The sequence below is a fragment of the Nilaparvata lugens genome, chromosome X, assembly GCF_014356525.2.
Source record: "Nilaparvata lugens isolate BPH chromosome X, ASM1435652v1, whole genome shotgun sequence".
Classification (NCBI taxonomy): Eukaryota; Metazoa; Arthropoda; class Insecta; order Hemiptera; family Delphacidae; genus Nilaparvata; species Nilaparvata lugens.
This window is the reverse complement of record NC_052518.1, coordinates 31,197,828-31,342,006: the sequence shown is the minus strand read 5'-3', so window position 1 is coordinate 31,342,006 and position 144,179 is coordinate 31,197,828. Positions and strand designations below refer to the sequence as shown.

The window sequence follows — 144,179 nt, the reverse complement described above, 5'->3', positions numbered from 1 at the left end:
AACTATTGGATGGGGGAAAAAATAATTTCCCTTTGAGGGAAAAATTCCCTCTCTCTCTCTCTCTCTCTCCCTCTCTCTCTCTCTACATCCAATGCTATACTGACAGATTTAAGTGAATTGAGAAATTCCCTCTCTCTCTCTCTCTCTCTCTCTCTCTCTTCTCTCTCTCTCTCTCTCTCTCTCTCTCTCTCTCTCTCTCTCTCTCTCTCTACATCTATTGCTCAATAATCTAATGCTATACTGTCAGAATAAAGTGAATCCATATCTCTACAGAGAGGTCAATGATCCAAGTTCTTTTACATTTTTATCTGCAATATCGTACAAGCATTTCCAAAGTTCATCGGAATTTGTAACAACAGATAATGGCGAATCATTTGTACAATCATAATGTAGATCTTATATCAAGTAATTCGAATATCTCACATAAAATTGGGAAGTGCACATTTTCTGTTTTTGTTAATGGCAAATCAGCATCTTGACATCTTGTTGAAAATTTGATATTCTTCGCAATTGAATCAAATTCGTTAAATGAAATTGCCATCAAGAGACGAGTTAATTTTTTGAATTTTGAAAAACCATTACACTGCATGTTAATGTCCCCCCCCCCCTGATTGGCATGTGTCTCTGTTCTATAAATTGATAATGTGCATGCTGTGTACTTATTAGCATCAACAGATGGCTGAGGGGGGTGTGTCTCACTTCTATGGAAAGATCGTGGCACACGTGCTAGTGTTATCAGCTCTAGCTCTGAGCTGCTACTGAACTAAAAAGTGAGAGGAATATTGGAATGAAAAATCATTTGAACACAGAAAAAGTTTATTTACACATTTCACTACAACTATTCATGATTTCATCTTCAATTTTAATTAACTTATCTATACACAAATTATGAGGACGATTATAACATAGATAGTCTCTTATGTCATTTAAATTAACCATGCTTAGAAAACTGTCTTTTAATTGTTTTGCCAAACTATAATTTTTACGAGTTGATTTCCTCATTACACTTTTACACTCATCATACCAATCAATACAGTTTTTTAACCTCACTTCCAACTCATTGTCAGCAGCCAACCACTTTCTCGGGTCCATGATAAGCGAATGAACAAAACTAAGTGTAGGCTGGGATTATTATAGAGTAATTGAGCAGCCTTTCTTCATTAATTGTAGACAGGCAACATGTGCATGCTTCATGCAGTCTCAATGCATGCATGCAATAAATACACTGAATCTCTTTTCCATTGTGGGAAAATCCATGATGAGCGAAGTTTCTTTTCTGCAAATTCGTGTAAATTGCAGCCATTTTCATACTTTGCATTCGATTGTTTTCACACATGAAATTATTTGTTTGATACATATTTTTAAACAACAAAGAATTATAATGTTGGGCACTGAACAAAGCACATCGTCCATCAGGCCTATTTTTATGAATGTTACACACACCATAACACCATGAACTAGTGAAAAAGCTGAAATTAGGTTTTGCAAAATCCTCTGGTATACATTGAACGTTAGTATGCAATCTTCTTAAAAACTTTGCTTTCTCAGTTCCTTTTGTTAAAATTTTTTCATAACCTACAAGGTAATCATGTATTAATGACTCAGTGTATTCTAAATCTCCATCTCCCCAATTATATTTTATGATAGTAACATTCTAACCATGTTACATCATTATACAATTTTGCACTCAATTCTGTCTTTGCAAATGATGATTTGAAATAGAATACTATATAATTATCAAACTGATCAATTATGGCAAGTTCTTTCACAATAATTTGATTACAATCTTGTTTAAACCAGTGAAGATCAACTGTAGCAATTTTTGTAGTCGTCTGCTTGTCCACTTCTTTCTGTATGGCGGGCTCATCGAATCTGCTGTCTTTCTCCCCCTCCTTCTCCTCCTCCCGTTTCTGCTCCTCCACCTCCTGTGGCTTCTGGATCGGTGTACTGCACCTTGGCTCATAATAGAAACTATCAGAATCGAGATCACACTGGATACCAATAGACTGAGTTTGCACTTTGTTCTTACTCTCCAAAATATCAGAACACTAAGAATAGGACATTTTTGATGTTACCTGTTCAAAGGTGAAACTGATAATGAGCCAAATCTGTCAGGGTGCACACCTTATATAATATTGCGCACAGTGCACTCTATCAATAAAATTACTGAACTTTTTTCTCCATGCTCGTCAGAGGTGTGTACTCCATCACACGATCGCTAATTAAAACACAATAAGCGGAAGTATTTGCAGGTACTGCAGTATTAAATTCCATTTCAATATGAACATCTGTCGAAGATTTCATATGACTTTTTTGGTGTGAACAATCCATAACAACCAGCGGTGTTGAATCTCAAAACGTCTTAAAGTCGATTTCTGTTCCGAGTTCGCTATTGTATGTATGATTATAATACGAGGGAGCGACATCCAGAAACATTCTGTATAATAGTTCTTTTTTACCCAGCAGATTTTTGTATAGATGATACTTGCTGTTCAAATATACTTTCACATTGTAAATACCACAGCTATCAAAATAAGATATTGATTTTTTAATTTTATTCTTACGATCAGTTCGAAATGCAATTATAACATATTTTGGACTATCAAAAACCGATGTGGTGTGGACTGCCCAAGAATGGGTAAGTGAATTTTGCAAATTTGGTAATTCTCAAATTTCCCAATGGCGGAAACTTAATTTCAGTGGAGTGTCAGCATCGAGCAGTCTCAAAAATTCCAGTCTTACGTGATCTCCTACAGTTATATAGGGCATTCTCCATCGCAGTTTTCTAATTTTCACACTAACCCTTGTTCCAGTTGCAGACTCAACGCAATTTAGGTCTGTCAGTGACCTCAATAAGAAGAGTTCCTGTTTCAAATCAAAATTATCCTTTGAAAATCTTCAAAAAACAGGAGGATTAATTTCAGCGGTACACAGAAAGTGAATTTATTATCTGTTAGCGCATATCCTGCTCTGTCAGAACCAGCCAACTGATATGTGTTTTTATCAATTGTATTCTTCACAAGTATAGCTTTAATTGTAGATGTTAATCCAATCAATCTTGATTTAGAAATTTGTTGACCTGCTAATTCATATCGTATTTCGTCAAAAAGGTTACCAATTACGTTACTGCTTAATTTATAGTCTGCCGCAACCAGTGGACCAGCCGGGTCTGCTCCCGGTTTTGTACAGCTAACTGTTCCCTCAATAAATATGAATGATTTGCAAGGTAAAGAATAGACATCTAAAGAATTTATGCCTATACATGCCTTGTCAGAGTTTTTTATTTCTTGTCCCGAATAAACTGTATGAGTGTGAAATTGGAATTTGGTTATATCATTATAAAACTGAAACTCTGTTTCCACGTCCAGAATTTCACTAATTGCAGCTCCTCCTCCTGACATTCCACCAATCAACTATAAAACCTAACTTTTCTAATATTCTCGCACTTTTAGCTGACAAAGCATGTTTGTTTTTAGGTGTTGACGCTCTCACGTTCATCTCTCTAATGACATTGTGCGTACACGTCTTATTTGAACGTGGATTGAGAACAAGATAACCCATTATGTTTACTTTTGTTTTTCACGTATGTGCAACCTTATTGTAATTGCATCTCCAAGGAAATCAATAAACGATCCATTCTGGTCTGTTACCTTAACATTAATAGTTTGAATTCGATGAGTATTCAAAGGTACATGAATAATTGGTGATGGTGCTTCATTTAACAAATAACCGCTAGGAACCTTTGGCAAAAATTTTTAGATCATATGTTTTTGTTTTCCGTCAGAGTAACTACCACATGCTAAATTACACTCAAGTACAATACTGCCAATGCTTGTTATGTTAACTAAATGCTGGGAATAATGCCATTTATTTGCTTGCAAAACAACATTATCAAAACCGAGTATCTTAGCAATCGAATCAGCACGTGTTAAATCAATAGCTTTATCAGAATGAATTTCAATCTTCATAGTATTTGTGTTTGCACATATAATAAGTTTATTCTTCTTCTCATCAATATTCAATTTATTCTTTGAAGATTTTATAATATCCTCAACTTTAAATGCACCTGTATCCAGCTCAATTAATCTATCACCATATTTGAAGCTGGAATTTTATCCTTTGTTAACATTTGCAATATTATTGTAACTACAAAAATCAATCGATCTAATTTCCCATTGACGATTTTTATCCAATTCTATAATTTCTTGTAAATGTTCGTAGAGGTTACTTGTGTTAGATCTAAATGTAATAATAACCATCTTGTAATGTGTTCAGCACAAACACTTAATTACAACTGATTAGCAAGAAACAATAACGTAAGATGACCACAAAAATCACTTTTTAATGGTTGCATGTGCTCCACATTATAAAATATATTTACTCCAATTTCTTTTTTCCAATATTTGTCCAATTCGTATGGCGGTTGTAAATTTCCAATTGGATCAAAATACCAAACATTAGAGCTGACTTTTTTATATGCAACCCAATGCGTGCCATCCTTGCTTTCCCTCACCAAATTCACAATACCATTCTCGTTTTTTAGATTTTTTTTGGGTAACGCATCTAGCATATATATACACCTCTTAGCCGAATCTGTAATAATTTCGACCAATCAATCAAATCATAATTACTCAATTCTCCTTCAATATCTGTGTCTTCTTCTTCTTCTTCTTCTTCCTACTCTTCTTTGTTGTTCTATGTTTCTTAACTTGTTTTTGGGGGAATAAACTCACACCATATGATGATGGTGGTGGTAAAGGGGGTGGGATTGAAACTCTCCCGCCACTAATTGCAGGAAAAGGTTTTATAAAATACCCTTTTCCTGCAATATGCTCTTTCAACCGAGCTATAGCTTTGCGTCTAATATCATTACTATAACTTCTTCTCTAATTCTTCCTCTTCACATTCTTCTTCTTTCTCAAAGACCCACCAAATGCTGCTTTAGCTTTCATGGCGTTTGTAACAAGATAGCTAAGTGCTTTTTCAGCAAGGGGTGTTCCTGGATTTTTGAATATCTCCCATGCTGTGCTCGCTAGAGCTCTGTCAGCTATCAATCGAGTTTTATTATAACTATTTCGTGTATATGCTATATCGTGCACCTTACAGGCTTTGTCCAATGCATTTATGCCCTGATCAACTCGGGATAACCTCAGGTTAACCTTTGTCCCCAGGCCACAATACTGATACCTCTCAGGGAGGTGGATTTCATTTTGGTGAAGGTCAATGAGCTTATTTAAAATAGTGGATGTGACATTACCTGCTATGCCCATCACACCCTTAAGTACTTTGGCCGCTGAACTCAAGATTCATCTACCTTGTTTCCTCAGACTTTGCTTTCTCCTACATACCATTTTCTTACCTTTCAACTCAATGGTTAAACATTAACTGAAGTTAATTAATTAATTAATCATTACACTAACTCAATCGAAAGAAAATTGAATTGGTTCAATTTTCAATCGAGTTGGAAATGAATTCACACACCATCAGATTGCTATGTGCTTAAAACATTGTTCAATTGGTAAGAATATTATTTCAAATAACAAATCTGAGAAGGTGAATGCAATTTGAAAGGGGGAAATGATGTGATTGAACCTGCCCATACCTGTAGGAACGCATGCCAAAACAGATATGGGGAAGTGATGCATCAACTCAGCGAAGCCGCTTGACTGTGTGTGTATGTGTGTGTGTGTGTGTGTGTGTGTGTGTGTGTGTGTGTGTGTGTGTGTGTGTGTGTGTGTGTGTGTGTGTGTGTGTGTGTGTGTGTGTGTGTGTGTGTGTGTGTGTGTGTGTGTGTGTGTGTGTGTGGGTGTGCATGTAGTAGTAGTAAAGATGCTTGGCACAGTGCATGCTCACAACAAACTATAAAAGACCCCACCTTATTTACATATCAGTCACAACAGAGTGTGAGGTGGAAGGTGAACCATTCTTCTGTCTGTGTTTCTACTATTAATTGTGAACTTATCAACAACAACAACAAGTGTAAACAGGTAAGAATTGGAAACAATTTTTTATCAAAATATGTGCACAATTTATTCACTACTACTAATACTACTGTAACACACACACATCTATACAATTTGTTACACATAAGCCGACGAATTGTATAGATATAAAAATTGTTAATGCTTAAAAATTTTTATATCAGTCCAATTCCCCAACTTATGTGATACTAGCAATACCAAATTTTCACAACTTTTATTAAATTCTACAATTTTTTCTGCACTGATGCAGGAAGCAAATCGGTGTGGTAAATATACCTCACACTGCGATTTGCTTCCTACATTCCTAATTTTCAAAATAACATGTCACCCATGTTTATTGGTGTCCTCCCTCGCACTGATGATGGGGTACATCCTCTTTCAACTCTCTTAGTGGCACCCAGGGTTTGGCCGCGGGCTGATTGATGAGCTGAACAAAGTCCATCCTACCCCTCTCATCCTCCTCCTCTGCCCGCTGCCCCTCCTTCATCAAGGGGACAAGTGATGAGCTGTCCTCCACCGCAGCACGTTTCTGTTGAAAAATATTTGATTAGTGTCTTATTTGTTTCAGATTATCATCAAATCAGATTCGTCAAATCATACTAGAGAACTTGATCAATAGATTCTCTACACAATCTCAAAGTGAGTAATAACTTATGTATTGCAGAATCCGCCAACACTAATATCTTGTAATTCATTGTGAATACTTCAAATGATAATGTTGATTTGAAAGAATAATTCTCTGATTACTTTTAACAAAAATATCTCAATTCAATTGTATCTCTAATCAGTTCAAATAATATTTCCTTGCTATCAAATAATTTATGCATGACTGATTACTTTTAACAATAATATCTTGTGATTCAATTGTATCTCTAATCAGTTCGAATAATATTTCCTTGATATCAAATAATTTATGCATGACTGATTACTTTAAACAATAATATCTTAATTCAATTCTATCTCTCATCAGTTCAAATAATATTTCCTTGCTATCAAATAATTTATGCATGACTGATTACTTTTAACAATAATATCTTGTAATTCAATTCTATATCTAATCAGTTCAAATAATATTCCCTTGATATCAAATAATTTATGCATGACTGATTACTTTTAACAATAATCCTTTGCTATCAAATGATTTATGCATGAGTGATTACTTTTAACAATAATATCTTGTAATTCAATTGTATCTCTAATCAGTTCGAATAATATTCCCTTGATATCAAATAATTTATGCATGACTGATTACTTTTAACAATAATTCTTTGCTATCAAATAATAAAAATAATAAAAATAATAATAATAATAATAATAATAATAATAATAATAATAATAATATAATAATAATAATCAGAGACTGAGTACGAGATAAGTGCTAGAAGTGAAAGGTTGTGTTCTGTGAGCTTCGTGTTTTTTTATTCGATTAGTCAAGTTTTTATTAGGTGAGATACAATCAATTTATATAGTTGGATACATTACTGTACCCTGTTTTTTGTGAGAGTGTATCTGAAGCTCAATATGTAGAAAACTTTATATTTTCTCGATATGAATAGAATAGTGACAATGTTTGAGGTTAGAATCCACAGAAGAAGAGTATGCTAGCAGGCTGAACAGGAGATTAGAAATTGGACTTTGGACCTTGATTATACATAGCTCACCATGAATTTCCATTCAACTACTGTCATATAAAACTGAGCCAAAATTCTTATGTAATAAGTTTTGTTGTTCTATAGCTGAATAATCTTTCTGTTTGATAAAAACGAAAAATAGTGAATAATAGACTAATATAACAGAGAGATGTATTGATAGAACACTATTGAATTACCATCACGTTTTACCAAATTTCAATAGAATGGAGAAGAAATTGGACGAGATTCTGAAAAAACTAAATAAGCTAGATGGCTTGGAAACAAAAATTGATAATATTGCCAGCAAATTCAATGACGAAATTGAAACTTTGAAGAAACAAGTAGGAGAGCTCAAATCCGAAGTGCAATTACAGAAAGAATGGAATCAAGAGGAATACAGAAGAAGAAATATAATAATATTCGATATTAAAGGCGGTAACAATTATTGGACTCTAAGAGATGGGATAATGAAGATACTCAAATATCTGGATGCTGATATCAGAAACCAGGATATGGAATACTTAAAAAAGCTGAGCAAATCAGAAAGCAATGGTCCAATTAGAGTAACGTTTACGTCATCTTTCACAAGAAATAAAATACTCAGGAAAAAATCGAATTTGTCAAAGGAAGGGAAATATAGTTATATAAAGATACAAGAAGATCTCGACTTCAATACTCGTGCCATCAGAAAAGAATTATCACACTTCATGTATGATTTTAGGAAAGAAGGGAAAGAAGCTTATCTCAAAAAAGATAAGCTACTACTTGAGGGAAAACTTCTTGGTCTTGATAATTTGAGAGAAAAGTATAATAAAGAAAAGAAAAGACCTAGAAGTGATGGAGACTCACCCACCAAGATTGACCAAAGTGTGAACATAGGACAGCTCAGGAAAAAGAGCAATTATACATTAGAATCATATATAACGGTAGGAGACAAAGGTAATAATCAAAATATGGAAGGATCTTCAAAAAATAAGTAGCAACCACCAATCAGAACAACAATTAAGAAGGATGAAGGAAAACAAATGGATGTAAAATTTGGAAACCGCAAGGCTACAAAAAACGCAAATAATGAAGACAACATAAATATAATCACATACAACTGTAGATCTCTTAGAGCAAATTGGAGGGTGGAACAGTTGTTAGAAGAGCTGGACAATATCGAGTGGGATATTATAGGACTCGCGGAAGTAAGGAGAGATGGTGAGCAGTGTGTGATCATGGGAGATGATAGGATGCTCTATCTGAATGGGAATGGTTCTACTGGAGGAACAGGATTTCTGATTAACAAGGTATCAGAAAAGAAAATTGTAAGCTTCAAGCAGTATACACACCGAATCTCTGTGATAATTTGGAAATTACAAGGACACATTAAAGGAAGAATCAAACTGATACAAGTTTATGCACCAATGTCAGCATCATCGAACAAAGAGCTTGAATATTTCTATGAGGATCTGGAAGAGGCTCTCGAAAATGATACATGCAAATATAATATTGTTATGGGAGACATGAATGCGAAAATCGGGAAAAGCAGGGGTGAAAAATGTGTTGGAAGGTACGGAATTGGGGAGAGAAATGAGCGAGGTGAACAACTTGTCAAATTTGTCAAAGGCAAGAGGATGTATGTGATGAATTCATTCTACCAGAAACAAGAATCAAGAAAATGGACTTGGTTGAGCCCCAATGTAGAGACAAAGAACGAAATAGACTTTTTCATGATAGAAAAAAAATTTATTGTTCAAGATGTAGATGTAGAGGATGGGATGAATATTGGAAGTGATCATAGGCCTCTGAGAATGGTGATAGGAATCAATAAGGATAGAATAAGATATTACAGCGAATGGCTCACACAACTGGGAACAGTGGACTTGAGAAACCTAGGATTTTAACAAAAATTACAAAATAACTTGAATGAAGAGAGAATCAACGAATGTGAGGATATGGAGATTATAACTGATAAACTGACTAATACCTTGAGAAAAACGAGACAATTGCTTGGAGACTTAAGAGAAAACAAGAAAAGAAAAGTTCCAAGAGAGATAGTTAAATTGTTAGAGAAGAGAAGAAAACTAAAAAGACACGGCAGAGAAAAAATTGAATTTAGTGAAATCTCCAAACTAATTCGAAGGAAATGGATTGAATGGTCTAATAATAGGAAAACAAAGGAATTAGAAGAGACTTTGAAACTTGGGACAAGCATCAAAGAGTTTAACAGGCAGCAGCAATTAGGAATGAACACACTGATTTGTATGAAAGATGAGAAGGGAAATGAAATAAGAGAAATAGAAGGGATACTTGGGATAGTTTGTGAATTCTATGAGAGCCTCTATAAAAAGGATGAACTGGAAGAAGATATTATGGAACTGAAAAATGGAGAACGTGGCAGGAATGAGTATAGAAATGAAGAATGTCCACCAATTATGGAAAGAGAGGTAGAACGGGCATTTGTGCATCTCAAGGAGGGAAAAGCTGCAGGACCAGATAGAATATCGAATAAAGAGTTGAAAGCAGGAGGAAAAAAGGTGATAGAAATACTAACAAGGCTGTTTAATCTATGCCTCACTAATGGAAATATTCCTGAAATATGGCTCAAAGCTATCTTGTTACTGCTCTTCAAAAAAGGTGATAAAAAGGAAGTCAAGAATTATCGACCAAATGGTCTCCTGTCAAGTATATACAAAATATTCATGGCAATAATTTCACACAGAATAGACAGATATTTGACTGCAGCAACTCCAATTAGCCAGACCGGATTTAAGAAAAACTTTTCCACTCTGGATAACATCCTAGTCCTACAGGAGTTGATAAGGAATTCTAAAGAATATAAATTTCCACTAGTGCTACTATTTATAGACTTTGAGAAGGCTTTTGATAAAATCAACATAGCAGCTGTAATACAGACCTTGAAGACTTGAAGACCTGGGAATAAGCAATAAGTACTTGGAAATATTCAGATTCATCTACGGAAATATGAAAAGTGAGTTCAGCTTGAGAGGAAAAAGTAGAGTGATGCAAGTGAATAGAGGCTTGAGACAGGGAGATATACCATCAGCTAAAATATTTAACACAGTCTTAGAAAAATCTCTAATGAAGTTGCAATGGCAAGAGAGAGGCATCAATATCAACTGTGTGAAATTAAATGCCTTGAAATTTGCTGATGATATTGTTATAGTTGGAAATGATACGGAGGAGGTATGCGGTATGTTGAAAGATATGATTGAAGTAACAAAAAAGATTAGAATGAAAGTAAATTTTGATGAATCAAAAGTAATGACATATAACAGTGATGAAAATGATAGAGTATTGGTGACTGAGGACGGAAGGATAGAGAAAGTAGATCTTTTCATTTACCTCGGTCAGAAAATAGGGAGAGAAGGTCAATGGGGAGAAGTTACCAGAAGAGTAGCAATAGGATGGGCAATGTTCAAAAAGTACAGCTATCTATTCAGATCCAAGATATCAATGGAAAATAAGAAAAAGCTGCTACAAACGTGTATCCTACCAGCAATTTTGTATGGCTGCAAAACCTGGACTATAAATGAAAAAATAATTAGGAAACTTAGAATTACCGTGAGGTCGATGGAGAGAGTAATGATAGGAGTAACAAGAAAAGACAGGAAAACAAAATTATGGATTAGAAATGAAACAAAAATTGAAGATGTAGGCAAGATGATAATAGAGAGAAAATGGAATTGGGCTGGACATATCGCAAGGACAACAGACGAAAGATGGACGAAAAGAATACTGGAATGGTACCCAAATAATTTGAGAAGAAGTAGAGGGAGGCCTTCGTATGGATAGGATGAAGAGTTTGGAAAAGTATGCGGTGGAGCGACGTGGCAGAGAGTTGCAAGAGAGAGAAAGGAGTGGGAGAGAATGAAGAATGTATACAAGGAAGTATGGCTGTACAAGGATTGACACACTCGCTTTAGTTGAAAATTTATTTTTATATGGACTTAAAATTGATGTACTCAACAATATCCTATCACAAAAGGATATTCCCCAGCAGCTGCTGATTATTGCTTAATACTGTAATCAATTTTATAATGTTATATAATTTTATTTGAAATTTTGTAATGAACCTGAACAAAGCAATAAAAGGGATATTTATTATTTATTTATTTAATCAAAGACTTGTATGTGTACAGATTTTTCCCAATGATCGATTGTTTTATAAAAAATCTGTACACATACAAGTTAATAATATTTGTTGAAACTAACCTTTGTTTGTGAGAAGATTGTCTCGTCCTCATCCCCGCTAACCTTAGGCTCGTCAAACACCAACCTCCTCTTCCCCTGCTTCTGCTTGATGTTGTTGCTCAGCGTTGTTAGCACCGCACGCCGCGGTGCCCAGGTAGCAGGTGGAGCCAACTGGACTGTCACCCAGTACAATCTCCCCAGGCGATGGTGGTTCCATGGTGAGCAGAGAAGGAGCAGCTGCAGCAGCGGAGGCGTTGGAAGGAGGGCAGCTTTCTGCTGCCAGTAGTTGAGAATACGTTCCTGTGCTGGTGGGCTATCTGGGAGGATGAATTAGGATGAGGATGACGATGACAAATTCATCTCGTATGATAGTGAAGTAGGGTATGTAGTACACTCGAATGTGACTCTGATATAAATGATAATTTTGCTCACATTACATCTGTTTATATAGCATGCATTTCTCTCTCTGTTCCAGGATCATGCAAGTGAGAGGCACACGTGCTACAAGACAAAAAAAATTCAAATTTCTCCCCTAGGACTCAGCACAGAGCAGCACCTGCTGCTATATCCTCCCACATTGTTATCAACATCATTCAGATTTGTAAGTATTCTCTTCTATCATGAAAAACTGTTACATTCACTCAAACATTCTATATTTTTTGAATAGCACTACCTCTTGTGATGCTTATTGATTTCTAATATTATCAGTTATTAAATATTTCATTGTTTTCACAGCATTGGAGTGCTCACCTCACAACTCGGTTTCCGTTGTCATGAGCAGTCGAGCTCTCGTCAAGGAAACATACCTGAGAGGTTACCACAGAATCACGCCTACATCAAGAAGGAAGCAAATCCATCTATCTATACCTTCACATCTATAGCTGTGGAGATACCCGTCATTCACACATCAACCAACACATTTAAGTACATTTTTACTTTGATTTTATCCTCAGAGGGGAGTCAGAGGAGAGGAAAATTTCCTCCAATGAGAGAAATTTGTCATTGGAGGACAATTTTTGTCCTTGGAGGGGAGGATTTTTGTCCTCGGAGGGGAGGATTTTTGTCCTCCGGGGACAAAAATCCTTCTACAACATACTGCATGCATGCAATTTTTTTTTTTTTCGTCATCTTTACGATGTGGTATATCTGGGTAATCTTCTCCTTTTTTCTCGCACTCTTTATATAAACAAAACGGTGAATGTATTACTTTTTCAAATGGATTTTTGATAATATATTTGCAATAGACACATTGCAGATAGTGATTTTTATGTAAGAAATAACCATTTCTTTCAAAATAGACTGCTTTATCAGATAATGATTCACAATATTCACAATGTAGATGATGATGATGATTTTCAAAATACTCTCCTTGAACAGATAAATCTTCTACACGATTAAAAGTTGAATATCTTTCTTCATATTGACGTAGAATATCATTATTGAAATTCTCCTCTTCAATTGTAATATTATCTTTCCTTATCAATGCACAGTTCAGACTGTACCTTGCATGTTCTATTGCTGGTATGTCACTTTCTTCCCATTTTCCCAAATAAATTGAACAAAATACACAGCGCACAATGTCTGGTACACACGCAAAAATGAATCCCTCTTTTGCCATGTTTTCTGCTGACAAATGCTATGAAGATTTCGTCCATCTTTTATCAAAAGTTAATAATCTTAATCTTTCATGCAACATTATCTGATCCTGAGATAACATTTTCACACACTGTTCTTCTACCAATGCTAATTCACAACTGATTTGAAAACATGCAGTTGTACTCTATCACTCTAATTCTATATCATCCTGATCGTTATTCTTTTGTTTTCCAGAATCTAACATCATCATCATCACCATCATCATCATGTCGAGGGAACTCAGACTATGTGGTGTGAATTCCAGCATGGTTCGCCATAGTATTAGCATTGAGGATCCCGAGGAAATCAACATCGAGAATGTGCTCGAGAGGTCAAAACCTCACGTTTTCGAGATAATTAGGGAGCATGTGGCACGGCATGATGGCAATATGAAATGGTTCATTGTGTTGAATGTTTTATTGTACAAATTAGTGGTGATGTATGACAGGGTTAGTGAGTGTGTCTCATCTCTCCTCAATCTCCATAGCACTAAATGTGCATGAGTATTATGAAGATTTTAATGATCATTTCATGTTGGCCATAAGAAAAATCCTGTAATCTTTTGAGAACTTTGTTCGACATGGCAGCAGTTGGGTGTTGAAGAAAATTGACTCACTGGATGTGAACGTGATTAAATTTAATCCAATATTCACATCCAGTTTCATTCAAACACCCCAGTTTCTTAAAAACAAAAATTGTCTTATAAATGTCAAAAATCTGTCTGACGAAAAATGCTTTTTATGGTCATTCCTCGCATATTTCCATCAGAAACCAAATAACTCGTGCTTGACTGTAAAGTATTTAAGCAAGTTTGCTCACACACTTAATACACGAGGTGTAAATTTTCCGGTGACGACACTCAATATTAAGAAATTAGAAATACTGAATCCGGATATTGCAATTCACGTCATTTGCATATGACAACAAAAAGTTTTCCCCCTACCGCTCGAGCATTTTCTGCACTCGTGAACACCAAATTAATTATCTAATGTTGAAAGCTCTTGCAGGAAAAACACATTTTTGTTTGATTGATACTGTGAATGGGAAAAATGGATTATCGCACCTTCTCTCTCACCTTTCAAAACATCACAGTCAAGTACATGTTTGTAATTACTGTTTTCATGGATTAACATCAAACAAATCTAAAAATTGTGATGGGAAAGCCAATTTGATGAAACATGAGCAGCTTTGTTCCAAGTTTGAATCACAGCATGTTTCATATCCTAAACGTGGAGACACAAATAGATTTGAGAAACTAGGCGCAATGTTGAAGAAAGAGTATACAATTTACGCAGATTTAGAAACTTACGTTGTTAATATCGATAATAATGATGATGATGAATCCGATTCTGATGAAATTACTCATAGCTATACAAAGAAAACATTGCGACATATTCCCTGCGGATATTGTTCTGTTGTTATCGATGTGAACACATTTCTTGTAATTTATCAGCTTGTACTCTGGAGTACATTTTGTGTTATTTTCACAATTTCTCCGGGTTTGATTCGCATTTCATTCTGAAAGCACTCTGTAAATGTAAAAAAGATATTTCCTGCATCACAAATACATCAGAGAGATTTTTGACACTTTCAGTAGGCAAAATTATATTTTTAGATTCCTTCAAGTTTATGAACAAATCCTTAGAAGTATTGGTGCGTAATTTGGTAGAGAGTACAGACATGGAAAAGATGTTCGAATGTTTATTTTCAGTGTTTCATTACCCACCACGTGAACACAGACATCTCTTATTGAAAAAAGGAATATATCCTCACTCATACATGAGTTGTCCCGAAAAATTTGCGTGAACATTACCTCCTCCCATCGAATGTTCTCATAATGATTTAACTGATACACCTCTGTCTCGCGAAGAATATGAGCATGCGCAAAGAGTGTTCTCGACATTCAAACTGAAATCTCTCAGTGAATATCACGATTTCTATTTATGTTTGAATGTGTTGCTATTAGCAGAAGTTTTTGAATGTATGAGGTCTACACTTTTTAGCTCATATGGCCTTGATGTCACTCATTTTGTTTCCCTCGCCCACTTTACCTGGAATTGTATGTTGAAGTACACTAAGGTCGAACTGGAGTTAATCACACATCCTTACATGCATCTCATGTTTGAGGTGGTGATGAGGGGTGGGGTCTCATTTATCGGTAAACGTTATTGTGAGGTGAATAACAAGCATCTACCTGAGACATACGACCCCTCAAAACCGAGTAATTATCTCCTTTATATTGATGCGAACAGTTTATACTCGGAGGCCATGAGTCGAAACTTACCTGTTGGAAATTTCAAATTCCTTACAGAGGAAGAAATTTCCAAGCTTGACTTTGCGAATTTGGACAGCAATTCAGAAACTGGATATGTAATAGAATGTGATCTCAAGTATCCGAAAGAGTTACATGATAAGCATGCCAACTTCCCACTCGCGCCTCTCCACCAAACACCTCCACACGAATTGCTGTCAAACTATCAATCAAATGAGAATGGTCAAACTGGAACCAAAAAGCTCATGAACACACTTTTTGACCATGAAAAGTACATTGTTCACTACCTCAATTTAAAACTCTACCTCCAGCTCAGTTTGCAATTAATGAGAGCACATCGCGTAATTAGCTTTTCCCAATCTCCCTGGCTGAAAAGCTACATCGAATTCAATATCCACAATGGACAGACCGCAAAAAATAAATTTGAAGTATCTTTCTTTGAGGCCTGTTGTAATTTGATTTAGACTATACAATCAGTTTGCAAACATATCAATGTTAAAATTATTACAGACGGAAAACGATTAGATAAGTACATTTAAAATCCATTATGCAAACGCTGGCAAATAATTAGTCCGAACGTGATCGTGGTTTTCTCTCGTAAGTTGGAACTGAAAATGAACAAGCCTTTCTATTCCAGGTTTTCCATACTGGAGTTGAGTAAATTCCATATGTACAATTTTTTCTATTGTAAATTACAAAAAATTATACAGTGGGATCGCGTAGAACTCTGTATGACTGATACCGATAGTTTTCTTTTAAATGTAAAAGTAGAGGATGTGTATCAGTTGATTAAAGAAAATTTGAACCTTTTCGACACTAGTAACTACCCCCTTACCACCCCTGCTTTTCCATGGAGAGGAATAAAGTTGTAGGAAAGTTCAAGGATGAGACAGTCTCAAAGCCTATCTGTCAATTTATTGGGCTTCGATCTAAACTTTACTCATATTATTTTAGTATGTAATGAGAATGAAGAACCTGTGAATAAATGTGTAGCAAAGGGTGTACAGAGCAGAGTGAAATGTAGAAAACTTAATTTTAATTTATACAAGAAATTGCTGATTGAACGTTGTGAACACATTGGAAAATTCAATATGATGAGATCCTATAATCACACCATATATCAGATTGAATGTGTAAAAATCTGCTTGAGTCCTTATGACGACAAGAGATACATTGCAGAGAACGAGGTGGACACTTTGCCTTTTGGACATTATAGAGTGCCGACAACGCTCTAACTGATTGCGCAGTATGTCCCGTGACGATCATTCAACACCACTAATGTTGATTTCCTGTTGTAAATATGGATATTATTAGATCTAAGATAGCGTTAGAACCTCATAGCGTGCCACGTGTCAACTATCCCACTCGCAAATATGAGTTGAAAAGTGGAAAAGACTTGCTTCATGCTGATCTCATTGAGATGAGCAGTTTATCACGTTTTAATAAAGGTTATAGGTATATCTTAGTTGTTATTATTTGTTTTTCAAAATTTGCATATTGTGTACCATTAAAAGACAAGTCAAGTCAATCTGTATTTGATGCACTCAGACCAATTATTTCTGAAAATAAGGGAGTTAAGTTGTTCCAATCAAATCAGGGAACAGAATTCTTTAATTTAAAAGTTAAAGCATTATTAGATAGATACAGTATTAAACATTACCATGTTCTTAGTGATAAGAAAGGCTCACACTCCCCTTTGATAACAACATCATGATAACTTACGAAAAATGATTGGTTCCTTATCAGATCACACTCTGTACATGTGTCTAACATGAGAAATATCCTGATAGTGAATTTTGACAAGATTATAAGACAGAAAGAAATCCCAGCATGGTGTAAAGACGGTAAGTTGTTACCTCATAATGCAAGGATCCTTATAATAGGGTCTTTGGGGTGTGGCAAGACCAATTTGCTATTTAATTTAATTTTTTCAAAGAATGGGTTGAGATTTAAAACTATATACTTACATACCAAGAGTGAGTATCACGATAAATATATATTCTTTTAAAAAACGTTTTTTCCAACATGAAGGATATTGAATTTCATATAAACAACAATTCTGAATCTATACCACATCCAAACTAAATATCAGAATATTCTTTAGTTATATTTGACGATTTACAACTTAATCATGTACCTCAAATAAGAGAATATTTTACTATGGGCCGACATCGTAATATTGACACAGCATATTTAATTCAGAGTTATGAAGCTACACAGAAACATTTCACTGGGGACAATGCAAATATGATTATAATCTTCAAGATAGATTTATTGAGTCTCAAATTAATTCACAGAGATCATGTTGGAGGAGATATTTCTTATAAAGATTCCAGTAAACTTTGCCATGAAGTGTAAGCCTCATAATTTTGTAACTATTATGAGCGAGTGTGGAATTAAAAGCGGTAAGTACTGAGATTCACTCGATACGTTTCTTACCATTCAGTAGAGATTAATTCTTTGTACAGTCATGTTGTCTGAAACACTCAGGAGAAAACTAAATAGCAAGAACATCGGTTTCATCGATAAGATTAAGAAATTGGGAAAAGTAATCAGTGACAAGCATAAAAGCTTACTTAATTTTGAAAAACGATCAGAGGAATACAATAGGAAAACGCTCTCACCATTGATAGAGCCTATAATCGAACTGGGAAAATCCAAATCTAGTTTCCACTCTAATCATGGTTCAACACCAAAAAAGGAATAAGTAAAAGAGGAAGAAGAGAGTATGGAGATTGATGATGAGGAGGAGGAGGAGGAGGAGCCAAGTTATGATAAAAGCTATGGGAGTTCAACAGAGAATCTTTTAAGCTCAACTAAATTTGAAAACAGTTTACTTGGTTCTAGTAAAAACGATGAGGTGTTGGCACAATACCTAAAAACGTTTCATGCAGAAAAATTGAATAATTCAATTAGTTATGGAGTTTCATACGATTCTAAAGATGACATGTATTATATTGGAGATCAGCAAGTAATATTCGATAATGGATATATAGATATTTATAATGACAGATTTCGTATAACACATGGTTTACTTGAGTTATTGTTCAGTTCAAGGCCGAATTCAAATCTTTATAATCAGAGAGATCTGGATAAGTATAATAAAATCTTAACACTTACAGTCATACATTTAGATCGAAGAGGGTATGTTAAACATAATCAGGGAATTAAATCACAAATGATTTAGAAATTATTTCCCAGTAAAAAAATTAGTAAAGAGAAGGGATGGGATTTATTGAAATTTGCAAAAAATAATTCTCATGATAGAATTTATCAATACTTTGATAATTTTGACAAATTAGTGGAAAGATTAAATTTACTCTATTCCTCAAAAGCTTCTGGCAATATGGGACATGATGTTGAGACTGCGTCTATAATTGAAGAGCTAAAAGAAGCAAAACTAATTGTTTAGTGTTACAATTTGGTCGATAATATTGATTTGGTCAGATTGATACACCTAGTAGTGCTAATCTTACATGTGATATTGACTCGATAACACAAAAAATAATTGAATCGATAAATCAGCAAGGAATCAGCGAAGCTGTGAAATTTTATTTAGATTCACAAATAACCAAACTTGTTTCGGAAAATACTAAGACTATCGGTGTGAGCATAATTGAAAGAGAACATATTCTAAGTTCATTACAAAATTTTAGTGCCAATATTGATAAAGCTATTGCAGGAACTACCTCAATACTAAATTAAAACAGCTTAGTACAGAAATTTTTACTAAAGTAAATGAAACACAGCCATCACCAATTGATAAGCAATATTTAGAATTTGCTTTGCAGAAATTGACTGGTTCTTCATTAACATAGGAAGAGTTTGAAAAACCATTATCTGAAATGGCAAGTGCAATACAAGCTAATATTATGGATGGTATTGAACAATTCATTACAAAAGATACTATTGCTATTCTGATTAATCAAATTGCAGACAAGTATGCAACTAAAAATGATATAGGAGATTTTATTTAGAAAAACGAGATGGAAGTGGCTGTGAAAAGTGTTTGTGATGAAATAGCTGATGCAATTAAAAATTTGGAAGAGGAGTCTGTTATGAGACTGCAATGTTCGGCTGCATTCATAGATTATCTTAATTTATTCATCCATAAGATAGCTTATTATATCGTCAGTGGCTACGTATGCGTTAGTTTTAATATGAATTGGATAGAAGCTAAGCAACATAACCTTTCCGAAAATCAAGTTGCAGAAATGATAACAACAAAAATTGGGTTAGCACAATATAAAGGCTTTGTGTTGTCTCCGAAAACATAAAATCTTGTGAAAGGATAACACTTGGCATATGAGGGAGAAATAACATATTTTACCCTAGGGGATATCTAGGACCCACTCAATTTTCTCAACTTTTCGATTGGTTATTTTATAGAAAAGTCAAGAGGAACAATCTTACTCAGCACATTGAAATAAGTCTATTCATCTTATAAAGACTTTGATGGAATGATATATGAGGGATGTAAGGGCAGTTTTCTGATTTTTTTCCACTTTTGAACCTCACAATTTAGCAGTCAAGATTTGATGGGTTTTGTAATATTCAAATCAGATATTGTTTTTGAGATTGCATCCAGCCACCAAGCGCAGTCCAGCGCAAACCAACCAAAAAAATCCACCCAGTCACCCAGGACCACCATCAACCCACCCTTCACCTATAATTTTTTGAACTTCCCATTGGTAAATTTCTTAGCAAAATCAATGGAAAAAATCTTACTCAGCACATTGAAATAAGTATATTTATTACATTCAAGAGACATAAATCCAGGGGGCACTTGAGGGGGCTGTGTGATTTTTGGCAATCCTGAGAAAATTTGCAGTCACACTGGACTGTTAAATGATGTTAAAATATGTCAGAAAAATAAAAAAAGTAATAGAACGATGGAAGAGAATAACAAATATTCGAGGGGTCACCTAGGACCACTTCAATTTTTTTTTCCGATTCTTGCACAGGAAATTTTTGGTCCTCACACATCAAATATTATGGGTTTTGTGATTCCACATTTTATTTTGTTGTTGATATTACATTCAGTGGCCAAAACAACAATAGTTCCATACTAACTAACTGAAAAAATTCAATAGGGGGGATACCAGGCAATTTTTCGATTTTGGCTCATCTTCTTTTAACCTGCTATAATCCCAGACCCAACCCAACAACCTTCATGATCAAAAAAACAATCAAAGTCTCAAAATCTTTTGCCATGGAATGCATTATGGATGCTCCCTCTGTTTGACAAAATGCTCACCCACAGCTCTGTATTGGGATATACTTTCCGGATTATCCTATAGTGATGAAATGTCACAATGGAGAATTCTCAAGTCACTCTTGAGTCTGGACTTGTAACTTTTTATTTCAATAATATTATGCAGGCTCCTCAATTCTATCAAAAATTTCATTCCAAATCAATTATTACATGAGTGTTGTCATTGCATTAATAGAAAGATACTGTAGATGTTATGAGTTTCAAATAATATAAATTATGATCATTCAGCTTTTCAGGTTGGCAACTGCTAAAATTCAAAGTGTAACTGATTTCTCATGACAACTACAGATCAGAGCTGTCTGTATCTGTATCTTGTTTCGAACATTGTTAAGAATTGACAATTTTTCCCCAGTTTTCTATACTGTGGACAGAATATTATTCCTTGTCATTTTTTGACTCTGATATCTGAAGATTCTTCAGTGGTTCTTTGACACTGATATCTTCAGATTCTCCAGTGGTTTTCTACCATGTTATAGTTTGAGGTTGGTATTTTTAGAAAATCACTCTAGTATTTCAGAGGTACTGTTCACTACTCCATTATGCACCCACCCACTAAATGGGTAGTTTACATCATACACTCATAGTATTCACATTATAGATGTAGCCTAATCAGTACCTCAATGTCAACTAACTGTTCTACATTTTCATGAAAAGGAACTTTTTTACATTATTTCAGTTCATAAAATTATTAGATTTGACAGACCTGCCCTACCTAACCTACATGAAACACCCCTGAACTAATTAAACAGCTTTCACCCATACAGTTGTAAAAGACAATTGGGTTGTAAAGACAGAGGCTGCTACCCAAACCTATACAGTTGCACCCTACTCAACCTACTCTACATATCCCACACTACCTGACCCACTCTACCTAACCCACCCAACATAAACTACCCTACCTAACCTACTCCACCTTATAACCTTTCCAACCCTACCTAACCTACTCTACCTAACCCACCTCACCTAAACTATCCTACCCAACCTACTCTACCTGATTACCTACCCCACCTTACCTAACCTAAACTTCCTAACAAACGCTACATGAGCCATCCTACCCAACCTACCCAACCTAATTTCTGCAACCTAACCACCCCACCTCACCAATCCAATCCAACTACCCATCTCTATCCAGCCTATTCCACCCAACTATACTTGATCCATTCTAACAAACAAACCCCACTTAGCCCACCCTACTTTATCTAACACACTCTTCCTAAACATCTATCCCACCCTACCTAACCTACTCTACCAAACCTACCTAAACTATTCAACCTAATCTTGACACCCTAAACTATCCTACCCAAGATAACCTACTCAATTTACTCTACCTAATCCACCTTACCTAAACTATCCTACCTAACCAACTCTTCCTAATCACCCATCCCACCCTACCTAACCTACTCTACCTAACACCAAACTAACCCTTACCTAAACTACCCTACCTAACCTACTCAACCTATTCACCTATCCAACCCTACCTAACCAACTCTATCTAACCCACCCTACCCAAACTACTTGGGCGGGCAAAGCCCGCCTCCCACCTGGAATGCAAAGAATGAAGGCTGCAACCCAACCCTAAACAGTCATAAAAAGTGATGGGGTAGGCGGAGCCCGCCATCCAGCCGGAGCACGAACATGGAGGCTGCTACCCAAAACGGTACAGTTATAAAAGGTGATTGGGTGGGCAAAGCTCGCAACCCAGCCAGAGCGCGAAGCGCGGAGGCTGCTACTCATCCCTGTACAGTCATACCACTTATGGGGGTGCAGGGGGCAAAGCCCCTGCCAAGCTCGAAGCGCGAGTTAATATATACTAAAGCTAGAGCGTCTGAAAACCTCCTGACAAGGGTTGTTGTTGTGGTGGTTGGTGCTCTGTTGGATTCGATTGACAAGTGGTTGAAACCATGGGAATAATAATGATATATGAGAATTTTTCATTTTTGGGGGCTCACGGATTCCCCCCAATTTTTTCAACTTTTGAACCACACATTTCTCAGCAAAGTGCAAGAGAACTTTTTTGTTCAGTGCCTCAATGTCACTAGATTGCTGAAATGGAATTTCTACCGTGTTGCAGGGGTTGCGGGGGGGGAACTGAATTTTCATCGGTTTTTCTGCAATAAAAATTTGAAAAATTCCCAGCCAAACTGGGGCATGTGACAATACTAACTTTCATCAAAAAGTCTGTAAGAGTACTAGCAGGCTTTGGGAAAATTATTGATTTTTCGAAATTTTTATTTTGGGGGTTGATGATGCCCCCCTCAATTTTCAGAAATTCAAGGGGGGGAATCGTAACAGTTTCGAATTCCTACTTAATCGACTCTGGAGATCCTAAAACATCGCCTTGCACAGACAAACCATCGATTTTCGCAATAGGGGGCTTGGACCCCTCATTTTTTTGAAAACAATCTCAAGAGTCAAAATTTGAAAAATTCCCAGTCAAACTGGGGCATGTGACAACTCTGAATTCCATCAGAAAGTTTTTAGGAGTTCCAGCAGGCATTGGGAAAATTATGGATTTTTCGTAATTTCCATTTTTGGGGTCGATGACGCCCCCCTCAATTTTTGAAAGAAAAGGGGGGAAATGGCTCAAACTCATCTCCAAGCTCAATCGACTCAGAAAATCCTAAAACATCGCCTTGCACAGATGAAACATCGATTTTGTCAATAGGAGGCCTGGCACACTCATTGATTTAAGAAAATTTTCTAGAAAAAAAGTGTGAAATTCCCAGCCAAAACTGTGAATCTCACAATTTCGAGAATGATATCATTAGGAAGGGGACCAAAAGAAAACCCACAGAAAAATTGTTGAATAACGAGATTTTTTAATCAAGGGGGTTGCAGGGGGGACCCTCATATACAGTGCTGGTCATGGATCACATTTACAGGTTTTTTTATGTGCAAAATCGAATTCAGCAGCCGAAAAACATCAATACCAAAAAAAAGCAATAGGGGGGTGGAAGGGTGATTTTTCGATTTTTGTTAATATTGGCTCATTTTCCAGGATTTTTGCAGCCAAGAATTGACTGTCTCTGTATTTTTCACATCAGTTTTCAATGTCGAAATCACTTAACCTGCCGTCTATGCTGCTGATATTATCAGAAACCCCAAAATTACATCCATGGGGTACTCGATGGGGCAGTGTGATTTTTGGCAAGTGAAAAATCTGCAGTTGCACTGGATGGTATAATGATGTTCAAATATGTCAAAAAATGATCGAAAGTGATCTCAATGAAAGAAAAAGATAACACATATGAGAGCTTCTACTTTGGGGGTTAGCAAGGACCACCTCAATCATTCCAGCTTTTCAATGGTTAATTTTATAGCAAAGTCAAGAGGAACAATCTTACCCAGCCCATTAAAATGAGGCTATTCATCATATGATAACTCAATGAGATAATAGATGAGGGATGTTAGGGCATTTCTTTGATTTTTTTAAATTCTGGTCAAGGAAATTTTTAACTCTCACAATTTGGCAGCCAAAGAAAAATTACATATGAGATATTCTACTTTGGGGGCTACTCAGGACCCCCTCAATTTTTCCACCTTTTCAATTGTTAATTTTATAGGAAAGTCAAACATGACTATAATCTTATAATATATTCTTTTTCAACTAACAATGGTATTTTAGAATGTATGGGATATTACATATTTTTCTGGATAATTTTGAATGTTCATGACTGTTATGTCCTTCTAAAATGTTATAGATATAATCTATCTACCAAAATATCATATTTGAACCATCAATTATTGCTATTTCCAATAAAATATGAATTGGAGATGTTTACATTTGTTAGAGATATCGTATCCTCTTGTTAGATCTTATCATCCAATTCTGGATTAATCAAAATCAACAGTTAAAAAAACTAAAAATAATATAATATAAACTCACTTATGTTTCCTATACTAATGCTGAAATAGCTTTATGAAATATGAAAAATTATTATAACCAAATAATTGTATCAGTTGTAGTTATTCAGATGCTTAACTTACAAAATATTGAATATTTTTATAACTGAATGCGAGGAATGTTTGCTTCATATTATGCTGGTCCAAAGTCTGGGAATAACCAAGTAACATAACCTGCCATCATTACAGTTTCATTGAATAAGTAATGAAGTTAGTCATGTGTACTGGGTTTAAAGTGTGATGGCCATGACATAAACGAATCTCTCATTGAATTGAGTCTGCTATCTACTGACAATCTAAATCTACAATCTAAAAAATCTTCAATAACTAACCTATGCTGTATAACCTATGATGTTGAAATGATGTTGAAATATGTCAGAAAATAATTGAAAGGGATAGGAAAAAATGGAAAAATGTCAAATACAAGAGATTTGATTTCTTGTGTTACTCAGGGCTCCCTTAATTTTCCAACTTTCTAATGTTCAATTTCATAGCAAAGACATAAGAAACATGATAAGAAACTATCATGCTGAGCACATTGAAATGGGGCTATTTATTATATTATAAAAACTGTATGGGAAGACATATGAGAGATGCAAAGGCAGTTTTCAAGTTCACTATTCAATACTGCAATCACTAAACTCAAACTACTAAGCTACTATCCTACCCAGCACAGGAAAGTCTCTAGGAGTCCCAGCAGGCTCCAGAAAAACTATCAATTTCTCGAAATTTTTCGATTTTTTTTCAATTTTGGCTCATATTTGAGGACTTTTGCAGTCATGAATTGATGGTCTATGTATTTTTTACATCAGTTTTTCAATGTTTGAATCATGTAAGCTACCGTCCATGCTGCTGATAGTGTATCATCAAACCGAAAATTAAATCCAGGGGGCACTTGAGGGGGGCTGTGTGCTTTTTGGCAATTTCGAAAAATCTGCAGTCACACTGAACTGTGAGATGTTGTTGACATATGTCAAAAAATGATCAAAAGTGAATAAAATATAACAAAAATAACCAATTTCACCTTGGGGGTCCTCCTGCCCCCCCCCCCCCCAACAATATTTTCAACTTTTGAACCGCACATTTCTCAGCAAAGTCCAAAGGAAATTTTTTGTTCAGTGCCTCAACATTACCTGATCCTCACAATGAAATTTCGACCATGTTCCAGGGGATGCGGGGGGGGGGGAACGAAACTCCCATCAGTTTTTTTGTAATGAAAATTTGAGAAATTCCCAGCCAAACTGGGGCATGTGTCTATACTAACTCCCATCAGAAAGTCTGTGAGAGTACTTGCAGGCATCGGGAAAATCATTGATTTTTTGAAATTTACAATTTTAGGGTCAATGGTGTCCCCCTCAATTTTCTGGAAAATCAAGGGGGGGAATCGCTACAGTTTCGAATTGATGGTATAATTGGAGTGATAGAGGAGGAGGTGATGGCAGTTGCAGGGGGGTGGAGTACTTATCGCAGTGAGAAGATCATTGTAATCAGAGCTCTGTAGTGAGCTATCTGTAAATAATGATTATTATTGTTATGATTCTGTAGGGGTTAAACTTAAATCGAATTCAACTGATTATCATATAAATGCTGTTTATATGCCACCTTCCACTCCATCAAATGTTTTTCTTGGTTACTGTGAATACATTGAATCCTTGAATAGCTGCCTTAATGGAAATTTAATGATTATTGGTGATTTCAATTCACCCGAAATTAGCTCTGATACTTATGATCTCTCTTCTGGCTCATGCAAAGCAAAATTTCTTTGTCATTTAATGTCATTCTATGATCTAATTTCTTATAATTCAGTGCAAATTGAGCTCGGTAGAACACTGGATATTGTTTTGAGCAACTTCCCAGTTGATGTAGTGAGATGCGATGATCCACTCCTTCCTCAAGACTGTAATCACCCTGCATTATGTGTGAAAGCCTCATATGCGGTGAAGGTGTCAGAGCTCGACTCAAATCGTCCACCCGAATATTCGTATGACTATTCCAAGGGGGACTATCTCGGCCTCTATTGTGGACTCCACGATTCCAGTTGGGACTCTGTTTTTCGTTGTGGTGATGTTGACTCTGCTGTAGATAATTTTTATGAAGTACTTCACAAAAATTTTGATGAATTTATTCCAAGGAGGAGGTTGAATATATCAAATAATAAGTATCCTCCTTGGTTTACATCTGATATCATATCAGATTTGAAAATAAAAAATAAGTGCTCAAGAAAGAGAAAAACTTTGCCTTATCATGATAATAAATTTAAAACTTCACGTGCATCCCTGAAAAACAGAATTACACTATCTTATGAGGCGTATTTGATAAGAGTTCAAAATGGAATACGACATAATGTAAAAGATTTCTGGAAATACATCAATTCAAAAAATTTGTGGAGTCAACCATGACACTGAATGGAGAGTCTTACTCTGGGGCTGATATGGTTAATGGTTTCTCTAAATACTGTCAATCTGTGTATGAGGCTGATACACCTGATGTGCCAATGGGGATTCCGGAGGTGTCTTGGTGCTCATTGTTGGATGGGAGAGTTGGGATGGTTTCTTCCAATGATATTCTGTCTGCTATCAATGGGCTGAGGTTGGGCTGCTCTGAGGGTCCTGATGTGATTCCAACCTTTATTGTCAAGGGCTGTGCTGCAGTCCTTTTAGAGCCATTAAAATTCATTTTTAACTTAGCTATAAGGTCGGGTAGAATTCCTTCAAAATGGAAGATTGCAAGAGTTACTCCTGTTTTCAAGTCTGGGAATAGGAATGATATTAAAAACTACTGACCAATATCCATTTTGAATTGTTTTTCGAAAGTTTTTGAGAAGCTCCTGCATTCAGTTATTTATAAGCAGTGTCAGAGGATTATTGCACCTGAGCAACATGGATTTCTGCCTGGTCGCTCAACTGTGTCCAACCTTATAGTTTTTAGTAGTGAGGTTTCACAAATTTTGGATCATGGAGGTCGCACAGATGTTATCTTTACAGATCTATCAAAAGCGTTTGACACCATAAATCATAGACTTCTGATATGGAAACTCAAAGTGTTAGGATTTTGTGTAACAATGGTTAATCTTCTACAGAGTTATCTGAAGGCAAGAATACAATATGTCAAGAGTCACAATTTCAAATCAGAATGCTTTGAGTGTACATCAGGGGTTCCTCAGGGCTCTTAGCTTGGTCCACTTCTATTTCTTTTGTTTATTAATGATCTACCATCTACCATCAGAGATCCTTCATGCCTTCTGTATGCAGATGATGTAAAATTATATAAAGAAATCAATTATCAAAGAGATTGCTATGATTTGCAGAGGGATATTGATAGTCTGTCTAGATGGTGTGATGAAAATTGACTAAAAATGAATGTGAATAAATGTAAATTCATGAGTTTCACTCAGCAGTCCTCTACTCATGCAGGTGTATACTTTATAAATGGTATTCCATTGGAAAAGGTGGAGTCGTTCAAGGACCTTGGAGTAGTACTCAGCCCAGACCTTTCTTTCAATTCACATATTGATTACGTAGTTAACAGAGCCAATCAACAGATGGGTTTCATTTTGAGGACATGCTCGCCCTTCACTGATGTAGTACCTCTGCTACTCTTGTACGAATCAATTGTGAGGAGTCTATTAGAGTATGCATGCGAAGTATGGAATCCTTATCATAATGAACAGATTCACCTTCTAGAACGCTTGCAAACCAAATTTTTGAGATGTATGTATTATAAAAAGCACAGGGTTTTCTGTCCCTTTGATTACCCAACCAACTCCCTCAGAAGTATGTTCAATATTAAATCACTGAAAGTAAGACGTGATGTTAAATTACTTGTTTTTCTGTACAATCCATTGAATAATGAAATTGATTCTTCCTACCTGCTTTCTAAAATTAACATATATATATAAATACCATTGCTCGTTGTTCTGGATTTTCATTACATATTTCTCACTCCAGAATGGTAAGACATTATAACTTTCCTTTAAGTAGAGCTCAAAGGATTTCAATACTTATTCGGAGCACTTGGACATCTTCTGGTTCTCCCTCTCCAAATTCCGAAGGATTCCATATGACTTAGTCTTGTAGTATGTTGTCCATCATTTCGTGATTTGCTCTTGCATTTCTTTTATTCAATTATCCTCATAAAGGCTAGTGGTAGTACATTACACAGACACTTTTTTTCCTCTTGTCTATATACTAGTAATGATTATAGTTTACTGAGGTATGTGTGTGATATGATAAACCATATGTTTTCGTTGTCATTGATTCATTCATAAATATCAAATGTTGTTGATCAGTTACTAGTAGAAGTCATCTTGGCTAATGAGCCCAGGACCAGTTTGGCTGAAGAAAATGAACCGAAATTCAAAGCAAGATTCATCAGTAGAAGAAGTTGAATTGATTGAGGCAAACCCAGAGTATGCTCACATGCGTCGCCCTGATGGACAAGAGTCCACTGTGTTGCTCCGTCATCTTGTGGGTGTCTTCTGGATCAGGTAGTTATTGGGTGGCAATCGGGAGTCAAGTCATTGAAAAGGGAACATGGTTTTATCATGGCCTCCACCAAGAGGCAATCTTTCAAGGGTGGTGTGGTTGTAGAATTATTATCTATCACAAGAGGCTGTTTATTACCATTGAATGCTAAACTTATTGTAGAGTGATTCATCAAAAAATCGTGACCAAGTATCACATTGCAACAGCATTCTTTTAATACCAAGAGTTTAATATTGTTGTATTCATTCCCTTTGTACACAATATTGCTATAAACACATGCTTTTGTAGCGGTGTTATGTTGAACAGATGCAAATCTTATAAAACAAGAATCTGATGCAGTTTTAAATTTATTTGTTTTTGCAAATTTTTCATCAATAAAACTGGCAACACTTCCGGTATCAATAAGAGCTGGTGTATTTATTCCATTCACTGAAACAATAATTGTAGCTTTAGAAAGATTACTGGCTATACCAACTGCAGTAATAGTTGACGTAGTTAGTTTTTCTTTGAGCGTTTTACTTTTACACACATGGGAAAAGTGTCCAATTCGGGAACATTTATGACAAGTCTTTCCTATAGCAGGACATTCTTGAGAATTTGAGTGTTTTTTATATCCGCAACGTTGGCATTGAACGGATTTCTCTACAATTGCCTGTTGATTTTGGGTTACAGCATTAACATCTGAGAAAGATTCACTCAAGCTTATGTTTTTATTTTCTTCAACAGAGTTTGTATAACAAGTACTTTTAAAGGAGTCGGCATATGTTTTTGCGGATTCAAGAACACATGCTTGGGAAACGGTTTCTTGTAGACTTAAATCTCCTTGTTGGAAAAGTTTCTCTTTAATTTCAATAGAACATAACCCTGAAACAAGAGCATCTCTAATATGCTCGTTTTTGTTTTCTTCGGCTGACACTCTAGTGAAGTTACATGATAAGCTTAATCTTTTTAGTTCAGAATAGTAGTGATCAATGGACTCAGCTATTTGTTGTTTTGCATTAGCAAGGCAGTATCGTGCATAAATTTCGTTCTTCGGTTTAACGAACATATCTTCCAACATGGATATAGTTTCTACATATGAAGTATAGCTCTCCACAATTTCGTATGAAGCAGGTGATAAGAAGATTACCAATATTTTCATTTTGTCTTTGGTTGTCGTTCCTTCTAAGAAATTTTCGAACGTCTTTTTCCAATGTTTCCACTCTCTCTGCCGTAGGCGAATCTGGGTCGATAGATAATTCCTTTGGCTTGAGAAACTTGTCAATATGTGATTCCATCTTATCTTCTTCGTAGTTACGGTTTTCAATCGTTTTTGTCTTTTTCTTTGTCGGCATTTTATTTGATTAAATGAGTACTCAAGATTCCCTTTTGTATTTCCTTGTCCAGACATGACTGCGAGAACAGTCATAAATTGCCTGGTCTCATTAATATCAATGTTTGGCCTTCCAAGCTATATTCACACAGACAGAGGAACATCCTTCATGTCAACTGAGTTGAAGAGCTTTCTTGGCTCAAAAGGGATAGCAACCAGTAGATCAATGCCTTACAATCCGAGAGGGAGTGGTCAAGTAGAGCGATATAATGGAATTATATGGAAAGCAATAACACTAGCTCTAAGATCACGAGGACTTGATTCAAATCGATGGGAGGAAGTGTTGCCTGATGCACTTCACTCTATTCGATCTCTTTTGTGTACTACAACAAATTGCACCCCTCATGAACGAATGTTCCTACACATGAGATCCTCAACAAATGGACAGTCACTACCATCTTGGCTAATGAGCCCAGGACCAGTTTGGCTGAAGAAAATGAACCGAAATTCAAAGCAAGATTCATCAGTAGAAGAAGTTGAATTGATTGAGGCAAACCCAGAGTATGCTCACATTCGTCGCCCTGATGGACAAGAGTCCACTGTGTCGCTCCGTCATCTTGCCCCTAAGATAACACGAAAATCTAGCCGGGTAGAATGATATGATGAACCATATGTTTTCGTTGTCATTGATTCATTCATAAATATCAAATGTTGTTGATCCGTTACTAGTAGAAAGTCATGTTCAATTTTATTTGATTAAAGCTCTACAAATGAAGAGTTTACTTATTTCAGTGCGCATTTTTTCTTATTGAATTCAGTTAATGTATTTTTATTATTTTATATACAATTGTATATTTCTTCTATTTTTCATCTTATTTCATTTTCTTAATTTTATAATTGGCTATTTTTATAATTTATTATTTTCTCATAATTTCTATCTTCTTTTTATTGAAAATTGTATTATGTTGGAAATTATTGTATAGTGTGGAGGAGGCAAAATGGGTTTTTTACCTGTTGTCACCATGAATAAATAAATAAATGAATAAATAAATAAAGATGTTCAAATATGTCCAAAAAAATTGAAGTCATCTAAAGAGATGAAAAAAAATTATGTATGAGAGATTCTACTTTGGGGGGTTAGCCAGGATCACTCAATTTTACCAGCACTTCAATGGTTAATTTTATAGCAAAGTCAAGAGAATAAAAATAGCAAGAATAACAGATTTCACCTTAGGGGTCCTCCTGGACCCCCCCAATGTTTTCAACTTTTGAACCGCACATTTCACAGCAAAGTGCAAAGGAAATTTTTTGTTCAGTGCCTAAACATTACTTGATCCTAACAATAAAATTTCGACCGTGTTCCAGGGGGTGTGAGGGGGGAACGAAATTACCATGAATTTTTTTGTAATGAAAATTTGAAAAATTCCCAGCCAAACTGGGGCATGTGACAATACTAACTTTCATCAGAAAGTCTGTGAGAGTACTAGCAGGCTTCGGGAAAATCATCAATTTTACAAAATTTCCATTTTTAGGGTCAATGATGCCCCCCTCAATTTTTGGAAAATTGAGGGGGGGAATCGCTACAGTTTTGAATTCCAACTCAATCAACTCTGGAGATCCATAAACATCACCTTGCACAGACAAACATAGATTTTCTCGATAGGGGGCCTGGCCCCCTCATTTTTTTGAGAAAATTTTGAAAAATTTGCAGTCACACTGAACAGTATAATGATGTAAGAATATGTCAGACAATAATTGAAAGTGATGAAAAAAGGGAAAAAAATATGACAGAATTTACCTTGGGAGGGACCAAGGACCCCCTCAATTTTTTCAAATTTTCAATGCTTGATTTCAAAGCAAATTCAAGAGGAACAATCTTACTCAGCACATCGGAATAAGGCTATTTATCATGAATGAGAACTGGATGAATTGAACTGATGGTGTATCATCAAGCCAAAAATTAAATCCAGGGGGCACTCGAGGGGGGTAGTGTGATTTCTGGTAATTTCGAAAAATCTGAAGTCACAATGAACTGTGAAATGATGTTGACATATGTCAAAAAATGACCAAAACTTATTAAGTGCATAAAAAATGGCAAAAATAACCAATTTCACCTTGGGGGTCCTCCTGGACCCCCCCAATATTTTCAACTTTTGAACCGCAGATTTCTCAGCAAAGTGCAAAAGAAATCTTTTGTTCAGTGCCTCAAGATTTTCGAAATTTCCATTTCAAAACTTGAACCCAGCCTATACTCTACCTGGCCTACCAAACCAATCCCACCAACCCTACCCTTTCTATCCTTTTTTACCCAACCTCGTCATGAAAGGTGATTGGGCAGGCAAAGCCAGCAACCCAGCCAGAGCGCGAAGCGTGTACTACACTCTCAGGTTTTTTTATGCTCAAAATCGAATTCAGCAGGCCAAAGAACCTAAGTCCCGTGGAAACTAACAATGACAATATATGGGGGGGATGCGAGGGTGATTTTTTGATTTTTGTCAATTTTGGCTCTTATTTGAGGATTTTTGCAGCCATGAATTGATTGTCTATGTATTTTTTACATCAGTTTCCAATATTGGGATCACGTGACCTGTATCATCAAACCGAAAATTAAATCCAGGTGGCACTCTAGGGGGCTGTGTTACCAATTTCACCTTGGGGGTCCTCCTGGACCCCACCAATATTTTCAACTTTCAAACCGCACATTTCTCACAGGGGACAATAAGCACCTATAGTGTGGTTTTTGTTAATTTGAAAAAGTCTACAACCCCACTGGAAGGTAGAATAATGTTGAAATATGCCAATTAATAATTGAAACAGAAAAAAATGAAATATATCAAATACAAGAGATTGAATTTTTGTTGTTACTCAGGTCCTCCTAAATTTTTCAACTTTCCAATGTTCAATTCCATAGCAAAGACATAAGGAACTATCATGTTGAGCACATTGAATAGGTTTATTTATTATATAAGAACTGTATGGGAAGACAAAAATGAGAGATGCAAAGGCAGTTTTTGAATTTACCATTCAATACTGCATTCACTCAACTTAACCAACTAAACTACTATCCTACCCAGCACAGGAAAGTCTCTAAGAGTCCTAGCAGGCTCCAGAAAAACTATGGATTTTTCAAAATTTCCATTTCAAAACTTGAACCTAGACTATACTCTACCTGGCCAACCAAACCAAGCCCATCAACCCTACCCTATCTATCCTTCTATCCCTGACCTACCACTCAACGTATCAAGTTATCTACTTGAAATACCCCACCCAAGCCACCCTACATAAATTATGCTATCCAACTCACTCTATTGCACCCTACTTTAACTGCTCTACCTACTCCAACCTACCCACCCTACTCAACCTGAGCCACCATACCTGAAAAAACCTTCCTGAACTATTTCACCTAATCTTGACAAGCTCAACTACCCTACCCGAGATAACCCACTTAACCTAACCTACCTAACCCACCTTATATAAAACTACCTAATCACCTATCACACCCTACCTAACCTACTCTACCTAACCCACCCAACATAAACCACTGTACCTAACCTACTTGAAAACTAACCCTCACTAACCTACCCTAACTAACATAATCTACCTAATCAATAATCCCTCCCTACCTAGCTTACTCTATTCAATCAACCCTACCTAAACTAGCCTACCTAACCTACTTGGGCAAAGTCCACCATCCAGCCAGAGCGCGAAGCACAGAGGCTGCTACCCAACACAGTACAGTCATAAGAGGTGATTGGGTGGGCGAAGCCCGCAGCCCAGCCGGAGCGCGAAGCGCCGAGGCTGCTAACCCATCCCAAATAGGGGTGCAGGGGCCGAAGCCCCCGCCGAGCACAAAGCGCGAGTTAATATATACTGAAGCCGGAGCGTTTGAAAACCTCCTGACAAGGGTGGTTGTTGTGGTGGTTGGTGCTCTGTTGAATTCGATTGACAAGTGGTTGAAACCATAGGAATAATTATGATATATGAACATTTTTCATTTTGGGGGGCTCCCGGACCACCCACCCCAATTTTTTCAACTTTTGAACTGCACATTTCTCAGCAAAGTGCAAGAGAACTTTTTTGTTCAGCGCCTCAACATTACTAGATTGCTAAAAAAAAATTTCGACCGGGTCGCAGGGGTTGCAGGGGGGAACTGAATTTTCATCTGTTTTTTGCAATGATTTGCATTGATTTTTGTCAATTTTGGCTCATTCTCCAGGATTTTTGCAGCCAAGAATTGACTGTCTCTGTATTTTTCACATCAGTTTTCAATGTTGAAATCACTTAACCTGCTGTCGATGCTGCTGATAGTGTATTAGAAACCCTAAAATTACATCCAGGGGGTACTCGAGGGGGGCTGTGTGATTTTTGGCAATATTGAAAAATCTGCAGTTACACGAGACGGTATAATGATGTTATAATATGTCAAAAGATGATCAAAAGTGATCTGAGAAAAAAAAACATATGAGATATTCTACTTTGGGGGTTACCCAGGCCCCCCTCAATTTTTCCACCTTTTCAATGGTTAATTTTATAGTAAAGTCAAGAGGAACAATCTTATTCAGCACATTAAAATGAGGTCATTCATCATCTCAATCGACTCAGAAGATCCCAAATATACAGTGCTGATCATGGATCACATTTACAGGGTGTTTTATTCTCAAAATCGAATTCAGCTGCCAAAAAAACATGACTCCCGCAAAAACTGACCGAAAAAAAACAATATGGGTGGTGGGAGGGTGATTTTTTTTTATTTTTGTCAATTTTGGCTCATTTTCCAGGACTTTTACAGCCAAGATATGACTTTCTCTGTATTTTCCACATCAGTTTTTGATATTGGAATCACTCAACCTTCCATCTATGCAGCTGATGATGTATCATAGACCCCGAAATTACATCCAGGGGGCAGTCGAGGGGGTCTGTGTGATTTTTGGCAATTTTGAAAAATCTGCAGTTACACTGGACGGTATAGTGATGTTTAAATATGTCAAAAAATGATCGAAAGTGATCTTAATGAAAGAAAAAAATAACACATATGAGAGATTCTACTTTGGGGGTTACCCAGGACCCCCTCAATTCTTCCAGCTTTTCAATGGTTAATTTTATAGCAAAGTCAAGAGGAACAATCTTACCCAGCACATCAAAATGAGGCTATTCATTATATGATAACTCAATGAGATAATAGATGAGGGATGTTAGGGCATCTATTTGATATTTTTAAATTCTGGTCAAGGAAATTTTTGACTCTTACAATTTGGCAGCCAAAAAAATATTACATATGAGATATTCTACTTTGGGGCCACTCAGGACCCCCTCAATTTTTCCACCTTTCCAATTGTTATTTTTATAGGAAAGTCAAACATGACTTTAATCCTGTAATATATTCTTTTTCAACCAACAATGGTATCTTAGAATGTGAGGGATATTACATATTTTTCTGGATATTTTTAAATGTTCAATACTGTCCTTCTAGAATGTTATAGATGTAATCCATCTACCAAAATATCATATTCGAACCATCAATAATAATTGCTATTTCCAATAAAATATGAATTGGTAATGTTTTCATTTGTTGGAGATATCGTTTCTTCTTGTTAGATCTTATCATTCAATTCTGGATTAATCAAGATTAACAATATTCGATCAATAGCTTTATGAAATATTGATTATGAAATAATTATAACCAAATAATTGTATCAATTGTAGTTATATTAGTACCGGACCTAAATCAGTTGAAAAGTTGTACTCAAATTATAACATTATTTTAAAATCATCTTGCTCAACCTCTTTAATTCTAGCCCTAACTCAACCTTCATGATGGAACAAACAATCAATCTTCTGCCATAAAATGCATATAATGCTTCCACTATTTGATAAAATGCTCTCCTACAGCTCTATATTGAGATATACTTTCCGGATTATTCTATAATGATCAAATGCCACAATGGAGAATTCTCAACTCACTCTTGAGTCTGAAATTGTAACTTCTAATTTCAATAAATATGCAGGCTCTTCAATTCTATCACAAATTTCATTTAGAATTAATTATCACATGAGTATTTTCATTGCATCAGTTGAAAGATACTGCAGATGTTATGAGTTTCAATTAATATAAATATTATGATAATTCAGATTCTCAGGTTGGCAACAACTTAAATTCAAAGTGTAACTGAGATCTCAAAACAACAAACAAAGCTGTTTTTGTATCTTGTTTTGTACATGGTTAAGAATATTGATCATTCTCTTCCCAGTTTTCTACACTGTGTCCAGAATAATATATAATTTCTTGTCAGTTTATTGACTCTGATATCTACATATTCGGTAATTGTTTACCAGACATATATATATATATATATATATAATATTCTTCAGTGGTTGATATCTACAGATTCAGCTCAAGGTTGGTATTTAGAAAAAAAAACACTTTATTTCAGTATTTTAGAGGTACTGTTCACTATTTTACTACATGTGCGTAGTATAGACCCTCTACATTATCCACTCATAATATTCACATATAGATAGATGTAGCCTAATCAGTATTCAATGTCAACTAACTGTTCTACATTTTCATGAAGTGGCATTTTCTCATTATTTCAGTTCATAAAATTATTGGAGTTGACAAAAGTATCTCATTGATTTCTGATAACAAAGTAGGATATGGGTATAATAAGCTTACATTGTCAAACTTCGTACACAATTTCTGTACAGTTTCATAAAAATTCTTATCAAACATTCTTATTGACGGTTAGTTTTTGAAGAATCATTGTTCCATATCTGCTTTCATATTGTATCCATAGCTGCTGTTTCTTCTATTCTATTTTATAAACATTACTAGCTGTACCCTGCCACGCTTCGCAGTGGCACATTGTGATTGAATGTTTATTTTTTTTTTTCTGTGGCCCCCACTATAATATGAAATATGTGTTGGGAAACCACAAATATTATGCTTGTTAAATAAATTATGAACATCTGTGTTATGTGAGCTGTTAAATCTGGTTTATTGTGCAATTACAAAACTAAAAGGAAAAATAATGTTTATGTGAGAAATAAAATGAAAAAAAGCAAAATTTTTAGAAAAAAGAAATTAAAATGAGTAAATGAATACCTATATATAAAATAGAAAATTATTGATGGAAAATAATTAGATTCTAAAAGAAAAAAATATTTGAGAATAGTCTCTTAAAAAGGATTGATAAAAAAATGAATTAATAATATTCATAATATCTAGTTTGTAATAAGGTCTTCACTATAATTTATTCTATTTTCAATTATCCAAGTTTTTGTTTTTGCTTTAAATATATTAACCAGTACCATTTCCTTGATGTCCATTGGCAGCCTGTTGTAAATCTTCGGTCCTAAGTATGTGACTGTTCTCTGGGCGGCAGTTGTTGTCATCCTGGGGACTGCTAGATCAATATTCCTTCTTCGCGTGCTGTGGGTGTGGTCCATGTTGAGAAAGAACTGCGGGTTTTTCCTGATGAATGTGAGTAATTTGTGAATGTAAATTTGTCGGATGCTCAGTAGTTGGAGCTCTTCATATAGAGAATCTGAAGGGTAGAGTGGATGTTTCTGTCCCATTATTCTGAGGATGAGTTTCTGGACTTTAAAAACAGGATTGATATGGCAGAAATACGTAGCTCCCCATGCCAGGATTCCATATCTTGCTATTGACTCTACCAATGCGTGATATACAATTTTTAACGTATCCAGTGTGAGTATCTGTCGGAGTTGAATGAAACTGTAAACCAGTTTCCTGAGTTTTGTTGTTTGCTGTATGATGTGTTTGTTCCACCAAAGTAAGTCGTCTATTATAACTCCCAAATATTTTATATTATCTGTTCGTTCTACTGATGGACAATTGCAGTCTATGCGATTTATTTTGCAGTGATGTAACTTGATTATATTTCGTACAGGTTTTTTGGAGTCCGTCAGTGAAAATGCTAGAAATTTAGTTTTTGATGAATTGAGAGTCAGGATATTACTGTGGAGCCAAAGTGTAATTTTTTCCATGCCTAATTCAGCGGTTATGAAAGTCTCGTTCCAGTTGTTGCCTTGAAATATCACAGCTGTGTCGTCGGCAAAGACAATAATCTTGCCACCAATGTCGAGTGAGCACAACTCATTGGCAAAGATGAGGTACAGTATCGGACCAAGAACTGTTCCTTGTGGCACGCCGAATTTTACAGGAAGGCCTTCTTCTGCACTCAGATTTTTCCCTATTCTCACTCTCTGTTTGCGAATGGTTGAGAAATGAGAAAAAACAAAGAATACATTTCATATAAGTTTAATTTTGCAATACTTGTTTATATACAATATTTTTTGTTTTTCCACTGTCTGCGTAAATATAAAGAATATCTGGTTTGCCGACTCGGGAACACGCAACATACATGTGAAAAGCAATCCACATCTAAATCTAGACCACACAATTCTAAAGATTGACCTTGAGCTTTGTTGATTGTGATTGCAAATGCCAATTGAATTGGGGATTGCAATCTTTTAAATTGAAATGGTGTATCGGTCGGGATCGTGGGTATTCGAGGAATGAGGACATCTTCACCTTTGAAAGGCCCTGTTGAAATCGTTGCTTCCACTACATTATTCATTAATCTCTTAACTGCAAGTTGCGTGCCGTTGCAGAGTTTTGGCTGATTAATATTCCGCAAGAGGATAATTGGCACACCTACTTTCAATTTCAATATGCGTGGTGGTATCCCTGGCAGATCAAGTGAGTTTAGAAATTCTGTTGGATAATTAACTACTTCATCAGCTTCCACAACAGTGTCTATCGACTTATATGTAGTTTCATCACTTTGAATACTGGATTGTATAACATTATTAAGTTGATAGACATCTTTATTCTTTGCGGCAAGGATAGCTCGTTCACTGAGCCAATCATGATTTCTATGATTTATCTGAATGTCAGGAAATACTTTTTCGATCAGTTCTTCTTTTGATGTAACTAAATTACAAAAATTATCGGGAAGTGATATTTGTCTAGACGTCTCATCGACTGGCAGCTGACCGTTTCCAATTTCCAGTAACTGTCGTGAGAATACCTCAGCTGATGGATCATTCTGCAACTGGACACGCATATTCGTAGTCGACTCCAATGTATGTACGTGCCGCCATAGTGTTGAATATTTCAGGCAAGCATTAATTTCGTCTGCTGGTGTCGATCGAGAAATTACAGGCAATGTTTGCCTAAAATCTCCTGCGAGCAATATCAATGCATTCCCGAATGGTTGAACGTTTCCACGCAAGTCTCGTAATGATCGATCAAGAGCTTCGAGCGATTTTTTATGTGCCATTGTGCATTCATCCCAAACAATTAGTTTACATTTTTGTAATACTTTTCCCATACCGGATGCTTTAGAAATATTGCACGTAGGAGTCTCAATGATTTGCATGTTTAATGGCAACTTTAGAGCTGAATGCGCAGTTCTTCCACCTGGTAACAATGTTGCAGCTATTCCAGACGAAGCAAGAGCTAAGGCTATATCACTTTTTGATCGAACCGTTGCTAGAATCAATCTAATGAGGAATGTTTTCCCAGTTCCTCCTGGCGCATCCAAGAAGAAGGTCCCCCCAACTCTGTCATTTATCATTTGCATTATGCGATCATAAATGCTTTTCTGTTCCCACGTTAATTTGGGAATGTTCGATTGGACATATGCCTGAAGATCATTAATGTTGTAACTCTGTTCACGGCGTAAATCTACATCAAATGCAGCAGTCGCAGTTCGGGTTGGTGCTGGCATTCCTAATTGACTAAGAACTTTATTTGCAATAGCTAAGCACTTGTCCTCAATATTTATCAATGCTTCGTTGTAAATGGCTTCTGTAAATTCTAAGGTCATATTGGCATTTTCAAGGCGTACTCTATGCAAAATATCTTCAGCCATATGCGAACGATATCTTTCCCATAACTCTGTGGGAGATGAAGGAAAGCAAGCGGTCAATATAATCGCAAATAATGCGCGAATTTGGTTTGGATGTGCAGTGTTGCACGCGTCATTGATGCATATGTTCCACTGTTGGTCATTTTCTAATAAATTCAGAGCTTGACACATAGCGTGAAAAGTGGCATGTGTGACGCCGTCAACTATTTTTAATTGCTGGAAAGATGTAGGACCAGGCACATTTACCAATAGCATGCGAAGGTAAAAACATTCATCTTGATTGGGATGCACTGTATAAAGTCTACCAATTGTATTTTCTTTGAAAATGCCAGGGTGACCGTTGACTGGCTCCCCTCGTTTGCGCCATACAAATACTTTTCTAGTTACATTCCACATGTAGTAAGAGGGAACTTCTGAATACATTAGTGTTCTGGCAAAAGCGTCTTCCTGGCATAAGGTGAAAAAAGCAGTCAGAGTTGTACCAGGTGGATTAAGGGCTCTTTCTTGCACATTTGCATCTGTGAAATAAACACGCTGTCCATTTTCTAAATGTACTGCCAAGTGAACCACAGCTGGATTGCGTTCATGCATGGGAAATGAAAAAATTCGCCATGCAGCCTCATTGCTGCTTATGTATCTTCCAGCCTGGTATTGAGCAATTTCATCAATATCTCGTACTGCATTATTGTCACAATTATCAGATTGCACACTAAAAACTGCCATATTGCTGCCTTTATTTACATATTTACAGATATATTTAATCGATTTCACAGAATTGCAATATTCTACGTTTATGTGGGCTTGGTATGTTTTTGACAGTAAAGGAGAATATGGAACCACCCAACGGTTGTCTACATCAATATCACCATTTCGCATGTGTATAGTTGCCGAATTTCCACCATCTTCAGTTGATCGTCTTCTATACCGAGGATATCCATCGTCGCCTGTTACTGTGTTTGCTGTAAATGCTCGAGGATATTGCTTAGAGCATTTCCCATCTACCATGCATGGTGAATTTGGATTTAGTGTACCACATGGTCCATGTATCATGTTTTTGATGATCACTGCATGCAAATCCTTATTGCTGTCAGCCCGTGGAATCTCAGCGCATATCGCGTCATCAATTTCGTCTGAAGTTATTTTATTGTAGAGCCAGATTAGTATATGCGCATGTGGTAATCCTCTCTTCTGCCATTCCACTGAATACATCCAGCAGCGCACAGATCCAAATACTTCAAGTTTCACAATGAAATCCATCAGCGATTTAAGCTTTTGCCGGAAAACACGTGCTATAATGTCATGCCTATCCACGTGTGATTGCCCAGGAAATAACAGCTGCTGTATCTCGTCCCAAACTGGATTGCAAGTGAAAGTGATAAATGAATCTGGACGCCCATAATGACGAACATATGACATTGCATCTTGAGCATATTCTTGCATGTGACGTGGACTGCCAATGAATGAAGATGGCAAAATAGTTAGCTTTCCAACGTTGGTTGTATTACCATCATTCACAACTGCATCTCGCAAATGAATATATTCTTCAGAGCGTAGTTTAGTCTGATTCAAACGAAGAAATAGCAAACGTTCCGTTTCAATTTTTGCATACATATCCACAAGGTACTGGTGAAATAACTGACGGAATTTTAGAATATGATTGTCCTCGTTCATCCGAATCATTAAGCGGTATGCGTAAAAGTTCATTGAGCTGCACTTTTTATTGATTTCTGCACCATTTACTGGATTTATCATTTTCACATTGAAATGATATCCATCAGCACCATCCCAAAAGATCAATGGATATTGTAAAGCATCGTAACAACGGTGAGTTTCTGCTACATTTATTAATTGATTATTTCTTCGATGGAGAACAATATCTCTAGGTTGGAGCTGATCACCAACTATGACAATTGCTACTTCGTCTATAGTTGGAGCATTATATCTCCGGACATGTTCTCCAGCAGGAGTTTTGTCTGTGTGAATAACAATTTTGTGGGTATCTGATGGCATCATATCAATTGCTGTTTTGAACAAACGCACCAAACTGTTCCTTTCGTGAAGAAGCTCCTGCAGCTGCAAAATAATGGATCTTCTTAGCGAGTTATGTATTCCACAACGTGCATCTACTTCATGTCTATCATCACCAATGAAGTACATTTGTAGAAATTTATGGTCACTATCTGAGAATGGGAGCAGGGAGCCAGCTTTGTGATATATTTGCCCTTTGATTTTAAAAGTTGGCATGAATTGAGCAGTCACGATTTCCGCACCAAATGATGTCATTTGGAAGCAAGAGTTATATTTCCTGATGTTCGATAAGAAATGCTTTGATTCAGCGGTAGATCCAGTAAGTAAAGTTTTCAATGGCTCTGGTGGTGCATCAAGTTGAGGCAATTTGATTTTTCCGCCAGCACAACACATCCCTTTTGTTTCATTATTAAACTTTAGAGCCTGGCAGTAGCTACATACATGACTCATCTGACCAATGACAACATGCTGACTTGAACTATAATCAATAGCTGGATTGTACCGGAACGCAAGACGATTGTATTCCAGATGCAGATCAGCTGTTCTTTCTGTTCGTGTTTCAGCTATCCTCACCCTTTCGCGTTCATTGCGTTCAAAACGAACCAAATCTGTTGCTGCAGAACGCGACTGACGTGCTCGCAATCGTGCATCCTCAAGCCTGGCTGCTCGTCTTTCTGCTGGGTCCACGTTACGTGTCTGGATGGTGTTTAGCCTGTTCCTCTCTCGTAAAGATGTTTGCTCTTCCTCAGTGATATTCGAACGCCATCTCCTTAATCCTTCTGCATTGTGAGTGCGACGGCCCAAATTTGACTTTCTGCGAGGCATTATTTTGGTTTTTACTGAAAGAGAAGAAAGGAAAATATGTGTGTGTATTACTTTACACACGTAAGAAGTTTTGTTATTGTTTAATTAGTAAACTAATATTTCACGTATTTATTTCGTATATATATTACGTATTTAATATTAAATAAATAATAATTACAAAAAAATAAATCGCGGTTGTCAGCGATTCAGTTATTCAAATATAACTTATAATAGATATTTAGAAATAATTGCATAGTTATGAGGGAAACAATCGATATATTCTCAATATTGAATAACCTTTTTGAGATTTATAGGCCTACCAAAAAATTAATACCACCAAAAAATATATTATATTTTTTATCGAATAAAATAAATTTTATATATTTATACTCAATTTAATGAAAAATCTCACTATATCAGAAATAAAGACAATTAAATTCCCTACAAAACGGGTGGTCAACGAAAATTTTCCGACCAGTGGTTCCGGAGATAGAGCGTTTTAAAGACAAAAACAGTTTTTGATAAGCGCTCTCACTCGGTAACTTTCCAAGTGGTACCGACGCGAGGATCTTTGATGCTGAGCCTCTGATGCAACGGGAATGAAACTGACCGGCTGAGCATTAAACGCTGGTCACGTTGAGTGATCATCTCGCATTGCGTATTGAAACTACTGTACATAAATCCTTTCCAACAATCAACTTATATCAATTATTTAATAGACTAATATATTATTATAATCTATCCCTTCATTTTGTTTATATGATCAAATAACCAGCTGACTACTAAAATATTAGCCTACTTTGTATTTTAGCATGCAACACAGCCCAGATCGTATTATCAACAACACCGTTGTCAAATGCCGGTATGTTAGTAGAAAAGAGATAAGAATTTTTTTTTATTTCTCGTTGTTTTATGATAGAAGGAAACATAGCATGAATATGAAATAGAAATAAGATATTGAAACTATAAGATAAGCCGATCAGCTTATGAACTAAGGTTTGGAGGATTATGAAACATTGACAATTGAGAAATTATGAATACAGAAATGCAAGAATAAAAGCCTCAATAATTATTATTCATTACAAGATTGATTTACATCGATAAGATTATACTCACACTATCGACTGAATCGCCAATTGATTGTAGCACGGTACCAGTATCGATCCATTCACTGATTGAAATTACTACAATATTAACACAAGTAAGATTTGAACTAAGATTGAACTAAGGTTTGGAGGATTATGAAACATTGACAATTGAGAAATTATGAATACACAAATGCAAGAATAAAAGCCTCAATAATTATTATTCATACAAGATTGATTTACATCGATAAGATTATACTCACACTATCGACTGAATCGCCAATTGATTGTAGCACGGTACCGGTATCGATCCATTCACTGATCCATACAATATTAACACAAGTAACACGATTATTTGCACTGAAACACGAATTTATTATCGAAAAAAAAGCATCGGTATGCTTTCTTTGTTCTGAATTGCGAAAGTAATTGAAATCCAATAATTGTACCGGAAAACATACGGTAATCAAGAGTGTAGTTTACCGGTACTCTATATCTCACGAACCTGTTGAAGCTGCGTTTTGAAACATGCGCGCTATCTAGCGGTTCGATTTTGCACTTTGATTGCAGCAGCGCTCAGCTCAAATCTGGCCAAAAATGGCCAAAGTTTCACCCCCTCCCCCCGGGCCACCCTGCGAGCCCGGTCAATTTTTTTTTTTTTAATCGACTTATTTTCGCGAGCTGACCTCGAATGTGAAGTCAAAAATCGGAAAAATCCATAAACAAAAAAGTTAAAAATTTTCGGGCGAGCGTAGCGCCCCTGAAAATTGTAAAAAGTAGATAAAAACCATCCTTGATGCGGATTTTATATCATGTTAAAATTTCAACTCAATCGGTCCAGTACTTTTGGAGTTTTTGCATTACACACAAACCAACATAACATTTTTATATATATAAGATAAAGATAATTGAAATGTTTGAACATTATACCCAATTAAAATGTTTGAACATTTATATAATTTTTTATTTATTATAATTTGAACAGTTTGTAAACACTAGCCTACTTTTGAAACTCTAGTGAAATTTAAATTTAATAATCTCATTGTTTGATGTTATAATCTGAGATTATAGTATCAACTCTTCATTTCTACAGTATCAGAGCTTTGTTTATTGCCAACAGACTGAATTGAATTTGTTATTCCAATTAAGTAAACCTCTGAATGTCTTCTCAGTATTTCCTTCATCATAAGTTATTAGTATTCATTCAATAAGTGATTTTCAAATGAAGTGTTTCCTTGAGCACATTAACTTAAAAAACAATGTTTCCCAATTCTCTTTCTGACAGGACTACCATCAAGATTGCTGTGTTAGATATACAATACAATGGATAAACTCCTTATTGTGAGTGCAAGCCAGGGGAAGTGGTTCAATCAGTACTTGAATGAATTTGCTGACACTGGATTGGATGTGAGTTTTGTAATTGCACGTAGGAGTCTCAATGATTTGCATGTTTAATGGCAACTTTAGAGCTGAATGCGCAGTTCTTCCACCTGGTAACAATGTTGCAGCTATTCCAGACGAAGCAAGAGCTAAGGCTATATCACTTTTTGATCGAACCGTTGCTAGAATCAATCTAATGAGGAATGTTTTCCCAGTTCCTCCTGGCGCATCCAAGAAGAAGGTCCCCCCAACTCTGTCATTTATCATTTGCATTATGCGATCATAAATGCTTTTCTGTTCCCACGTTAATTTGGGAATGTTCGATTGGACATATGCCTGAAGATCATTAATGTTGTAACTCTGTTCACGGCGTAAATCTACATCAAATGCAGCAGTCGCAGTTCGGGTTGGTGCTGGCATTCCTAATTGACTAAGAACTTTATTTGCAATAGCTAAGCACTTGTCCTCAATATTTATCAATGCTTCGTTGTAAATGGCTTCTGTAAATTCTAAGGTCATATTGGCATTTTCAAGGCCAATATAAAAAATATCTAAAATAGGCAAAATATCTTCAGCCATATGCGAACGATATCTTTCCCATAACTCTGTGGGAGATGAAGGAAAGCAAGCGGTCAATATAATCGCAAATAATGCGCGAATTTGGTTTGGATGTGCAGTGTTGCACGCGTCATTGATGCATATGTTCCACTGTTGGTCATTTTCTAATAAATTCAGAGCTTGACACATAGCGTGAAAAGTGGCATGTGTGACGCCGTCAACTATTTTTAATTGCTGGAAAGATGTAGGACCAGGCACATTTACCAATAGCATGCGAAGGTAAAAACATTCATCTTGATTGGGATGCACTGTATAAAGTCTACCAATTGTATTTTCTTTGAAAATGCCAGGGTGACCGTTGACTGGCTCCCCTCGTTTGCACCATACAAATACTTTTCTAGTTACATTCCACATGTAGTAAGAGGGAACTTCTGAATACATTCGTGTTCTGGCAAAAGCGTCTTCCTGGCATAAGGTGAAAAAAGCAGTCAGAGTTGTACCAGGTGGATTAAGGGCTCTTTCTTGCACATTTGCATCTGTGAAATAAACACGCTGTCCATTTTCTAAATGTACTGCCAAGTGAACCACAGCTGGATTGCGTTCATGCATGGGAAATGAAGAAATTCGCCATGCAGCCTCATTGCTGCTTATGTATCTTCCAGCCTGGTATTGAGCAATTTCATCAATATCTCGTACTGCATTATTGTCACAATTATCAGATTGCACACTAAAAACTGCCATATTGCTGCCTTTATTTACATATTTACAGATATATTTAATTGATTTCACAGAATTGCAATATTCTACGTTTATGTGGGCTTGGTATGTTTTTGACAGTAAAGGAGAATATGGAACCACCCAACGGTTGTCTACATCAATATCACCATTTCGCATGTGTATAGTTGCCGAATTTCCACCATCTTCAGTTGATCGTGTTCTATACCGAGGATATCCATCGTCGCCTGTTACTGTGTTTGCTGTAAATGCTCGAGGATATTGCTTAGAGCATTTCCCATCTACCATGCATGGTGAATTTGGATTTAGTGTACCACATGGTCCATGTATCATGTTTTTGATGATCACTGCATGCAAATCCTTATTGCTGTCAGCCCGTGGAATCTCAGCGCATATCGCGTCATCAATTTCGTCTGAAGTTATTTTATTGTAGAGCCAGATTAGTATATGCGCATGTGGTAATCCTCTCTTCTGCCATTCCACTGAATACATCCAGCAGCGCACAGATCCAAATACTTCAAGTTTCACAATGAAATCCATCAGCGATTTAAGCTTTTGCCGGAAAACACGTGCTATAATGTCATGCCTATCCACGTGTGATTGCCCAGGAAATAACAGCTGCTGTATCTCGTCCCAAACTGGATTGCAAGTGAAAGTGATAAATGAATCTGGACGCCCATAATGACGAACATATGACATTGCATCTTGAGCATATTCTTGCATGTGACGTGGACTGCCAATGAATGAAGATGGCAAAATAGTTAGCTTTCCAACGTTGGTTGTATTACCATCATTCACAACTGCATCTCGCAAATGAATATATTCTTCAGAGCGTAGTTTAGTCTGATTCAAACGAAGAAATAGCAAACGTTCTGTTTCAATTTTTGCATACATATCCACAAGGTACTGGTGAAATAACTGATGGAATTTTAGAATATGATTGTCCTCGTTCATCCGAATCATTAAGCGGTATGCGTAAAAGTTCATTGAGCTGCACTTTTTATTGATTTCTGCACCATTTACTGGATTTATCATTTTCACATTGAAATGATATCCATCAGCACCATCCCAAAAGATCAATGGATATTGTAAAGCATCGTAACAACGGTGAGTTTCTGCTACATTTATTAATTGATTATTTCTTCAATGGAGAACAATATCTCTAGGTTGGAGCTGATCACCAACTATGACAATTGCTACTTCGTCTATAGTTGGAGCATTATATCTCCGGACATGTTCTCCAGCAGGAGTTTTGTCTGTGTGAATAACAATTTTGTGGGTATCTGATGGCATCATATCAATTGCTGTTTTGAACAAACACACCAAACTGTTCCTTTCGTGAAGAAGCTCCTGCAGCTGCAAAATAATGGATCTTCTTAGCGAGTTATGTATTCCACAACGTGCATCTACTTCATGTCTATCATCACCAATGAAGTACATTTGTAGAAATTTATGGTCACTATCTGAGAATGGGAGCAGGGAGCCAGCTTTGTGATATATTTGCCCTTTGATTTTAAAAGTTGGCATGAATTGAGCAGTCACGATTTCCGCACCAAATGATGTCATTTGGAAGCAAGAGTTATATTTCCTGATGTTCGATAAGAAATGCTTTGATTCAGCGGTAGATCCAGTAAGTAAAGTTTTCAATGGCTCTGGTGGTGCATCAAGTTGAGGCAATTTGATTTTTCCGCCAGCACAACACATCCCTTTTGTTTCATTATTAAACTTTAGAGCCTGGCAGTAGCTACATACATGACTCATCTGACCAATGACAACATGCTGACTTGAACTATAATCAATAGCTGGATTGTACCGGAACGCAAGATGATTGTATTCCAGATGCAGATCAGCTGTTCTTTCTGTTTGTGTTTCAGCTATCCTCACCCTTTCGCGTTCATTGCGTTCAAAACGAACCTAATCTGTTGCTGCAGAACGCGACTGACGTGCTCGCAATCGTGCATCCTCAAGCCTGGCTGCTCGTCTTTCTGCTGGGTCCACGTTACGTGTCTGGATGGTGTTTAGCCTGTTCCTCTCTCGTAAAGATGTTTGCTCTTCCTCAGTGATATTCGAACGCCATCTCCTTAATCCTTCTGCATTGTGAGTGCGACGGCCCAAATTTGACTTTCTGCGAGGCATTATTTTGGTTTTTACTGAAAGAGAAGAAAGGAAAATATGTGTGTGTATTACTTTACACACGTAAGAAGTTTTGTTATTGTTTAATTAGTAAACTAATATTTCACGTATTTATTTCGTATATATATTACATATTTAATATTAAATAAATAATAATTACAAAAAAATAAATCGTGGTTGTCAGCGATTCAGTTATTCAAATATAACTTATAATAGATATTTAGAAATAATTGCATAGTTATGAGGGAAACAATCGATATATTCTCAATATTGAATAACCTTTTTGAGATTTATAGGCCTACCAAAAAATTAATACCACCAAAAAATATATTATATTTTTTATCGAATAAAATAAATTTTATATATTTATACTCAATTTAATGAAAAATCTCACTATATCAGAAATAAAGACAATTAAATTCCCTACAAAACGGGTGGTCAACGAAAATTTTCCGACCAGTGGTTCCGGAGATAGAGCGTTTTAAAGACAAAAACAGTTTTTGATAAGCGCTCTCACTCGGTAACTTTCCAAGTGGTACCGACGCGAGGATCTTTGATGCTGAGCCTCTGATGCAACGGGAATGAAACTGACCGGCTGAGCATTAAACGCTGGTCACGTTGAGTGATCATCTCGCATTGCGTATTGAAACTACTGTACATAAATCCTTTCCAACAATCAACTTATATCAATTATTTAATAGACTAATATATTATTATAATCTATCCCTTCATTTTGTTTATATGATCAAATCACCAGCTGACTACTAAAATATTAGCCTACTTTGTATTTTAGCATGCAACACAGCCCAGATCGTATTATCAACAACACCGTTGTCAAATGCCGGTATGTTAGTAGAAAAGAGATAAGAATTTTTTTTTATTTCTCGTTGTTTTATGATAGAAGGAAACATAGCATGAATATGAAATAGAAATAAGATATTGAAACTATAAGATAAGCCGATCAGCTTATGAACTAAGGTTTGGAGGATTATGAAACATTGACAATTGAGAAATTATGAATACAGAAATGCAAGAATAAAAGCCTCAATAATTATTATTCATTACAAGATTGATTTACATCGATAAGATTATACTCACACTATCGACTGAATCGCCAATTGATTGTAGCACGGTACCAGTATCGATCCATTCACTGATTGAAATTACTACAATATTAACACAAGTAAGATTTGAACTAAGATTGAACTAAGGTTTGGAGGATTATGAAACATTGACAATTGAGAAATTATGAATACACAAATGCAAGAATAAAAGCCTCAATAATTATTATTCATTACAAGATTGATTTACATCGATAAGATTATACTCACACTATCGACTGAATCGCCAATTGATTGTAGCACGGTACCGGTATCGATCCATTCACTGATTGAAATTACTACAATATTAACACAAGTAACACGATTATTTGCACTGAAACACGAATTTATTATCGAAAAAAAAGCATCGGTATGCTTTCTTTGTTCTGAATTGCGAAAGTAATTGAAATCCAATAATTGTACCGGAAAACATACGGTAATCAAGAGTGTAGTTTACCGGTACTCTATATCTCACGAACCTGTTGAAGCTGCGTTTTGAAACATGCGCGCTATCTAGCGGTTCGATTTTGCACTTTGATTGCAGCAGCGCTCAGCTCAAATCTGGCCAAAAATGGCCAAAGTTTCACCCCCTCCCCCCGGGCCACCCTGCGAGCCCGGTCAATTTTTTTTTTTTTAATCGACTTATTTTCGCGAGCTGACCTCGAATGTGAAGTCAAAAATCGGAAAAATCCATAAACAAAAAAGTTAAAAATTTTCGGGCGAGCGTAGCGCCCCTGAAAATTGTAAAAAGTAGATAAAAACCATCCTTGATGCGGATTTTATATCATGTTAAAATTTCAACTCAATCGGTCCAGTACTTTTGGAGTTTTTGCATTACACACAAACCAACATAACATTTTTATATATATAAGATAAAGATAATTGAAATGTTTGAACATTATACCCAATTAAAATGTTTGAACATTTATATAATTTTTTATTTATTATAATTTGAACAGTTTGTAAACACTAGCCTACTTTTGAAACTCTAGTGAAATTTAAATTTAATAATCTCATTGTTTGATGTTATAATCTGAGATTATAGTATCAACTCTTCATTTCTACAGTATCAGAGCTTTGTTTATTGCCAACAGACTGAATTGAATTTGTTATTCCAATTAAGTAAACCTCTGAATGTCTTCTCAGTATTTCCTTCATCATAAGTGATTAGTATTCATTCAATAAGTGATTTTCAAATGAAGTGTTTCCTTGAGCACATTAACTTAAAAAACAATGTTTCCCAATTCTCTTTCTGACAGGACTACCATCAAGATTGCTGTGTTAGATATACAATACAATGGATAAACTCCTTATTGTGAGTGCAAGCCAGGGGAAGTGGTTCAATCAGTACTTGAATGAATTTGCTGACACTGGATTGGATGTGAGTTTTGTATTACCTACTTTGATAACTTAATTCATATCATCTAATTGAATCATCCACTATATATAGTGATATGAGCATTTGAGAATTCTTGTGCAAGTATTTGATCATTCTGACAAATCATTATGAGCTTAGCAGTTCATCTCACCTGATGTAAATTGATAAATTTCTGATTAACTTTGAATATAATGTATATTTTCTCTATTCTCATGAAATACATTTTCATTATTTATATTTATTATAGCCTACATTCAAGAGTATAACTTGTTACCATTTTGCTTCATTCAAAGAGCAACTGAAATTTCTCGAAGCATGATTGATCAATATCATGTATAATCTAGTATGATCAGTATCTAGAATCTTCAACATGGTTGAGTATGTTAACGTCATTAAAAATTGGATTAGTATGGCCTTTTTGTTAGTGGGGAGTCCAGGAAGATCCCACCTCGCCTTAATAATCATATGATTCGAGTCATTAATGGGTCTTATGACTACATACTTAAGCTGGGATCCACAGTTCAAGATGCCCATTTGTTGACATGGGAGTGACCTGGCTGAAAACTCTTGTTAGTTACCGGATTTGAACCCAAGGATCTCTAGGCTGCTATTAATGCAAGACTATATCTACTGGACCAGTCAGTCAGTAAATTCTTATCAAAATAAATATGTCAAATTGAATCTTTTTACCATTTTATATAGTTAGTTTTTTGATTTGTATGTGTGATTCACATATTTAATAATTTGAAGGGCAATGTTCCAGAAAAATTACTTTTATTTTCTGTTTACTTGTTTTTTACTCAATGTAACATTCACTATGAGTAAATAATATTATAAACTGGAACTTATTGTGAACTCTAACTTAATGTAAATTTCATAACCCTACTTCATCCAATTCACTTGATATAATATTTGTGTATTAAAAGCTAGAGTTGGAAATGTATCTTTAGTTATCCGAAGTTAATCTAATGACATGAATTAATGTAACTCAGAATGCATTGTTGACTCACAACAATAAGCCAATTTGACATACATTTCCATGCAATTTAGATTTTTGAATTAATTTTTGTTATTCATTCCACAATAGTGACACTCATTCAAATATTTATTTTCACTTCTTCATTATCACAGGTCACTGTTAACTTCAGGTCTGGTCAAAAGGTAAAGGAAATTGACTCCGCAATTGTGGAACAGACCTGTTCATTCACTGATGTGGTCCTTCATCTTGGTACTAACAATATTCCTGACCGCTTTGATAGTCCACCAATCATTGTCAAGCGAATGCATGATTTGGTGGGTAGGATCTTGATGGTTAATCCCACCTGTAGGATACACATCTCTTCAATTTTGCCAAGGCAGAGAAACGATTCCCAGTATGGGACAGAGAGAGATAGAAAAAAATATGAAATACAAGAGATTCAATTTTTGGTGTTACTCAGGGCCCCCTAAATTTTTCAACTTTCCAATGTTCAATTTCATAGCAAAGACATAAGGAACTATCATGTTGAACACATTGAAATGGGGCTATTTATTATATAAAAACTGTATGGAAAGACATATGAGAGATGCAATGGCATCATTCAATACTGCAATCACTAATGAATAACGAAATTTTTGATTCAAGGGGGGCATGGGGGGACCCTCATATACAGTGCTGGTCATGGATCACATTTATAGGTTTTTTTAATGCTCAAAATCGAATTCAGCAGCCGAAAAAACATCAATCCCAGAAAAATTAACCGAAAAAAAGCAATAGGGGGGGATTGGAGGGTGATTTCTCGATTTTTGTCAATTTTGGCTCATTTTCCAGGATTTTTGCAGCCAAGAATTGACTGTCTCTGTGATTTTCACATCAGTTTTCAATGTTGAAATCACTTAACCTGCTGTCTATGCAGCTGATAGTGTATCAGAATCCCCAAAATTACATCCAGGGGGTATCATCAAACCGAAAATTAAATTCAGGGGGCACTTGAGGGGGGCTGTGTGAATTTTGGTAATTTCGAAAAATCTGGAGTCACACAGAACTGTGAGATGATGTTGACAAATGTCAAAAAATGATCAAAAGTGATAAGAAAGTGAATAAAAATAGCATGAATAGCAGATGTCACCTTGGGGTTCTCCCAGACCCCCCCTATATTTTCAACTTTTTAACCAATCATTTCTCAGCAGAGTGCAAAGGAAATTTTTTGTTCAGTGCCTAAACATTACTTGATCCTAACAATAAAATTTCGACCGTGTTCCAGGTGGTGTGAGGGGGGAACGAAATTACCATAAATTTTTTTGTAATGGAAATTTGAAAAATTCCCAGCTAAACTGGGGCATGTGACAATACTAACTTTCATCAGAAAGTTTGTGAGAGTACTAGCAGGCTTCGGGAAAATCATCAATTTTACAAAATTTCCATTTTTAGGGTCAATGATGCCCCCCCTCAATTTTTGGAAAATTGAGGGGGGGAATCGCTACAGTTTCGAATTCCAACTCAATCAACTTTGGAGATCCATAAACATCACCTTGCACAGACAAACATAGATTTTCTCGATAGGGGGCCTGGCCCCCTCATTTTTTTGAGAAAATTTTGAAAAATTTGCAGTCACACTGAACGGTATAATGATGTTAGAATATGTCAGACAATAATCGAAAGTGATGAAAGAAGGGAAAAAAATATGACAGAATTTACCTTGGGAGGGACCAAGGACCCCCTCAATTTTTTCAAATTTTCAATGCTTGATTTCAAAGCAAATTCAAGAGGAACAATCTTACTCAGCACATCGGAATAAGGCTATTTATCATGAATGAGAACTGGATGAATTGAACTGAAGGTGTATCATCAAGCCAAAAATTAAATCCAGGGGGCACTCGAGGGGGGTAGTGTGATTTCTGGTAATTTCGAAAAATCTGAAGTCACACTGAACTGTAAAATGATGTTGACATAATATGTCAAAAAATGACCAAAGGTGATTAAAAAGTGAATAAAAATAGCGAAAATAACCAATGTCACCTTGGAAGTCCTCCTGGACCCCCCCAATATTTTCAACTTTTGAACCGCACATTTCTCAGCAAAGTGCAAAAGAAATCTTTTGTCCAGTGCCTCAAGAACTTTCGAAATTTCCATTTCAAAACTTGAACCCAGCCTATACTCTACCTGGCCTACCAAACCAATCCCACCAACACTACCATTTCTATCCTTTTTTACACAACCTCATCATGAAAGGCGATTGGGCAGGCTATTCAACCTACTCTATTGCACCCTACTTTAACTACTCTAACTCTACTCTAACTACTCAACCTACCCCACACTATATAACTCACTGAACCCAAGCCACCCTACCTGAAATAATCTACCTTAACTATTCAATCAACTATCCTATCCAGGAGAACTATGGATTTTTCGAGATTTTCATTTCAAAACTTGAACCCAGCCTATACTCTACCTGGCCAACCAAACCAATCTCACCAACCCTACCCTATCTATCCTACTTTACCCAACCTACCTATTCAACCTTCTATCAGTCAATCAACTTAACCTACCCCACCTAAGCCACCCTACATAAATTATGCTATTCAACTCACTCTATTGCACCCTACTTAATTTACTCTACCTACCCCCCCCTACACAACTCACTTAACCTAAGCCACACTACCTGAAATAATCTACCTAAACTATTCAACCTAATCTTGACAACCGAACCTACCCTACCCAATATAACCTACTTAATCTACCCTACCTAACCCACCTTATCAAAAAATACTACCCAACCTAAGCCACCACCCTACCATAACTAGCCTTCTTCTTCTTAGGGTGCCTATCCGGTTCGGATGTTGGCGACCATCAATGCAATTTTGACCCTGTTGGTTGCAATGCGAAAAAGCTCAGCGGATGATTTGTCATACCACTGCCTCAGGTTTGCCAGCCATGATGTTCTTCTTCTTCCTCGGCCTCGCTTGCTGTTAATTTTGCCTTGGAGTATTTGCTGCAGCAGTGCGTATATTTTCTCATTCCGCATGATGTGACCCAATTACTGTAGCTTGCGACTTTTTACTGTGTTCATGATTTCCGTCTTCTTATTCATGCGACGCAGAACCTCTACATTAGTAGTGACCTTATCTTTCCAAGAGATCCGCAAAATCCTCCTGTACAGGCCTCCAGCCTTTTAGAAAGTTCTTGTGTGACTGTCCATGTTTCAACTCCATATAGCAAGACAGTGAAGACATAACATCTCAAGAAGCAGACCTTTGTGGCAAGAGTTATGTTGTGATTTGTGAATAAGGCACTCATTTTAACAAATATTGCTCTCTCTTTTTCTATTCGGCACTTGATCTCTTGTGCATTATCCAAATTTTCATTTATTATAGTTCCCAAGTATGTGTAGTGCTTTACTCTTTCTATTCTTATGTTATTGACAGTGATATGGACATTATTGAATTCTCCCTTACTAACTATTTAAAGTTTTGTCTTGTTGACATTCATTTCTAGTCCATATCTAGCACTTACTTGTATGACTTTGTTTAAAAGTGCCTGAAGTCTTCCAGTGTATCTGCAAAGATTATGGTATCATCTGCTTATCTGATATTATTGATACACAGGCCGTAAAGGGATATGCCTTCTTCTATGTCTTCAAGTGCTTCCCTGAAGATGAATTCAGAGTATAAATTAAAAAGGATGGGTGAAAGAATACATCCTTGCCTCACTCCTCACTGAATACTTATCTCCTCCGTATGCTCTCCCTGTATTTTGAGTACTGCAGACTGGTTCCAGTACAGGTTTATCATTATGTCAATTGTTCCTGAATCCATTCCAATGTTTCTGAGTATGTCTACCATCTTCTCGTGTATTACCCGATCGAACGCCTTTTTATAATCTATAAGGCATGCAAATATGCTGCAGTTAACATCTCTGCTTCATTGAAATAGTACTTGCACACAAAAAAGGGCTTCCCGTGTACCTACAGCATTCAAGAAACCAAACTGATTCAGTGCTATCTGTTCTCCACACAGTTTGTATATTCGTTTATGAATTATCTTCAGAAACAGCTTCAACACATGGCTCATCAAGCTGATGGTGCGATAGTCATCACAGGTCTTGGCACTTGATTTCTTTGGTAAAGTCACACATCAAATATTATGGGTTTTGTGATTCCACATTTTATTTTGTTGTTGATATCACATTCAGTGGCCAAAACAACAATAGTTCCATACTAACTAACTGGAAAAATTCAATAGGGGCGATACCGGGTAATTTTTCAATTTTGGCTCATCTTCTTTTAACCTGCTATAATCCCAGACCTAACCCAACAACCTTCATGATCAAAAAAACAATCAAAGTCTCAAAATCTTTAGCCATAGAATGAATTATGGATGCTTCCTCTGTTTGACAAAATGCTCACCCACAGCTCTGTATTGAGGTATACTTTCTGGATTATCCTATAGTGATGAAATGTCACAATGGAGAATTCTCAAGTCACTCTTGAGTCTGGACTTGTAACCTTTTTATTCCAATAATATTATGCAGGCTCTTCAATTCTATCAAAAATTTTATTTCAAATCAATTATTACATGAGTGTTATCATTGCATTAGAAGAAAGATACTGTAGATGTTATGAGTTACAAATAATATAAATTATGATCATTCAGCTTTTCAGGTTGGCAACTGCTAAAATTCAAAGTGTAACTGAATTCTCATGACAACAGCAGATCAGAGCTGTCTGTATCTGTATCTTGTTACGAACATTGTTAAGAATTGAGTATTTTTCTCCAGTTTTCTATACTGTGGACAGAATATTATTCCTTGTGATTTTTTGACTCTGATATCTGAAGATTCTTCAGTGGTTCTTTGACACTGATATCTTCAGATTCTCCAGTGGTTTTCTACTGTGTTATAGTTTAAGGTTGATATTTTTAGAAACACTTTAGTATTTCAGAGGTACTGTTCACTACTCCACTATGCACCCACCCACTAAATGGGTAGTTTACATTATCCACTCATGGTATTCACATAATAGATGTAGCCTAATCAGTACCTCAATGTCAACTAACTGTTCTACATTTTTAAAAAAGGCACTTTTTCACATTATTTTAGTTCATAAAATTATTGGAGTTGACAGACCTATCCTACCTAACCTACATGAAACACCCCTGAACTAATTGAACAGCTTTCACCCATACAGTTGTAAAAGACAATTGGGTTGTAAAGACAGAGGCTGCTACCCAAACCTATACAGTTGCACCCTACTCAACCTACTCTACATATCCCACACTACCTGACCTCATTTTTTTTAAAAACAATCTCAAGAGTCAAAATTTGAAAAATTCCCAGCCAAACTGGGGCATGTGACAACTCTAAATTCCATCAGAAAGTTTCTAGGAGTTCCAGCAAGCATTGGTAAAATTATGGATTTTTCGAAATTTCCATTATGGGGGTCGATGATGCCCCCCTCAATTTCTGAAAAATTAGGGGGGAATGGCTCAAATTCGAATCCAAGCTCAATGGACTCAGCAAATCCTAAAACATTGCCTTGCATAGACGAAACATCAATTTTGTCAAAAGGGGGCCTGGCCCCCTCATTGTTTTAGGAAAATTTTCTAGAAAAAAAAGTGTGAAATTCCCAGCCAAAAATTTTCGATTAAAGGGCGGCGCGGGGGGGACCCTCATATACAGTGCTGGTCATAGATCACATTTACAGGTTCTTTTATGCTCAAAATCGAATTTGGCAGCCGAAAAAAACAGCAATCCCAAAAAATAAACCAAAAAAAAGCAAAAAGGGTAGTGGAAGGGTGATTTTTCAATTTTTGTCAATTTTGGCTCATTTTCCAGGATTTTTGCAGCCAAGAATTGACTGTCTCTGTATTTCTCACATCAGTTTTCAATGATGAAATCACTTAACCTGCCGTCTATGCTGCTGATAGTGTATCAGAAGCCCCAAAATTACATCCAGGGGGTACTCGAGGGGGTTGTGTGTTTATTGGCAATTTTGAAAATATCTGCAGTTACACTAGATGGTATAATGATGTTATAATATGTCAAAAGATGATCTGAAAAAAATAAAAAAATATAACAAATCAGATATTCTACTTTGGGGGCTACCCAGGCACCCCTCAATTTTTCCACATTTTCAATGGTTAATTTTATAGCAAAGTCAAGAGGAACAATCTTATTCAGCACATTAAAATGAGGTCATTCATCATCTCAATCGACTCAGAAGATCTCAAAACATTGCCTCGCATAGAAGAAACATTGATTTTTCCAATAGGGGGCCCGGCCCCCTCATTTTTTTAGAAAAAAAGTGTGAATTACCCAGCCGAAACTGTGGATCTCACAATTTCATAAATGATATCATTTGGAAGGGGACCAGAAATTAACCACAGAAAAATTGTCCAATTACAAAATTTTCGTTTCTAGGGGTGAGTGGGGGGGACCCTCATATACAGTGATGATCATGGATCACATTTACTAGGTGTTTTATTCTCAAAATTTAATTCTGCTGCCAAAAAAACATGACTCCCGCGAAATCCAACCAAAAAAACAATATGGGTGGAGGGAGGGTGATTTTATTGATTTTTGTTAATTTTGGCTCATTTTCCAGGATTTTTGCAGCCAAGATATGACTGTCACTGTATTTTTTACATCATTTTTTGATATTGGAATCACTCAACCTTCCGTCTCTGCAACTGATATTGTATCATAAACCCCAAAATTACATCCAGGGGGCACTCGAGGGGGCTGTGTGATTATTGGCAATTTTGAAAAATCTGCAGTTACACTGGACTGTGAGATGATGTTAACATATGTCGAGAAATGATCAAAAGTGAATAAAAATAGCAAGAATAACAGATTCCACCTTAGGGGTCCTCCTGGACCCTGCCAATATTTTCAACTTTTGAACCGCACATTTCACAGCAAAGTGCAAAGGAAATTTTTTGTTCAGTGCCTAAACATTACTTGATCCCAACAATGAAATCTCGACCGTGTTCCAGGGGGTATGAGGGGGAATGAAATTATCATAAGTTTTCTTGTAATAAAGATTTGGAGAATTCCCAGCCAAACTGGGGCTTGTGACAATACTAACTTTCATAAAAAAGTCTGTGAGAGTACTAGCAGGCATCAGGAAAATCATTGATTTTACAAACTCTCCATTTTTAGGGTCAATGATGACCCCCTCAATTTTTGGAAAATTGAGGAGGGGAATCGCTACAGTTTCGAATTCCAACTCAATCAACTCTGGAGATCCTTAAACATCACCTTGTACAGACACATAGATTTTCTCGATAGGGGGCCTGGCGACCTCATTTTTTTGAGAAAATATTGAAAAATCCGCAGTCACACTAAACGGTATAATGATGTTAGAATATGTCAGACAATAATTAGAAGTGATGAAAAAAGGAAAAAATATGATAGAATTTACCTTGGGAGGGACCAAGGACCCCCTCAATTTTTTCAACTTTTCAATGCTTGATTTCAAAGCAAAGTCAAGAGGAACAATCTTACTCAGCACATTGGAATAAGGCTATTTATCATGAATGAGAACTGGATGGATTGAACTGATGGTGTATCATCAGGACAAAAATAAAATCCAGGGGGCACTTGAGGGGGGTAGTGTGATTTTTGGTAATTTCGAAAAATCTGAAGTCTTACTGTACTGTGAAATGATGTTGACATAATATGTCAAAAAATGACCAAAGGTGATTAAAAAGTGAATAAAAATAGCGAAAATAACCAATGTCACCTTGGAAGTCCTCCTGGACCCCCCCAATATTTTCAACTTTTGAACCGCACATTTCTCAGCAAAGTGCAAAAGAAATCTTTTGTCCAGTGCCTCAAGAACTTTCGAAATTTCCATTTCAAAACTTGAACCCAGCCTATACTCTACCTGGCCTACCAAACCAATCATACCAACCCTACCCTATCCATCCTTCTTTAACCAAAATACCTTTTCAACCCTCTATAAGTCAATTCACTTAAACTACCCCACCTAAGCCACCCTACATAAAATATGCTATTCAACCTACTCTATTGCACCCTACTTTAACTACTCTAACTCTACTCTAACTACTCAACCTACCCCACACTATATAACTCACTGAACCCAAGCCACCCTACCTGAAATAATCTACCTTAACTATTCAATCAACTATCCTATCCAGGAGAACTATGGATTTTTCGAAATTTTCATTTCAAAACTTGAACCCAGCCTATACTCTACCTGGCCAACCAAACCAATCCCACCAACCCTACCCTATCTATCCTACTTGACCCAACCTACCTATTCAACCCTCTATCAGTCAATCAACTTAACCTACCCCACCTAAGCCACCCTACATAAATTATGCTATTCAACTCACTCTATTGCACCCTACTTAATTTACTCTACCTACCCCCCCTACACAACTCACTTAACCTAAGCCACACTACCTGAAATAATCTACCTAAACTATTCAACCTAATCTTGACAACCAAACCTAACCTACCCAATATAACCTACTTAATCTACCCTACCTAACCCACCTTATCAAAAAATACTACCCAACCTAAGCCACCACCCTACCATAACTAGCCTTCTTCTTCTTAGGGTGCCTATCTGGTTCAGATGTTGGCGACCATCAGTGCAATTTTGACCCTGTTGGTTGCAATGCGAAAAAGCTCAGCGGATGATTTGTCATACCACTGCCTCAGGTTTGCCAGCCATGATGTTCTTCTTCTTCCTCGGCCTCGCTTGCTGTTAATTTTGCCTTGGAGTATTTGCTGCAGCAGTGCGTATCTCTTCTCATTCCGCATGATGTGACCCAAGTACTGTAGCTTGCGACTTTTTACTGTGTTCATGATTTCTGTCTTCTTATTAGTAGTGGTGTTTTGAGAGAGCTGCTTATCCAATAGAAATCGAGGGGTGTGGCCTCCCCCTCCACCCCCCCTGCCCTAGTCCACCATTTTGGCCCCGCCCCCAGCCAATAGGAATCGAGGGGCGTGGCCACGCCCCCCCCCAGTCCACCATTTTGGCCCCGCCCCCAGCTAATAGGAATCGAGGGGGCGTGGCCAAAATGGCGTCCCTCCACCCCCCTTCCCCAGTGTCGGCCATTTTGTCCCCCACCAAAGTCCCCGCCCCAACCAATAGGAAGAGGCAGGAAGTGCCCCCGACGGCCATCTTTGTTGTAGCAGGTGTTCTGTCAAAAACATCTGCCCCAGTCATCCCCCACCAAAGTCCCCGCCCCCAACCAATAGGGAAGAGGTTCCCCTACCCAGGAAGTGCCCCCAACGGCCATCTTTGTTGTAGCAGGTGTTTGCAACTGTCAAAAACATCTGCCCCAGTCATCCTAACACCTGCTTCAGCAATTAAGTGGTGCCAACCTGATTAGCATATTAAAAATATCCCCACATTTAAAATCTTCAAAATCACAGATATCACTACTAGCACTAAACTCTCAAACTACACTACTAGCGCTAAACTCTCAAACTACACCACTAGCGCTCAAAGTTTGGTGCTAATTAAACTACAATAATATGTTCCTTGTTTTCCTCCACCACAGGAAGAATGATAAAAATTACATTTCATATTTGTTCGTATGAGATGGCATTTTCCCCACACTATGCTGTAAAAAGAATGGTGGCGCTTTTTTTAATGTGCTTTCCCCATATTGAGAAAACACTAATTGAATGTCACTATAATAGGATGTATATAGATAGGCTAATCTATTACATACTACTATAGTTATTCATTACAAAGTGTTAATCAACATTAGGCCTATTGCACAACAATATAGTGCATGTTCCTTTTTTCCTCCACCACAGGAAGAATGAAAAAAATTACATTTCATATTTGTTAGTATGAGATGTCATTTTCCCCACACTATGCTGTAAAAGGAATGGTGGCGCTTTTTTTAATGTGCTATCCCCATATTGAGAAAACTCTAATTGAATGTCACTATAATAGGATGTAGAATAGATAGGCTAATCTATTCTACATACTACTATAGTTATTCATTACAAAGTATTAATCAACATTAGGCCTATTGCACAATCAATGATGGGAATGGGTTGTTTTTTTTTTATTTTTTTCTATTTCATATATTCCTTTCTTCTTCTAGAAGAACAAGAGGCGATTTACCTTCTCGCTGAACACACTTCAGATAGAGTTTTTGTTTGTTGAAATCCTCAAGTGTTTGAAGATTCAATACACTCAGAAATTTCTCAGGTAAGTAAACTTCGCAATAATAGTCACCATTGCTGTCATGATCATATAACCTCATTATGATTCGCTGTCCCTGCTGTGTTCTCACCAATCTAGCGTGTACAACACGGTACCACGAATCATGGTCAAGATCTTTGAGTGAGACCGTTGGATATTCAGTTTTCGAAATATAATTGAATGACTTCATACTAAAAAGTCTATCATTTCCAGTGCTGGTGTTGCTTCTCTGTAGATGGTGATCCATAATAAAAGCTTACCGCGCACGCGCGTTCGATTGCAAGAGTAATAAGCTATGCTTGCTTCAATGTGCATTGTCGGTTAGAGACTGAGCGCACACAAACCTGTTAAGCCGACAGTCCCCCACAACCGCCTCCCATTCCGTTTCCTGTCAACTCCTTCCACTGACACTTTTACACATTCCTTCTGTTGACTCGTTCTCCCCTCCGCCACGCCTCCTCTCACCTTTACACATTCCTTCTGTTGACTTCGTCTCCCCTCCGCCGTATCATGATGTTGTCTCCCCTCCGTCACCTTTACACGCACTCTCGCTTTCTACCTTCTTCTTCTTCTTTACATGTAGCCGCATTCCTTTCTTCTCCGCTGTTCACCTTAACCTCTTCTTCTTCTTCTTTACAGCTAGTCGCATCTTCTTCTTCTTCTTTACATGTAGCCGCGTTCCTTTCTTCTCCACTGTTCACCTTAACCTCTTCTTCTTTACAGCTAGTCACATCTTCTTCTCCTCTGTTCACCTCGAGCGATCTTAAAATTTCTTCTTCAATTCTTATTAGCTTGTTTACATTCAAACTAAAGGGTCTGTAATAAGCTAAGTAATCACTGATATCGTTAATATTAACTGTATTTAGAAATATTGCTTTCAATTGTCTAGCAATACTACTGTTTTTTGTCTCTATTGCTTTTTGACACAAAGCATACCATTCAATGTAGTTTTGTAATTTAATTTCTAAACATTCTGGCACATAAGACCAAGTTTGTGGATTCATTATAGCTCTTCAATCTGCTGCTGCTACCGAAGGTACTCTAAATGAGTGGTACTAGAACAGTGAAATTTATTGCTTTTCGCTTCTCCCTTCCACCACCACTACCTACATTTTCGCTACAGGTCAGACTGCATACTCTTGCTTTATGCGAAATCAAATCAAATCCACAATAAACACACAGTATGCTTTCCCCATCAAAATAAAAACCTTGTCAGGCATAGTTGCGTCTTTGTTGTTTAGTTAGCAGTTTACAATGTTTCATACTTTCCATTCTATTATTTTTGCATGTATAATCGATATCAGCAGCAGCATTACGATTCAATGAACTCATATTGTTTGTAGGCATTAAAGCAGCACTATTCTCCATTCCCTTTGTTTGCTTGTTACACATCAAGATTGTCGAATAATGATACGCACTGAAAAGTGCACACCGGGCATTGGACGATTTGTTATGAATTTTGCATACACTAAAACACCAAGAATTTTCAAACATTGTATAGTCTGGTTTTTGAATATCCTCCGGCATAGTAAGCACATTGTCGTGTAACCTTTTCAAAAACTGTGCTTTTTCTCTTCCCTTTGTATAGATTGTGGTATAATTTTGCAAATATGAAGCAAGCAGCGCGTCAGTGTAAATTAAGTCGCCTTGGTCCCATCTAATTTTATGATAGTTATGTTCAAGCCAGCTGACATCATGGTACATTTTTCCACTCAGTAATGTTTTCGGAAATGGTGATTTAAAGTGTAGCACAATATGTCGTAGTTTGTAATCGATTATGGCTACCTCTTTAATAATGATAAAATTATCATCACTTTTGAAAAAATGAAACTCAACTACAGCAAAAGGAAAATCAATGTCATCATTTTTCGAAAACCTGTCCCATTCTTCTTCACGAACATTATTCTTCGTCTCTCTCTTCTCCTCCTCAATTCTTGCTGCCTCCTTCTCCAATTCTTCTTCTTTATCCAAGTCGCATTGTATGCCAAAGTCTCGAAATTTTGTTGATACTTGCTCATCATCGTCCATTTTCTGTTTTCCGTCGGTGCATGCACACATTCTATGTACAAATGCATTAAATTTTGCTTTTGTCAATGATGACAATGATGATGATGATGATAACGACGACGACGACGACTGAGGAATATCTATGTTATTATTCAAGCTATTAGAACACATTACAACTGAACACTGATGTAATTACTGTTCATACACGCACTTTTATATACCCCCCTCCTCCTTCACACTGTCATGCATAGCTCGCTCTTGCGTCAAATTACTGTACTTCACGAACTAATGCGCTCAATGGTTTGTATTCTACTAATGTGTCACTTATCAAAATACAATATGCAGTCGTTAAATTTGGCACATTTTCTGTAAACTCCATTTCCAATCGAATGTCTGTTGACGATGTTAAATGATCAGCTTGATGTGAACAATCTAGTACAATTATTGGACAGCAATCAGTAAAAGTTTTATAATCTACAACTGTACCATAATCAGTATGAAGTCCTAAATTATAATAGCTGGGCGCAAATTCTATAAACATTTTGTACAAAAGTTGTTTGTTTCCATTTATACGATCATACGGTAGATATTCACTATTCAGGAAAAGTTTAACATCATGCAATTTGCACATATCAAATTTCGACATTGTCTTTCCCATTACATTTTTCCTGTTTGTCTGAAATGCTAATATTACAAATCGCGGTGTATCAGCTTTTGAAGCCATCTTCATAGTCCAAATCGTGCTAACACTGTTCGGCAGCTGAGGATATTCGTGGATATCCCATTTTCTGAATGCAATTTTCAATGGCCTATCCTGATCAACAATTTTCAGAAATTTCAATCTTAAATGATCATCTACATGAATATAGGGCACTTTCCAAAGCAATTTTGTTATTTCCAATGACATTGATGTTGCTTGTGGCGACTGAATACAATTAATATCTGTTGCGGATCTCAAAAGCACAAGCTCTTGTCTCATATTCAAAATTACATGTTGAAAATCTTCGAAAAATGGCAGAAGTAATTTTAACGGTACACAATAAGCAAAAGTATTATTAGTTAGTGTTGATGCACTATCAGTGAAACCTGCTAAATCATATGTATTTTTATCGTTTAGTTGTTTCACTAAATATGATTTAATAGTAGAAGTAATACCTACTAGTCGACTCTTTGCAACGACTGTACCTGCCAACTCAAATCGTATCTCATCAAACATATGTGCTACTGCATTTGAACTGAGCGTATATGCAGCCTCGATCAGCGGATCATCAGGTTTGTCTTTTGGTGGCGGTTTTGTACATGTAATTTTCCCCTCAACAATAAGAAAAGATTTTGCAACAAATGAAATAAGGTCATGAGACGATTTCGACAAACGTATTTCATCATTGTTATTAAATTTCAAATTACCATACGGCGGATGTGTATGATAATCAAATTTTGTTATATCTGAATAATAGTGTATGTCTTGTTCAACATTTAGTATGTCACTAATTGCGGCCGCCGCCGCCGCCGCGTGTTTTGATGACATATTTCCAATTAACTTTAAAACCAAGCTTTTCTAAAAACCTTGCTCGATTATGTGTTATCAGTTTCACGGACTGATAAGTACTAACCGGTGTCGGCAATTGTTGCTGCATGCTAAAAGCAGTCCTACCGCCACTCCACTCCCTCCTACTTGCCGCACCTGACTTCAGGTTGTTATACACAACAAAACCCATTCTGTAGCGCGATTCCTTCTTGCTCACGCTCTCTCGCTAGTGTTGTTTGCGTGACTAATGCTCACATCATTCTAACACATGCTTGATCCACCGCCGCATTCTTCCTCACTCTCTCTCTCTATTCCTTCTTTCTAATGTGTACTCTTATTGTTATACTATCGCCGCGGAAATCAACTAGTTTACCATTCTGATCAACTACTTGAATTACAATAGATTGAATTCTGTGCGTGTTTCATGGAAAGTAAATAATTGGCGATGGTGATTCATTTATTAGAAAACCAGGTGCAACCTTTGGTAGGAATTCAAAAATTGTATGAACCTCTTGCCCATTTCGATAACTGCCGCATGCAATATTACAAGTAACCTGGAACGATGTTATATTTGTAATGGATACTAAACGTTTAGAATAATGCCATTTATTTGCTACAAGAATTTCTCTATCAAAACCGAGTATATCGGCTAGTGATGTGTTCATTGTTAAATCAACATCTTTATCCGCTTTCAATTCACATAGCATTGTCGTATTATTTCCTTGTATAATTAGATTTGAACTATCAACGTTCAATTTTCTCTTTATTTCATTTATTATACGATCAATTTCGTAGGAGCCTGTATCCAAATCAATCAAGCTATCACCATACTTAAAAGATGAGTTGACATTTTTAATTATATTCGGTACACTATTGTATGTCCATAAATTAATCAATCCAATTTCATATTGATAGCGTGCGTCTAGCTCTAGTACAGTGGGAAGTACTTCAATTAAACAACTGCTGCTGCTGCTACTGTCTTTAGATGATAATGTTATTACAACCATTGTGTACTACTGTTTTACCACCTTCTTTCATACACATCTACAAGTGAACTGTCTGCTATAACACATCTGCAAGAAATAAAAGACAAAAATGACCACATACATTACTATTTAGTGTTTGTAATTGATCATAATTGAAATAAATTTCAACATTTGGTTGTTGTTTGAAATAGTTTATCAATTGTATGGGCGGCTGTAAATTACCAATTGGATCAAAATAATATACTTTTTGTGCATGTTTTTTGTAAGCCACCCAGTGTGTTCCACTGTTCATGATCGAGTCTAAATTTATGATCGATTTTTCATTTAAATTAATTCTTTTTGGCAATGTATCAATCATATGAATACCACGGAATTTAATATCTAAAATATCAGCCCAATCTAGTAGATCATAATTTGACAGTGGTCCTTGTATATTAATCTTCATTTTCTCACTTTCTTTGGTGCTCTTCTCCTCCTCCTCCTCTTCTTTGTTGTCCTTCTTCTTTGTGAAGGTGATTCAATGATTCTACCGCCTTTATACAAGGGTGCATATGGTCTTAAATAAAAACCTTGACCAGCTATGTGCTTACTTAAATGTTTAATTGCTTTTTGTCGTAAATGTGCACTTCTTTGTTCTTGTAGTGATGAATTATTTTTCCAACCTTCTCTTCTATTATTCCATGCTTTATCAGCCAAACGACGATCAGCCACATTTCGCGACGAATTATCACTATGCTGCGCATACGCTATATCATGCTCTTTACATGCTTCATCCAGACTATTTATTCCTTTGTCCCCCCTCCTTAATCTTTCATCCAATTTGGTGCCGGGTCCGCAAAAGTGGTAGGAGGGGATATGCAACTCCAGGGGTAATGTATCGACAATTTTATTAAGGGCAGTTGATGCAAATCCGCTAAGTTTCGATAAAATACCAGTGCCAATTTTACGTTGCACTCGTCGACGACGACAAAGGCAAGACTTTTTTGCTACCATCCTTCCAATAGCAATGTTGAAACCTGACTAAATAGAAATTAGTTAATCCCCTTAAGACCTAACCGTTGCCGGCTCCGGCTCGCTATCAAAAATATTACAAAGTTGTAATGTTGTTATTAGTAGAAAATTCGAAATACTATCACCAGACGATGGGTTTATGTTTATACAACTGTTCAATGCTGTATAATTGTTGAAAAAATTACAAATAACCTTACGTTGATCATTCATATAAGCATACCATTTGTCTAGTCCATCATCAAATAATTTCAATGTTTTATAATTCATTTGAGATTGAACTCATAGTCTTATATAAGATAATATATGTGCTTTATTATAAGCTTTTACGCTTAAATTGGCAGTACTGCTGCTGCTGTCTTTTACAGATTGGTTTAATGATGAAAAATTTAACACATTTTCAACTCTAATATTGTGCAATGTACAAGTACTCAGAGTATAGTATAAGAGTAATATCATACTAATTGTGTATATTATGAATGTAACAAATACTATGATTATTTTCATTTCTTGTCCTATTGACTTGACTCCCATTGTGTCTGCTGACAAACTAAGTTTGCAGTGACATGCAACTGAATGCATTCATGTATGACGCGTGTGTGCAGCTATGCATGACCAGACATGTCTGAACATGTCTGTGTGAAGTCATTAACCTTTGACTATAAATAGTCATGTAGAACAATGATTGTACATCAGTTGTGCACAGTTGTTGATCACACACACAAGGTAAGTTAAATGAAGTGCAATAATCAACATATATAATTTATTATAAGAAAAAAAATTAATTATAAATTTATAAGAAAAAGAAACCTAATCCTTTAATTCAAATTGCCACAATTTGAAAAAAAAAAATTTTAAATTTGAAATATTATTAATTTAAAAATGTTCCTCTGATATATTCAGCTGAATCTACGGCCGCTGCCGCGACCGTCGATTCAGCCTTATATCAGAGGAACGACCTTTGCTGTGAACAACTTGCATTATTAAATTGTGGCAACCTGAATTAAACGACTGCACATTTGCACGCGTAATCTTAGTAGTAAATCTATGCGGCATGAAAGTTTCAATTTCGGCATCTTTGTTGCCCCGACGTCCTACATTTGCTACCCTAATGATAACAGCATCCTTGTTGTAGGAGCGCACAACACGCGCACCTAAAACAGGATACTGAAATGCATCGGATAAATGTTTTAACGCAATTGTACGACGTCGGGATGGATCTGAAAACCTTATCAGTCCATCGAAATCAAATTCATGCCGCATAGAGTTAGATCCTAAGATTGCGCGTGGACGTCTATAAGGATGAGTGGCGGAGGCGGAGGTAGAGGCGACGGCGGGGGGACATCCTTGTTGGTGTGATGTGACGGTGAAGGCAGGGGGGATTCTTGTTGTGATGGTGGGGGCGAGGGGGATCCGGTTGAATGCAGCAGCAGCTCGGGTAGCGGGAGGTGGTGGCGTGTATACCACAAGCTGCTGGCAATGCGGCGATGAAGGGGGAGGGTGATCGAGGCTGGAAACCTGTTGCTGGCGCCGATCTGTTTGATGAAGAGGATACTGCCAGAGCTTTTGTTCCTTTAGTTGGTTCTCAGCTCTGGTCAATAGATCCATTAATGAATCGTCTTCATCAAACAGATCGACGCCAGCGTCGGCAGGTGCGGCGTCGCTTCGCAATAGTTCGGCCTCCAGCATAGCCATTGCCCCGTCCTCGGACCACAACTTGTTGGTGCAAATTTCCTGTAGAAAAAAATTAAGTTTAGCAGCAGCAGCAAAAATATATTATTTTTCATTTTTTCAGTTGCTGTTTGAAAATGTTGCCGCGAGCAAGAAAGCGTTGCATTCATTGTTCCAACAACAGTGACATCATCAACAACAACGATAGTGATGAGAAGAAAGCGGTAAATTACTTTAAAGAAATCGATAGGCTTGACTCATTTTTTGAAGGTAATAAAACTATTTGGCCGCATCAATATCCAAAACCGAATCATTTAGCAGAGGCCGGGTTCTACTTTTTAAAAGTTTTTGATAGAACAAAATGTGTTTTTTGCAATGTAGTTTTGGAAAATTGGGAAGTGAGTGATTATGCTATTTTTGAACATAAAAAATGGTCACCGAAGTGTGGCTTCATAAACAATTATCTTGTTGGTAATATTCGTACAACGTCAACTTTTCAGAAAAAACCAGACTACAATGAACAATACGAACGTGAAAATTCATTTATGAAAATGGAATGTTTGCCGAAAAATTTCAAACAGCTAGCAAGTGACGGATTTTATTATGGTATTGATCTTTCAAATTCGAATGGATTTGGTCTTATTTGCAGCGGTTGTCATATGTGGGCAGACATATCGATCAATAAATACCAATTGAGGGATTTACACATTCAATCATCGACAAATTGCGATTTTGTTAAAAAAATTCAAGTGTGTGAAGCAGAAGCAGAAGAAGAAGAAGAAGAAGAAGAAGAAGATGATAAAGACATAACCTATTAGCAGTTGTACAGTGTGTGATAAGTATTCCAGTTTAGTCTGCGCAAAGGGGATGACAGTGTTTTAATTAGCAGTAGATTAGTTTGTACATTCAATGTGTGAAGAACAACAAAGACATAACCTCCACCTATAAGTAGAGTGTTATTCGGGTAATCAGTTTTAGGGGACAGAAAATTTAGAAGAACTTTATTTGTATGATAGCAGCAGAAGTATTCAGATTAGTTGAAAAAGACTGATTGCGCAAAGGGGATGACAGTGTTTTAATTAGCAGTAGATTAGTTTGTACATTCAATGTGTGAAGAACAACAAAGACATAACCTCCTCCTATAAGTAGAATGTTATTTGGGTAATCAGTTTTAGGGGACAAAAAATTTAGAAGAACTTTATTTGTATGATAGCAGCAGAAGTATTCAGTTTAGTTGAAAAAGACTGATAACATTATTTTTAGTTTGCTAAATTTGTATGAGAAGAAAACTGTCAACAAACAGAAAACTACTGTTGGATTAGAAGAATGTATTTCAAGTCAGTTTGCTAGATGAGTAAATGGAAAAAATAATAATAAACTTACATTGGTTTCGCTGTTGATTGGCGCTGCCATAGGCGAGGTTTGATCTGCTGACTGCGACGTAGTGTTGTAGGAGTTTCAAACTGATACTAACGGAAGGATGCAGTTTTTCGTCATTATATATTATCAACTTGATGAATATAGATGGTAAGAAGTTCAAAGAAAGTATATCTGTTTTGTGCATATGTTGTATGCGAAATTTAGTACAGATGTTTCATTCCCGGAACACTGATAAGGAAAAATATCGTTTGCAAATTTCTTAAGGACAATTAACGGGCAAAATGTGTGCACCTTGCGTCTCTGTAACAGACTTTACATCTGCCAATGTTAGCTGAGTGAAAGATATTAATTTATTCATTGTGCAGTGCACATGCATACTTATATAATTATTGCAAACCCCACATGTTCTGCGTGATAACAAACTGACAGTTGATGGCACCGAGCGGCTCAAAATTATAAAAGCATCGAGCAACATGATATTGCTCGCATTCGATTATAGTGTGACGTTTCATGCACAGTGCAAATGGACAACCAACAAACCGATAAAGCAGCAGCTGCAGCAACAAGTGAAGAAGCAGCAACGCCAACAATCAACACGTAAGTATAATGAAATATTTTTTGAAATTAATTTACAAACTGTAAAAAAGTAGCAACAAGTTTTGTGAGTGTTTTCATTGTCAATAATGATTGGCGGTGAGAACATTGTCACGTTTTCATTGACAATAATGATTGGCAGCAATAATGATTGCAAAACAAATATGATTAAAATGTTATACTCTAACAATCAAACTGAAAAAGCGGCGGCGGCAGTAAACAATTTGACTACTTTAATTTCTATTTTGAAAACAATTGTCTTGCTCTAACAACTGCAAACAAATATGTATAATGGCGGCTGAGGAGGTAATAATTGTGCTTGAAGTAAACTGGAAAATATACTATCTGTAAACAGATTTATGATCATTCAATAATGTGCGTTTGCAAATAAATGTATACACACACACACACACATACACACACACACACACACAACACACACACACACACACACACACACACCACACACACACACACACACACACACACACACACACACATACACATACACACACACAGTCATTTTATTCTATACAATTATTTCATTCTATATGTTTGTTTTTTCAGCCTGGTTGAGATGATAGCGGTCGACAAGGAGGTGGAGGTGGAAATGGCGGATGAGGAATGGTGTGTGGTTGACAGCAGCGATTCGCCGCCGGCAAAACGTGTCCACTTTTCCTCAGCGTGTGATACGCCAAAACGTGGTGGAAAAGGTCAGGGCCACGGCATTTATTTTGCCGATCAACGCGTCATCGCTCAGGGCAGAGGAAGAGGCCGCCAAATTGATGTGGGTGGAGTGAGTGCGGAGTCATCATTGCAACAGTCCAGTCGTAATAGTGGACACCAAGCTGAAGCATCATTGATTCTGCTAGACGTGACAAACTCAACTCAACCGAGAGTCGTGAACGCTACTGCTACTAACATCGACAACAAAGTTGAAAACATTGACCCGCAAACCTCTTCAAAGCGGTAAGATGGCAAAACCTATTACCTATTATTACTACTACTACTACATCTACTAGCAAAATTGAAAAACTATGGATTATACTATTGAACGAAGTACTAGCATAAATTCGAGTGCAGTTCGCTACAGATTTGTTTTTAGAAAAATATTCATTGATGTTGTTCAAACATTATTGCAAATTTTAAAGCCGAAAGTAATTGAATTAATTGTTGAAGAAAGTGATAATTTTGACAAAAATATTAAATGGTATTTTGTTACAACTGTTCAATTGAAAAAAGTAAATGTTGATAGCGGCAGCAGCGATCAATCGCAACAAGAAGAAATCGTTGAAACTATGACAAACGCATCATTTTACATTTATACGTCATTGTTAATTAATGTTGATGAACAATTAGATATTTTGCAAGATCAATTTATTAGTGGTGTAGAGAAAATTGAATCAATGCTTGATAAGTTTATTAGATACGGTAGTGGTTGGACTGTGGTTAGAATCATTTCATTTGATTTGAATATTACTCGTTACAATCCTTTAGCTGGCGGGAATAGTACATACATTGAAACACCTGATTTTATAAAAGCAAAAAGAGCCGTTATAAATGTAAAAAACACAAATGATAGTAAATGTTTTGTATGGAGTGTACTTAGCTATTTTCATTACAGACGTTGTAATATGAATGTTGACTATCTGAAGCAATTTGAAAATAATCTAAATTTGACCGGTATTAAGTTTCCTACTACAGTGCATGACATTAAAAAATTTGAAGTGCAAAATTTAAACATTTCTATAACAGTGATTGCTTATGATGCTGCTAAAAAAAAGTTTTTCCTGTACCGTTGTTCAATTTACAGACAACGCGAACATAAAATCAATCTTCTACTATTGTCAAATGATACAACACCGAAAAAATGGCATTATGTTCTGATAAAAAAGCGTCAAGGGTATAACGGATTGTCACGGCTACTGAGTCATCACTTGTCTTTGCATAATGGACAAGTGTTCATTTGTCCATATTGTTTTAACAAATTTACAACTAACCGGCAAGCAAATTGTGATGGAAAAACCAATCTAGAAAAACATATGGATTTGTGTTCGACATTTGCAATACAAAGAACAGTACTACCTAAACAGGGTGAAATGTTAAAGTTTAAAAATTTTTCGTACACACTAAAAAATAAGTACATTGCATTTGCCGATTTTGAAAGTTTTATTGTACCAACAAATAATGGTGAGGACGACGATGAAAATGTTGATGATTTGCTCGGAACTGATATAGGAAATAGCTTTACAAGGAAAACACAAAAACATGTTGCTTGCGGCTATGCATTTATTATTTTAGACGAATCAGGTAAAATATTCTACGGCCCACGCGTTTATAGAGCTACAAGTGTTGGCGAGAAAATTATTGAGCAATTTCTTGATGAGATCATTGCCATAGGTCGAAACTGTCCCTTTGATATGCAACAAGAAGTGCCCATGATTGAATTAAATGAAGAACAATTATTAGCTTTTAACAATAGTACAGTATGTTTTTTGTGCAACGATGAATTTAAAGCCAACAAAATTCGTTTTAGGCACCATTCTCATACAACAGGAAATTTTCTCGGTGCAACGCACAAGTCATGTAATTTAAATGCAAAAGCACCAAAACTATTAAACTGTTTTTTTCATAATTTTCGCGGATATGATAGTCATTTCATTGTTAAGGCATTAGCAGGACGAAAGGAGAAAATTGATTGTATTGCAAACTCATCAGAAAAATTCCTCACAATTACAGTAGATCGAGTACGTTTCCTTGACAGCTATCAATTCTTAAGCTCAAGTCTACAGTCACTTGTTGAATCTTGCAAGTGATACAGAAAACATTGATACTAATTTCAAAGTAATGTGTAAAATATTCAACGATAAAAATCATCAAAAACTTTTACTATGTAAAGGCGTGTACCTGTATCAGTACATAACAGATGCTAAAAAATTTGAAGAACAACAATTGCCAGCAATTGACTCATTTTACAGTACACTTAGTAACACAGCATTGCAAGTAGAAGATTACGAGCATGCACAGAAAGTTTGGCGCGAATTTAACATAAACTCATTGGGTGAATATCATGATCTTTACCTTTTGTCAGATTGCTTACTGCTGGCAGATATTTTTCAAAATTTTAGGACTGTATTTTTTGCAATTTACAAACTGGATGTATCACACTTTGTATCGTTACCACATTTTTCGTTGAATGCAATGTTATATTTGACTAAAGTACGTTTAGAATTAATTAGCAATGCTGATATGAACTTGCTCATATGCTCATAGAATCTGGTTTACGCGGTGGTCTGTCAGTCATTCCCCACCATCATGCAGTCGCAAACAATAAATATATGGGCGCAAATTATAACCCAGCTATTGAAAATAGTTTTTTGCTCTATCTTGATTGTACAAGCTTATACGCACATACAATGATTGCCTACAAGCTACCTGAATCAAATTTCAGATTTTTATCACAAGATGAAATTACAGCTTTAGGCGATTTTACAAGTATTCACGATGAAGCCGACACTGGCTATATAGTTGAAGCAGACCTGTCCTATCCAGTTAATTTACACGAATTACATAACAGCTTTCCCCTGGCACCATTAAAAGATCAGCCGCCTTACAACCTGTTCTCTTCATATCAAACAGACAACACTGTTGCTCTGCGCAGAGAAGCGGCCGCACACCGCCCATCTCCCAACACCGCTGCCGCATCATCACGTCTTTCAGCCACCCTTTATAATCGTAAACGATATGTACTCCACTATAGAAATTTGAAACTTTATTTAAGCTTGGGCATGAAATTGACTGCTGTACATAGAGTAATCGCTTTTCATCAGTCATACTGGCTTAAACCGTATATTGATTTGAATGCGCAACTGAGAAAGGAAGCAAAAAATTCATTTGAACGTACCCTCTTTAAATTTCTTTCAAATAGTCTGTTCGGAAAATTGATGGAGAATAATAGGAAAAGAATAGATTTTAAGCTTATTATTTGTCAGAAAAAATTGGAAAGTTTGATTGCAAAACCAAGCTGTAAACGATGGATTGTGTTTGATAAAGACATTGTCGCTGTACAAATGTGTAAAACAGAAATAAAATTAGATCGACCAATTTATGCTGGTTTTTCAATTCTTGATTTGAGTAAATTTACAATGTTCAATTTCCACTACAACACACTAGTAATAGACTCGTTGCTATATCATATCAAATCGGACGATATCTATGCAGTTATCAAACAAAATCTTCAACATTTTGACACAAGTGCTAATCCTGTCACACATTGTTGTTATAGTCAATTGAACCATGGTGTGCCTGGCACATTTAAAGATGAATTAAAATCTGGCATTATTACCGCTTTTTGCGGTCTTCGTGCAAAACTTTACAGTTTTGAATATGTACTAAGCAGTAGTGCTAGTAGCAGCAGTAGTAGTAATAGTAGTAGTAGTAGTAGTAGTAGTATTAAGGATAGTTCTTATGAAAAATTTAGTAAGCACGCAGCTAAAGGCGTAGCGAGAACAATTATAAACAATAAACTAAGATATGATATGTACATGAAATGTCTGACAGATAGATTAATTCAACATGAATGCTTTTCACAATTACGCAGTTATTCACATGATATTTATCAAATATCGTGTGCCAAAGTTGCATTATCACCATTTGACACAAAAAGATACATTGAATCAAACGGTATAGATACGAAAGCGTGGGGTCATTATTTAATAGAAGAGAGAAGAAGAGAAGATATTGATAGGAGCAGCAGCAGCAGAACGGCTAGCAGCTCTGGTGTTACACCAGACTGATCGCAGCAGTGAGAGAGAGAGAGAGAGAGAGGAAAGTGGAGCAAGAAGCTATTAGTGAAACCAGTTCATATTAGATACAACAAGCACCACTCCGACACAGCTCAGTGTTGAACACGAAGAAGAAGGAGGCAGAAACAACATCCGTGTAAAGAAGAAGAAGAAGAAGACAAAGAAAGATCGCTGTTGAAGACAGTATAGCAGTGCTGCAGGTGTGACTGAACTCTAGCAAAAACAATCACGCACACACGCACAAGCACGCGCGCACCCACATTCGTGTAGGGGAGAACAGAACGAAACCCCAAATATGTCAGATTTGCAACAGAAAATTGCTCAGGAATTACACCGTCCAGCGCGAAGAAAATTCAACAGACGTAAATATAATTATATTAAAAGGAATAAAAGACCTCATTCAAATTGATTTAATTGAATTGCCAGAATTTGCTAGAGCAAACAACGGCTATCGTTATGTTTTGATTGCAATTAATTGTTTTTCACGTTATGCTTTTGCTGAACCATTAAAAACTGAAACAGGAAAAGAAGTTGAACGAAAATTAGCGCAAATATTAGTGTTAAATAAAGGTATAAAAAATGTGCAAAGCGATTTAGGTCGTGAATTTTACAATAAGGATGTTAAACAACTATTCGATAGGTTAAACATTAATCATTACAGTGTATTTTCTGAAATTAAGGCGGCTTTTGTTGAAAGATTGAACCGAACACTGAAATCACTTTTGTATGAACGACTAACTGCTAGCGGCACGCAAAAATGGTTAAACATTTTACCGGACATTGTTTATCAATATAATAACACTATTCATTCAGCGATTGGCATGACACCGGCCAGTGTTAGACGATGTCATGAAAAGCATTTGATCATGTTACAGTTGAAAAAGACAAAGCAATCGCCGCGTACAGTTTATCGACCAAAGTTTGCATTAGGCGACGTAGTGCGAATAAGTAAGTTTCGTCAGGTTTTTGATAAAAGTTTTAGATTAAATTGGTCGCCAGAACTGTTTATAATTCACGGTGTTTATCCCACACAACCGCCAACCTATGTAATTCGCGATCTTATCAATGAAATCATACAAGGCAGATTTTATAGTGAACAATTGATGAAAACAAACTTAACACCGTCCGAACAAAATACATATTTAGTTGAACGAATAATACGAAAATCAAACAATAAATATCTCGTTAAATTGTTAGGCTTTGATAAAACTAGCTGGATAGATAAGAGTGATATTATTACTCCGTCTGTAAAACAGAAGAAACTGTGTGCAATGCGCAAAAATCATTAAATTTATTTGCATATTGTTTCAGATATGATATAAACATAATGTCAATGGCAATGGATGCGCCACTGTTGTTCTATTTGCTGAATGGTAACGATGCGTGTAGTGTTATTAAAAGAATAATTGATCTTTTGTGTACGCTTGAAGCGATGTGTGTAAAACGTGTTGATATTGAAAAATGCTTTCTAGTTAGCTTATGTAAAAAAACATTTTACAGTGATGTTGTTGTTGTTAATGTTGATGATGATGATGATGATGATGATAGTAGGTATCATTTAAGTATATGCTCATATAACAATGTATTTTTAAAAGATGCAATTCAAAATGCAAGCAGCGTATTTGATGTAGTAGATACTTGTATCTGTGCTCAATTTTCTATGCAACTAAACATACTTTACTCGCAAATTAAATCAATAGACTTTAATGTAGCTGATGTTGATGAAGATGATGATGATGATGATGATGATGATAAGAAGAAAGAAAAGATATTAATTTATATTTTAGATTATTGCATGTCAATGGCTAATCTTAATTAATGCGTGTGACGCTGCTAACAGCTATACTGTATTATGTGAAAGGGAAAAACACACGCTTTGTAATAATTTACAATTTTTTATAATATTGGCAAAAAACACTGTCAACTTTGTATGTATTATCACTGTCTCAGATTTGTCGCCACTTACCTTACTGCAACTGTCAACTTTGTATGTATATTTTCACCTTTTATGTATGCAGCTGTCAACTTTGTATGTATATTTTCACTTTTTATGTATGCAGCTGTCAACTTTGTATGTATTTTCAACTTTTTATGTATTGTCAACTTTGTAAGATATTGTCAACACACTTGTTTTAGCTGCTGCTGTATGTATCTAGTATTTTTAATAAACTGTGAACATTGTATGTGCGTGTTTTCTTCATTCATAAACCGCTTGTAGTATACACACACGCACACACACACACACACACACACATCAGATGTAGCAATGTTAACAGCATAGTTGAACTGTAGACACGCATGTGTGAACAGCAAGCGCGCGCGCGCATCAAGAGTTAATGATTAGTTGTTATTATTATGACATCAGCAAAAGAGTCAATAGCAATAGTTAACTTTGATAATCTAATTGTAGATACAATTTTAATAGCAATAGAAAATCTCTTGCAGTGTTCATGGATCTATCAAAAGCTTTTGATACGATACCTCACAATATATTATTAAACAAATTAGATAGGGCTGGAATTAGAGGTGCAGCAAATGATTTATTTTCTTCATATTTGACTGAAAGGAAACAATACCTACATCTTCAGGGTCAAACTGATATTAAATATATGTCAGGTTTCGGCTTGCCTCAAGGTTCTGTGCTTTCACCAGTTCTTTTTTTGTTATATGTGAATGACCTACTCAAACTAAACCTCCAAGATTGCACCACTCTGTCTTTTGCAGATGACACTGTATTGATCTTCAGCGGCAAAAGCTGGGTAGAAACTTTCAATATAGCCAATAGAAACCTAATAATTATTAGAAAATGGCTTCAAGATCATATCCTGACTTTAAACGCTGACAAAACTAAGTATATCACCTTTTCACCCAATATAACTGGACAACCAGCAACAGATTTAAATCTTAAAATAGGGACAACAAATAATAACAATGAAAACTCTACAGATAATACAGAAGCACAAAAAACATTAGAAAGGGTTCACACGATTAAATATCTTGGTATATTATTGGATCAACATTTAAAATGGAACAAACACATAGATTATTTGTGCTCAAAGTTGAAATACCTCATTTACATTTTTTACAAAATAAATAAAATAAAAAACATAGACATTATACGGAAAATTTACTTTGCATACGCTCACTCATTATTTCAATATATTAATGAAGTATGTGGAGCTGCTTATGATACACATCTGAAGAAATTATTTATTTTACAAAAACATATTATAAGAGCAGCATTAGGAAGACCTCGACTCTATCCTAGTAGGGACATTTTTCTTGAATTTAAGGTCCCTACAATAAGACAGAATTATATGAAAAATATAATACTCCATATCAATAAGAATAAATCTAATTTTCCTGCACAGATAACACCCCATAATACACATCCTAACAATAGATTCAACACAGAACTCATTAAGCTAACCATATGCAGGCATCAATTTACCTATTATTGCAGCTACATTATAAATAAAATTCCAAACGATTTTATAGATAAACAAATGACACGTAATTTAAGCAAAAGCATAGATTATTGGATTGAGCATAACATATTCTTCAAACTAGTTGTATAAAGTATAATATTGTATCCAACAAGCATTGTTACTAAAAACATTGAGCAATGGTTTTTTCATTTTCACGTTCTCGAACCAGGTATTGTAAATGTTCCCTCATCATCGTATTTTTTTATATGTATTCCCTGTGTGAAATATTCACTTCATGATGGCCTCAAGACGTCACAGTGGTAAATTGGATTCTACTTTGTCATATAGTATGTACTATTCTTAAGTTTTTAATTTTTTTTTCTGAGCCTTTGAGACTTTTGTATATTGCTGTAATACTTTCTTTAGCTCTTTTTATTTTAATTTTTATATCACTTCTTACTTAACCTGAATTGAAGCAGAATAATTTAACCGCAACTCACTGCCAACACACAAGGACTCTTATGTTGGCAGTGCCGAATATTACATTGATTACGTTGATAATTATTGTTGTGCAAGTTACAATAAATGTTTATTTTTAGGTGATTGTATATTGCATACTTTAGTGATTGTATTGCACAAATATTTGTATGTGATTTTTGGCAATAAAATTCAATTCAATTCAATTCAAAACAAGTGGGCAAAAATTGTCTAGATAGAAAAAAGCATGGTGAGTTTTTGCCAAGTTCAGCTAGAATTCTAATTTGTGGTGCATCAAATTGTGGAAAGACAAATGTACTGCTGAATTTAATATTCGATAAAAATGGATTAAAATTCAAAAACCTATACTTGTTCAGTAAGTCTTTGTATCAGGAAAAGTATAAATTATTGGATGTTGTTTTTTCAAAACTCAAGTGTGTAAACTACTATAAATCTGACAACATTGAAAGTATACCACAACCGAATGATATTGACACTCATTCACTGATAATATTTGACGATTTGAATGTTACACATGTGCCGCAAATACGTAATTTTTTCACAATGGGCAGACACAAAAGCATAGATTGTGTGTACTTAATTCAAAGCTATGGCGCAATTTCAAAACATCATATCAGAGACAACGCAAATATGCTGATTATTTTTAAAATGGATATGCACAATTTAAAATTAATATTTAGAGATTTTGTTGGAACTGATATGACATTTGTTGCATTCAGAAATCTATGTTCAGATGTATGGCAAAGCGGAAATCATAGTTTTATTTCAATTTTCACTGAGTGTAAACCAGATGCTGGTAAATATCGTAATTGTCTTGGTAAGTATATTGATCCAAGTGTGTATAGCAGCAGCAGCACCAATTGACATGTGTCAATTCTCATCATTTGTTGTTGAGCCAGTGTAGGTGAAAGAACTAATTATCATTCTACTACTTCTAGCAATATGCATAAAATTAAATTAAAAAGAAAAAAACAAAGAGGAGGGCGAGGACGTGGACGAAGATGAGGACTAGTGCAACGTGATCATCATCATCGTCATACTAGTAAAGTAATTGACAGGATAAAAGGTTTGCGTAAGTCAATTATTAATAAACATAGATCATTAACTAGTATGATTAGGGAAAATGATTCGATTAGACAAAAATCATTAGAACCAATTATCAATCCACTAAAACAATTGAAAGATACACTTGTACAACATGCACACACTAGTAGCAGACTTAAAGAAGAATCAGAGGACGAAGAGGAGGAGGAGGAGGAGGAGGAGGAGGAGGAGGAGGAGGAGGAGGAGGAGGAGGAGGAGGAGGAGGAGGAGAAAGACGCGGGCAAGGAAATGGATGTGGATGAGGGTTTGAATAGATCTAATGTAAGTGATATTTTGAATAAAACAACAATAACAGTGGATTTTATTGATGAGTATATACGTGAATTTCATAATGGAAAACTAAATAATTGTATATCTTATGGTATATGTTATGATAGTAAACTAAATGAATACTATATGGGTGTAAAGGATATTAGTATTGCCAATGGTTATTTGATTATCGACAATAATAATAAGTATCGTTTAACAGTTGGTTTGTGTGAACTTCTATTTAAAAAATAGCCTGACCAGAAACTGTACACAGAACGTGATTTAAGAAAATATCGTAATATATTGCAGCTTACCGCTGCTCATTTAGATAGACGCGGTTATGTAAAGAGAAATACAGGCTATAAATCACAAATTATTCAATCTTTATTTCCATCGAGTAGTAGTAGGAAAAGAAAAAGATCTAGGATTGATGATGCAGCGGCAGCAGCTGTTAGTGGTATGGGTTTTATAAGAAATGAATCTACTAGTCGACAGTATGTCTACTGGGATAATCCAAATGAACTGATAGACAGATTAGATATTCTGCTTTCATCACAGCAGGCGGGAAATAGATCACATTCAGTTGAAATAGCTTCTATTATTGAAGAACTGAAAGAAAGTGGTATTATATTAGGTGGCAATGTTGCTTTTAGTCGTTAGTATGTGTTTAACACTTGACAAGAATAGAGATGTCGGGCAGTAGCGCCACCACTGCAGTGAGTAGTACAATAGATCGATTTGGTAGGACACATCATGTGTTTAATACAACAGCACCATTAGTTTTAAACAGTGGTTGTGAATCATCAGCAGCAGCAGCAGCAGCAGAAGCAACATCATCATTAGTGGCAGCAAGTAGAGAATATTTAGACAGTAAACTACTTGAATTATCATCAAATATATTCAATAAACTTCAGTCTGATCCATTGTCACCGCTAGTTAACAGAGAATACTTGGACAGTAAATTGCTTGAAATATCATCAAATATATTCAATAAACTTCAGTCTGATCCATTGTCACCGCTAGTTAACAGAGAATACTTGGACAGTAAATTGCTTGAAATATCATCAAATATATTCACTAAACTACAGTCTGATCCATTGTCGTCGCTAGTTAACAGAGAATACTTGGATAGTAAATTAAAGGAAGTTTCAACTAGTATAATCCAAAAACTACAGTCTGATCAATAATCACCGCTAGTTAACAAAGAATACTTGGACAGTAAATTGCTTGAAATATCAACAAATATATTCACTAAATTGCAAACTGAATCATCTGATTTAGTAGATAGGAAATATTTAGACAGCAAATTACTTGCAATATCAACTAGTATATTCCAAAAACTACAGTCTGATTTGATTACTAAAAAAGTGTTTGAAAGTAAATTGCATTCAATGTCTGATATATTGAAGGAGATAGCACAACAAAAACAGTATTTCGATTCACAATTGAAAACATTGTCTAAATCAATTAGTGATGATATTGAGGTAAAGTATGTTAGTAGGTCGTTGTTTGATCAGAAATTAGACGAATTGAAGACATTATGTGAACAACAAAGTAAAAACAATAGTTTAAAACATGTTGATACAGATTTGCTAGAAACTAAATTGAAAGAATTAAAAGACTAAGACAAAGGCACAAACTAAACTTAACTTTATTAACAGGCAAGATTATAATTTGAAAGTAGTTGATCTAGAAACAACATTCAATATTATTTTTGCTGAGGTGCAAAAGAAACTTGATGAAAAAAATTTAGCTTCTCACCAAAAGCTAAAAGATGACATTATGCAGATGATTATGAAAGGTGAAGATTTTCAGAAATATTTAAATGAACAGTTGTTCAACTTTTCATACTATTTGATTGCACAATATGTCAAAAAGAGGTACATCTTTGACATGAGTGAAGCTGTACAACATAATTTGAATTCTGATCAGGTGCAAGAGTTGTTTTTGAAAAGAATGTTCAGTGATAGGCGACCAAGTGATGCAGGAAAAAAAAGAAAAAAATATGACTGGGAAATAGATTAGTAGTAGTAGTGTAGTTTGAGAGTTTAGTGCTAGTAGTGATATCTGTGATTTTAAAGATTTTAAATGTGGGGATATTTTTAATATGCTAATCAGGTTGGCACCACTTAATTGCTGAAGCAGGTGTTAGGATGACTGGGGCAGATGTTTTTGACAGTTGCAAACACCTGCTACAACAAATATGGCCGTTGGGGGCACTTCCTGGGTAGGGGAACCTCTTCCCTATTGGTTGGGGGCAGGGACTTTGGTGGGGGATGACTGGGGCAGATGTTTTTGACAGAACACCTGCTACAACAAAGATGGCCGTCGGGGGCACTTCCTGCCTCTTCCTATTGGTTGGGGCGGGGACTTTGGTGGGGGACAGAATGGCCAACACTAGGGAAGGGGGGTGGAGGGACGCCATTTTGGCCACGCCCTCTCGATTCCTATTGGCTGGGGGCGGGGCCAAAATGGCGGACTGGGAGGGGGCGTGGCCACGCCCCTCGATTCCTATTGGCTGGGGGCGGGGCCAAAATGGCGGACTAGGGCAGGGGGGGTGGAGGGGGAGGCCACACCCCTCGATTTCTATTGGATAAGCAGCTCTCTCAAAACACCACTACTCTTATTCATGCGACGCAGAACCTCTACATTAGTAGTGACCTTATCTTTCCAAGAGATCTGCAACATCCTCCTGTACAGCCACATTTCAAAGGCCTCCAGCCTTTTAGAAAGTTCTTGTGTGACTGTCCATGTTTCAACTCCATATAGCAAGACAGTGAACACATAACATCTCAAGAAGCGGACCTTTGTGGCAAGAGTTATGTTGTGATTTTTAAATAAGGCACTCATTTTAACAAATATTGCTCTTGCTTTTTCTATTCGGCACTTGATCTCTTGTGCATTATCCAAATTTTCATTTATTATAGTTCCCAAGTATGTGTAGTGCTTTACTCTTTCTATTCTTATGTTATTGACAGTGATATGGACATTATTGGATTCTCCCTTACTAACTATTTAAAGTTTTGTCTTGTTGACATTCAATTCTAGTCCATATCTAGCACTTACTTGTATGACTTTGTTTAAAAGTGCCTGAAGTCCTTCCAGTGTATCTGCAAAGATTATGGTATCATCTGCTTATCTGATATTATTGATACACAGGCCATAAAGGGATATGCCTTCTTCTATGTCTTCAAGTGCTTCCCTGAAGATGAATTCAGAGTATAAATTAAAAAGGATGGGTGGAAGAATACATCCTTGCCTCACTCCTCACTGAATACTTATCTCTTCTGTATGTCTCCCTGTATTTTGAGTACTGCAGACTGGTTCCACTACAGGTTTATTATTATGTCAATTGTTCCTGAATCCATTCCAATGTTTCTGAGTATGTCTACCATCTTCTCGTGTATTACCCGATCGAATGCCTTCTTATAATCTATAAGGCATGCAAATATGCTGCAGTTAACATCTCTGCTTTGTTGAAATAGTACTTGCACACAAAAAAGGGCTTCCCGTGTACCTACAGCATTCAAGAAACCAAACTGATTCAGTGCTATCTGTTCTCCACACAGTTTGTATATTCGTTTATGAATTATCTTCAGAAACAGCTTCAATACATGGCTCATCAAGCTGATGGTGCGATAGTCATCACAGGTCTTGGCACTTGATTTCTTTGGTAAAGTCACACATCAAATATTATGGGTTTTGTGATTCCACATTTTATTTTGTTGTTGATATTACATTCAGTGGCCAAAACAACAATAGTTCCATACTAACTAACTGGAAAAATTCAATAGGGGGGATACCGGGCAATTTTTCAATTTTGGCTCATCTTCTTTCAACCTGCTATAATCCCAGACCTAACCCAACAACCTTCATGATCAAAAAAACAATCAAAGTCACAAAATCTTTTGCCATAGGATGAATTATGGATGCTTCCTCTGTTTGACAAAATGCTCACCCACAGCTCTGTATTGAGGTATACTTTCTGGATTATCCTATAGTGATGAAATGTCACAATGGAGAATTCTCAAGTCACTCTTGAGTCTGGACTTGTAACCTTTTTATTTCAATAATATTATGCAGGCTCTTCAATTCTATCAAAAATTTCATTTCAAATCAATTATTACATGAGTGTTATCATTGCATTAGAAGAAAGATACTGTAGATGTTATGAGTTACAAATAATATAAATTATGATCATTCAGCTTTTCAGGTTGGCAACTGCTAAAATTCAAAGTGTAACTGAATTCTCATGACAACAGCAGATCAGAGCTGTCTGTATCTGTATCTTGTTTCGAACATTGTTAAGAATTGAGTATTTTTCTCCAGTTTTCTATACTGTGGACAGAATATTATTCCTTGTGATTTTTTGACTCTGATATCTGAAGATTCTTCAGTGGTTCTTTGACACTGATATCTCCAGATTCTCCAGTGGTTTTCTACTGTGTTATAGTTTAAGGTTGATATTTTTAGAAACACTTTAGTATTTCAGAGGTACTGTTCACTACTCCACTATGCACCCACCCACTAAATGGGTAGTTTACATTATCCACTCATGGTATTCACATAATAGATGTAGCCTAATCAGTACCTCAATGTCAACTAACTGTTCTACATTTCTAAAAAAGGCACTTTTTCACATTATTTTAGTTCATAAAATTATTGGAGTTGACAGACCTATCCTACCTAACCTACATGAAACACCCCTGAACTAATTAAACAGCTTTCACCCATACAGTTGTAAAAGACAATTGGGTTGTAAAGACAGAGGCTGCTACCCAAACCTATACAGTTGCACCCTACTCAACCTACTCTACATATCCCACACTACCTGACCTCATTTTTTTTAAAAACAATCTCAAGAGTCAAAATTTGAAAAATTCTCAGCCAAACTGGGGCATGTGACAACTCTAAATTCCATCAGAAAGTTTCTAGGAGTTCCAGCAAGCATTGGTAAAATTATGGATTTTTCGAAATTTCCATTTTGGGGGTCGATGATGCCCCCCTCAATTTCTGAAAAATTAGGGGGGAATGGCTCAAATTTGAATCCAAGCTCAATGGACTCAGCAAATCCTAAAACATTGTCTTGCATAGACGTAACATCGATTTTGTCAAAAGGGGGCCTGGCCCCCTCATTGTTTTAGGAAAATTTTCTAGAAAAAAAAGTGTGAAATTCCCAGCCAAAAATTTTTGATTAAAGGGTGGAGCGGGGGGGGACCCTCATATACAGTGCTGGTCATAGATCACATTTACAGGTTCTTTTATGCTCAAAATCGAATTTAGCAGCCGAAAAAAACATCAATCCCAAAAAATAAACCAAAAAAATGCAAAAGGGGTGGTGGAAGGGTGATTTTTCGATTTTTTGTCAATTTTGGCTCATTTTCCAGGATTGTTGCAGCCAAGAATTGACTGTCTCTGTATTTTTCACATCAGTTTTCAATGATGAAATCACTTACCCTACTGTCTATGCTGCTGATAGTGTATCAGAAGCCCCAAAATTACATCCAGGGGGTACTCGAGGGGGTTGTGTGTTTATTGGCAATTTTGAAAATATCTGCAGTTACACTAGACGGTATAATGATGTTATAATATGTCAAAAGATGATCTGAAAAAAATAAAAAAATATAACAAATCAGATATTCTACTTTGAGGGCTACCCAGGCACCCCTCAATTTTTCCACCTTTTCATTGGTTAATTTTATAGCAAAGTCAAGAGGAACAATCTTATTCAGCACATTAAAATGAGGTCATTCATCATCTCAATCGACTCAGAAGATCTCAAAACATTGCCTCGCATAGAAGAAACATTGATTTTTCCAATAGGGGGCCCGGCCCCCTCATTTTTTTAGAAAAAAAGTGTGAATTACCCAGCCGAAACTGTGGATCTCACAATTTCATAAATGATATCATTTGGAAGGGGACCAGAAATTAACCACAGAAAAATTGTCCAATTACTAAATTTTCGATTCTAGGGGTGAGTGGGGGGGACCCTCATATACAGTGATGATCATGGATCACATTTACTGGGTGTTTTATTCTCAAAATTGAATTCTGCTGCAAAAAAACATGACTCCCGCGAAATCCAACCAAAAAAACAATATGGATGGAGGGAAGGTGGTTTTATTGATTTTTGTTAATTTTGGCTCATTTTCCAGGATTTTTGCAGCCAAGATATGACTGTCTCTGTATTTTTTACATCATTTTTTGATATTGGAATCACTCAACCTTCCGTCTCTGCAACTGATATTGTATCATAAACCCCAAAATTACATCCAGGGGGCACTCGAGGGGGCTGTGTGATTATTGGCAATTTTGAAAAATCTGCAGTTACACTGGACTGTGAGATGATGTTGACATATGTCGAAAAATGATCAAAAGTGAATAAAAATAGCAAGAATAACAGATTATTGATCCTTCTGGACCCCGCCAATATTTTCAACTTTTGAACCGCACATTTCACAGCAAAGTGCAAAGGAAATTTTTTGTTCAGTGCCTAAACATTACTTGATCCCAACAATGAAATCTCGACCGTGTTCCAGGGGGTATGAGGGGGAATGAGATTATCATAAGTTTTCTTGTAATAAAGATTTGGAAAATTCCCAGCCAAACTGGGGCTTGTGACAATACTAACTTTCATAAAAAAGTCTGTGAGAGTACTAGCAGGCATCAGGAAAATCATTGATTTTACAAAATCTCCATTTTTAGGGTCAATGATGCCCCCCTCAATTTTTGAAAAATTGAGGAGGGGAATCGCTACAGTTTCAAATTCCAACTCAATCAACTCTGGAGATCCTTAAACATCACCTTGTACAGACACATAGATTTTCACGATAGGGGGCCTGGCCACCTCATTTTTTTGAGAAAATATTGAAAAATCTGCAGTCACACTAAACGGTATAATGATGTTAGAATATGTCAGACAATAATTAAAAGTGATGAAAAAAGGAAAAAATATGATAGAATTTACCTTGGGAGGGACCAAGGACCCCCTCAATTTTTTCAACTTTTCAATGCTTGATTTCAAAGCAAAGTCAAGAGGAACAATCTTACTCACCACATTGGAATAAGGCTATTTATCATAAATGAGAACTGGATAGATTGAACTGATGGTGTATCATCAGGACAAAAATAAAATCCAGGGGGCACTTGAGGGGGGTAGTGTGATTTTTGGTAATTTCGAAAAATCTGAAGTCTTACTGTACTGTGAAATGATGTTGACATATGTCAAAAAATGGTCAAAAGTGATTAACAAGTGAAAAAAATAGCAGAAATAACCAATTTCACCTTTGGGGGCTTCCTGGACCCCCCCAATATTTTCAACTTTTGAAACGCACATTTCTCAGCAAAGTGCAAAAGAAATCTATTGTTCAGTGCCTCAAGATTTTTCAAAATTTCCTTTTCAAAACTTGAACCCAGCCTATACTCTACCTGGCCTACCAAACCAATCATACCAACCCTACCCTATCCATCCTTCTTTAACCACCTACCTTTTCAACCCTCTATCAGTCAATTCACTTAAACTACCCCACTTAAGCCACCCTACATAAAATATGCTATTCAACCTACTCTATTGCACCCTACTTCAACTACTCTAACTCTACTCTAAGTACTCAACCTACCCCACACTATATAACTCACTGAACCCAAGCCACCCTACCTGAAATAATCTACCTTAACTATTCAATCAACTATCCTATCCAGGAGAACTATGGATTTTTCGAAATTTTCATTTCAAAACTTGAACCCAGCCTATACTCTACCTGGCCAACCAAACCAATCCCACCAACCCTACCCTATCTATCCTACTTTACTCAACCTACCTATTCAACCCTCTATCAGTCAATCAACTTAACCTACCCCACCTAGGCCACCCTACATAAATTATGCTATTCAACCCACTCTATTGCACCCTACTTAATTTACTCTACCTACCCCACCCTACACAACTCACTTAACCAAAGCCACACTACCTGAAATAATCTACGTGAAATAATCTACCTAAACTATTCAACCTAATCTTGACAACCAAACCTACCCTACCCAATATAACCTGCTTAATCTACCCTACCTAACCCACCTTATCAAAAAATACTACCCAACCTAAGCCACCACCCTACCATAACTAGCCTTCTTCTTCTTAGAGTGCCTATCCGGTTCGGATGTTGGCGACCATCAATGCAATTTTGACCCTGTTGGTTGCAATGCGAAAAAGCTCAGCGGATGATTTGTCATACCACTGCCTCAGGTTTGCCAGCCATGATGTTCTTCTTCTTCCTCGGCCTCGCTTGCTGTTAATTTTGCCTTGGAGTATTTGCTGCAGCAGTGTGTATCTCTTCTCATTCCGCATGATGTGACCCAAGTACTGTAGCTTGCGACTTTTTACTGTGTTCATGATTTCCGTCTTATTATTCATGTGATGCAGAACCTCTACATTAGTAGTGACCTTATCTTTCCAAGAGATCCGCAACATTCTCCTGTACAGCCACATTTCAAAGGCCTCCAGCTTTTAGAAAGTTCTTGTGTGACTGTCCATGTTTCAACTCCATATAGCAAGACAGTGAAGACATAACATCTCAAGAAGCAGACCTTTGTGGCAAGAGTTATGTTGTGATTTGTGAATAAGGCACTCATTTTAACAAATATTGCTCTCTCTTTTTCTATTCGGCACTTGATCTCTTGTGCATTATCCAAATTTTCATTTATTATAGTTCCCAAGTATGTGTAGTGCTTTACTCTTTCTATTCTTATGTTATTGACAGTGATATGGACATTATTGAATTCTCCCTTACTAACTATTTAAAGTTTTGTCTTGTTGACATTCATTTCTAGTCCATATCTAGCACTTACTTGTATGACTTTGTTTAAAAGTGCCTGAAGTCCTTCCAGTGTATCTGCAAAGATTATGGTATCATCTGCTTATCTGATATTATTGATACACAGGCCGTAAAGGGATATGCCTTCTTCTATGTCTTCAAGTGCTTCCCTGAAGATGAATTCAGAGTATAAATTAAAAAGGATGGGTGAAAGAATACATCCTTGCCTCACTCCTCACTGAATACTTATCTCCTCCGTATGCTCTCCCTGTATTTTAAGTACTGCAGACTGGTTCCAGTACAGGTTTATCATTATGTCAATTGTTCCTGAATCCATTCCAATGTTTCTGAGTATGTCTACCATCTTCTCGTGTATTACCCAATCGAACGCCTTTTTATAATCTATAAGGCATGCAAATATGCTGCAGTTAACATCTCTGCTTTGTTGAAATAGTACTTGCACACTAAAAAGGGCTTCCCGTGTACCTACAGCATTCAAGAAACCAAACTGATTCAGTGCTATCTGTTCTTCACACAGTTTGTATATTCGTTTATGAATTATCTTCAGAAACAGCTTCAACACATGGCTCATTAAGCTGATGGTGCGATAGTCATCACAGGTCTTGGCACTTGATTTCTTTGGTAAAGTCACACATCAAATATTATGGGTTTTGTGATTCCACATTTTATTTTGTTGTTGATATTACATTCAGTGGCCAAAACAACAATAGTTCCATACTAACTAACTGGAAAAATTCAATAGGGGGGATACCGGGCAATTTTTCAATTTTGGCTCATCTTCTTTCAACCTGCTATAATCCCAGACCTAACCCAACAACCTTCATGATCAAAAAAACAATCAAAGTCTCAAAATCTTTTGCCATAGAATGAATTATGGATGCTTTCTCTGTTTGACAAAATGCTCACCCACAGCTCTGTATTGAGGTATACTTTCTGGATTATCCTATAGTGATGAAATGTCACAATGGAGAATTCTCAAGTCACTCTTGAGTCTGGACTTGTAACTTTTTATTTCAATAATATTATGCAGGCTCTTCAATTCTATCAAAAATTTCATTTCAAATCAATTATTACACGAGTGTTATCATTGCATCAGAAGAAAGATACTGTAGATGTTATGAGTTACAAATAATATAAATTATGATCATTCAGCTTTTCAGGTTGGCAACTGCTAAAATTCAAAGTGTAACTGAATTCTCATGACAACAGCAGATCAGAGCTGTCTGTATCTGTATCTTGTTTCGAACATTGTTAAGAATTGAGTATTTTTCTCCAGTTTTCTATACTGTGGACAGAATATTATTCCTTGTCATTTTTTGACTCTGATATCTGAAGATTCTTCAGTGGTTCTTTGACACTGATATCTTCAGATTCTCCAGTGGTTTTCTACTGTGTTATAGTTTAAGGTTGGTATTTTTAGAAAATCACTTTAGTATTTCAGAGGTACTGTTCACTACTCCACTATGCACCCACCCACTAAATGGGTAGTTTACATTATCCACTCATGGTATTCACATAATAGATGTAGCCTAATCAGTACCTCAATGTCAACTAACTGTTCTACATTTCTAAAAAAGGCACTTTTTCACATTATTTTAGTTCATAAATTATTGGAGTTGACAGACCTATCCTACCTAACCTACATGAAACACCCCTGAACTAATTAAACAGCTTTCACCCATACAGTTGTAAAAGACAATTGGGTTGTAAAGACAGAGGCTGCTACCCAAACCTATACAGTTGCACCCTACTCAACCTACTCTACATATCCCACACTACCTGACCTCATTTTTTTAAAAACAATCTCAAGAGTCAAAATTTGAAAAATTCCCAGCCAAACTGGGGCATGTGACAACTCTAAATTCCATCAGAGAGTTTCTAGGAGTTCCAGCAAGCATTGGTAAAATTATGGATTTTTCGAAATTTCCACTTTGGGGGTCGATGATGCACCCCTCAATTTCTGAAAAATTAGGGGGGAATGGCTCAAATTTGAATCCAAGCTCAATGGACTCAGCAAATCCTAAAACATTGCCTTGCATAGACGAAACATCGATTTTGTCAAAAGGGGGCCTGGCCCCCTCATTGTTTTAGGAAAATTTTCTAGAAAAAAAAGTGTGAAATTCCCAGCCAAAAATTTTTGATTAAAGGGTGGCGCGGGGGGACCCTCATATACAGTGCTGGTCATAGATCACATTTACAGGTTCTTTTATGCTCAAAATCGAATTTAGCAGCCGAAAAAAACATCAATCCCAAAAAATAAACCAAAAAAAAGCAAAAGGGGTGGTAAAAGGGTGATTTTTCAATTTTTTGTCAATTTTGGCTCATTTTCCAGGATTTTTGCAGCCAAGAATTGACTGTCTCTGTATTTTTCACATCAGTTTTCAATGATGAAATCACTTAACCTGCCGTCTATGCTGCTGATAGTGTATCAGAAGCCCCAAAATTACATCCAGGGGGTACTCGAGGGGGTTGTGTGTTTATTGGCAATTTTGAAAATATCTGCAGTTACACTAGACGGTATAATGATGTTATAATATGTCAAAAGATGATCTGAAAAAAATAAAAAAATATAACAAATCAGATATTCTACTTTGGGGGCTACCCAGGCCCCCTCAATTTTTCCACCTTTTCTATGGTTAATTTTATAGCAAAGTCAAGAGGAACAATCTTATTCAGCACATTAAAATGAGGTCATTCATCATCTCAATCGACTCAGAAGATCTCAAAACATTGCCTCGCATAGAAGAAACATTGATTTTTCCAATAGGGGGCCCGGCCCCCTCATTTTTTTAGAAAAAAAGTGTGAATTACCCAGCCGAAACTGTGGATCTCACAATTCCATAAATGATATCATTTGGGAGGGGACCAGAAATAACCCACAGAAAATTTGTCCAATTACAAAATTTTCGATTCTAGGGATGAGTGGGGGGGACCCTCATATACAGTGATGATCATGGATCACATTTACTGGTTGTTTTATTCTCAAAATTGAATTCTGCTGCCAAAAAAACATGACTCCTGCGAAATCCAACCAAAAAAACAATATGGGTGGAGGGAGGGTGGTTTTATTGATTTTTGTTAATTTTGGCTCATTTTCCAGGATTTTTGCAGCCAAGATATGACTGTCTCTGTATTTTTTACATCATTTTTTGATATTGGAATCACTCAACCTTCCGTCTCTGCAACTGATATTGTATCATAAACCCCAAAATTACATCCAGGGGGCACTCGAGGGGGCTGTGTGATTATTGGCAATTTTGAAAAATCTGCAGTTACACTGGACTGTGAGATGATGTTGACATATGTCGAAAAATGATCAAAAGTGAATAAAAATAGCAAGAATAACAGATTCCACCTTAGGGGTCCTCCTGGACCCCGCCAATATTTTCAACTTTCGAACCGAACATTTCACAGCAAAGTGCAAAGGAAATTTTTTGTTCAGTGCCTAAACATTACTTGATCCCAACAATGAAATCTCGACCGTGTTCCAGGGGGTATGAGGGGGAATGAAATTATCATAAGTTTTCTTGTAATAAAGATTTGGAAAATTCCCAGCCAAACTGGGGCTTGTGACAATACTAACTTTCATAAAAAAGTCTGTGAGAGTACTAGCAGGCATCAGGAAAATCATTGATTTTACAAAATCTCCATTTTTAGGGTGAATGATGCCCCCCTCAATTTTTGAAAAATTGAGGAGGGGAATCGCTACAGTTTTGAATTCCAACTCAATCAACTCTGGAGATCCTTAAACATCACCTTGTACAGACACATAGATTTTCTCGATAGGGGGCCTGGCCACCTCATTTTTTTGAGAGAATATTGAAAAATCTGCAGTCACACTAAACGGTATAATGATGTTAGAATATGTCAGACAATAATTAAAAGTGATGAAAAAAGGAAAAAATATGATAGAATTTACCTTGGGAGGGACCAAGGACCCCCTCAATTTTTTCAACTTTTCAATGCTTGATTTCAAAGCAAAGTCAAGAGGAACAATCTTACTCAGCACATTGGAATAAGGCTATTTATCATAAATGAGAACTGGATGGATTGAACTGATGGTGTATCATCAGGACAAAAATAAAATCCAGGGGGCACTTGAGGGGGGTAGTGTGATTTTTGGTAATTTCGAAAAATCTGAAGTCTTACTGTACTGTGAAATGATGTTGACATATGTCAAAAAATGGTCAAAAGTGATTAACAAGTGAAAAAAATAGCAGAAATAACCAATTTCACCTTTGGGGGCTTCCTGGACCCCCCCAATATTTTCAACTTTTGAAACGCACATTTCTCAGCAAAGTGCAAAAGAAATCTATTGTTCAGTGCCTCAAGATTTTTCAAAATTTCCTTTTCAAAACTTGAACCCAGCCTATACTCTACCTGGCCTACCAAACCAATCATACCAACCCTACCCTATCCATCCTTCTTTAACCAACCTACCTTTTCAACCCTCTATCAGTCAATTCACTTAAACTACCCCACTTAAGCCACCCTACATAAAATATGCTATTCAACCTACTCTATTGCACCCTACTTCAACTACTCTAACTCTACTCTAAGTACTCAACCTACCCCACACTATATAACTCACTGAACCCAAGCCACCCTACCTGAAATAATCTACCTTAACTATTCAATCAACTATCCTATCCAGGAGAACTATGGATTTTTCGAAATTTTCATTTCAAAACTTGAACCCAGCCTATACTCTACCTGGCCAACCAAACCAATCCCACCAACCCTACCCTATCTATCCTACTTTACTCAACCTACCTATTCAACCCTCTATCAGTCAATCAACTTAACCTACCCCACCTAGGCCACCCTACATAAATTATGCTATTCAACCCACTCTATTGCACCCTACTTAATTTACTCTACCTACCCCACCCTACACAACTCACTTAACCAAAGCCACACTACCTGAAATAATCTACGTGAAATAATCTACCTAAACTATTCAACCTAATCTTGACAACCAAACCTACCCTACCCAATATAACCTGCTTAATCTACCCTACCTAACCCACCTTATCAAAAAATACTACCCAACCTAAGCCACCACCCTACCATAACTAGCCTTCTTCTTCTTAGAGTGCCTATCCGGTTCGGATGTTGGCGACCATCAATGCAATTTTGACCCTGTTGGTTGCAATGCGAAAAAGCTCAGCGGATGATTTGTCATACCACTGCCTCAGGTTTGCCAGCCATGATGTTCTTCTTCTTCCTCGGCCTCGCTTGCTGTTAATTTTGCCTTGGAGTATTTGCTGCAGCAGTGTGTATCTCTTCTCATTCCGCATGATGTGACCCAAGTACTGTAGCTTGCGACTTTTTACTGTGTTCATGATTTCCGTCTTATTATTCATGTGATGCAGAACCTCTACATTAGTAGTGACCTTATCTTTCCAAGAGATCCGCAACATTCTCCTGTACAGCCACATTTCAAAGGCCTCCAGCCTTTTAGAAAGTTCTTGTGTGACTGTCCATGTTTCAACTCCATATAGCAAGACAGTGAAGACATAACATCTCAAGAAGCAGACCTTTGTGGCAAGAGTTATGTTGTGATTTGTGAATAAGGCACTCATTTTAACAAATATTGCTCTCTCTTTTTCTATTCGGCACTTGATCTCTTGTGCATTATCCAAATTTTCATTTATTATAGTTCCCAAGTATGTGTAGTGCTTTACTCTTTCTATTCTTATGTTATTGACAGTGATATGGACATTATTGAATTCTCCCTTACTAACTATTTAAAGTTTTGTCTTGTTGACATTCATTTCTAGTCCATATCTAGCACTTACTTGTATGACTTTGTTTAAAAGTGCCTGAAGTCCTTCCAGTGTATCTGCAAAGATTATGGTATCATCTGCTTATCTGATATTATTGATACACAGGCCGTAAAGGGATATGCCTTCTTCTATGTCTTCAAGTGCTTCCCTGAAGATGAATTCAGAGTATAAATTAAAAAGGATGGGTGAAAGAATACATCCTTGCCTCACTCCTCACTGAATACTTATCTCCTCCGTATGCTCTCCCTGTATTTTGAGTACTGCAGACTGGTTCCAGTACAGGTTTATCATTATGTCAATTGTTCCTGAATCCATTCCAATGTTTCTGAGTATGTCTACCATCTTCTCGTGTATTACCCAATCGAACGCCTTTTTATAATCTATAAGGCATGCAAATATGCTGCAGTTAACATCTCTGCTTTGTTGAAATAGTACTTGCACACTAAAAAGGGCTTCCCGTGTACCTACAGCATTCAAGAAACCAAACTGATTCAGTGCTATCTGTTCTTCACACAGTTTGTATATTCGTTTATGAATTATCTTCAGAAACAGCTTCAACACATGGCTCATTAAGCTGATGGTGCGATAGTCATCACAGGTCTTGGCACTTGATTTCTTTGGTAAAGTCACACATCAAATATTATGGGTTTTGTGATTCCACATTTTATTTTGTTGTTGATATTACATTCAGTGGCCAAAACAACAATAGTTCCATACTAACTAACTGGAAAAATTCAATAGGGGGGATACCGGGCAATTTTTCAATTTTGGCTCATCTTCTTTCAACCTGCTATAATCCCAGACCTAACCCAACAACCTTCATGATCAAAAAAACAATCAAAGTCTCAAAATCTTTTGCCATAGAATGAATTATGGATGCTTTCTCTGTTTGACAAAATGCTCACCCACAGCTCTGTATTGAGGTATACTTTCTGGATTATCCTATAGTGATGAAATGTCACAATGGAGAATTCTCAAGTCACTCTTGAGTCTGGACTTGTAACTTTTTATTTCAATAATATTATGCAGGCTCTTCAATTCTATCAAAAATTTCATTTCAAATCAATTATTACACGAGTGTTATCATTGCATCAGAAGAAAGATACTGTAGATGTTATGAGTTACAAATAATATAAATTATGATCATTCAGCTTTTCAGGTTGGCAACTGCTAAAATTCAAAGTGTAACTGAATTCTCATGACAACAGCAGATCAGAGCTGTCTGTATCTGTATCTTGTTTCGAACATTGTTAAGAATTGAGTATTTTTCTCCAGTTTTCTATACTGTGGACAGAATATTATTCCTTGTCATTTTTTGACTCTGATATCTGAAGATTCTTCAGTGGTTCTTTGACACTGATATCTTCAGATTCTCCAGTGGTTTTCTACTGTGTTATAGTTTAAGGTTGGTATTTTTAGAAAATCACTTTAGTATTTCAGAGGTACTGTTCACTACTCCACTATGCACCCACCCACTAAATGGGTAGTTTACATTATCCACTCATGGTATTCACATAATAGATGTAGCCTAATCAGTACCTCAATGTCAACTAACTGTTCTACATTTCTAAAAAAGGCACTTTTTCACATTATTTTAGTTCATAAATTATTGGAGTTGACAGACCTATCCTACCTAACCTACATGAAACACCCCTGAACTAATTAAACAGCTTTCACCCATACAGTTGTAAAAGACAATTGGGTTGTAAAGACAGAGGCTGCTACCCAAACCTATACAGTTGCACCCTACTCAACCTACTCTACATATCCCACACTACCTGACCTCATTTTTTTAAAAACAATCTCAAGAGTCAAAATTTGAAAAATTCCCAGCCAAACTGGGGCATGTGACAACTCTAAATTCCATCAGAGAGTTTCTAGGAGTTCCAGCAAGCATTGGTAAAATTATGGATTTTTCGAAATTTCCACTTTGGGGGTCGATGATGCACCCCTCAATTTCTGAAAAATTAGGGGGGAATGGCTCAAATTTGAATCCAAGCTCAATGGACTCAGCAAATCCTAAAACATTGCCTTGCATAGACGAAACATCGATTTTGTCAAAAGGGGGCCTGGCCCCCTCATTGTTTTAGGAAAATTTTCTAGAAAAAAAAGTGTGAAATTCCCAGCCAAAAATTTTTGATTAAAGGGTGGCGCGGGGGGACCCTCATATACAGTGCTGGTCATAGATCACATTTACAGGTTCTTTTATGCTCAAAATCGAATTTAGCAGCCGAAAAAAACATCAATCCCAAAAAATAAACCAAAAAAAAGCAAAAGGGGTGGTAAAAGGGTGATTTTTCAATTTTTTGTCAATTTTGGCTCATTTTCCAGGATTTTTGCAGCCAAGAATTGACTGTCTCTGTATTTTTCACATCAGTTTTCAATGATGAAATCACTTAACCTGCCGTCTATGCTGCTGATAGTGTATCAGAAGCCCCAAAATTACATCCAGGGGGTACTCGAGGGGGTTGTGTGTTTATTGGCAATTTTGAAAATATCTGCAGTTACACTAGACGGTATAATGATGTTATAATATGTCAAAAGATGATCTGAAAAAAATAAAAAAATATAACAAATCAGATATTCTACTTTGGGGGCTACCCAGGCCCCCTCAATTTTTCCACCTTTTCTATGGTTAATTTTATAGCAAAGTCAAGAGGAACAATCTTATTCAGCACATTAAAATGAGGTCATTCATCATCTCAATCGACTCAGAAGATCTCAAAACATTGCCTCGCATAGAAGAAACATTGATTTTTCCAATAGGGGGCCGGCCCCCTCATTTTTTTAGAAAAAAAGTGTGAATTACCCAGCCGAAACTGTGGATCTCACAATTCCATAAATGATATCATTTGGGAGGGGACCAGAAATAACCCACAGAAAATTTGTCCAATTACAAAATTTTCGATTCTAGGGATGAGTGGGGGGGACCCTCATATACAGTGATGATCATGGATCACATTTACTGGTTGTTTTATTCTCAAAATTGAATTCTGCTGCCAAAAAAACATGACTCCTGCGAAATCCAACCAAAAAAACAATATGGGTGGAGGGAGGGTGGTTTTATTGATTTTTGTTAATTTTGGCTCATTTTCCAGGATTTTTGCAGCCAAGATATGACTGTCTCTGTATTTTTTACATCATTTTTTGATATTGGAATCACTCAACCTTCCGTCTCTGCAACTGATATTGTATCATAAACCCCAAAATTACATCCAGGGGGCACTCGAGGGGGCTGTGTGATTATTGGCAATTTTGAAAAATCTGCAGTTACACTGGACTGTGAGATGATGTTGACATATGTCGAAAAATGATCAAAAGTGAATAAAAATAGCAAGAATAACAGATTCCACCTTAGGGGTCCTCCTGGACCCCGCCAATATTTTCAACTTTCGAACCGAACATTTCACAGCAAAGTGCAAAGGAAATTTTTTGTTCAGTGCCTAAACATTACTTGATCCCAACAATGAAATCTCGACCGTGTTCCAGGGGGTATGAGGGGGAATGAAATTATCATAAGTTTTCTTGTAATAAAGATTTGGAAAATTCCCAGCCAAACTGGGGCTTGTGACAATACTAACTTTCATAAAAAAGTCTGTGAGAGTACTAGCAGGCATCAGGAAAATCATTGATTTTACAAAATCTCCATTTTTAGGGTGAATGATGCCCCCCTCAATTTTTGAAAAATTGAGGAGGGGAATCGCTACAGTTTTGAATTCCAACTCAATCAACTCTGGAGATCCTTAAACATCACCTTGTACAGACACATAGATTTTCTCGATAGGGGGCCTGGCCACCTCATTTTTTTGAGAGAATATTGAAAAATCTGCAGTCACACTAAACGGTATAATGATGTTAGAATATGTCAGACAATAATTAAAAGTGATGAAAAAAGGAAAAAATATGATAGAATTTACCTTGGGAGGGACCAAGGACCCCCTCAATTTTTTCAACTTTTCAATGCTTGATTTCAAAGCAAAGTCAAGAGGAACAATCTTACTCAGCACATTGGAATAAGGCTATTTATCATAAATGAGAACTGGATGGATTGAACTGATGGTGTATCATCAGGACAAAAATAAAATCCAGGGGGCACTTGAGGGGGGTAGTGTGATTTTTGGTAATTTCGAAAAATCTGAAGTCTTACTGTACTGTGAAATGATGTTGACATGTGTCAAAAAATGGTCAAAAGTGATTAAAAAGTGAATAAAAAATAGCAGAAATAACCAATTTCACCTTTGGGGGCTTCCTGGACCCCCCCAATATTTTCAACTTTTGAAACGCACATTTCTCAGCAAAGTGCAAAAGAAATCTATTGTTCAGTGCCTCAAGATTTTTCAAAATTTCCTTTTCAAAACTTGAACCCAGCCTATACTCTACCTGGCCTACCAAACCAATCATACCAACCCTACCCTATCCATCCTTCTTTAACCAACCTACCTTTTCAACCCTCTATCAGTCAATTCATTTAAACTACCCCACCTAAGCCACCCTACATAAAATATGCTATTCAACCTACTCTATTGCACCCTACTTTAACTACTCTAACTCTACTCTAACTACTCAACCTACCCCACACTATATAACTCACTGAACCCAAGCCACCCTACCTGAAATAATCTACCTTAACTATTCAATCAACTATCCTATCCAGGAGAACTATGGATTTTTCGAAATTTTCATTTCAAAACTTGAACCCAGCCTATACTCTACCTGGCCAACCAAACCAATCCCACCAACCCTACCCTATCTATCCTACTTTACCCAACCTACCTATTCAACCCTCTATCAGTCAATCAACTTAACCTACCCCACCTAGGCCACCCTACATAAATTATGCTATTCAACCCACTCTATTGCACCCTACTCAATTTACTCTACCTACCCCACCCTACACAACTCACTTAACCTAAGCCACACTACCTGAAATGAATCAGAAACAGCTTCAACACATGGCTCATTAAGCTGATGGTGCGATAGTCATCACAGGAGTTGGCACTTGATTTCTTTGGTAAAGTCACACATCAAATATTATGGGTTTTGTGATTCCACATTTTATTTTGTTGTTGATATTACATTCAGTGGCCAAAACAACAATAGTTCCATACTAACTAACTGGAAAAACTCAATAGGGGGGATACCGGGCAATTTTTCAATTTTAGTTCATCTTCTTTTAACCTGCTATAATCCCAGACCTAACCCAACAACCTTCATGATCAAAAAAACAATCAAAGTCTCAAAATCTTTTGCCATAGAATGAATTATGAATGCTTCCTCTGTTTGACAAAATGCTCACCCACAGCTCTGTATTGAGGTATACTTTCTGGATTATCCTATAGTGATGAAATGTCACAATGGAGAATTCTCAAGTCACTCTTGAGTCTGGACTTGTAACTTTTCATTTCAATAATATTATGCAGGCTCTTCAATTCTATCAAAAATTTCATTTCAAATCAATTATTACACGAGTGTTATCATTGCATTAGAAGAAAGATACTGTAGATGTTATGAGTTACAAATAATATAAATTATGATCATTCAGCTTTTCAGGTTGGCAACTGCTAAAATTCAAAGTGTAACTGAATTCTCATGACAACAGCAGATCAGAGCTGTCTGTATCTGTATCTTGTTTCGAACATTGTTAAGAATTGAGTATTTTTCTCCAGTTTTCTATACTGTGGACAGAATATTATTCCTTGTCATTTTTTGACTCTGATATCTGAAGATTCTTCAGTGGTTCTTTGACACTGATATCTTCAGATTCTCCAGTGGTTTTCTACTGTGTTATAGTTTAAGGTTGGTATTTTTAGAAAATCACTTTAGTATTTCAGAGGTACTGTTCACTACTCCACTATGCACCCACCCACTAAATGGGTAGTTTACATTATCCACTCATGGTATTCACATAATAGATGTAGCCTAATCAGTACCTCAATGTCAACTAACTGTTCTACATTTCTGAAAAAGGCACTTTTTCACATTATTTTAGTTCATAAAATTATTGGAGTTGACAGACTTATCCTACCTAACCTACATGAAACACCCCTGAACTAATTAAACAGCTTTCACCCATACAGTTGTAAAAGACAATTGGGTTGTAAAGACAGAGGCTGCTACCCAAACCTATACAGTTGCACCCTACTCAACCTACTCTACATATCCCACACTACCTGACCTACCCTACCTAACCCACCCAACCTAAACTACCCTACTACTCCACCTTATTACCTTTCCAACCCTACCTAACCTACTCTACCTAACCCACCTCACCTAAACTATCCTACCCAACCTACTCTACCTGATTACCTACCCCACCCTACCTAACCAACACTACCTAACAAATGCTACATGAGCCATCCTACCTAACCTACCCAACCTAATTTCTGAAACCCAACCACCCCACCTCACCAATCCAATCCATCTACCCAACTCTATCCAGCCTATTCCACCTAACTATACTTGATCCATTCTAACAAACAAACCCCACATAGCCCACCCTACTTTATCTAACACACTCTACCTAGACATCTATCCCACCCTACCTAACCTACCCAAACTATTCAACCTAATCTTGACACCCTAACCTGCCCTACCCAAGATAACCTACTCAATTTACTCCACCTAATCCACCTTACCTAAACTATCCTACCTAACCAACTCTTCCTAATCACCTATCCCGCCCTACCTAACACACTCTACCCAACACTGAACTAACCCTTACCTAAACTACCCTACCTAACCTACTCAACCTATTCACCTATCCAACCCTACCTAACCAACTCTATCTAAACCACCCTACCTAAACCACTTGGGCGGGCAAAGCCCGCCTCCCATCTGGAATGCAAAGAATGAAGGCTGCAACCCAACCCTATACAGTCATAAAAAGTGATTGGGCAGGCGAAGCCCGCCATCCAACCAGAGCTGGAAGTGTGGAGGCTGCTACCCAAAACGGTACAGTTATAAAAGGCGATTGGGAGGGCAAAGCCTGCAACCCAGCCAGAGCGTGAAGCGCTGAGGCTGCTACTCACCCCTGCTGTACAGTCATACCACTTATGGTGGTGCAGGGGGCGAAGCCCCCACAGAGCGCAAAGCGAGAGTTATATATATATTATAGCTAGAGCGTCTGAAAACCTCCTGACAAGAGTGGTTGTTTTGGTGGTTGATGCTCTGTTGGATTGATTGACAAGTGGTTGAAACCATAGGGATAATTATGATATATGGAAATTTTCTATTTTGGGGGGCTCCAGGACCCCCCCAATTTTTTCAAATTTTGAATGGCACATTTCTCAGCAAAGTTCAAGAGAACTTTTTTGTTCAGCGCCACTACATTACTAGATTGCCAGAATAAAATTTCGACCGGGTCGAGTGTGGTGCGGGGGGAGCTAAATTCTCAACAATTTTTGCACGATGGAAAATTTGAAAAATTCCCAGCCAAACTGGGGCATCTGACAATACCAACTTCCATCAGGATGTCTCTAGGTGTCTTAGCAGGCATTGGGAAAATTATTGATTTTTCAAAATTTTCATTTTGTGGGTCGATGATGACCCCTCAATTTTTAGAAAATTGAGGGGGGGATAGCTACAGTTTTGAATCCCAGCTCAATCGACTCAGAAGATACCAAAACATCGCCTCGCACAGACGAAACATCGACTTTTTCAATAGGAGGCCCGGCCCCCTCATGTTTATGAAAAAAATTTTCAGAAAAAAAAGTGTGAAATTCTAAGCAAAAACTGTGGATCCTATAATCTTTTGAATGATATCATTGGAAAGAGGACCAAAAAAACCCACTGAAAAACTTTCGAATAACAAATTTCATAATTCTAGGGGGGCATGGGGGGTACCCCCATAAACAGTGCTGGTTATGTATCAAACTTACAGGTTTTTTATGCTCAAAATCAAATTCAGCAGTCAAAAAAACATTAGTTCTGAGAATACTAACCATGTTAATGTAAAGGGGGGAATGCAAGGGCGATTTTTTGATTCTTGTCAATTTTGGCTCATATTCAAGGATTTTTGCAGTCATGAATTGATGGTCTATGTATTCTTTACATCAGTTTCCAATTTTGGAATCACGTAACCTGCCGTCCTTGCTGCTGATAGTGTATTATCCAAACCGAAAATTAAATCCAGGGTGTACTCGAGGGGGGCTGTGTGAATTTTGACAATTTCAAAAAATCTGCAGTCACACTGAACTGTGAGATGATGTTGACATATGTAAAAAAATGATCAAAAGTGATTAAAAAGTGAATAAAAATAGCACAAATAACAGATTTCACCTTGGGATCCTCCCGGACCCCCCCAATATTTTCAACTTTTGAACCACACATTTCTCAGCGAAGTGCAAAGGAAAATTCAGTGCCTGAACATTACTTGATCCTCACAATAAAATCTCGACCGTGTTCCAGGGGAACGAGATTACCATAAGTTTTTTTGTAATGAAGATTTAAAAAAATTCCCAGCCAAACTGGGGGATGTGACAATACTAACTTTCATCAGAAAGTCTGTGAGAGTACTAGCAGGCATCGGGAAAATCATTGATTTTACGAAATTTCCATTTTTAGGGTCAATGATGCCCCCCTAAATTTATGGAAAATTGAGGGGGGGATCGCTACAGTTACCAATTCCAACTCAATCAACTCTGGAGATCCTTAAACATCGCCTTCACAGACAAACATAGATTTTCTCGATAATACCGTGTGGTATTAGATAGAAGGGGCCAGGCCCCCCTCATTTTTTTGAGAAAAATTTGCAGTCACACTGAACGGTATAATGATGTTAGAATATGTCAGACAATAATTCAGAGTGATGAAAAAAGGAAAAAATATGACAGAGTTTACCTTGGGAGGGACCAAGGATCAAAAGTGATTAAAAAGTGAATGAAAAATAGCAAAAATTACCAATTTCACCTTGAGGGTCCTCCTGGACCCCACCAATATCTTCAACTTTCAAACTGCACATTTCTCACAGGGGACAATATAGGTGCTGTGTGGTTTTGTTAATTTGAAAAAGTCTACAACCCCACTGGGAGGTGGAATAATGTTGAAATATGTCAATCAATAATTGAAATGGATGGAAAAAAATGAAATATATCAAATACAAGAAATTGAAATTTTGGTGCTACTCAGGTCCTCCTAAATTTTTCAACTATCCAATGTTTAATTCCATAGCGAAGACATAAGGAACTATCATGTTGAGCACATAGGAATTGGTCTATTTATTATATAACAACTGTATGGGAAGACAAAAATGAGAGATGCAAAGGCAGTTTTCGAATTTACCATTCAATACTGCATTCACTCAACTCAACCAACTAAACTACTATCCTACCCAGCACAGGAAAGTCTGAAAGAGTCCTAGCAGGCTCCAGGAAAACTATGGATTTTTCGAACTTTCCATTTCAAAACTTGAACCTAGGCTATACTCTACCTGGCCAACCAGACCAAACCCACCAACCCTACCCTATCTATCCTTCTATACCTGACCTACCACTCAATGTATCAGTTAATCTACTTGAAATACCCCATTTAAGCCAACCTACATAAATTATGCTATCCAACCTACTCTATTGCACCCTACTTAAACTACTCTACCTACCCCACCCTACCGACCCTACTCAACCTGAGCCACCATACCTGAAAAAACCTACCTGAACTATTTAACCTAATCTTGACAACCTGAACTACCCTACCCGAGATAACCTACTTAACCTACCCTACCTAACCCACCTTCTATAAAACTACCTAATCACCCATCACACCCTACCTAACCTACTCTACCTAACCCACCCAACATAAACCACTGTACCTAACCTAATTGAAAACTGACCCTAACTAACCTACCCTAACTAACCTATTCTACCAAATCAATAATCCCACCCTACCTAGCTTACTCTATTTTCAGCCTCCGGCACATTTCTCAGCAAAGTTCTTGGGAACTTTTTTGTTCAGCACCCCTACATTACTAGATTGCTGGAACAAAATTTTGACTGGGTCAAGTGGTGTGCGGGGGGGAGCCGAATTTTTGCCGATTTTTGCATAATAGAAAATTTGAAAAATTCCCAGCCAAACTGGGGCATGTCTCTAGGAGTCTTGACAGGCATTGGGAAAATTATTTGATTTTTTAAAGTTTTCATTTCGTGGGTCGATGATGCCCCCCTCAATTTTTGGAAAATTGAGGGGGGAATAGCTACAATTCCAAATCCCAGCTCAATGAACTCAGAAGATCCCAAAACATTGCCTTGCACAGACGAAACATCGATTTTTCCAATAGGGGGCCCGGCCCCCTAATTTTTTTGAATAAAATTTTCAGAAAAAAAGTGTGAAATTCCTAGCAAAAACTGTGAATCCTATAATCTCATGGATGATATCATTGGAAAAAGGACCAAAAATAACCCACAGAAAAACTGTCAAATAACAAATTTCCCAATTCTAGGGGGGCATGAGGGGGACCCTCATATACAGTGCTGGTTATGGATCACACTTACAGGTTTTTTTATGCTCAAAATCAACTCAGAGAGTCCTAAAACATCACCTTGCACAGACGAAACATCAATTTTCTCGAGAAGGGGCCTGGCCCCCTCATTTTTTTAGAAAATCTTTTAAGAAAAAGAAAGTGTGAATTTCCCAGCCGAAACTGTGAATCTCACAATTTCATGAATGATATCATTTGGAAGGGGACCAGAAATAACCCACAGAAAAATTGTCCAATAACAAAATTTTTGATTCTAGGGGGGTGTGGGGGGGACCCTCATATACAGTGCTGATCATGGATCACATTTACAGGGTGTTTTATGCTCAAAATCAAATTCAGCTGCCAAAAAACATGACTCCCGCAAAAACTAACCGGAAAAAAACAATAGGGTTGGTGGGAGGGTGATTTTTTTATTTTTGTCAATTTTGGCTCATTTTCCAGGATTTTTACAGCCAAGATATGACATTCTCTGCATTTTTCACATCAGTTTCTGATATTGGAATCACTCAACCTTCCATCTATGCAGCTGATGATGTATCATAAACCCCAAAATTACATCCAGGGGGCACTCGAGGGGGGCTGTGTGATTTTTGGCAATTTTGAAAAATGTGCAGTTACACTGGACAGTATGATGATGTTCAAATATGTCAAAAAATGATCGAAAGTGATCTTGATGAAAGAAAAAAATAACACATATGAGAGATTCTACTTTGGGGGCCACCCAGGACCCCCTCAATTTTTCCACCTTTTCAATTGTTATTTTTATAGAAATGTCAAACATGACTATATCTTATAATATATTCTTCTTCAACCAACAATGGTATCTCAGAATGTGAGGGATATTACATATTTCTCTGTATATTTTCAAATGTTCAACACTGTCCTTCTAGAATGTTAAAGATGTAATCTATCTACCAAAATATCATATTCAAACCATCAATAATTGCTATTTCCAATAAAATATGAATTGTAAATGTTTTCATTTGTTAGAGATAAGTAGAGTAAGATTGGGAAAACTGACGGACTTTTTTGCTCGAAATCCCCTCCCCCCTCTCCCCCCCTCGTCCATCCCTCCGCCCCTTCCCACGCCTGTAGGGTGGGGGGTGTTCTTAAAATAGATTTCCCCTTCCCCCTGCCCAGTGGTGGTGAGGGGGATAGAGAGAGAGAGAGATATCTTTCTCTCTCTTTCTAAAAATAGATTTCCTCTTCCCCCTGCCCAGTGGAGGTGAGGGGGATAGAGAGAGAGAGAGATATATCTTTCTCTCTCTTTCTAAAAATAGATTTCCCCTTCCCCCTGCCCAGTGGAGGTGAGGGGGATGAAAAGAGAGAGATATCTTTTCTCTCTCTCTCCTTGCCCAGGTGAGGGGAAAAAAATTTCCCTTTTAGGAGGAAAAATTCCCTCTCTATAGTGACAGATTGAAGTGAATCCATATTTCTACATCTAATGCTATACTGACAGATTGAGGTGAATGCTAGATGAGGGAAAAAAATCTCTTCGAGAAATTCCCTCTCTATACTGTCAAATTAAAGTGAATCCATATTTCTACATCCAATGCTATACTGACAGATTGAAGTGAATCCATATTTCTACATCTAATGCTATACTGTCAGATTGAAGTGAATCCATTTCGCTCTAATGCTATACTATGATGCCGGACTCACTTTGAGAAATTCCTTTGGTGTCAGATTAAAGTGAATTCATATTTCTACATCTAATGCTATACTGACAGATTGAAGTGAATCCATTTCGCTCTAATGATATACTACAATGACGGGCTCAAGAGAGAGAGAGGAGGATATGGCCCCCCTCGCTTCTCACAACCAGCATTACTGCTTTCTTCTTCTTTTACTTGGCGCATATCTTTCCCGCACCCTTCTTTATTATGAAAGGAAAGGAGATAAGGATCAATTGAGAAATTCTCTCCCAGTATAGATGATGGGGAAAAATTCCTTTGCTGACAGATTAAAGTGAATCCATATTACTCTAATCCAGAGTGAGGTCAATGACTCTCTCTCTCTCTCTCTCTCTCTCTCTACATCTAATTGAATTGAGAAATTCTCTCGCATCTAATGCTATAAATCTCTACAATGATCTAAGTTCTTTTACATTTTTTATCTGCAATATCGTACAAGCATTTCCAAAGTTCATCAGAATTTTTAACAACAGATAATGACGAATCATTTGTACAATTATAATGTAGATGACCGCTGTCTAGAATATTGAGCAGTTCGAAAATCTCAGATAGAATCGAAAAGTGTACATTTTCTGTTTTTGTTAACAGTAAATCAACATCTTGACATCCTGTTGAAAATTTAATATTCTTTGCAATTGAATCAAATTCATTAAATGAAATTGACATCAAGAGACGAGATAATTTTTTGAATTTTGAAAAACCATAACACTGCATCTCGCAGATGTTTGACATGTCTCGAATGAGGGGGAAAGATTTCTAAATTGATGAGATGCACGTGTTATAACCGCTCGTGTCTGTATAAAAAAGATCACCCCACACGTGTTGTCTGGTCTAGCTCTAAGCAGCAACTAAACTAAAAAACGTGAATGGGATATCGGAATGAAAAATCATTCGAAGGCAGAAAACGTTTATTTACACATTTCGACACAACTATTCATAATTTCATCTTCAATTCTAATTAGCTTATCTATACACAAATTATGAGGACGATAATAACATAGATAGTCTCTTATATCATTTAAATTAACCGTGCTTAGAAAAATGTCTTTCAATTGCTTCGCCAAACTATAATTTTCAGGAGTTGATTTCCTAATTGCACTTTCACACTCATCGTACCAATCAATACAGTTTTTTAACCTCACTTCCAATTCGTTGTCAGCAGCCAACCACTTTCTCGGATCCATGTTGTTGAGCGAATGAAGAAAACTAAGTATATGCAGGAACTATTATAGAGTGATAAGGCGGTCTTTCTTCATCAATTGACGATAGACAACATGTACGCTCTTTATGCAGTCTCAATGCATGCAGGCAATAAACACACTGTAGATCCTTTCCGTTGTAGAAGAATCCATAATGAGCAAAGTTTCTTTTCTGTGAATTCGTGTACATTGGAGCCATTTTCATACTTTGCATTCAATTGTTTTCGCACAAGAAATTATTTGTTCGATACATATTTTTAAACAACAAAGAATTATAATGTTGAGCAGAGAATAAAGCACAGCGAGAATGTGGTTTATTTTTATGAATGTTGCACGCAGCATAACACCATGAACTAGTGAAAAAGCTGAAATCAGGTTTTGGAAAATCCTCTGGTATACATTGAACGTTGCTATGCAATCTTCTTAAAAACTTTGCTTTCTCAGTTCCTTTTGTGAAAATTTTCTCATAAGCTGCAAGGTAATCACGTATTAATGACTCACTGTATTCTAAATCTCCATCTTCCCATTTTATTTTATGATAGTGACGTTCTAACCATGTTACATCGTTATACAATTTTGCACTCAATTCTGTCTTTGCAAATGGTGATTTGAAATGGAACACAATATAATTATTAAACTGATCAATTATGGCAAGTTCTTTCACAATAATTTGATTACAATCTTGTTTAAACCAGTGAAGATCAACTGTAGCAATTTTCGCACTCGCTTCCTTGTGCACTTCTTTCTCTTCGGCGGCCTCATTGAATCCTTCTCGTTTCTCCTCCTCCTCCACCTGCAGCGGGTTCGGTGTACCCTCGAATCCTTTGTCTTTCTCTTCTCGTTTCCCCTCCTCCACCACCAGCGGCTACGGTGTACTGCACCATGCTTCATAATAGAAACTATCAAGATCGCACTGAATACCAATAGAGCGAGTTTGTGGCTTGTCCAAAATATCAGAACACAAAGAATAGGACATGTTGTCTGTTCAAAGGTGAAACTGATAATGAACTAAATTGAGCAGAATGCACACCTTATATAGCCGGTGCGCTCTATCAATAAAATTACTGAGCTTCTTTCACCATGCTCGTGAGAGGTGTGTATTCCATCACACGATCACTAATTAAAACGCAATACGCGGAAGTATTTGCAGGTACTGCACTTTTAAATTCCATTTCAATACGAACATCTGTGGATGATTTCAAATGACTTGGTTGGTGTGAACAATCTACAACAATCAGCGGTGTTGATTCACAAAACGTTTTAAAATCGATTTCTGTTCCGAGTTCGCTATTGATTGAATGATTATAATACGGGGGCGCGAAATCCAAGAACATCCGGTATAAAACCTCCTTCTTACCTAGCAGATTTTCATATGGATAATACTCACTGTTCAAATATACTTTAACATTGTAAATACTGCAGCTATCGAAATTAGATATTGATTTTTTAATTTTATTCTTACAATCAGTTTGAAATGCAATTATAACGTATTTTGGACTATCAAAACTCGATGTGGTACGAACTGCCCAAGAATGGTTAAGTGAATTTTGCAAATTTGGTAATTCACAAATTTCCCAATGGTGGAAACCTAATTTCAGTGGATTGTCAGCATCGAGCAGTCTCAAAAATTTCAGTCTTACATGATCTTCTAAAGTTATGTAGGGCATTCTCCATTGCAGTTTTGTAATTTTCACACTAACACTTGTTCCACTTTGAGACTCAACACTATTTAGATCTGTCGGTGACCTCAATAAGACGAGTTCCTGTTTCAAATTTAAAATTATTCTTTGAAAATCTTCAAAAAACGGGAGGATTAATTTCAGCGGAACACAGAAAGTGAATGTATTATCCGTTAGCTCATATCCTGCTCTGTCAAAACCAGCCAAGTGATATGTGTTTTTATCGAGAGTATTTTTCACCAATATAGCTTTAATTGTGGATATTAATCCAATCAATCTTGATTTAGAAATTTGCTGACCTGCTAATTCATATCGTATTTCGTCAAAAAGGTTACCGATTACGTTACTGCTTAATTTATAGTCTGCTGCAACTGGTGCATCGGCTGGGTCTGTTCCCGGTTTTGTACAGCTAACTGTTCCCTCAATCAATATGAATGATTTACAAGGTAAAGAATAGACATCTAAAGAATTTATGCCAATATGTGCCTTGTCAGAGTTTTTTATTTCCTGTCCCGAATAAACTGTATGAGTGTGAAATTGGAATTTAGTAATATCATTATAAAACTGAAGGTCTGTCTCCACATCCAGAATTTCACTAATTGCTGCCACTCCCCCGCCTAACATTTCGCCAATCGACTATAAAACCCAACTTTTCTAATATTCTTGCGCTTTTAGCCGACAAAGCACGTTTGTTTTTAGGTGTTGTCGCTATCGTGTTCCTTTCTCTAATGACTTGATTGGTCTTATTCAAACGTGGGTTGAAAATAAGATAACCCATTACTTTTCATGTATGTGCAACCTAATTGTAATTGTATCTCTGCGGAAATCAATAAACGATCCGTTCTGGTCCGTTACCTTTACATTAATAGTTTGAATTCGATGTGTATTCAAAGGTACATAAATAGTCGGTGATGGTACTTCATTTATTAAATAACCGCTAGGAACCTTTGGTAAAAATTCGTAGATTATATGTTTTTGTTTTCCCTCAGAGTAACTGCCGCAAGCTAAATTACACTCAACTACAATACTGTCAACGCTTGTTATGTTAACCAAATGTTTGGAATAATGCCATTTATTTGGCTGCAAAACAATATTATCAAAACCAAGTATCTTAGCAATCGAATCAGAACGTGTTAAATCAATGGGTTTATCAGAATGAATTTCAATCTTCATAGTATTTACGTTTGCACGTATAATAAGTTTATTCTTCTTGCCATCAATATTCAATTTATTCTTTAAAGATTTTATAATATCCTCAACTTCATATGCACCAGTATCCAACTCGATTAATCTATCACCATATTTGAAGCTGGAATTTGTTCCTTTGTTAATGTTTGCAATACTATTGTAACTGGAAAAATTAATCAATCCAATTTCCCATTCACGATTTTTATCCAATTCTATCATTTCTTGTAAATGTTCATAGAGATCACTTGTGTTAGATCGTAATGTAATAACCACCATCTTGTGTGTTCACCACAAACACTTAATTACAACTGATTTGCAAGAAACAATTATGTAAGATGACCACAAAAATTGCTATTTAATGGTTGCATATGCTCTACATTATGAAATATATTTACTCCATTTTCTTTTTTCCAATATTTGTCCAATTCGTATGGAGGTTGTAAATTTCCAATTGGATCAAAATACCAAACATTAGAACCAACTTTCTTATATGCTACCCAATGTGTGCCATCCTCGCTTTCCCTTGCTAAATTCACAATGGCATTCTCGTTTTTTAGAATTTTTTTGGGTAATGCATCTAGCATATATATGCCTCTTAGCTGAATCTGTAATAATTTCGACCAATCAATCAAATCATAATTACTCAATTCTCCTTCAATATTCATGTCTTCTTCTTCTTCTTCTTCCTACTCTTCTTTGTTGTTCTACGTTTCTTAACTTGAGGGAATAAACTCACTCCATATGATGATGATGGGGGTAGGGGTGGAATTAAAACTCTCCCCCCACTAGTTATTTTAGGAAAAGGCTTCAAAAAATATCCTTTTCCTGCAATATGCTTTTTCAACTGAGCTATAGCTTTGCGTCTAATATCGTTACTATAACTTCTCCTCTCCCCCTTCTTCTTCTTCTTCTTTCTCAAAGACCCACCAAACGCTGCTTTAGCTTTCATAACGTTTGTAACAAGATAGCTAAGTGCTTTCTCGGCAAGGGGTGTTTGAGGATTTTTGAAAATGTCCCATGCAGCGTTCGCTAGAGCTCTGTCGGCTACCGCCTGAGTTTTATTATCGCTATTTTGAGTATAGGCTATATCATGTATCTTGCAAGCTTTATCTAACAAATTTATACCTTGATCACCTCTCTTTAACCTTTCATTAACCTTTGATCCTGGTCCGCAGTACTCGTATCCCGGAATATGATATTCTTCCCCCAGGTTATCAATTACCTTATTTAAAATAGTTGATGTCACATTACCTGCCAAACCTGACACACCTTTAAAAACTCTTGCCGCTGAACTCAAGATTCCTTTACCCCGTTTCCTCGAACTCTGCTTTCTCCTACATACCATTTTTCATTACCTTTCAACTCAATGGTTGAACATTAACTGAGGTTATGGTACACCAACTTGAATTGGTTTAATATTCAATCGAGTTGGAAATGAATTCACACCACAATCAAGCATAGTGAAAAATGTCTAGACTGAAATTTGAAACAACATATCGTTCACTCTCTCTCACACAACTCAAGATTTTATGTTTTCGGCGCCAATATAAAGTCTTTATATTTGGCTAAATCCATTTTTTCTGTGATAATTTGCACTACCTGATTTTCTGTAAGGTTATGTTGTTTTGCCTCAATCCAATTCATATGGAAAGACACCTCGGCATATTTTGATACAATGTCAAATGCGATTCTGTGGATAAATAAACTTAGGTAGTCAATGAATGGAGCCGAACATTGCAGTCTCATGACAGTACCCTCTTCCGAATTTTTAATTGCCTCAGCTATTTCATCACGAACGCTTTTCACAGCGTCTGCCATCTCGTTTTTCTTAATAAAATCTCCAATATCATTTTTAGTTGCATACTTTTCTGCAATTTGATTAATTAGAATAGCAATAGCATCTTTTGTAATAAACTGCTCAATACCCTCCATAATATTAGCTTTTATTGCACTCGCCATTTCAGATAATCGTTTTTCAAACTCTTCCTTTGTTAATGAAGAACTAATCAATTTCTGCAAAGTAGATTCTAAATATTGCTTATCAATTGCCGATGGGTGTGTTTCATTTACTTTAGTAAAAATTTCTGTACTAAGTTGTTTCAATTTAGTATTGAGATAGTTTCTGTCCAGCACCTCCAAATTCTTAATTTTATCTTATACAGCTTTTAATTTTTCATCTAAATAAGCCTTATCAACTTTATCGTTGTTAATACTGAGCAACTGAGATGAAAAGCTGTCTGTTAAAGTTTTCACTTCTCCTAATGCACTCTCTAGAGTTTGAGTTCTCTCTCCAATAGCTTTATCGATATTAGCACTGAAATTTTGTAATGTACTTAGAATATGTTCTCTTTCAATTATGCTCACTCCAATATCCTTTGTATTTTCCGAAACGAGTTTGGTTATTTGCGAATCTAAATAAAATTCCACAGCTTCGCTGATTCCTTGTTGATTTATCGATTCAATTATTTTCTGTGTTATCGAGTCAATATCACACGTAAGATTAGCAAGAGCTCCGCTAGCACTACCCGTATCAATTCGTCCGAATCGATGTAGAGTCATCGTGACACTAAACAATTAATTTTGCTTCTTTTAGCTCTTCAATTATAGACGCGATTTCCACATCATGCCCACTGTTCCCACTAGCTTTTGAGGAATAGAGTAAATTTAATCTTTCCACTAATTCGTCGAAATTATCAAAGTATTGATAAATTCTATCATGAGAATTATTTTTTGCAAATTTCAATAAACCCCAACCCTTCTTTTTACTAATTTTTTTACTGGGAAATAACTTTTGAATCATTTGCGATTTAATTCCCTGATTTCGTTTAACATAGCCTCTTCAATCTAAATGTATACTTGTAAGTGTTAAGATTTTTTTATACTTATCCAGATCTCTCTGATTATAAAGATTTGAGTTTGGTCTCGCACTGAATAATAACTCAAGTAGACCGTGTGTTAATCGAAATCTTTCACTATCAATATCTATATAACCGTTATCGAATATTACTTGCTGATTTCCAATATAATACACATCATCTTTAGAATTATATGAAATTCCATAACTGATTGAATTATTCATTTTTTCCGCATGAAACGTTTTTAGATATTGTGACAGCACATCGTCGTTTCTGCTAGAACCAAGTAAACTGTTTTCAAATTTAGTCGAGCTTAAAAAATTGTCTGTTGAACTCTCATAACTCCGTTCATCCCCCTCCTTATTATCATCAATATCCATACTCTGTTCCTCTTTTACTTCTTCCTTTTTTGGTTTTACACCAGAGTGTGAGAATTTGTTTTTTCCCAGTTCAATTATGGGCTCTATCAACGGGGAGAGCGTTTTCCTATTATATTCCTCCGATCGCTTTTCAAAATTGACTAAGCTTTTATGCTTCTCTCTAATTACTTTTCTCAATTTCTTAATCTTTTCGATTAAACCAACGTTCGTTCTATTCAGCTTCCTGCTGCGTGTTTTAGACAACATGACTGCACAAAGAATTAATCTCTACTGAATGGTAAGAAACGTATCGAGCGAATCTTGGTACTTGCCGCTATTAATTCCACACTCGGTCATAATAGTTAGAAAATTATGAGGTTTACGATTCCAAACTGTATGACAAAGTTTAACGAAATCTTTATAAGGAATATCTGCTCCAACAAGATCTCTGTGAATTAATTTCAGACTCAATAAATCTACCTTGAAGATTATAATCATATTTGCGTTGTCCCTAGTGAAATGTTTCTGTGTAGCTCCATAACTCTGAATTAAATATGCTGTGTCAATATTACGATGTCGACCCATGGTGAAATATTCTCTTATTTGAGGTACGTGATTAAGTTGGAAGTCGTCGAATATGACAAGAGAAAATTGTTGAATTTTGTTGGGGTGAGCTATAGATTCCGAATTGCTGTTTATATGAAATTCAATACCCTTCATTTTTGAAAAGACTTTTCTCAAAAACAAGTACTTATCTTGATACTCGCTCTTCGTGTGCAAGTATATAGTTTTAAATCTCAACCCATTCTTTGAAAAAATTAAATTAAATAGTAAATTGGTCTTGCCACAACCTGAAGAGCCTATTATAAGGATCCTTGCATTATGTGGTAATAACTTACCATTTTTACACCATGTTGGCATTTCTTTCTCTCTTATAACATTGTCGGAATTTACTATCGGGATATTACTCATGTTAGTCACGTGTACAGCATGTGATCTGATAAGGAACCAATCATTTTTCGTAAGTTATCAAGGAGGAGGTTGTGCGCTACACACCACATGGCTGTGTATAGCTTATCACATCGGGATGCAAGTGACAGGTTCTCGCTCTCCCCTTTCAATGCACTGATAGAAGTTTCTCACTTCAATTCCCCCTCTCTCTCCCGCACCCTCTTCACGAGAACGCATGTGTTGCTTGAGCCTTAGCAAATAAAACTTCAGATTAAAATGAAACTGAGAAGCATTTTTTGATAGAGACGTATTATATTTACACCAAATCTTTGTCATATTTACACTGAATGGAATGTATTTGCAATAGATCATTTACAATAAATGTACATGATATTTACAATAGATTATTTACAATAAATGTACATGATATTTACAATAGATTATTTACAATAAATTTACATGATATTTACAATATATTAAAAAAGATTATTTTTCATCTAATAGTTGATCCTTACTAATATAACTAGGCGTTGAAAACCCAATCCATTTCACTAACAATCCTTTTTTATCACGTTTTAATATTTTTTCAATCAAATACACTTGTCTCTCCGATTCATTTAATTGTGTTTTTTTAATTTCTTCTGCATAAAACCTACCACTAATTACTTCTCCGTTTAGATCTCGCAAGCTATACGTTACAGGTTGAGAAGGAAATATAGAATGAATTACAAAATACTCTGCGCTCCAGTTTATGTTATAAGATTTATCGAAAAGAACCCTTTTCTTTGAGATTCGTACAACATCTCCTAGCTTAAATTTCGGTTTTGAATTTTTCAATTTATATCATCTATTGAATGCAGAATTCAATGACATTAAAACATGATTATGATCTTTTTTCTCCACATCTTTAGGTTTCATTCTAATGGATGAATGCATTGTTGCATTATAATCTCGAACTAAACTGTCTAGTTGTGATATCCAGTTTTTGGTTCCATGTTCAGTTAAATATCTATAAATTTTTGCTTCAAGTGTTCTATTAAACCTTTCAACTATGGAGGCTTTCTTATCACTAAAAACATGATAATGTTTAATACTATATCTATCTAATAATGCTTTGACTTTTAAATTAAAGAATTCTGTTCCTTGATCTGTTTGGAACAGCTTAACTCCTTTATTTTTAGAAATAAATGGCTCGAGAGCGTTAAATACAGATTGGCTTGTCTTGTCTTTTAATGGTACACAATATGCAAATTTTGAAAAACAATTAATAACAGCTAAGATATATTTGTAACCCTTATTAAAACGTGATAAACTTGTCATCTCAATGAGATCGGCTTGAAGCAAGTCTTTTTCACTTTTCAACTCATATTTGCGAGTGGGATAGTTCACACGTGGTACGCTATGAAGCTCTAAAGCTAACTTAGATCTAATAATATTCATGATATTTACAACAGACAAATCAAAATCAGTGGTGTCGGATGATTGTCATGGGACATACTGACCAATCAGTTCACAGTTGGCACTCTATAATGTCCAAATGGGAGAGTATCAACACCATTCTCAGCAATATACCTCTTATCATCATGAGGGCTCAAACAGATTTTTGCACATTCAACCTGATACATGGTGTGATTATAGGATCTTAACATATTAAATTTTTCTACATGTTCACTACGTTCAAACAATGATTTCATATATAAATTAAAATTAAGCTTTCTACATTTCACTCCGCTCTGTACACCCTTTGCTATACATTTATTTACAGGTTCTTCATTCTCGTTACATACTAAATATGAGTAAAGTTTGGATCTAAGTCCAAGAAATCTATGGACAGGCTTTGACCCGGTCTCATCCTTGAACTTTCCTACAACTTTATTTCTCTCCATGGAAAAGCAAGGGTGGGAAGGTGGATAGTTAGAAGTATCGAAAAGGGTCAAATTTTCTCTAATCAACTGATACACATCTTCGACTTTAAGGTTTAGAAGAAAACTGTCGGTGTCAGTCATACACAGTTCTATACGATCCCACGGTATAATTTTTTGTAATTTGCAATAGAAAAAATCGTACATATGGAATTTACTCAACTCCAGTACGGAAAAGCCGGAATAGACAGGCTTGTTCATTTTAAGTTCCAACTTGCGAGAGAAAACCGCGATCACGTTTGGACTAATTATTTGCCAGCGTTTACATAGTGGATTTGAAATGTACTTATCTAACCGTTTTTCATCCGTGATAATTTTAACATTCATTTGCTTACGACTACTCTGAATTGTCTTACCAAAAATCAAATTGCAACAGGCCTTAAAGAAGGATATTTCAAATTTATTTTTCGTGTTCTGTCTATTCCGGATATTGAAGTCAATGTAGCTTTTCAGCCAGGGAGATTGGGAAAAGCTAATGACGCGATGCACTTTCAATAATTTCAAACCGAGCTGAAGGTAGAGCTTTAAATTGACATAGTGAACAATATACTTTTCACGATCGAAAAGTGTGTTCATGAGCTTTTTGGTTCCAGTTTGACCGTTCTCATTTGTTTGGTAGTTCGACAGCAATTTGCGTGGTGGCGTTTGGTGGAGAGGTGCAAGGGGGAAGCTCGCATGCTTATCATGTAACTCTTGAGGGTACTTGAGATCACATTCTATTATATATCCGGTTTCTGAATTGGTGTCCAAATTTGCGAAATCAAGGCTGGAAATTTCTTCCTCTGAGAGGAATTTGAAATTTCCAACAGGCAAGCTTCGGCTCATAGCTTCCGAGTATAAACTGTTTGCATCGATATAAAGCAGATAATTAGACGGTTTTGAAGGATCGTATGTTTCGGGTAGATGTTTGTTATTTGCTTCGCAATAACGTTTACCGATGAATGACACCCCACCCCTCATCACTGCCTCAAACATAAGATGCATGTCAGGATCTGTAAGTAATTGCAGTTCGACTTTAGTGTGTTTCAGCATGCAATTCCAGGTGAAGTGCGCGAGAGAAACAAAATGGGTCACATCGAGGCCGTATGAGCTAAAAAGCGTAGACCTCATGGATTCAAAAACTACTGCTAATAGCATTACGTCTAAACATAAATAAAAATCGTGATATTCACCCAGATTTTTCAGCTTGAATGTTGAGAACACTCTTTGCGCATGCTCATATTCTTCGCAAGACAGAGGTGTATCAGTTAAATCGTTATGAAAACATTCGATGGGGGGAAGCGATGTTTCCGCGAATTTTTCGGGACAGCTCATGTACGAGTAGGGATATACTCCTTTTTTCAACAAGAGCTGTCTGTGTTCGCGAGGTGGATCATGAAACACCGAAAATAATCGTTCGAACTTCTTCTCCATGTCTGTACTTTCTACCAAATTACGCACCAATACTTCCAAGGATTCAGACATAAACTTGTAGGAATCTAAAAATTTAATTTTGCCTACTGAAAGTGTCAAAAATTTCTCTGACGTATTTGCGATGCAGGAAATTTCTTTTTTACATTTACCGAGCGATTTCAGAATAAAATGCGAATCAAAACCGGAGAAATTATGAAAATAACACGATATGTACTCCGGAGTACGAGCTGTTGAATTACAAGAAACATGTGCCGCACACAAGTAATTACCGGTTTCATGCGTGTGGTGACGACATTTAATATCGCTGTCTAAAAACGGTTCAGCACAAAGCCCGCAGTTTACTGAATTTTGAAATTCACGCTCTTGACTTTCGGATAAAGCTTGCATCGGAATTTCTCGTTTCATATCCTCATACAAAATGTCGCCGAGATCTGTAATTTCCTGAAGAAATTTCTCCATGATTTTTTCGTCTAAACTACTCGATCTATGGAGTACAGGTCCGTAGGCGATTTCCCCGTTAACATCTATAACAACGAAACAATACCCGCAGGGAATATGATGCGCCGTTTTCTTTGTGTAACTACGAGTAATTTCATCACAATCAACATCATCGTCATCATCATTAATATTCACAACGTATGTTTCTAAATCCGCGTAAATGGTGTACTTTTTCTTCAACGTCGCGCCTAGTTTCTTGAATTTAATTGTCTCTCCGCGTTTAGGATATGAAACGCGCTGAGATTCAAACTTGGAACAAAGTTCCATATGTTTCAACAAATTTGCTTTACCGTCTACATTTCGAGTTTTGTCTGATGTGAACCGGTGAAAACAGAAATTACAAACATGTACTTGTCCGTGGGATTTTGAAAGGTGGGAGAGAAGACGAGATAGCCCGTTTTTCCCATTCACGGTATTTACTAAACAGAAATGAGTTTTTCCTGCATCGCCTTTTAGCATTAAAAGATTAATTTGGTGTTTACGCGTGCGGAAAATGCTTGTACGGAAGGGGAAAAACTTTTTGTTCTCGTATGCGATGACGTGAATTGCAATGTCCGGATTGAGTATTTCAAATTTCTTAATATCGCGTGTCGTCACCGGGAAATTTACACCTCGCGTATTAAGTGTGTGAGCAAACTTGCTCAAATACTTTACACTTAAGTCCGAGTTCCTTGGCTTCTGATGGAAATACGCGAGCACTGACCATAAAAAGCATTTTTCGTCAGAGAGATTTTTCACATTTATAATACATTTTTTGTTTTTCAAAAACTGCGGTGTTTGAATGAAACTGGATGTGTATATAGGATTAAATTTAATCACGTTCACATCCAGTGATTCAATTTTCTTTAGCACCCATCCACTCCCATATCTTACGAAATTTTCAAAAGATGTGAGGATTTTTCTCACAGCTAACATGAAATGCTCATTAAAATCTTCATAGTTCTCAAGCACGTTTAGCGCTATGTTGGAGTAACTATGTAGATTTATTAGAGATGAGACAGAGTCACCAACCTGCTTGTCATCCACCACCACTAATTTATACAGCAAAACATTGAGGACTATAAACCACTTAACATTCCCATCATAGCGTGCCGCATGTTCCCTAATTATATCGAAAACTCGACGTTTTGAGCTCTCAAGAACGCTGGTGATGTCGATATCCTCGTCATCGAGGGTGATGCGATGGCGGGCTGCGCTTGAATTGATACCACGTAGTCTGCGTTCCCTTAGCATGATTCTGAAAAACAAAACGATCAGGATGAGATAGAGTACAACAACATGTTTAGTTGTGAATTGACATTGGTAGAAGAAGGGTGTGTGAAAATGATATCTCAAGATCACATAATGTTGCATGAAAGATTAAGATTATTATCTTTTGATAAAAGATGGTTGAAATCTTCTCCGCATTTGTCCGCGGAAAACATGGCGAAAGAGGGATTTATATTCTCATCTCCACCAGACATTGTGCGATGTGTATTTTGTTCAATTTATTTGGGAAAATGGGAGGAAAGTGACATACCAGCAATAGAACATGCAAGGTACAGTCCAAACTGTAGAAGGAAAGATAATATAACAATTGAAGAGGAGAATTACGATAATAATATTCTACGAGAATATGAAGAAAGATATTCAACTTTTAATTGTGTAGAAGATTCATCCGTTCAAGGAGAGTACTTTGAAAAGCAACATCATTGTGACTTTTGTAAATCATTATGCAATAAAGCAGAGTATTTTGCGAGAAATGGTTATTTCTTACATAAAAATCCATTCTATCTGCAATGTGTCTATTGTAAATATATTATGGAAAATCCATTTGAAAAAGTAATACATTTACCGTTTTGTTTATACGATGAGTGTGAGAAAGAAGAGCGGGGCATGGATGTTCCGGATATATTATATTCTAAAGATAAATCGCATGCATGTAGTATATTGTAGAAGGTTTTTTCTCCTTGGAGGAGAAAAACTGTGCTCGGAGGAGAAAAATAGTCCTCGGAGGAGAAAAATAGTCATCAGAGGAGAAAAACTGTCCTCGGAGGAGAAAACCTGTACTCGGAGGACTATTTTCCTCCTCAGAGGATAAAATCAAAGTAAAAATGTACTTACATGTAGTGGTTGATGCTGCGTGAATCTTCTCGAGTGTAGATAGCGTGCTACAGGTGTAGATAGCAGGCTACAGGTGTAGATAGCGGGCTATGCTATGATTGATTCCTCTCAGGTGTAGATACCGTCCTATGATTGATTCCTCTCAGCTGTGTTGTCTCGACGAGAGCTCAACTGGTTATGAGGTTCGGAACTCGAGTTGAGAGGTGAGAAAATGCTGTGAAAACAATGAAATATTTAATAACTGAATCGAGAATGCTATTCCTCTATCTTGAAATGTTGTGAAATATTTAATAATATTAGAAATCAATCGAGAATGCTATTCAAAAAAGTGAGCCTCTTTTTTGAAATGTTGTGAAATATTAGAAATCAATCGAGAATGCTATTCCTGTATGTTGAAATGCCGTGAAATATTTAATAACTGAACTGAAATCAATCGAGAATGCTATTCAAAAAAGTGAGCCTCTATCTTGAAATGTTGTGAAATATTAGAAATCAATCGAGAATGCTATTCCTCTATGTTGAAATGTCGTGAAATATTTAATAACTGAACTGAAATCAATCATTCGAGAATGCTATTCAAAAAAGTGAGCCTCTATCTTGAAATGTTGTGAAATATTTAATAATATTAGAAATCAATCGAGAATGCTATTCAAAAAAGTGAGCCTCTATCTTGAAATGTTGTGAAATATTTAATAATATTAGAAATATGTTTAAGTGAGTTGACATGGGGATTTCAGCTTCTAGCAGGTGAAGTGTCATGCAGAGTTCTAGAGGAGATTTTTTCGTCTTCTAACACATGGATGCTATTTGAAAAATGATCGTGTGTGGGATACTTACAATCTGATAACGATCTGGGAGCACGTGTTGTTGGGGGAGAAATTCGAATTTTTTTCGCCTTGTAGCTCGCTCTCGCTCGCACGTGCCTGGAACAGAGAGAGAAACGTATGCTATATAAACAGAAGTGATGAGAGGAAAATGTAGGGAGAGGAAAAATGATGAGAGGAAGAAGCAGGCGAAGAGGAAGTTGGTGTTTGGGGACGAGCCTGAGGTTAGCGGGGATGAGGATGATACAATCTTCCCTCAAACAAAGGTCAGTTTCAACAAATATTATTAACTTGTATGTGTACAGATTTTTTTATAAAACAATCGATCATTGGAAAAAAAAAATCTGTACACATACAAGTCTTTGATTATTATTATTTGATAGCAAAGAATTATTGTTTAAAGTAATCAATCATGCATAAATTATTTGATCACAGAAAATATTATTTGAACTGATTAGAGATACAATTGAATTACAAGATATTAGTGTTAAAAGTAATCGCTCATGCATCAATTATTTGATAGCAAGGAAACATTATTTGAACTGATTGGAGATACAATTGGATTACAAGATATTAGTGTTAAAAGTAATCGCTCATGCATAAATTATTTGATAACAAGGAAATATTATTTGAACTGATTAGAGATACAATTGAATTACAAGATATTAGTGTTGGCAGATTCTGCAATTACTCACTTTGAGATTGTGTAGTGAATCTATTGATCAAGTTCTCTAGTATGATTTGACAAATCTGATCTGATGATAATCTGAAACAAATAAGACACTTATCAAATATTTTTCAACAGAAACGTGCTGCAGTGGAGAACGAGTCATCACTTGTCACCCTGATGAAGGAAGTGCAGAGGGCAGAGGAGGATGAGAGGAGGGAGATGGACTCTGTTCAACTCATCAATCAGTCTGCACCCAAACCCTGGGTGCCACTGAGAGAGTTGAAAGAGGATGTACCCTACCCCATTATCAGCGCAGGGAGCATACCAATAAACATGGTCGACGTGTAATTTTAAAAATAAGGAATGCAGGAAGCAAATCTACCTCAAAGATTTGCTTCCTGCATTAGCAGAGAAAAAATAGAACATTTTAACATCAACTGTAAAAATTATGTGTTGCTAGTAACACATAAGTCGGTAAATTGGTCGGATATAAAAATTGTTATTGCTTAACAATTTTTATATCTGTATACATATGACCTATGTGTTACGAATTGTATGTATGTGTGAATAGATCAATAAATTGTAATATTGTTTCTATAAAAATTGTTTTCAATTCTTACCTGTTGTTGTTGTTGTTGTTGTTGATAAGTTCGTAATGAATATCACACAGAAGAAGAAGAAATGCTTCAGATGCTCTGTTGTGAATGATATTCAAATAAGGTGAGTGCCTCTTTTATAGTTTGTTGTGAGCATGCTCACTAGTCTTTTCCGCTACACACACACACACACACACACACACACACACACACACACACACACACACACACACACACACACACACACACACACACACACACACACCACACACACACACACCACACACACACACACACACACACACCACACACACACACACAGCCGTGCAGGCAAGCGCTCGCTCCCTCCTACATTAGCAGGTGTTCCTACAGATGTGGGTGGCCCAGCATCATTTCTCCCCTTTTCGAATCGCATTCACCTTTCAGATTTGAAATAATATTCTTATCATTCAAGCAATGTTATAAGCACATAGCAATCTGATACATGCATAAATCTTGTAAAAGGTTGACATATTATGAGAGAGAGTGAACGATATGTTGTTTCAGTCTACACCTCCGTGATTGATTGTATAAACACTTGTGTGAGAGAGAGAAGTACAGACCTATAGTTTCAAATTTCACACCCTAGACATTTTTGAGTATGTCGATAAATCTTTTAAAGGATGTGTGAGAGAGAGTGAAGTAGCTTTAATGACTAAACACTTGTCACATAAATCGATTTAGACATTTTTTCATGTAACGGTTTTCGGTGCAGGAGTTATCGAGCTTAGAAAGGGACCTCACAGGGAGCAGAGCAGATGTGACTAGATGAGGCACACGCGAGCGAATGCACGCGTCACTTTACTCTAAACAGGTGAAGTGACAACATGATGACTAACTATTTTGACTGCACAAGTTTCAATGGGTTGTCTGTAGATGCAAATCCAGTAGTTGATTGGGGTTTTGAATTTTATGTCTATGATTGGTTTGTGGTAACAAAGGTAACATTTGCCGATAATGGTGAAATTCACCTTAAAATTATCGATATTGATAGTGAAGCCGGCTTTAAACATACTATCAAGTTGCCGAAAGAATATTCAGTGGTTTTGAATGAGAATAACATCAGAAGTTTTAATTCTCGTTCATGGCAATTAAATGTGAGCGGAAATCGTATCTTCTTAAGGCAGTTTCATGGTAACTATAGACGTTGAGTTCCGTCCCGAGTGAAATAGGTCTGAGAATGTGTAAGTATTTTTGGATATGCTAGCACATTCCAATTATACTTACATATTGTCGGAGAAATCACTTTAAAAAAAACGACTGCCATGTTTGTACAGCAAAAGAGCTCAATTTTTTACACATTCATAATCAGTTTGATTGAACTCTTGACTGTCAGTTGGAAAGCAAACATAATATGACTCATTATAAAACTTATACTAGATTCCTTACTCGCCTTTCGTGATGCTGGGCCAGAGAGATACGTTTCACTTTAATCTGTCAGTATAGGAACGATCGATCAAAATGGAAGATAGTTACTTCTTGTCTCCTTTACTCCCCTTTCGTAATAAAGAAGGGTGCGGGGAAGAGATGGAGCGAGTAAAAGAAGGAGAAAGCAAGTGGCTAGACTGCTGGTTGTGAGAAGCGAGGGGAGCGTATCTAGATTCCTTAGTATAACATTCTTCCTTACTCGCCTTTCGTAATAAAGAAGGGTGCGGGAAAGAGATGCCACGAGTAAAAGAAGGAGATCTCTCTCTCTTGAGCCCGTCATCGTAGTATATCATTAGAGCGAAATGGATTCACTTCAATCTGACAGTATAGCATTAGATGTGGAAATATGAATTCACTTTAATCTGACACCAAAGGAATTTCTCAAAGTGAGCCCGGCATCATAGTATAGCATTAGAGCGAAATGGATTCACTTCAATCTGACAGTATAGCATTAGATGTAGAAATATGGATTCACTTCAATCTGTCAGTATAGCATTAGATGTAGAAATATGGATTCACTTTAATTTGACAGTAGAGAATTTTTCCCTCTCAAAGAGATTTTTTTCCCTCATCTAGCATTCACCTCAATCTGTCAGTATAGCATTAGATGTAGAAATATGGATTCACTTCAATCTGTCACTATAGAGAGGGAATTTTTCCTCCTAAAAGGGAATTTTTTTTTCCCCTCACCTGGGCAAGGAGAGAGAGAGAAAGATATCTCTCTCTTTTCATCCCCCTCACCCCACTGGGTAGGGGGAAGGGGAAATCTATTTTTAGAAAGAGAGAGAAAGATATATCTCTCTCTCTCTATCCCCCTCACCACCACTGGGCAGGGGGAAGGGGAAATCTATTTTTAGAAAGAGAGAGAAAGATATATCTCTCTCTCTCTATCCCCCTCACCTCCACTGCGCAGGGGGAAGGGGAAATCTATTTTTAGAACACCCCCCACCCTACCGGCGGGGGGAAGGGGCAGAGGGATGGACGAGGGGGGAGAGGGGGGAGGGGATTTCGAGCAAAAAAGTCCGTCAGTTTTCCCAATCTTACTCTACTGAGATATCGTTCCTTCTTATTAGATCTTATCAAATTAATTGAGAAAGACTAAGAAATTGTCAAAAAAGAAAAAAGAAGTTAGATCTTATCATTCAATTCTGGATCAAACAAAATTAACAATATTTGATTAATAGCTTTATGAAATATGAATTATTAAATAATTATAACCGAATAATAATTGTATCAGTTGTTATATTAGTACCAGACCTAAATCAGTTGAGAAGTTGTACTCAAATTATAACATATTAATGAGTTCCAAGTCCCAAAACATATGCACACCCACACATACATGAAAAAATGATCGATGTAGACCAGATCACAATATCAATGCTCAGACCAGACCATTGTATAGAGCTTTTCGGAATCTAGCGCAAGAGAACCAGAAGAGATCTAGGTGCCCGGACAAACTATTGTAGCTTCTCTGAATTCTGTTGAGAGGAGAATTGTAATTTCTAAGTGTTCTGGAACGAGGAACCAGAAAAGAAAATTCAGATCAACGAGCCACAGGTGAGATATAAATATTCATTTTAGATAGCAAGTATGATGAATCAAATTCATCATTTAAGAGATCAAAAAGAAAAATAAGTGCTCTAACATCACGCCCAACTTTTAATGATGTAATATGGAATAAAGTTCTCAGTGACTCTGTTGGGAAATCAAACGGACAAAAACGATTAAATTTCTTATAGAACATGATTCTTGAAAACTTATTTTGAAGCCATTCTAGAACATTTATTCTATTAATATGATATGGATTCCATATCTCTGAGGCATATTCTAGCAAGCTTCTCACTAGTGACTTATAAATCAGAATCAAAGGCTCTACATCACTAAAGGGCGAACAGGTCCTCAGAATAAACCCCATTTGTTGGTTGGCCCTAGCAGCTATTGAATCAATGTGCGAATTGAAGGAAAAATCTGAAGAAAAATTCACTCCAAGATCTTTGAAATTCGTCACCTGTTCCAATGGCCTGTTATTTACGTGGAAAATATTAATGTGCTGTCTCAATTGGCGATTGAAACTTAGGAACTTACATTTGGTAACATTTATCTACAGACCATTAGTTTCACACCATTGGTAAAAATTGTTGATATCGCCCTGTAAAGCAAGCCCATCATTTACATTCTTGATCTCCCTGAACAATTTGACGTCATCTGCGTACATCAGGCAGGAAGAATTATTCTTTATAATAGCAGGGACATCATTTATAAACAAGAGGAACAAAAGTGGGCCAAGATTGGAACCCTGAGGTACCCCAGATGCACATATGAATGATTTGGATTTGAAATTTTGAATTATAACAAACTGCATTCTTGATTGCAGATAACTCTGCAGGAGGTTCACTAAATTATCACTAAAACAAATCCGCCTAAGCTTTTTCAACAGTAGTCCATGACTAATAGTATCAAAAGCCTTGGATAAGTCCGTATAGATAACATCTACACGGCCTCCCCCATCCAAAACTTGAGATATTTTATCACTAAAGGTCATTAGATTAGTGACAGTTGAACGACCAGGTAAAAAACCATGCTGCTCATCCGCAATGATGCTCTTGACCTGTTTAAAAATATTAGAATGTAAAACTTTTTCGTATATTTTTGAAAAACAATTTAAGATAGAAATTGGTCTGAAATTACTAATATCAGCTCTTTTACCAGACTTAAAAACAGGGGTAATTCTAGCAGTTTTCCACTTCAGAGGAAATTTGCCAGTTTTCACAGATAGATTAAAAATAAAGTGCAGGGGAGCTACTAGAACATCCGCACAGCCTTTAACAATAAATGTAGGTATTGCATCGGGGCCCTCAGAGCAGCCAGATCTTAAAGCACCTATAGCAGTAATAATCTCATTACCAGACACTGTACCTAAATCAACAATCAATCCAGACATCCCAGACACCTCCGGCCCTCTCTCACACCCTCCAGGGGCGATTGGTGCATCAGCCTCATATACAGATTGAAAATAAGTAGCAAATCCCTCGGCAATGCTAGAACCAGTGAAGAACTCCCCATTTAGTGTCATGGATGACTCCACAAATGATGTCTTTCTCTTGGTATTAATGTAATTCCAAAAATGTTTCACGTCACTTCTGATGCCAGCCTGAATACCCGCAATATAATTATCATATGCAAGGGAAATCCAAGCTTTGAGTGAAGCTCGCAACGTTCTGAAAAGATAATCATAGTAAGGAGAAGATCTTCTTTTCCGTGAATACCTATTTTTCGCTTTTAGATCACAAACAATATCAGGAGTAAACCATGGAGGATATTTACTGCTCTTTCTCTTACTTATTATCTTTGGAATACATTCATCCATGCAATAATAAATTTTCTTATATAGTTCATCCACAGCACTATCCACATCAGTGCAGTGAAATAGGGAGTCCCAGCAACTGTCTCTTAGGAGACAATATAACCTGAAAAAATCACCTCTAGCATAATTATAACGAGATTCTAGGGAATTATTTGGATTATCCCCGGAAGAAAATGCAATATACAAGGCATCAACACTCAATGCAGGATGATGGCCATCCTCAGGAAGGAGGGGATCATTATTCGTTTCAACGCTTATGGGGAAATTACTTAAAACAAGGTCTAGGGTCCTACCAAGTTCATTTACAACTGAGCTATAAGAGTTGAGGTCATAAAAATACATCAAGTTATACAAAATTCTTGCTTTTACTGAGCCAATAGAAAAATCATAATCGGAGGAGGAAATCTCTGTTAAATTAAAGTCTCCAATAATCATAAAATTACCATTAAGTAGATTACTAAGAGATTCCACGTATTCAGCGTACTGGAGAAGAATATTTGAATGGGTTGAAGGGGGAAAATAAACGGCATTTATGTAGCAATAGGTTGCATTTAACTTTACTTTAATTGCGACAGAGTCATATTCGTTGAACTCTTTAGAGAGCTCATCGCACAGAACAGCTTGCAACGTTCTCTTAACTGCAATAAGCACACCACCTCCCCTCAGACGGCCATCACCCCCACACCTGTCACTCCGATAAACCGAATAGCGATCGTCGAAAAGCTCACAGCTCTTTATACCACTATGTAACCAAGTCTCAGTCAAAACAATAACATCTTAATCGGTACTCAGCAATGATGTGTAGAAGTGCAATGATTTGGTACAAAGTCCTCTAACGTTTTGATAGTAGATAGATGAATGGGAATTTATGGACATAAAAAAGAAAAAAGGGAATTGGAAATTGGAAAAAGAAAAATGAAAATGATTTGTTTTTCTTTCTCTTTGAAAATAAAAATTGAATGAAAAATGAAAAAGAAAAATAAAACCTCACACTACCAGCCGCTCCTTCTCAAAATTCAAAAGAGCAATAAAAATTGTTCAATAAGCATTTAACTAAAAGTATTATAAAAGAAAAAAGTACAATCATGACAAAAAAAAAATAAAAATCAAATTAAAATAAAAACAAAAAAAAATATTAAGATGTGATCACTGAACTTAGAAAAAATCTATGGAAAGGAAAAAATCTTCAACTCCATTACTCAACTGAAAATGAAATGCCTATTAGACAGAAATAAATTTTCAAGCATAAGCAGAACAAAATTATCTTGTTGTTGCACCTTTCTAATATGAAATATGCCTAAAAACAAAACAAATAACCAGAGACAATTTATACAAGATATTATAGACATATTAGACAAAAATTAATTGTTTATAATATAAGGTAATATTAAACTTCGTACATAATATTAAAAGAATATAAGGGCATAATATTAGTCTTTTTAATTTATATTGAAACTCAGTTTTATGTGTTACCTGTTCATAGATGTAACGTACTTCACTTGAATAATAAATGAATCAGTCCTCAAAGGGTAATTCAGAATTATAAATAGATTAATCAGGATAATAAAGAGGCCTCAATAAAAAAAAATAATAATAAATAAATGAAAATCATAAAAAATTGTGTAAAAAAAGTGGAAAAATAATGTTCAAGATGATAAATCAAAACTGCATTATAAAATTCGACTATTCAAAAGATAGCAATGGGATGGTCAATTTTTAGGAAGCGTTATCACTTATCAGTAGAGCGATTGTCGGTGCACCCATCGGAGCCTCCGTTGCCAGCGCTATCAGCCTGAAAGCACCGCAAGTCCTCCTCCAAGTTGACAACGAATATTCTGCCTCTTTCGGTCGGCCTTATCTTCAATGTTCCGTTTCTATCAGCCCAAACGTATCTGAAACCCTTATCTCGCTGCAGTTTCTTAGCCTTGGCGAACAGCTGCCTCCGCCACTCAGTCATCGACCAATTGATATAGATCGGCATCGCTTGCCCACCAATGCTGATATGCTCAGTGTTCAAGTTGTGCCGCTTTTGCAGCAAGGCTTCCGCATCATCTCGGCACAAAAACTTCACGACAATACCAGCCGAAGGACGATTGTTCCGTTTTTTCAATCTATGACAGCCAATTATGGACTGCCTTTTAAAGTCTAAGCCCACACTTCTACACACACTAAGAACAGTAGAGGGAAACTAAGATTTAAGACGGGCTTTTTTGCTCGAAATCCCCTCCCCCCTCTCCCCCCTCGTCCATCCCTCCTCCCCTCCCCCCCGCCTGTATGGTGAGGGGTGTTCTAAAAATAGATTTCCCCTTCCCCTTGCCCAGTGGTTGTGGGGGGGGTTGAAAAGAGAGAGATATATCTTTCTCTCTCTCTCTTTCTCTCTCCCCTTCCCCTTGTCCAGTGGCAGTGAGGGGGATGAAAAGAGATATCTCTCTCTCTCTCTCCCCAGGTGAGGGAAAAAAAAATTTCCCTTTTAGGAGGAAAAATTCCCTCTCTATACTGACAGATTAAAGTGAATCCATATTTCTACATCTAATGCTATACTGACAGATTGAAGTGAATGCTAGATGAGGGAAAAAATCTCTTTGAGAAATTCCCTTGGTGACAAATTAAACTGAATCCATATTTCTACATCTAATGCTATACTGACAGATTGAAGTGAATGCTAGATGAGGGAAAAAATTCCCTTTCTGACAGATTAAAGTGAATCCATATTACTCTATACTAGCGAATCCAGAGTGAGGTCAATGACTCTCTCTCTCTACATCTAATTGAATTGAGAAATTCTCTCGCATCTAATGCTATAAATCTCTACAATGATCTAAGTTCTTTTACATTTTTTATCTGCAATATCGTACAAGCATTTCCAAAGTTCATCGGAATTTTTAACAACAGATAATGACAAATCATTTGTACAATCATAATGTAGATGTCCGCTGTCTAGAATATTGAGCAGTTCGAAAATCTCAGATAAAATCGAAAAGTGTACATTTTCTGTTTTTGTTAACGGTAAATCAACATCTTGACATCCTGTTGAAAATTTAATATTCTTTGCAATTGAATCAAATTCATTAAATGAAATTGACATCAAGAGACGAGTTAATTTTTTGAATTTTGAAAAACCATAACACTGCATCTCGCAGATGTTTGACGTGTCTCGAATGAGGGGGAAAGATATATCTCTCTTTCTAAATTGATATGAGATGCACGTGTTATAGGGACTCGTGTCTGTATAAAAAAGATCACCCCACACGTGTTGTCTGGTCTAGCTCTAAGCAGCAACTAAACTAAAAAACGTGAATGGGATATTGGAATGAAAAATCATTTGAAGGCAGAAAACGTTTATTTACACATTTCGACACAACTATTCATAATTTCATCTTCAATTCTAATTAGCTTATCTATACACAAATTATGAGGACGATAATAACATAGATAGTCTCTTATATCATTTAAATTAACCGTGCTTAGAAAAATGTCTTTCAATTGCTTCGCCAAACTATAATTTTCAGGAGTTGATTTCCTAATTGCACTTTCACACTCATCGTACCAATCAATACAGTTTTTTAACCTCACTTCCAATTCGTTGTCAGCAGCCAACCACTTTCTCGGATCCACGTTGTTGAGCGAATGAAGAAAACTAAGTATAGGCAGGAACTATTATAGAGTAATTAAGTGGTCTTTCTTCATTAATTGACGGTAGACAACATGTACACGCTTCATGCAGTCTCAATGCATGCAGGCAATAAACACATTGTAGATCCTTTCCGTTGTAGAAGAATCCATAACAAGCAAAGTTTCTTTTCTGTGAATTCGTGTACATTGGAGCCATTTTCATACTTTGCATTCGATTGTTTTCGCACAAGGAATTATTTGTTTGATACATATTTTTAAACAACAAAGAATTATAATGTTGGGCAGAGAATAAAGCACAGCGAGAATGTGGTCTATTTTTATGAATGTTGCACGCAGCATAACACCATGAACTAGTGAAAAAGCTGAAATCAGGTTTTGGAAAATCCTCTGGTATACATTGAACGTTGCTATGCAATCTTCTTAAAAACTTTGCTTTCTCAGTTCCTTTTGTGAAAATTTTCTCATAAGCTGCAAGGTAATCACGTATTAATGACTCACTGTATTCTAAATCTCCATCTTCCCATTTTATTTTATGATAGTGACGTTCTAACCATGTTACATCGTTATACAATTTTGCACTCAATTCTGTCTTTGCAAATGGTGATTTGAAATGGAACACAATATAATTATTAAACTGATCAATTATGGCAAGTTCTTTCACAATAATTTGATTACAATCTTGTTTAAACCAGTGAAGATCAACCGTAGCAATTTTCGCACTCGCTTCCTTGTCCACTTCTTTCTCTTCGGCGACCTCGTTGAATCCTTTGTCTTTCTCCCTCCCCTCAGCGGCGGCGGCGGACTCCTCGAATCCTTCTCGTTTCTCCTCCTCCTCTTCTCGTTTCTCCTCCTCCTCCACCTCCAGCAGCTTCGGTGTACTTGCTTCATAATAGAAACTATCAAGATTGCACTGAATACCAATAGTGCGAGTTTGTGGCTTGTCCAAAATATCAGAACACAAAGAATAGGACATGTTGCCTGTTCAAAGGTGAAACTGATAATGAACTAAATTGAGCAGAATGCACACCTTATATAGGCGGCACGCTCTATCAATAAAATTACTGAACTTCTTTCACCATGCTCGTGAGAGGTGTGTACTCCATCACACGATCGCTAATTAAAATGCAATAGGCGGAAGTATTTGCAGGTACTGCACTTTTAAATTCCATTCCAATACAAACATCTGTCGATGATTTCAAATGACTTGGTTGGTGTGAACAATCTACAACAATCAGCGGTGTTGATTCACAAAACGTTTTAAAATCGATTTCTGTTCCGAGTTCGCTATTGATTGAATGATTATAATACGAGGGCACGAAATCCAGGAACATCCAATATAAAACTTCCTTCTTACCTAGCAGATTTTCATATGGATAATACTCACTGTTCAAATATACTTTAACATTGTAAATACTGCAGCTATCGAAATTAGATATTGATTTTTTAATTTTATTCTTACAATCAGTTTGAAATGCAATTATAACGTATTTTGGACTATCAAAACTCGATGTGGTACGAACTGCCCAAGAATGGTTAAGTGAATTTTGCAAATTTGGTAATTCACAAATTTCCCAATGGCGGAAACCTAATTTCAGTGGAGTGTCAGCATCAAGCAGTCTCAAAAATTTCAGTCTTACATGATCTTCTAAAGTTATGTAAGGCATTCTCCATTGCAGTTTTGTAATTTTCACACTAACGCTTGTTCCACTTTGAGACTCAACACAATTTAGATCTGTCGGTGACCTCAATAAGACGAGTTCCTGTTTCAAATTTAAAATTATTCTTTGAAAATCTTCAAAAAACGGGAGGATTAATTTTAGCGGTACACAGAAAGTGAATGTATTATCCGTTAGCTCATATCCTGCTCTGTCAAAACCAGCCAAGTGATATGTGTTTTTATCGAGAGTATTTTTCACGAATGTAGCTTTAATTGTGGATGTTAATCCAATCAATCTTGATTTAGAAATGTGCTGACCTGCTAATTCATATCGTATTTCGTCAAAGAGGTTGCCGATTACGTTACTGCTTAATTTATAGTCTGCTGCAACTGGTGCATCGGCTGGGTCTGTCCCCGGTTTTGTACAGTTAACAATATGAATGATTTACAAGGTAAAGAATAGACATCTAAAGAATTTATGCCAATACGTGCCTCGTCAGAGTTTTTCATTTCCTGTCCCGAATAAACTGTATGAGTGTGAAATTGGAATTTAGTAATATCATTATAAAACTGAAGGTCTGTCTCCACATCCAGAATTTCACTAATTGCTGCGGGACCTCCTGACATTTCGCCAATCAACTATAAAACCCAACTTTTCTAATATTCTTGCGCTTTTAGCCGACAAAGCACATTTTTTTTCAGGTGTTGTCGCTATCGCGTTCCTTTCTCTAATGACTTGATTGGTCTCATTCGAACGTGGGTTGAAAATAAGATAACCCATTACTTTTCACGTATGTGCAACCTAATTGTAATTGTATCTCCGCGGAAATCAATAAACGATCCGTTCTGGTCCGTTACCTCTACATTAATAGTTTGAATTCGATGCGTATTCAAAGGTACATAAATAATCGGTGATGGTACTTCGTTTATTAAATAACCGCTAGGAACCTTTGGTAAAAATTCGTAGATTATATGTTTTTGTTTTCCCTCAGAGTAACTGCCGCAAGCTAAATTACACTCAACTACAATACTGTCAACGCTTGTTATGTTAACCAAATGTTTGAAATAATGCCATTTATTTGGCTGCAAAACAACATTATCAAAACCAAGTATCTTAGCAATCGAATCAGAACGTGTTAAATCAATGGGTTTATCAGAATGAATTTCAATCTTCATAGTATTTACGTTTGCACGTATAATAAGTTTATTCTTCTTGCCATCAATATTCAATTTATTCTTTAAAGATTTTATAATATCCTCAACTTCATATGCACCAGTATCCAACTCGATTAATCTATCACCATATTTGAAGCTGGAATTTGTTCCTTTGTTAAGTTTGCAATACTATTGTAACTGGAAAAATTAATCAATCCAATTTCCCATTCACGATTTTTATCCGATTCTATAATTTCTTGTAAATGTTCATAGAGGTTACTCGTGTTAGATCGTAATGTAATAACCACCATCTTGTGTGTTCACCACAGACACTTAATTACAACTGATTTGCAAGAAACAATAATGTAAGATGACCACAAAAATCGCTATTTAATGGTTGCATATGCTCTACATTATAAAATATATTTACTCCATTTTCTTTTTTCCAATATTTGTCCAATTCGTATGGAGGTTGTAAATTTCCAATTGGATCAAAATACCAAACATTAGAACCAACTTTCTTATATGCTACCCAATGTGTGCCATCCTTGCTTTCCCTTGCTAAATTCACAATGGCATTCTCGTTTTTTAGAATTTTTTGGGTAATGCATCTAGCATATATATGCCTCTTAGCTGAATCTGTAATAATTTCGACCAATCAATCAAATCATAATTACTCAATTCTCCTTCAATATTCATGCCTTCTTCTTCTTCTTCTTCTTCCTACTCTTCTTTGTTGTTCTACGTTTCTTAACTTGAGGGAATAAACTCACTCCATATGATGATGGGGGTAGGGGTGGAACTCTCCCCCACTAATACTAGGAAAAGGCTTCAAAAAATATCCTTTTCCTGCAATATGCTTTTTCAACTGAGCTATAGCTTTGCGTCTAATTTCGTTACTATAACTTCTCCTCTCATTCTTCTTCTTCTTCTTCTTTCTCAAAGACCCACCAAACGCCGCTTTAGCTTTCATGACGTTTGTAACAAGATAGCTAAGTGCTTTCTCGGCAAGGGGTGTTTGAGGATTTTTGAAAATGTCCCATGCAGCGTTTGCTAGAGCTCTGTCGGCTACCGCACGAGTTTTATTATCGCTATTTTGAGTATAGGCTTTATCATGTATCTTGCAAGCTCTATCTAATGAATTTATACCTTGATCACCTCTGTTTAACCTTTCATTAACCTTGGTCCCCGGCCCACACCACTCGTATCCCGGAATATGCTTTTCTTCCCCCAGGTTATCAATTACCTTATTTAAAATAGTTGATGTCACATTACCTGCCAAACCTGACACACCTTTAAAAACTCTTGCCGCTGAACTCAAGATTCCTCTACCCCGTTTCCTTAAACTCAGCTTTTTTCTCCTACATACCATTTTTCATTACCTTTCAACTCAATGGTTTAACATTAACTGAGGTTAATTAATCAATACACCAACTTGAATTGGTTTAATTTCCAATCGAGTTGGAAGTGAATTCATACCATGATTGCTATGATACATTGCTCAAATGATAAGAATATTATTTCAAATCTGAAAGGTGAATGCGATTTGAAAAGGGGAGAAATGATGCTGGCCCACCCACATCTGTAGGAGCACGTGCGAACACTTGCTAATGTAGGAGGGAGCAAGAAGCCGCCAGCGCTTGCCTGCACGGCTGTGTGTGTGTGTGTGTGTGTGTGTGTGTGTGTAGCGGAAAAGACTAGTGAGCATGCTCGCAACAAACTTTAAAAGACGCACTCACCTTATTTGAATATCATTCACAACAGAGCAGCTGAAGCATTTCTTCTTCTGCGTGTTTCTACTATTCATTACGAACTTATCAACAACGGCAACAACAGGTAAGAATTGAAAACAATTTTTTATCAAATATGCACACATTTTATTGAACACTACTATTACATAACAAATTTATACATATTTAATGCAAAACATGTTAATGCTCACCGACATAAATATTGTTAAATGCCAAATTTGCTAATTTTGCACTTAACAATATTTATGTCTGTCAAAAAAGCATTAACATGCTTCACAAACAGACATAGGGATTTTCAATTTTTGTTAAAATGTTCAATGTCTTTGGACGTCAAACCGCAGCTATACCTCTCCGGCATGTATATGTCCGTCAGCCATACAGATGTTAAATGCACTTTTAAAATTACCCGGCGACCATGTTGGTTTGTAATCTCCCGTACCCCCACGATGGGGTACGCCGTGTCCTCCACCAACTGCCGGAGAGGCATCCACGGTTTCTCAGTATGATTTATAATGGCGAGCAAGTCCTCCGTCTCCACGTCCATCTCGTTCTCCGCTTCCTCCTCCTCCTCCCTTCGCCGCACCTCCTCCATCAGCGGTAGCATGGATGAGTTCTCTTCCCGCACACGTTTCTGTTGAAAAAATATTTCATTAGACTCTTATTTGTTTCAGGTTATAAAATCATACGAGAGAGGGAGAACTTGCTCAATAGATTCACTATTCAAAACTGAAAGTAAGTAATAACTCGGAAATTCTCCAATTACTTGAACTCAATTCAAATTGCTAGATAATTGACTCAAAAAATATTTCAGTTCATTACATGTTCATTTTTATCAACAATAATTTTGTTTCACACGAAATATTATAAACAGTTTATGCATGTGAATGCATTTTTCATAATTCAAATAACAATGTATTATTCGAATCAATATTTCAGTTCATTACATGTTCATTTTTATCAACAATAATTTTGTTTCACACGAAATATTATAAACAGTCTATGCATTATTCGAATCAGTAATTTGATATAGTAAGTAATATATATAAGTAATAACTCGGAAATTCTCCGATTACTTGAACTCAATTCAAATTGGTAGATAATTGAATTGTTTCATGCAACATATTCGAATTTATTATCGAAATTACTAAAACATGTTTTGAATTTTTATCCAAATTTCAATGCAACCATCATGAGAATTTATCTGTGTTCGGATTGTTTTGATAGCACAATTAGAAGTCAAGCTCAGTCTTCGCTCACAGTATAAGAATCAGTAATGACTTGTAATGCACGCAAGAGATTTTATCCATTAGATATTAGTTTTAAAAATTCACATTTTATAAAGATTTTGTGCACATTACATGTTAATACAATAATAATAATAATAATATTTGTTGAAACTAACCTTTGATTGAGTGAGCACCTCCTCCTCCTCTTCCCCGCTAACCTCAGGCTCCTCGAACTTTAATTTCCTCTTCGCCTGCTTCTGCCTGATGCTGTTTGATAGGGTTGTCAGCACAGCACGCCGCGGTGCCCAGGTAGTCGGTCTTGATTGAGGGAGAGGACTGTCCCCGATGATGATCTCCTCACCCCTCTCTCGTTGTACGAAGATTCCCCGTCTCTTCAGGGGTGAGGCGGAGGAGGAGGCGGGGGAGGCAGTGGAGGCGGCAGCAGCAGCAGCAGCAGAAGAGCCGGCACACGACTCGGCAGCTTTGCGCTGCCAATAGTTGAGCACACGCTGCGGGGGTGGGCTATCTGGTAAGATGAACAATGGAGAACTCATCTCTTACGATGTGTGAAGTATACTCGAATCTGTCTCTGATGTGAATGATAATTTTCCTCTCATCGCTTGTGTTTATATAGCATACGTTTCTCTCTCTGTTCCAGGCACGTGCGAGCGAGAGCGTGCTACAAGACGAAAAAAATTCGAATTTCTCCCCAACAACACGTGCTCCCAGATCGTTATCAGATTGTAAGTATCCCACACACGATCATTTTTCAAATAGCATCCATGTGTTAGAAGATGGAAAAAAAATCTCGTCTAGAACTCAGCATGAGACTTCACCTGCTAGAAGCTGAAATCCCCCATGTCTACGGGAATAAAACATCTAGCTTGATTCTAATTTTATAATTCAAATCAATGTTAGATCCTTCAACATGGAAGTAAGAGGACCTCATTTTTCAAACATGAATCTTATCTTGTCAGTGTTTTCTATCATCAATGAGATAACGCATTTCAATATTTAACCAATCTAATGTATTACAGTAGCAAAGTTGTTGCATTTCATTTATTTACAATATTGCACACATACACTTATATGTTTTGATCTTTCTTTGTCAATCACTACTAACAGATTACCTTGCTCTAGCTTATTATTATTATTATGAAAAGCACACTCTAGCGATAATTTATTGTACTTTATAGCACTCTATTTCTGATAAATATTTCAGGCCATAGAGGAATAGCATTCTCGATTCAGTTATTAAATATTTCACAACATAGAGGAATAGCATTTCTCGATTCAGTTATTAAATATTTCATTGTTTTCACAGCATTTTCTCACCTCTCAACTCGAGTTCCGAACCTCATAACCAGTTGAGCTCTCGTTGAGACAAGACAGCTGAGAGGAATCAATCATAGGGCGCTATCTACACCTCTAGCATAGACCGCTATCTACACCTGTGACCCGCTATCTACACCTCTAGCCCGCTATCTACACTCGAGGAGATTCATGCAGCATCAACCACTACATGTAAGTACATTTTTACTTTGATTTTATCCTCTGAGGAGGAAAATAGTCCTCCGAGGACAGTTTTTGTCCTCCGAGGACAAAAACTGTCCTCGGAGCACAGTTTTCGTCCTCAGAGGAGAAAAAACCTTCTACAATATACTGCATGCATGCGATTTATCTTTACGATACGGTATATCCGGAACATCCAAGCCCCGCTCTTCTTTCTCACACTCTTCATATAAACAAAACGGTAAATGTATTACTTTTTCAAATGGATTTTCCATAATATATTTGCAATAGACACATTGCAGATAGTGATTTTTATGTAAGAAATAACCATTTCTCGCAAAATACTCTGCTTTATTGCATAATGATATACAAAAGTCACAATGATGATGCTTTTCAAAATACTCTCCTTGAACGGATGAATCTTCTACACAATTAAAAGTTGAATATCTTTCCTCATATTCTTGTAGAATATTATTATCGAAATTCTCCTCTTCAATTCTTATATTATCTTTCCTTCTACAGTTCGGACTGTACCTTGCATGTTCTATTGCTGGTATGTCACTTTCTTCCCATTTTCCCAAATAAATTGAACAAAATACACATCGCACAATGTCTGGTGGAGATGAGAATATAAATCCCTCTTTCGCCATGTTTTCCGCGGACAAATGCAGAAAAGATTTCGACCATCTTTTATCAAAAGATAATAATCTCAATCTTTCATACAACATTATGTGATCTTGAGATATCATTTTCACACACCCTTCTTCTACCAATGTCAATTCACAACTAAACATGTTGTTGTACTCTATCTCATCCTGATCGTTTTGTTTTTCAGAATCATGCCGAGGGAACGCAGACTTCGTGGCATCAATTCAAGCGCAGCCCGCCATCGCATCACCCTCGATGACGAGGATGAGGATATCGACATCACCAACGTGCTAGAGAGGTCGAAACGTCGAGTTTTCGATATAATTAGGGAACATGCGGCACGCCATGATGGGAATGTTAAGTGGTTTATAGTCTTAAACGTTTTGCTGTATAAATTAGTGGTGATGGATGACAAGCAGGTTGGTGAGTCTGTCTCATCTCTAATAAATCTACATAGTTACTCCAACATAGCGCTAAACGTGCTTGAGAACTATGAAGATTTTAATGAGCATTTTTTCTTGGCTGTGAAAAAAATCCTCTCATCTTTCGAAAATTTCGTAAGACATGGGAGTGGATGGGTGCTAAAGAAAATTGAATCACTGGATGTGAACGTGATTAAATTTAATCCTATATACACATCCAGTTTCATTCAAACACCCCAGTTTTTGAAAAACAAACATTGCATTATAAATGTCAAAAATCTCTCTGACAAAAAATGCTTTTTATGGTCAGTGCTCGCGTATTTCCATCAGAAGCCAAGGAACTCGGACTTGACTGTAAAGTATTTGAGCAAGTTTGCTCACACACTTAATACGCGAGGTGTAAAATTCCCGGTGACAACACACGATATTAAGAAATTTGAAATACTCAATCCAGATATTGCAATTCACGTCATCGCGTATGACAACAAAAAGTTTTTCCCTTTTCCGTACAAGCATTTTCCGCACGCGTAAACACCAAATTAATCTTTTAATGCTAAAAGGCGATGCAGGAAAAACTCATTTCTGTTTAGTAAATACCGCGAACGGGAAAAACGGGCTATCACGTCTTCTCTCCCACCTTTCAAAATGCCACGGTCAAGTACACATTTGCAATTTTTGTTTTCACCGGTTCACATCGACCAAATCTAAAAATTATGATGGTAAAGCAAATTTGTTGAAACATGTGGAACTTTGTTCCAAGTTTGAATCTCAGCGCATTTCATATCCTAAACGCGGAGAGACAATTAAATTCAAGAAACTAGGCGCCACGTTGAAGAAAAAGTACACCATTTACGCGGATTTAGAAACATACGTTGTGAATATTAATGATGATGATGATTCCGATTCTGATGAAGTTACTCGTAGTTACACAAAGAAAACGGCGTGGCATATTCCTTGCGGGTATTGTTTCGTTGTTATAGATGTTAACGGGGAAATCGCCTATGGACCTGTACTCCATAGATCGAGTAGTTTAGATGAAAAAATCATGGAGAAATTTCTTCAGGAAATTACAGATCTCGGCGACATTTTGTATGAGGATATGAAACGAGAAATTCCGATGCAAGCTTTATCCGAAAGTCAAGAGCGTGAATTTCAAAATTCAGTAAACTGCGGGCTTTGTGCCGAACCGTTTTTAGACAGCGATATTAAATGTCGTCACCACGCGCATGAAACCGGTAATTACTTGTGTGCGGCACATGTTTCTTGTAATTTAACAGCTCGTACTCCGGAGTACATATCATGTTATTTTCATAATTTCTCCGGTTTTGATTCGCATTTTATTCTGAAATCGCTCGGTGAATGTAAAAAAGAAATTTCCTGCATCGCAAATACGTCAGAGAGATTTTTGACACTTTCAGTAGGCAAAATTAAATTTTTAGATTCCTACAAGTTTATGTCTAAATCCTTGGAAGTATTGGTGCGTAATTTGGTAGAAAGTACAGACATGGAAAAGAAGTTCAAATGATTATTCTCGGTGTTTCATGATCCACCTCGCGAACACAGACAGCTCTTGTTGAAAAAAGGAGTATATCCCTACTCGTACATGAGCTGTCCCGAAAAATTCGCGGAAACATCGCTTCCCCCCATCGAATGTTTTCATAACGATTTAACTGATACACCTCTGTCTTGCAAAGAATATGAGCATGCGCAAAGAGTGTTCTCAACATTCAAGCTGAAAAATCTGGGTGAATATCACGATTTTTATTTATGTTTGGACGTAATGCTATTAGCGGTAGTTTTTGAATCCATGAGGTCTATGCTTTTTAGCTCATACGGCCTTGATGTGACCCATTTTGTTTCTCTCGCGCACTTCACCTGGAATTGCATGCTGAAACACACTAAAGTCGAACTAGAATTGATTACTCATCCTGACATGCATCTTATGTTTGAGGCAGGGATGAGGGGTGGGGTGTCATTCATCAGTAAACGTTATTGCGAAGCAAATAACAAACATCTACCCGAAACATACGATCCTTCAAAACCGTCTAATTATCTGCTTTATATCGATGCAAACAGT

The 144,179-nt window shown here is 36.5% G+C and overlaps 1 protein-coding gene across 1 annotated transcript; it reads left to right on the top strand.

Annotated features, from left to right (window-relative positions):
* The first annotated feature begins 72,067 nt into the window (after positions 1-72,067).
* On the top strand, positions 72,068-125,019 carry LOC120354543. The gene is made up of 4 exons (XM_039441883.1): positions 72,068-72,141; positions 72,706-73,107; positions 78,255-78,381; positions 124,807-125,019. Exons 1-4 carry the CDS (start codon positions 72,068-72,070, stop codon positions 125,017-125,019), a joined length of 816 nt encoding a protein of 271 aa, XP_039297817.1.
* Positions 125,020-144,179: the final 19,160 nt, after the last annotated feature.

What these genes read in the sequence shown, in the direction of transcription:
- LOC120354543 (XM_039441883.1), top strand. Translation starts at nt 72,068, where the DNA reads ATGGACAACCAACAAACCGATAAAGCAGCAGCTGCAGCAACAAGTGAA. An exon ending in GCAACGCCAACAATCAACAC is followed by an intron (nt 72,142 to 72,705) that starts GTAAGTATAATG and finishes TTGTTTTTTCAG; the next exon opens with CCTGGTTGAGATGATAGCGG. An exon ending in CCGCAAACCTCTTCAAAGCG is followed by an intron (nt 73,108 to 78,254) that starts GTAAGATGGCAA and finishes ATATTGTTTCAG; the next exon opens with ATATGATATAAACATAATGT.